This window comes from Carcharhinus amblyrhynchos, chromosome 5 (assembly GCF_965287045.1).
Source record: "Carcharhinus amblyrhynchos chromosome 5, sCarAmb.v2.hapA, whole genome shotgun sequence".
Lineage (NCBI taxonomy): Eukaryota > Metazoa > Chordata > Chondrichthyes > Carcharhiniformes > Carcharhinidae > Carcharhinus > Carcharhinus amblyrhynchos.
Window position 1 is genome coordinate 63,943,178 of NC_137328.1, and position 144,179 is coordinate 64,087,356.

The 144,179-nt window shown below is 41.4% G+C and overlaps 2 protein-coding genes and 1 pseudogene across 2 annotated transcripts; 1 reads left to right on the forward strand and 2 right to left on the reverse strand.

Moving 5' to 3' along the window:
* Positions 1-30,026: 30,026 nt before the first annotated feature.
* slc33a2 (solute carrier family 33 member 2) lies at positions 30,027-110,015 on the reverse strand. Its single transcript, XM_080188922.1, has 6 exons — positions 109,696-110,015; positions 104,784-105,509; positions 85,693-85,840; positions 73,737-73,840; positions 58,781-58,890; positions 30,027-31,700 (listed from the first exon to the last, which is right to left on the reverse strand). Exons 2-6 carry the CDS (start codon positions 105,451-105,453, stop codon positions 31,512-31,514), a joined length of 1,221 nt encoding a protein of 406 aa, XP_080045048.1. The 5' UTR covers positions 105,454-105,509; positions 109,696-110,015; the 3' UTR covers positions 30,027-31,511.
* On the forward strand, positions 65,322-65,472 carry LOC145343606 (U2 spliceosomal RNA; annotated as a pseudogene).
* A 9,573-nt stretch (positions 110,016-119,588) lies between the features above and the next one.
* anxa1a (annexin A1a) lies at positions 119,589-139,489 on the reverse strand. The gene is made up of 13 exons (XM_080188923.1): positions 139,381-139,489; positions 134,739-134,805; positions 132,866-132,959; positions 132,364-132,458; positions 132,106-132,219; positions 129,834-129,924; positions 129,674-129,753; positions 124,877-124,933; positions 124,698-124,791; positions 123,640-123,735; positions 121,836-121,894; positions 120,688-120,810; positions 119,589-119,795 (listed from the first exon to the last, which is right to left on the reverse strand). The coding sequence occupies exons 2-13, from the start codon at positions 134,787-134,789 to the stop codon at positions 119,736-119,738; spliced, it is 1,014 nt and encodes a 337-aa protein (XP_080045049.1). The 5' UTR covers positions 134,790-134,805; positions 139,381-139,489; the 3' UTR covers positions 119,589-119,735.
* Positions 139,490-144,179: the final 4,690 nt, after the last annotated feature.

The window sequence follows — 144,179 nt, forward strand, 5'->3', positions numbered from 1 at the left end:
ACACCAGAATGAAAGGGAATGGGATAGCTTGATCTTGGGTTCAGACATAGCTTGGCAGAACACCGAGGGCCAAAGGGCCTATACTGTGCTGTACTGTTCTATGTTCTATTCTATGTTCTATGATATGCCTGGACAATTTTCCACATTGTTGAGTCAATGCCAGTGTTGTAGCTCTGTTGCAGCAGCTTAGCTAGAAGTGTGGCTAGTTCCAGAGTACAAGTCTTCAGCACTACAGCTGGAATGTAGCCTTCACTCTAGTCGGTGTTGCACCTGTTTATTGGGAGAGCTCCTCCTGCCTTTCCATTCATCCTGCAGGTTGCTGCTGGCCCACAATCACTCCTTTCTATACTGACTTTCCCAGAACTTACCTGATGCCAACTGCTGGCAAGGCAGACAGCTTAAATGGATGTCAGCTGCCTCGGAAAGTGAAAGAACCTAAAAGCTTGCTCCAGTTATGAAGGCAAAGTTCAAGAACCAAATTTGGGAATCCTAGGCCATTTGTTCCCTTTGGATGCATTCTTCTGTGACACAGCCTGTTTCATGTCATTAGTGATGCACTAAACCAGTCTGGGAAATGTGGAATTCCGGAGATTTCAAGACATTAATGGCCTCCTGACTTGCATCCATGACTGCTTTAATGAATGTGAAGAGGGTCAGTCTTCACAAAAAACTTCCATGTGGTTTTGAAACCTTAAATAGAAATACTTGCTCCATTTTCACACAACGAGTAACGCATCTCAGCCTGTGCCCTGCACCAGAGAAAGAGTAGTAACAGATGTACTTTGCTTTTATTTTAGTAACAGATGTCTTTGAGAGACAATGAGTTTTCTAAGCTTCCTTAGATGCCAGCATGTGAGGGAGATTCAGACCCAAGCCTGGCACCTTTTGACATTGCCAAAAATAGGCTATCAAAAGCAGAACGAGCTGCATTAATATGGTGAGAGTCATCTCAATCCTTTATGCCCCAATAGAACCTTTCCAGCCATTCTTCTCTCACCAAGAAGCTGTTAAAATAGACAATTAGGATCTTAAGTAAATTGATCAGCTTCTTCATTGTCATTATCCTCAACTCCAGTTTTTTTTTCTGTATTGTGACATTATCCAACACACAGCAAGTTACAATAATTCAGGGCAATCACTGCACTGCTACACCAAATTTACTGAGACTTCAGAAACAAGAGGCAGACTTTTACTACCATGTCGCAGTGGAGGAGAGGTCAGAAAATGAGCCATTCAGAGCTCCAAGTCCTGCCGGCCAAAGGTGCAGTAAAATTCTGCCTAAAGTTTCAGAATGCTAATAATCTGCTCTATTACATATCAGGCACTTCCATTGACATTAGTTGTCACTTCCAGGTTAGCTGCTGGATATTGTGCTTCAGTGATTAGTCGTGACTGTGGGAATATCCACAGTCCACATCCAGAACATTAATGTCGAGCTGTTGTGATTCTCAACACACTTTAGCAAAATTTTTGCATGAGTTTTTCTTAAAAAAAGCCCTTTCCTAATAATGAAATTGAGATCTAGTTTTGTGGGGCTTTCAAGGCCATGTGTATTTCACCACTTTCTTCCAGCATCTGTAGAAGGCCACATGCAGAATTGGACTGCTGATTTACTTTGTTTCCAAGTCCCTTTTAGAAGATAATGAACCAAGAGGACAGCTTGAACTGAAATGATCTGTTTTACTGTTATGGATAATATTGTGTTCCTCTTTGAAGTGGGGGAGGAACTCTAGCCAGCATTGGCTTCATACAACAGTCTCTATGGGAAATGCCACTTTCTAAGCCAGTAGATTGGCATGGCATCTTGAAATCAATTGCCCTCCAATTTCTTCCTATCATCTTCCTTTTTCTTTTCCTACTCCTCTTCATAATGTAAGAGAGGGATTTCTATTCCTTTCTAAATGTCAGTGTCCAATGCTCACCTTAAGAATGCAAAGCTAAAGCATCTGTTGTTGTGGGAAATATATGAGAAAGTTATTAGTTCACCTCCACAACATGGACAGTACATGATGCTCATACTACCATATGTATAATGTTCTGGCTTGAAGAGATAGTCAGAGAGAAGTTTAGGGACTCTTTGAAAATGCCAATTTGCTCCACTTACATCTCAGATATTCCAGTCGGCCTCGTTTCCTGGGCGGTTGGGTGCAGGAACTGGGGATAACAGGAAGCACAAATCAGCTGCCTAGAGATGGGTGTTTGAATGTAACCAATGATAACATTGGATTTGTTGTAGTGTGGCCAATGGTAACATGCTGTAAGGATCAGCTGACCCAATAAACTATGTAACCAATGTTAAAATGATGTTGTGGTCAGCTGACCAGCTGACTAATATAAATAAGAAATTTCTGGGGTTTGTGGAAGTTTGGAATAGCTTCTCAAGTGTTGGAGTAATGTCATGTTTTTATTAAACTATTTTCTTTGATTTATTAGCAGGAGTGAGTTCTATTTTGTTTTGTTGCCTGCAGCTGAAGAGTTCCTTCTGGGGGGTCAATAGTGGGCAGCCAGTAACAGGCTCAACCCTAGAATTCCTCTCATGTTCACAAGCCCTTCCAGAGTGAGGGTATAGCCAAGGACAGCTTTCCCACCTCACCCCAGCCATAATGGTGGTCTAGGTGCTTTTTGTATCTTTTTTATTGAAAAGGTTGTTGAAGTGACCTCTGAGTAACTTGCCATATAAAACAGCCAGGTGCTTCCATCAAATTGGAAGGCCACTGGCCTTCAAGCTTTGAAGGAACACCTACCAACCCTTAATCAGATAGAAAATTTGACTCTGCCAATTAAGGATATATTAATTGTTGTTAATTTATTTCCCACTGGAGGTGGGTTCAGAACACTGACTCCTGTTTCTCACCTCAATAGAGAAAATTCAGTCAATAGCTACAATGCTATCAAGACAACTGATGGGCATTGATGTATCTGAAATAATTCCATTGGGGTGACAGTTAATATGAATGGAACATGTCTATTATTAATCATATTCCCTACACAATATCTTAAACTACTGTCTGAGAACTCTGATTCCATGCCTTTTCAAAAATGATATCAAAAGCCTGGGGAATATGGACTGCTGCAATATAATGAGCTGCAATGCATTTGTGGATGTTGTGGTTTATTATGTAAATGTTGTTATGCTTCAAGTTCAAACACCAGAAATAAAAGTTTTCAACACTGTCAAGGTGATTGGAAAACAGGAAGTGTGTGTGTATTCCAGTGGAAATTACCTATTGTAAAATGTAAATTGAAAGGCGGTACTTGCACTTTTACAGGGTTCAATTTGTGACTATTGCTACAAATTGTACATTGTTACAAACGCATCCAGCCTTACTCTAGTTACTAGAGGTGTACTGCAAGGATCTGTTTTGGGACCACTGCTGTTTGTCATTTTTACAAATGACCTGGATGAGGGCATAAAAGGATGGGTTAGTAAATTTGCGGATGACACTAAAGTGGGTGAAGTTGTGAACAGTGCGGAAAGATGTTGCAGGACATAGATAAGCTGAAGAGCTGGGCTGAGAAGTGGCAAATGGAGTTTAATGTAGAAAATTGTGACGTGATTCACTTTGGAAGGAGTAACAGGATTACAGAGTACTGGGCTAATGGTAAGTTAATTGGTAGTGTGGATGAACAGAGAGATCTTGGTGTCCATGTGCATAGATCCCTGAAAGTTGGCACCTAGGTTGATAGGGTTGTTAAGAAGGCGTACAGTGTGTTAGCTTTTATTGGTAGAGGGATTGAACTTAGAAGCCATGAGATCATGTTGCAGCTGTACAAAACTTTGGCATGGCCGCACTTGGAGTATTGTGTACAATTCTGGTCGCCGCATTATAGGAAGGATGTGGAAGCATTAAAAAGGGTGCAGAGGAGATTTACCAGGATGTCGCCTGGCATAGTGGGAAGTTCTTATGAGGAAAGGCTGAGGGACTTGAGGCTGTTTTCGTTAGAGAGAAGAAGGTTAAGAGGTGACTTAATAGAGGCATGTAAGATAATCAGAGGGTCAGATAGTGTGGACAATGAGAGCCTTTTTCCTCGGATGGAAATGGCTAGCACGAGGGGACATAGCTTTAAATTGAGGGGTGATAGGTATAGGACAAATGTCAGAGGTAGCTCCTTTACTCAGAGAGCAGTAAGGGTGAGAAATGCCCTGCCTGCAACAGTAGTAAATTTGCCAACATTAAGGGCATTTAAATGGTCATTGGATAAATATTTGGATGATATTGTAATAGTGTAGGTTAGATAGGCTTTAGATTGGTTTCACAGGCTGACGCAACATCGAGGGCAGAAGAGCCTGTACTGCACTATGTTCTATGTTCATCATTTTACTCTTGGAGTGGATTCTGCAGCATTCCAAGTGGCTGACGGAAGTGCCTGAAAAAAATTACAAGTAAAACTAAAATTCCACTGACAATGATCAATGCAGTTTCAATTAGCATGTACCCATAGTTAATGCCAGTCTGCTATTCTAGTCCATCTATATACCAATATTTAAAAAAAAACCAATGTTTAAAAAAAAAATCAATTATGCAGCCTGAATGACTGACGGCAAAGCAAATTAATTTTATGTTGCTTCCGTGTTTTTGCTTACCTAATATCAATATGCATTATTGTGTCCTTATGTGTGTTTTTTTAATAATAGAGTTGATGGAGTTCTTACTGTTAGACAATGCTCCCACAATGGTATGTGAGTTTTACTCCGTCTGTCTTATCTTATTTTAAGTTATGTTACCACAGATTCTGACCATAGTTTACACACAAAAATTGTATTCTTGATCATTAGACTGGAAATTGTATTCTTGATCATTAGACTGGGCCGAATCATCCATGGAGTGATAATCACTGTTGTCAGATTGCTGACTCTACTCCTATTTTCTTACCTTACACTGGAGTTTTTCTTTCGATCTAGACCTGCCGAGAATTGTGAAGCATATCTGCTCCTGGAGTCCTTCACTCATTGTATAGGAATGTCAGGGGAAGCTTGGCTATGCCCCTTCTTAAAGCACTAGCTGTCATATTGAAGTAGGTTTAAATGTCTCAGCATCTTTGACAAGCTAGGAGAGAAGATATGAATGTAAGGCAAGTAGAGGTGGCACAGTTGTTAGCACTGCTGCCTCACAGCACCAGGGACCCAGTTCAATTCCAGCCTTGGGTGACTGTCTGTTTGGAGTTTGCACATTCTCTCCATGGGTTTCCTCCGGGTGCTCTGGTTTCCTTCCACAGTCCAAAGATGTGCATGTTAGGTAGATTGGTCCTGCTAAATTGACCCTTAGTGTCAGGGGCACCAGTAGGATAAATATGTAGGTTTACGGGGATACAACCTGAGTGGAGACTGTTGTCGGTGACTATAGCATTGACATCCCCAACTACCCTCCAGAACTCATGGTAATCTTCCACCCTCTGACTACTCACCCTACTGGTGCAGACTCGAATGGCCTACTTTTGAACTATAGGGATTCTATGATTCTAGGTGAGGGATAGGGTTAGGGACAGTTGGATCATTGGGGTTGGGCCAAGCAGGAGTTTGCGAGATAATCAGAGGCCAAGGGGGGGAATGGGGGGATAGTCATGAGGTCTGAAGGGTCACTCATTTTGGACATGGTAAAACTGATTTGCTTCTAAGGTAGTTAATGATTGCCCTTTCTAGGGTTGGTCTGAATGTGCTGTGAGAAGATATGCATGTGGCCTCATCTTAATAATGCCTGAAAAGATGAGTACACTTAAACATGCTACTCGTTCTGATATTAAGAAAGTTCTTCCCATTTTCTCCCAGGACCGATGGTCGTGGAAGCTTGCATTCACTCTTCTCATTGAATTCTACTCAGGCAGCTTACACTTTTGAATTCACTTTTTGTTTTCAAGATTGACAGAAACTTAACACAAACGTGTAAAGGTCAGTGTGATTAAAATATGTAAATGAGATTTGCATTTGGATAAACCATCTGAGTGCAGTCTGAAGCACGTTCATGAGTTCCAGTACCCAACTGCACAACCATTACCACAGAACACCACATGGGTGAAACATATTGTTCTAATATTTTAAATCTACCTAAAATCTGATCCTGGCAATACTGGTAGTAGTGTTGCATCTTTATCTGTGGAAGAAGTTTGGAAGGGTGGAGTGGGAGGTTTATAATAGCCTAGCTGCCATCAGCTATGATAAAACTATTTTAATCCACTTGTATGTCTAAAATGCTCAAAGCATAATAGGCACAACCATTAACTCACTTGCACAGTAGGAATGACGCTGAGATTCAATTGCTACCTAGTATTTATATTGTTCATTTAATGTCCGTTGATACTATATGATTAACTTCTATCTTGTCAAAATGAAATCAAACAATGTTCTAAAAGTATCAACAATTATCCAACAATACTTCTAAAGCATCAAGATATTTTCTCAACAATTCTTACTCCATTTATCAATTGTCACTCAAAGTACAAGACGAAATTCATAAGACGATTCAATTGCAGGGATGGATGGGAGATGGGGGAAACAAAGAATACTTTTCTACTGTTCAAATCGAGTATCAACATCAAACCTTGTCAGATATAACAACAGTCAGACACACGGTAAACCTTAACTCTATCCCAACAATGTGCCTTAACTCCAATACCTGAAGAATAACCCTGAGAAAAATGCAACAGGACATTCTTGTCTTTATTTCATTGTGTGATTTAAAAAGGTAGAGTCAAAACCCTGCATACAGGAACTTTGTTTAGGTACTGATTAAATTGAATTGCATATGATCAGACGATTAGTACGTTAATGAAACTTGAATAAGTTGAGACCAGCTGCTGCTTAGCATCATATAAAAAGATAATAAAGACTTTTAATTAATATAGTGTCTTTCATAACATCCAAAATGCTTTATGAAGCACCTCTCTGAAGTCTTCTCACTGTTGTAACACACGAATATGCCAGAAAAGTTGTACACAAAGAACCCTACACTGCAGAGGGAGGCCATTTGGCCCATCGGGTCTGCACCGATTGTGCGGGTCTGCACAATCCCACCCAGGCCCTATCCCCAAAAATTTATCCTAGCTCATCCCCCTGACACTAAGGGACAATTTTAGCATAGTTAATCAACCTCAAATGCACATCTTTGGACTGTAGAGGAAACTGGAGTACCTGGAAGAAACCCATGCAGACACAGGGAGAATGTGCAAATTCCACACAGCCAGTGATCCAAACCAGGAATTGAACCCAGGGCCCAGGCACCATGAGGCAGCAGTGCTAACCATGTGCTGCCACACAGCAAGCTCCCACAAACAATAACATGATAATGATCAGATAATCTGTTTCAGTGCTGTCGGTTAAGGAGTAAATATTAGCCAGAGCTTCAGGAAAACACCATTACTTTTATTTGATGTCTATTTGATCATTTACATCCACCTGAAAGGGAAGATGGGGCCTTTATCATCTCATCCAAATGATGGCATTGTCAGATCAGTATTCCCTCACTACTTCACTGAATTGTCAACCCAGATTTTTGTGCTCTAGTCTCTGGAGTGCAATTTGAACACATCCCTTCTGACTTAGAAGGCAAGCAGGCTAGCAATTGAACCAAAGCTAATGCGTTACTTGCAATATCGTTGAACATGTTATCATTAAGTGTGGGCAATTTTGTTCTGTCTGAAAATTCATGCTGCATGTGTACTGATAAATTTTCCACGTTGCCACGGTGTTGAGAAAATCTATGGAAGACTGGCTTGGATGTGGACAGAACAACAAATTCAATAGCTCCCTGGGTAGCACAGTGCACAGTGGTTAGCACTGCTGTCTCACAGAGCCAAGGACCCGTGTTCGATTCCTGGCTTCGGTCACAGTCAGTGTGTGTCTGCGTGGGTTTCCCCCCAGGTGCTCCGGTTTCCTCCCACAGTCCAAAGATGTGCAGGTTAGGTTGATTGGCCATGCTAAATTGACCCCAGTGTCAGGGAGATTTGCCAGGTAAATGTGTAGGGTTAAGGGAATAGGTCCCGGGGGAGACTGTGGTCAATACAATCTCAGTGGGCCGAATGGCCTCCTTCTGCACTGCAGGGATTCTATGAACTAATGCAAAGTTCTGTGGGGCAGGTGGGCGTGCACAAAACACAAAAGTAAAATTAGCAGGCCAGATTATCCAACCGCAACTTGATTGAATCATTAGATTTATCCCTCAGGGGTTCATCATCTGAACTCCACTATTAAAAGGAGCAATACAGAAATGGAATTGGAAGAGGTTCACAAAGAGCAAGGGCAGCACCCAGATTCAATGAATTACTACTGAATACAGCCAGGAACAGGAGGGATAGAATTTTCCTCCACATTGGGTGGAAGAAACCTACGGCTCTGACCAAGGAAGTGCAGTTGAAGGTTGCTGAGGAGGTGAGTGGCGGGGCACGTTTCCTCACATCTCGGATCCAATGCAGGAACCAATTTAATGACTAAAGCAGGTCATGAAAAATTAGTACATTTGCTGATTCACCTACGTCCTGTCCTGTAAATTGTGCTCCCTTCCCACCATCAGATTATTCCTCGCACCCATTTAAATTTTAGCACAATCTATCCTTCACTTTCTCTGTAATTCCTTTCTTTACCATGTAGCTATCCACCATTGCCTTACACACACACACACACACACACACACACACACACACACACACACACACACACACACACACACACACACACACACACACACACACACAGTTTATAAACACCAACAAACGCAAACTGTGTTTTTCCTGTCATCAGCATCCTTAGGCAGTATATTGTATGATCTGACAGTCATCTTCACCAACTACACTGCCCACCTTAGGTAAAAACAGAACATAGATCTATTTTATTGCCCATTGGAGGGGAAGAGAGAGCAAAAGGTAAGAATAGGGAAAGAGGATGTGGTCTGTCACACATTACTCGGCTCACAGAGAAGGAAGCATGGAGACAATTTGTACATCTATGTCACTGTCATTCAGAAATGAAGAGAATGGGGACTCACAGATGCCTGATGACAGGATTAAAAATATCTCTAACATTCATGCTGTCTTCATGTGGCTGCAAGTTGGTCATGATTAGGCATTAAATAATTTGTTTTACAGGTTGTTTAGAAAGGATAGGGAACCTGGAAGAGAAGGAGGGATAATTTTATTGCTTAAAGACACTATTACAACATCAGTAAGAGATGACAAATATAAGGGAAAGCAATCAGCATAGATGCCGTGATTGAAATTGAGGAATAATGGAGGACATAAAGCTGCAATGGGAGGTGATGCAGACTAATAGCAGCAACAAAGTGACAGAGTATTTTACTTCAGAGATTGACAGATTGGTTTCACAAAGGCAAAGTTGTTCTAATGAGAGACAAAAATCACAAAATTTGGCTTTGTGATGTTTATAGTTTTGGTGCCAAAATGGCAGTCACACTGCAGACACACTGCTGGCACAACCTGAACTGGATGCCATTGTGGGGAGGTCAATAGTGTAGGTGACAGATATCCTCAGTGCCTTGGACGAAGCCAAAGGCAAAGTAATAGAGGACAATGGGAAATTCCACAGTGATTCGTCGTGTGTGGCCACCAGTTCTGGAGCAACTTTGCTTGGAGGAGATTGCAAAGTTCTGATGCCAATCTGAGCCTAAAAAGCACTGCTCTTTGGATAGGGCAAGGAAGCTGAACCTTTGAACTGCAGAACCTCTCACATGGGGTAATTCGTCCTGTGATCTTGGCTTGTCTGTTGATTCTGTCCAATATTTTGCACCTCCATGCAACTTCTTCCCCTGTGCACGTGCAGATACAACTACATCTTGACATTGCTCTCACAGATGGTGATTATTTTCCTCATTCAATGTCCCATTAAAAACCTTCAATGGTGTTCCTCTAATTCATGACCAAGTCCATTTGAAAGCCTTCAGGCTTTTCTAGAACCTCAATTCCATTTGCAACACATTTGCGAGAGGGAGCAAACAAAATAGTTGGAAGCACAGAGTCTTTATTGAGACAAGGGAATCTGAAGTTTAAATACACCTGACCTCCATTACCCATCCCTCCTCACATGGAGAGCACCTCTCTTTCTACCTCCGCTTTATTGCTGAGTTTTCCAGGTCTGGGAAATGCATACTGGAGGGATTAAATTCGCATGCCTGTATCAAATCTCACCAACTTTTTCCGGAGGATTGGAGGATGGCAGATGTGGTTCCTATATTCAAGAAAGGAAATAGAGATAGCCCAGGAAATTATTGACCGGTGAGTCTAAACTCAGTGGTTGGTAAGTTGATGGAAAAGATCCTGAGAGACAGGATTTATGAACATTTAGAGAAGTTGAGTATGATCAAAAGTAGTCAGCATGGCTTTGTCAGAGGCAAATCGTGCCTTATGAGCCTGGTTGAGTTTTTTGAAAATGTGAATAAACACATTGACAAAGGAAGAGCGGTGGATGTAGGTTTATATGAACTTCAGCAAGGCATTCGATAAGGTCCCCCGTGCAAAACTTCTTGAGAAAGTCAGGGGGCATGGGATCCAAGAGGACGTTGCTTTGTGAATCCAGAACTCGCTTGCCCACAGAAGGCAGAGAGTGTTGTAGGTGGGTCTTTTTCTGCATGGAGGTCGGTCACCGGTGGAGTGCCCCAGGGATCTGTTCTGGGACCCTTGCTGTTTGTGATTTTTATAAATGACCTGGATGAGGAAGTGGAGGGATGGGTTGGTAAATTTGCCGATGACACAAACGTCAGAGGTGTTGTGGACAGCTTGAAGAGATATCAGAAGTTGCAGTGTGACATACATAGGAAGCAAGACTGGACGGAGAAGTGGCAGATGGACTTCAACCCGGATAAATGTGTAGTGGTACATTTTGGCAGATCCAATGGGGTGAAGGAATATAATGTTAAGGGTAAGTCTCTTAGCAGTGTGGAAAATCAGAAGGATTTTGGGGTCTGGGTTTATAGGACTCTCAAATCAGCTTCGCAGGTAGAGGATAAAGTTAAGAAGGCGTATAGTGTACTGGCCTTCATCAATCGAGGAATTGAGTTTAGGAGTCGGGAGATAATGCTGCAGCTGTCAGACCCCACTTGGAGTACTGTGCTTAGTTCTGGTCGCCTCATTATAGGAAGGATGTGGAAGCCATTGAAAGGGTAACGAGGAGATTTACAAGGATGTTACCTGGATTGGGTGGCATGCCTTATGAGAATAGATTGAGAGAGTTCGGTCTTTTCTCCTTGGAGGGACGAAGGATGAGAGGGGACCTGATAGAGGTGTATAAGATATTGATCAGGACGATTCTCAGAGGCTTTTCCCCAGGGCTGAAATGGCTGCCGCAAGAGGACACAGGTTTAAGGTGCTGGGGAGTAGGTACAGAGGAGATGTCAGGGTAAGTTTTTCACTCAGAGGATGGTGAGTGAGTGGAATCGGCTGCCGTCAGTGATGGTGGAGGCAAATTCAATAGGGTATTTTAAGAGACTGCTGGATGAGTACATGGGACTTAATAGGTAAGCCTACTAGGTAGAGATATGATTGGCGCAACTTGTGGGCTGAAGGACCTGTTTGTGCTGAAGTTTTTCTATGATTTTATGTCCATGGCAAGTAGGCACATGGATGACCAATTAAAGCTGTCAAATTGACAATTAGTGCCCAATTAAGGGCCTTATCGTTGTATTAATCTTGTGGCAGGTGAGGGTTCACCATGCAGGGATAACAACAAGCAAACATATTGGGTTGCTTGTGATGTTTGTGGGCTCACAAGCGTGTTGGGGGGGTGTCCATCTTTTAAGGCACTCAATGCCTATTTGAGCAGCATCGCATGGGAATGGAAAGGGTCAGGTTTCTGCCCTTGCAGCCAAACCCCCTTGGCCCCCACAACCCCCAGGCCATGATTTCCCCCCCAACCCCCCGTCCCCCATCACTCCTGTGTGGCTTGGGTTCCAATGATACTAGGCCTAGGGTAGGTGTCATACCAGCAGCAACAACCACCCCCCTGGTGGCACTGCCGTTCAATAGAACTGTCTGTCTTCCACCCCTGGCATCATTAATCCCAGAGAAGGACTGACAATATCCTGTTCAGTGCCAGTTAATGCAGTGAGACTACTCTAAAGAGGCAATGCCTGGCTATTGCTGGTTCTCCGGCCTGAAGATGGGCAGGAAGGAAATCCACAGGTCTTCCTGTTATGGACTTAAAAGGGTAGAGATGAGAAGATGGTCAGTCCCTATCTGCTTGCTTCTGCTCAATTAAGTGCCTTTCCCTCGCCTGCCCACAACCAAACCCGCCACAGGAGACAGTGTACAATTCTGCATTTGGTGATTGTACATGATAGATTCAGCAGGATTGCTCCTTTCAGAAACCATGGCTATGATGAGAGACATGAGAATTTGTGACTACTCCCTCTGTCGCACAGAAACAGTTGAGATAGGATTTAATAATGCAGCTTTTAAAATTCTGAAAGGTTCTGTTTGGGTGAATGGAGAAAACTTATTTTCTTTGGTTTTAGAGTTTGTGTCAGTGGGAGCAGGTGTAATCATTTTAAAATTGTCACTGTGATTGTCAAGAAAGAGAATGGGGACATTTATTTACACAGATGTTTGTTCTAGTGTGCAATAATTTTCATTGGACTGAGGCAAAGCCAACTGCATCATCTAAGGAAAGAACAAATAAACCTTTGAATTGAAGAATGGCAGTGGAAAGTGTGCAGGGTTGAGGGTAAAATTTGAATTGTTCTGGCATGGAGCTGGCATAGACATGAAAGGTACATTCGCCTCTTTTTATGCCATAAGCTTCAGTGATTGTTTGAAAAGTTTGTTGCTTATCAAACTTTAAGAATGTACCTAATCTGTTGAGTTGCTCCTCATCCTGCATTGCAAAATTGGAATTCCATCTGGAACTAAGTCCCACGCCAGGGGTCAGAGTGGAGAGCGTTTTTCGCTGCAGAGATTGACAGAAAACTACGGAATACCATCCTGATTTCATTAATTATGGATCTGGTGCGGCCTAGTGCCATATTCCATGGCAGGGCAGGCTTGGTTACGTGTGTCTTGCTGACATGTCTGGGTACCCTATTTAAAGGGACTCAACATCACTGACCCACCACTGAAGAAAAAAAATGGAAATCCTGAAGAAAGAACGTGGACCTCCTGAAAGAAAAATTGATCTCCAGGAACAGAGAGTCAGTGCCGATTTGCTGGGCTGAATGGCCTCCTTCTGCACTGTAGGGACTCCATGATCCTAGCCTGTAAAGGTTTGAAGATGGACCTTCTCAATGTTAATAAACCTGATGGATGCTCTCCCCTCCAACTGCTGTTGTGTTCCAGAGTCCAGCTGGTGGCTGACCACCTGAATTCTGGAGATGGCTCCAAACATTCTTCAGGTAAGTTCCAACTTCTGCACACCATGTTGTTCCCAATGTGTTCTGGGCTGACTTGTTTTCCTGCTGGCATCATGGAGAATCGGGCTTGGGGGGATGATTCTAGTCCGGCCTTCCTCTGCAACCCAATACTGGGATGCAAATTAGCATCCAGCAGGTCCCTCGGTCCAACACGGTAGGCACCAGTGTAAAACTGACCTTTCACTCTCCCACCCCGGCCCGCCATTGATCCAGCTGGCAAGGGCATGGGAGAATTCCACCCATAGTTTCCACAGTTACTAACTTGTAAATGCATTTCTTTGTCAAATTATTTAACATAGCAAAAGGAAACAGGTTGGCCACACTGCCTAATTATATCTAAGATGTAATATATGAAGGAGTAACAAGTCCTTTCAGTAAAGAAAATTCACAGTAACCTAGAAATGACTTTTGGCAATGTTGATGGGTTCTTGGAATGATATTCTTCTCTGCTATTTTTGTAAAACTGGTTGTTCTAAATGAGTTCATTATTTGCTAAAATGCATAGGAATGTTATATGAACAAATGAATTGTTGATCTGTTAATATTATCAAAACACATTTCAGCTGAAGCTGTGTTTCCCCATAATATATCCAGTGTAGAGTTCAACTGATAGAATGAGATATTGAAATGTTAAATAAAGGGCAATTGGGAATGGACAGCAAATGCTGGCCTTGCCAATGATGCTCACATCCCATGAAAGAATATAAAGTCAAATATGAATTCCACATACACACCTTTTCTAAATTAATTTTATATCTGAAATTTTAATTGACAATGATTATACTTTCAGAAAGAATATTTATTCCTACAATGTGTGATAGAATTTAACATTCACATTCTCTCGAACTTTAGATTTGTATGGCTAGCCATTGAATCAAACTAAATTTATATTGGATTACTTCAGTGAGATGGTCTTAGTTGTAGTTTTTTGGAGATTCCACCTTTCCTGCTATTGTCAGCCTATAGATCATAGTGAGGTTCCTGTTACCAAACCTCAATGCATACTAAACATCTAGGAGTAGAATGGAATCATACAGTGAGAACCAGCTTCATCAGATCATATTAAATATGTTTATAAACACTTGTTATTCTTCAACTTAATTCCCAGAAAACTGACAAGCCTTCAAGTGTAAAAGAAATTTAACAGCTAGGATCAAATTAAATATTGAATTCAATGTCAATAGAGCTGGTGTTTAGGGCATGGTGACTGGATTATTTTCAATGAAAGAAGGAAGTTTAACTCTGAAAGAATGAAAGTGTTCAAGATATCATCCAAAGTATTTGTTATAGAACCATCTATCTTTTATGTTCATATTGGCACAAAAAGCACAACTTCTCCTTCTCGAGCACTTCTGTTAATGCTTGTTAACAATGATGACATTGTGATTTATTACAAATGCAGCTGTTGCCAAGAATGTATTACTTAATATATATGGATCAATTTCCTGGAACATATGCCCCACCCTCATATTAAGGCTTGGAGTCAGAACACAATCTTTCACATAAATAAAGATAAAGGCGCACCTGTTTCAGTAGCAGTTTCTTCCATTTGCTTCTTATATGTACATGGTTTGTGCCTTTTAAAAATGTTTGTTAATGCAAATAGTATTTTGAATTGGGGATCAACATTTGCAAATTACAGTGAAACTATGGTTCTTAGAGGGGGTGTAAATACATTTCCAAATCAGCAATGAATTTAGATATGTACCTTAAAACAAATCTAAATGTTGCAAATTTGATTTAAGACAAACTCAACTGCTTTTCTTATTCAGTACAATGAATGATATCATCAATTGTAGACAAGGAACAAGAGATTTTACTCTCGGTTGCACTTGGGCAATGCTCACCTACCAGGTACAAAAGAAGAGAGGGGAGACAGCTGTTACATTAGAACCCTATCCTGTATGCTTCCCCAGATTTCTGGGGTTTGCCCTGTTGGAACAGTGGTCTGCTCTGATGAATTTTTGACCTTATTTTGCCCAGGAACATGGTGGTGAGCATCCATTGGAAGGTGCTCAGATGAAGCAGGCATTAGGTTTTGCACACAACCCCTTTTAGATTGGAAGATCTGAGTTCAGGCTCAGTGCAATCTGTTACAGCCAACATTATTACTTCTCCAAGCCTGAAGCTGGGGCATACCACTGGCTGTTAAATTGAATCTGGAAATGCAGACAGGTTTAAGTCATATCTTCTGATTGGCTTCAAGTTGGAGAGGAGAATGAAATATTGCAGCTGAAGTTCCTTTTGAGAGTTAAAATAGAACATTTACACTTTTAATTAAGTTTGCTTAAACTGCAACATGTTGTCACTTTCAATAAGGTGATGCGGTTTCAGGTGTGCATCAACATGAAAGGGATAGTATACTTTAAGAATCAAGACTAGGACCAGGAATTTCCTTCAATCTATTCTTGCTTCACTGCTGCAAAAACCCCATTTACATAACAAGAAACTCCCATGGAGTCAAGCAATGTAATATGTCCTCAGGGAGCCCACACATACCCTTTGGGCTAGGCATCAAGCTCAGCATAACTATGGTCCAGTTGAAACTGGGCTTAATAAGTGCTCAACTGTTCTGGGTGTTTGTAAGCTTAGTATTAGATCTTGCTGCCTTCGCTCCCCTGGGATTAAGAAATTACATGCAGAAATTGCAAGAACCTTATTTTGCATGATACTTGGCAGACCTATGTGCATCAAGGACTTTTCTGGGATGGACAGCCTATTATAGATTTCCAGTATAGCCAGATCCCATCTGCATTCTACAACTGTCAGTCTCTCAGTCCCAGAAAAGGTGCATGATAATGCAATAGAAGGTAAAAGCCATTACATCTTCAGGTAGCAAGGTAGGCTATTCTGGAAAATAACTCATTCCTTGTAATATCTACCAGTTTCATGTCCAAAATGTTCTGTCAGATAGACTGAAGAACAAGGAAATCTTGCATGGTAAAAGCAATTCCAACATTTAAAAGAAAATGTTTTCTTTGCTAAAGCTTTGACTATAGGCTCTGACTTACGATACTGAAGAACTTTGGTTATCATCTTGAGGATTACAGTTAATGTGGTGCTATATGACATTTAGTAAAACATTAAATTTGTTAATGTGCATAATTCTTTTGCTTCGAAGAATTGTTTGTGCTGCGGCTCCATACGTTACATTTTCAATAACACAACCCTGTGTCTGAGGAGGTAAATAAAAGCAAAATACTGCGGATGTCGGAACTCTGCAACAAAATCAGAAAATGTTGGAAAGTTGAGAAGGTCTGACAGCATCTGTGGAAAGGGAAGTAGAGTTAATGTTTTGAATCCATACAACTGAAAATGATGCCAAGCATACTGAGTTTTTTTTTACATTTTCTACCTCTATTTACAGGGGTCAAGGTGGGCATTATTGTATCATTTTTCGGGAATTAAGTGACATAAGCTCCGAAAATAGTGGGAAGGAAGCATGCATACACCTCCAAGTGGAGGTCTTCTTGCCACCATATTTGATAAAGACAAGCAAGAGATGTCCTTTAATCACACTCGAAGCAGATGTAGTGTCCCTGCCTCTGAGTCAAAGCTCTGGATTCAAGTCCTACCCCAGGATTTGATGGCCAAGAAACATATGTTCAAAAAACATGGTCAAACAGGCTGAGTGTGTCAACCTGCAAATTCTTCCAAACACGCCAATGGTAGCCAGGCAGAGTGGGAGAGACTCCTGGTCAGCCACACTTGATGTGGAGTGGCGTTCCTTAAGCTATAAGCTCCTGATGACAGACTAGTGACCTGTTCCACAATTACTAGCTATGAAAACAGATGAAATTCTACCTTAAGTGCACCAGTGGGTATGGGATTACAATTGGAATGGAAAGCAAATCTTATGTCCAAGACTGTTTCTGGCTCCAGCAGAAACAATGGTCTGCTCTGAAGCAGCCAGAAACAAAGTAAAACAGGAAAAATATAGAAAGTGCACCAGGGAAATGAACTGAAAATAGGAAAAAGCTGGCAGGGAATAGGAAAGGAAATAGTAAAGGCTTCTCTAAACATGTAAAAAGTAAAGGAATAGTTAAAGAAAGGGTAGGATAATTCAAGAATGAAAAAATGGAGTCTAACTGTAGAAGGTTAAGGTGACTAAGATTAAACATTTTGACTTTGATATTCAAGTGGGGAGGGGGTGTGAACTCACATCCCCTCCCTACTTGTCGGCATATCCAAAGTGTTTTGGAGGAGAGAGGAGTGACTACACAGTAGATGCTTTGTCACATCAGGGCCTAATTTAAATAAAGTTTCCCAGAATCCCAGCTAATACTCAGATAAATTCATTACCTGGCAAGTAACTGGGAGCAGCTCTGTGGCAGGTATTCATGAGGTTATTGTTATGTGCCCTGAGGAATAGTCCCCAACTATTACTGGAAATAGGAAACTCCAAGATCAAGAGTGAAGATGGCGAGAAATTCCCTTGCAACTGTGGATGGCCAGGGCTAAGGATGTCAATGTCTTCGTGTGCATCCTGCAGGAAGCTCACTTGCTCCTCCTGACTCACAGGCAGTTCAAGCAAAGGAAATTATTCAAATTAACTTGGCTGTTCTGCATAGTTATCTTGTCCAGCATGGTTCTGATGCTGGGCAGCAGATGATATGGCAATTCCCCTGCCTTGGGATTCAAATTATGCCATAGTGCTGATAACATAATTGGATTGCAACTTCTGCAGCCTAAGTAGGATATTCATTCATCATCTACATCACCACTATTAATGTAGCTGGAAGTGGTGGGTCCAAGTGGAAGTTTGAATTTTAAGATCTTCATCCATGATGATCCAACCCAAGATGACTCAAGATAAATAATTCACCAAGCCCTGATGGAATACACCCCAGTTTAGAATCTAGACTATGGTACCATACACTAGCGTAGGCCATTCTGCCTTTAATATCTATACCATCTTTCTAAGAGGTATCCAGTTAGAACCACTTCCTTTCTCTTCCGCTATTATCTGGCATCCTTTGCCCTCTAAGTAAGTTTATTTATTAGTCATGAGGTGGCTTACATTCACACTGCAATGAAGTTACTGTGAAAATCTCCTAGTCGCCACACTCCAGCCCCTGTTCAGGTACACGGAGGGAGAATTTAGCTTGGCTAATGCACCTAACCTACACATCTTTAGACTGTGGGAGGAAACCGGAGCATCCAGAGGAAACCTATTTAGACATGAGGAGAATGTGCAAATTCCACACAGACAATGATCCAAGCCAGGAATCAAACCCAGATCCCTGGTGCTGTGAGGTAGCGGTACTAATCATTGTGCTACCGTGCCATCCTACAAGTAAGAACATAAGAACATAAGAAATAGGAGCAGGAGTAGGCCATCTAGCCCTTCGAGCCTGCCCCGCCATTCAATAAGATCATGGCTGATCTGTCGTGTCTCAGTTCCACATTCCCGCCCTCTCCCCATAACCCTTAATCCCCTCTCTTATCAAAAACCCATCAACCCGCATCTTAAAAATATTTAGCGAGGTAGCCTCCACCACTTCAACGGGCAGAGAATTCCAGAGATTCACCACCCTTTGGGTGAAGAAGTTCCTCCTCAACTCCGTAATATATACTCTATATGTATATATCAAATTTCCTTTTGAAAGATGTTACTAAATTTGCTTTCAGTTTTTCAGGTGGTGCATTCCAAATCATAAACAACTCTCTTCATTAAAAAAGTCAGAGGATAGATAATGGAGCCTCTGGCTACAATTTTTCAATTCTCATAAAATATTTAAATGATGTGGTGACTCTGGAGAGTTGCCAATGTAACACCCTTATTCAAGAGAAAAGGATAACATAGGAAAACTTTGTAAACTTTAGAATCCATAATTTGAAATCAAATGAGTGAGCATTTAGAAATGCATAGATTAATCAAAGACAGCTAACACATCTGCGTTAAAGACCGGCTGTATTTGCCAAATTTTCTTTGATGACTAATCTTTTTTATTGATACAGGATATAGCTGATGGAGCAATTTTCTGAAGGTGTTTGATAACATATTGCTATGGAACAGCACATGGCAGGCGCCAGACTACCTAAATCCCAAAGAGAAACCTGAACAAGCTACCACAACAATCTGTAATTTGTATATTGTGAAGAGGTACCTGAAATTAGGAGAAGTAAGGTTCAGACCACTTGCACAGATTTTAAAAACTAACTTTAAAAAGTTATCAAAATAAAGAAAAGAAGTAATATTTAAAGAGGCACAAACACAGTTAACAGTGGATCAAAGAATCAAGGAATATGGGAGGAAGGCAAAATCAGGCTATTGAGTTTGATGGTCAGCCATGCTCATAATGAATGGCAGAGCAGGTTTGAAGGGCTGAAAGGCTGACTCCTGCTTCTATTTTCTATCTTTCTACATTAAAAACATTTCTTAAATGATTTTAGTAAAGTAAATTCAGATCTAAACTCCCATTTGATGCCAACTGGCCTCATAGATCTTAATCTATGAAAGAAATCAGTAATATGCATTCCTGCCACAATTCCCTCCTCTAGAAGGAATCTTGCACAGGCCTTTTTTCATCTTTATTAGTTGCTGAGAAACCACAGCTTGTCTCACAAAGCCTTGCAGAATAAAATACACCGAGGGTGGCGTCAGCTAGTTTTCACAAATCTATCTTCAGTATGCACTGTCTTGTCAAGATCTCATGACCACCAGACATCTAAAAGCATTTTGTAGCCAATGGAGAATGTTTTGAAATGGAGTCACAGTTGTAATGTAGGAAACCCAACAGTTAATATTTGTATACTGGCTCCACAAACAGCAATGTGATAATGACCAAATAATCTATTTTGCTGATGTTGATTGAGGGATAGATATTGACCTGGGCACGAAGGGATTACTCCCCTCCTCTTCTTTGAAATGGGATCATTTGCGTTCACCCAAGCAGGCAGATGGAGCCTTAGTTTACTGTCTCTTGGCACCTTCGACAGTGAAGCACTCTCACAATACTGAACTGTAGTGTAGCTTTAATTTTTGTACTCAAGCCTTGGAGTAGGACTTGAACCTGGAGCCTTGTGACTCAGAGGCAAGAGTGCAATCAACTGACACTAATAGACATCAGGATACATTTTAGCCAGGGCATCAGGAGAACTCTACTGCTTTCATTGAATATTATTGTATTATAGGATAATTTGGATCCATCCAACTGAGCATGCAGGCCTTTGTTTAACATGCAATTCATACACCATCCCCTTTGACCATGCAGCACTCCCAATTAGTACAGCACTGAAATGCAAGCCTAAAATACACGTTCAAGTGTGCCTTAAACCTGTAATCTCCCAACTCAGATCACAAAACAACTTATCCACACCTTTAACGATGAGGGGTATCTCACCTTTCATTTATCCTTCATGAAATAAATAGAAAATTCAATAGCTGGGTAATTAAATTGAAAACATTTTGTTCTCCTGTTATGGGCTTTTCTCATTTTTATGAGCAAAAAGGAAGGATTATTTTACACAATAAGTGATCAGGAATTAAATATGCAACAAGACATCCAATAATAATTAAACTTCAGACTAGCAGAAAACCTGAAAAATATAGTTCCAAAGATTATTCTGTTCTGTGAAATATAAATGACGTATAAATCTGCTTGTCCATATCATTAAAAAAAGATTTAACTGAATAATCTCAAAAAAACTTAGTTGAAATGAAAAATGAGTTAACGATAAATCTTATTTTTTTCTCTCAGAAGAAGATTATTTCAGTAAAAAGAAAAATATTTGCATACATCACATAATTTGCTTGTGCTACAAGCTGCAAAATAAATTCAGTATTGATAACAGCAATTTCTACTGGATAATTACTGTTGGCAAAACCCTGAATTTGTTATCCCTCTCCATTTTCAATACCAGAATAAACTCTCTGTAAATAACACTGCAGATGTTTCAATCTAGGAATATGCCATAGTTTCATTAAAGTACAAGAACATTAAAATGATGAGAAATCTAAACAGATTTTTTAACTATCAGATCAGCTATAGGATGCTCACATGCATAGCAAATCTCCCCTATTCAGATGTTTTAACCCTTTCTTGTTATCTTTCCTCAGTAACAGTGTCAAGCCTGTATCCAATCATAAAGGATGGTGATTTTCTGCTGTGGAATTATGCCTGAGATTTAAATTAATTGGTTAATGCCATCTAAAAAAGCCCTGAACATTTATCAGGCAGTGCAGGGGGAAGTGGGTGGAGGATGGGAGGGGGATTGGGGGATGGGAAAGAGAGAAAAGATAGACATTTTATTAATCTGAATGCATTTGCACTCCACTTCACAAGTTTTATACTTTGCCATCTGGTAATGGATATTAAAAAAAAGCTTATCATCAATTGATATAAGAAATATATTAGTTATGCAAGTTTCATATTAAAACTATTTTAAATCAAATGAGAATATGTATGTGTACATACATATGATCTTGTGCAACATTATTTTTCCTGGAATATGAATAGATTTTTGGCATTTTGCAATTTAAATACTGTGACACAAATCTCTTCAGATCAATAGAAATGAAAAGCGAGGTCTGAAGGGATTTGTGTAACAGTATTTAAATTACAAAATGCTGAAAATCAGTTCATGTTCCAGGAAAAGTAAGGGGATTTTCACAATAACTTCATTGCAGTGTTAATGTAAGCTTACTTGTGACTAATAAACCTTGATTGTTGCACAAGACCTGAGATGAGTCTAACACAGTTTATTATATTCAGAGATGATTCTTGAATTACATTCATACATACGCAGGATTAAGAGATCATCCCCTTTCTACTCCGGAGATAGTTAGATAGAAATCACTTGCAGACTCCAATTCTGAACAGGTGTTCAAATGAAAACAGGTGTTTCAATGAAAACTCAACCACTTTGCTGTTTTGATTGTCCATGACAATTTGGTTTGATGCCAAGGATCTGCAAATGCACTCGGTCACCTAATTAATTGTCTGATTGAGACTTTCATAGTCAATAAACTGCTGTTTATTGATGCTGTTGAAAATTTGCTAATTCATTTAAAGAAGCATGTTTTTTTTAAAAAAAACATTTTTAATCACCAGTTGTCAGTTATGTGGACCAGGAAAATATTAAGTCCAATTGCAGCTTTTTTTCCTTTTTTGGGTATTCCCTTTTGTTTTCAGAATTGAACTAACAGCTCTTAACCTAGGGACTTTGGTCAGAATCTTACCAATGTTCACACCAGCAGGATTTTCCCATCCTGCCGCAGTGAACGGATATTTGGCTGGCCTCCAAATTCTCCGACCTCGCTGCAGTGGGAGCGTAGCCTGAACAGCCAGTAAGATCACACCCTACAAATTAGGTTATTGGCCTTAATTCCCTCAATCAGCAGAATCAAAGCTAGTGGCTCCTGTTTGGAAGTGCATATGTATAGATTATGTTGATCAGGAACAAGACTGAGTTTGATTTTAATGTCTCTCATGTTATGACTTCTTGCTTATAGTCAGCTTACATGTGAATCAAAGCACTGTGGGTATGCCCATACATGGGCAGCAATGGTTCCAGAGGAGGGCTCATCACCGCCTTCTCAAGGGCAATTAGGAATGGTAAACAAATGCTGGTTTCATCATCAATGTTTACATCACACGATCAAATAAAAATTAATTCAGATGAGATAACAAAATGTATTTGAAGCCAGTGGTTGCTCATCACCTGTGGAAACAACAGAAGAAAATTGGAGGTAAAAGCCATATTTTGGTGACAACAATTAAAATCTTCCATTCTGGAGTTTAAGTCTGGTGGCAGGACTACAAGTCGAAATGGTTTTTGCTGGAGAGTAGGATGGCTGGACATGTGAGATCATGCACTGTTTAGCTCATTAATTATGCATCCCCAAGGAGCATATCAAATCTAATAGAGGGGAAGACAGGAAACTGCCTTCCCCAGTGTCACCTCCTGGGCTCCAAAGTCTGGGCAGCGTATTTAAACAGTATCCGGACAGCCATTCACTCACTGCAGGCCAGGACTTCCAGATCACATTCTGAAAAATATCCAGGAGAAGAGAGCAACTTTCAACGCCATGGTTTAGCGATGCCTCCCTGGAGATTTTCCTCCAGACTGTAAAAGAAAGACGGATGGTCCTCTTTCTGAGAGATGGGAGCAGTAAGGCCTCTCATCTGACAACTCTGGCCTAGGTGGAAGTCACCAGAGGGATGAAAGCCCATTGGCTCCAAAGAAGAACCTCCCTGCAGTGCAGGAAATGGTAAAATATTCTTATGCTCTGCCAGGATAAATCAAATTTTTACTCACTGCATACTCACTCTCATGAGGGCATCAGGCAGTCTGAGAGTTACAGTCCACAGGGATGTCACATACAATCAGCAGATAGCTCATCAGCATTCAATGTGTCATAACTACTTAAAGATCACAATCTCATGTAAGCCACTGCACAATCAGCATTTTAATCCCTAACAAGAGAGGGATCAGACCACACAGCAGGCATGCAAGCTGCTGAAACGCTCTTTCACCCATAGTGCCCACATTCATTCCATGTTCTAATGCAGAAGAAAAATGCCCATGATATGTGACAGAGTGTAGAGGGCTGTCCGCAGCTCAGCCCTCTCACCTAATCTAAGGAGCAGGCTGCAGAGCTGGCAAGGGATGACACAGGCCATACCTGCATGGAAGGCAAGATCAACCTCCCCAAAAAGCCCACCGAGGAATCCATTATACAGAGACAATGGCTGTGAGTGATCTGTAATGTGTGAGCTTGCCTAGTCAATCACTAAGTCTCTCTTCTCTCCATTCCACGTACCAGCAAGAGGAGGGGGAGGACATTGTCCTCCACAGGAGGAAGGCCCAATCCCAGGTCACCACAGGAGAGGAAGAAGAGGGTCCCCCCGCTGTACATCCATCATTATGTTTACCTGCACTCTCCACCAGTATACACATCTAGGTGGTACTTATTGTGTTGATGTTGAACTGCACATACCTACACTATTTTGAGATGTAAATATGTATCACCTTTCTGCTACTGGAATGATGGTGCATGTTGCTTTCTAGGCTCATTAAATGACCTTTTACCCTCTGTCAACCACCAACTTCCTCCCATCATCATTAACCAATCCAATGCTGCCTTTACACTCCATTCTGCCATCTTTGAACCTCCCTCTGTTACCTTGGATCCTATCACCATCCATCTCCACATGCTTTTTCCTTCCTCAGAGCCCACGCTCGTTACCATCCCCACACCTACCATGACCCTGCCCCCTCCCTCTGTGATCCACCCAATGAAATCTACACCTGTCAGACATATGCCCTGAATCTACACCCCACTTCCCTCTCTAATTGTGACTGTTCCCATCTACTGCCAGTACTCTCCTCCCAAGTCCCACCGTTGACACTAAATATTACGTCCTCTAAGACACTCCCCTCCCCATTTTTCTGGACACACACTGCACCCCTTCCCAAGACACACTGCTCCCCACATCACCCATCCCCTCCTTCCCCACAAAGCTTCCTTCTCTTTCCAGTCTCCACTCCACCCTTCCAGCTTTCCTGTGCCTCCCATTCCCAACCATGGAGCAGCTGTAGCTGTCAATATCCAATCAAAGTGAAGGTTATGAGTGGTCTCCAAGTAAGCAAAAGCATTGGCTACTGACCTCTCAATCCAGGAAGAAATCTACTTCACCAGGTGCATGCCACTACGTGTAACTGAAGGTTTTAAATTCCTGCAGGTAGGGGCAACAAGATTCTGGTGTGTAGACCATTTAATGAACATCCATGAAATGCAAATAGGGTTCCTGACTGATCTCCAGAGGACACTTGACCCACTCCATTTGAGCTGCCATGGAAGCTGGGAGACCAAGATTTCTAATTAATTTCCCACAGTTAGGAAACTGATTTTTCATCTCTGGCTAGATCTTGTATCCCCATCCACCAGGGTCCTCACTGCTGGTGGGGCTGGAAGATTCTGTCTACCAAATTTCTTATCAAGTTTCCTGACCTTCATTCTGCCATATTAGTCATTTCACAGAATCACAGAATTCCTACAGTGCAGAAGGAGGCCACTCAGCTCGTTGAGGTTACACCGACAACAATCCCACCCTGACCCTATCCTCATAACACCACATATTTACCTTCTAATCCCCCCGACACTAAGGATCAATTTAGCATGGCCAATCCACCTAACCTACACACTTTTGGGGTATGGGAGGAAGCCGGAGCACCCAGAGGAAACCCATGCACTCACAGGTAGAATGTGCTAACTCCACATGGTCACCCAAGTCTGGAATCGAACCTGGGTCCCTGGAAATGTGAGGCAGCAGTGCTAACCACTGTGCCACCGTGCCAGTCATTAATTAGAACAATTTACAGTTTCAGTTATCAATAAAATGATTGAATTAGGAAACAGCTACCAAGCTAACCATCTCAGTCAGCACTCATCATGAAATTAATTAAGAAAAAATAGGAGTATAAAATTTGTATTTATCTAGTAAATTTCATACCCTGAGGACATGCCAAAGCACTTTACAGCAAATGAATTACTTCTTAGTGTATTTGCTTTTGTTTTGTATGCAGATGTGGAAGTCAATTTTGTTCCCATGAACAATTACAGGAAGATTCATTCATCTTTCATTCTGGTGATGTTAAAGGATAAATGTTGGCCATTCTTCATTGAATAGTGCCCTGGGATCTGTAACATGCACCAAAGCAAAAGGCTTCCGTTAAACCTCATCAACAAATCAGCAGCTTCAACAATGCATTGTCCATACTGATGCACTGAGGTATTAGCTAGTTAACATACCTAGAAATATGTGCGCATTTATTTTTAGGCTTATGGTGGTGGGATGGAGGTGATGTGAGGTGCAGGGTGTTAGAGTATGATCCCCAAAAGCACCTGATATTGAGCCTTATTTGCTCAGAGCTGGAGAGCTGTGTAGACTTGACAATGAATTGTGACAGAAGATTGGGTCAGCTTTCAGATCAGCAAGATGGGGTGATTGGGTCTCAGACAAGGGCAATTGGTGGTCATTGGGTAAGCTGCCAATGGCTGATTACTCAGCTTGGAAGCAAGCATGAATTATGAGTTCAGAAAAGCTAATTAAGGAGGCATTTGAAGGTTTGATGTCAGGATCGACTTCAGAACATTAATATCCACAGACCAAACAATATTTTGTTGTGGAATACTGGGTACAGGACATGCTTCCTGAATGAGGAGGATTTTTACAAAAAAATCACGACTAAATTAAAAACATCTTGTTCAGAAACGTAAAGGAAATTTGCTGTATTCAAGTGGTGAAAATCTAGAGTGGGCGAAGTGAAAGTTAATGGTTATGCTCCTGGCCCTAGAGGCCTCCCCGGGGACGCTGGGTCCAAGGAGATGGGTGGTCATTGGGCAGTGCCATCCTGGCACCTGGGTAATGCCCATCAGGCAGTGCCAGGGCATGGGGCTAATGGCGGTGGGGGCTCGCTGCCACTCTGCAGCAATCAGTGAGGGGAGGGCAGCAGGGCCGCGATCGGTGGGGGAGGGAGGGGGTCTGTATTCGCACTGGGTGGCATGGGCTGTATCCCAGGCTGCGGGCCCCCATGATTGCTGGGAGGGAGCTACTTCAGGCTGCCTGCACTAGCAGGGGCCTGACAGCTCTCTTTTCTGTCAGACCCCGTGCACTTGTTAATGCGTATCAGAGGCTGCATGTACACACTACCTCCTTCTGCAAACTTTCAGACCATTGAGCCCTGCCCACAATCTTCTGCAGTGAGCAACAGGATCACTCAGAATTTTGCAGGCAGCGTATGTATGGGGGAGGAGGGGCGTAAAAACACGCCCAAAAATGAATCTGAAACTCTCCCAGTTTCATTCTGCCCAACACTTCGACAAAAAATGGTAAAATTACCCTCATGGTGGAAGAAATATATTTGTGTTGTAGTAAGTCAATTTTAAGTGATGACATCCTATTCCATCAAAGGCGAAACTATAGTATCATCAATCTTGAAATGCAGGAGTTAATCATAACACTTACTGATAGTGTTCCCATTGTTTCTTAACATTGGCATTTGCATAATACGATAGTTTGGTACATAACTGTCAATAGGCCTGTAGGTTAGTTTTTCACCCTGAAATTACTTCTGGTATCTGGTTCTGCACTCAACCCTGGGACACCTAGATATCAACGATATCTATGTCAGACTCCTATTTATTGACTTAAGTTCAGCCTTTTACATGATTATTCCCACAAAACGCATCTCCAAATTCCATGGCCTGGGCCTCAGCTCCTCCCTCTGCAACTGGATCCTGAACTTCCCAATTCACAGACCACAATCAGTAAGGATAGGCACTAACACATCCTCCATGATCATCCTCAACACCTGTGCCCCACAAGGCTATGTTTTCAGCTCCCTACTTTAGTCCTTATACATCAAGACTGTGTGGCCAAGTTCCCCTCCAACTTGATTTTCAAATTGCTGATGACACCACTGTAGTGGGTCAGGTCTCAAACAATGATGAGACAGAGTATGGGAATGAGATAGACAGTCTGGTGAACTGGTGCGTGACAATAATATCTCCCTCAGTGTCAACAAAATGAAGGAGATCATCATCGACTTCAGGAAGCGTAAAGGAGAACATGCCCCTGTCTATATCAACAGTGACGAAGTAGAAAAGGTTGAGAACTTCAGGTTTTTGGGTGTCCAGATCACCAACAACCTATCCCGGTCTCCCCATGCCGACACTATGGTTGAGGAAGCCCACATACACGTGACTTTCTCAGAAGGTTAAGGAAATTTGGCATGTCAGCTATGACTCTCACCAACTTTTATGGATGCACCATAGAAAGCATTCTTTCTGGTTGTATCACAGCTTGGTATAGCTCCTGCTCTGTCCAAGACTGCAAGAAACTACAAAAAGTGGTGAATGTAGCTCAATCCATCACGCAAACCAGCCTTCCATCCATTGACTCTGTCTACACTTCCTGCTGCCTCGGCAAAGCAGCCAGCATAATTAAGGACCCCACGCACCCCTGACATACTCTCTTCCACCTTCTTCCGTCGAGAAAAATCCGAGATCATGCACCAATTGGCTTCTGCCACAAACCAGCTTCTTCCTTGCTGCCATCAGATTTTTGAATGGACCGACCTTGCATTAAGTTGATCTTTCTTTACACCCTAGCTATGACTGTAGCATGACATTCTGCACTCTCTTGTTTCCTTCTCAATGAACAGTATGCTTTGTCTATGTGGCACACAAGAAACAATACTTTTCACTGTATGCTAACACATGTGACAATAATAAATCAAATCAATATTATTTTCCACAATACAGCATTTCAGTTGCATGTGGAAATAGTTCATTCACCTTTTTATCCAGGCTTCCTGGGTTGCTGCAGCAGCTGTCGGTGTACTCCATATCTTTGACATGTGACAACATTCATTCAGGGGTATTAATGCTCTGTCATGTTATTACTGCAGATTTATTGAGAAATAATCTGGAGTTGATTACAGGGAAATTCTCTGTCAGTGCAGATTTCAGAATATTAATATCCAGAGACCAAACAGAGAATATTTGCTGGGGAATTGCTGGATATAGAATTTGCTTCCTGAATGAGGATTTTTTTATATCGGTTATGAATTGATAACAGCTCATCCAGAAATGCAAGGAAAAATTGTTATACTCAGTAGGGAAATATAGAAGCAGGGAAGTAAACAGATGATCAACATACATTCTGTTTAATGAAGCACTGAAAGTCAAATTTGCATAGATTGCAGATAATAGATTTGTGCAGTAATTTTTTATTGTAACACATACACGTGACTTTTTAAAAAATAAAATACAATCTGTATGCCCACATGAAACCAGTTAGCAAACAAATTACAAAAAGAGCATGGTAACAGCTACTTAGCTCGCTAAAATGGTACATGGAGAATAACTTATTGTTACAATGTTAATTAACTATATTTAACATGACAGAAATGTCCTGACAACAGTATAAACACTTTCTGATGTTACATAAGATTTTAATGCTGGCTTTTATTTAGCCTCAAAGGGATCATCTATAGCCTCCAACCTCCACCAGTAATAATATCCAGAATGTTTTCCAAAACAATGGGCGGGATTTTACAGCTTTGCTCAGCCCAAAACCGTACAATTCCGCCCAAGGTCAATGGACGTTTCCATGGTCCACCCTCACCTGCTCCGATTCCCGTGGCAGGCGGAACGGTAAAATTCCTGCCTATAATTACAATACAATGAAAACTATTTACATAACTGTGAGTTCAAAGACTGCAAAAATGATGTACTGATTTAGTGATAGAACAGTTTCATAGAGTGGAAAACAAATTAGAATAGGATGTAATTATTCTTAAACAGATAATTAAATAAATATTACACTCAAACCATGTGGTCAGCCTTCAAGTTTGGTCCAGATTTTTCGACAACGAAGAGGCCAAGTACAGAATTATCAGTTTTGGATTTGTCTTATACAAGATGTTTCTTTTCTCTCTTCAAGCATCTTTCTATGTATGCCCATATTTTCCAAACTGGCAGGTTCTCTGGAGAGCTTGCTGGTAATCATGTGTTGCTGGCCACATTACGCTTAATGACAGACAGATGTTAAAGACATTACTCCTGTGAGTTCTGTAACATTGGCAGATATTCAATTCTGCGCAAATTTCAGAATTTTTGTTGTTTCTTCCGTTAACCAGAGTGAGGAACAATGGAGCAACAACAGCAACTTAAAATTATATAACATCTTTAATGTAATGAAAGGTCAAAAAGCAATACACCAAACAAAGAACGACATCAAACCACATGAGTAGATATGAGAACAAATGACCAGAAGCTTAGGAGGTGGGTTTTAAGAAGTGTCTTAAAAAACGAAAGTGAGCTGGAGAGGCAGGGATGTAGGGAAAGCATTGCAGAGCTGAGTCCTAGGCATCTGAAGGCACAGCCACCAACATTGCAGCAATTAAATTTTTGAGTGTCAGAATTAGTGGAGTATAGATATTTCAGAGGACTGAGGGGCTGGAGGTGATTACAGAGATAGGCAGGGGTCAAGCCATGGAAGAATTTGAAAACAAGAATTAACATCTTCAAATTGAGACATTCCTTGACCGGGAGTGAATGTAGGTCAGCAAGCACAGGAATGATAGGGCAATTGGATCTGCTATTAATTGCAACTTGAGTAGCAGATTTTTGGATGACTTCAAGTTTCCTGATGGTAGAATGTGGAAGCGTAGCCAGGAGTCCATTAGAATAACCAAATCTTGAGGTAATGAAGAATGGGCTCCAGTATCAGATTAGTCCAGACCGGAGTGATGTTGGGCAATGTTTCAGAAGTAGACAGGTCTTAGTGATGGTACAAATAGGAGGTCAGAAGATAATCTCAAGAATAAATGAGACATCAGGATTGCGAGAAGTCTGTCTTAAAATCAGATTGTTGCCAGAGAGGGAGATGGACTTGCTTTCTAGGGAATGGAGTTTGGAGTGGAGACGGAAAACAATGGCTTCAGTCAATATCATTATGTAACTGGAGAAAATTCTTTCTCACCCAGCATACCGGATGTCAGATAAGCAGGCTGATAATTTAGCAACAATGGGGAGTCGATAGAAATTGAGCACATTTTCTTCACAGTTGAAGGCTAGGTTATTTTAATTCCTTGGCCTTATTTAAATTGCAGTGACCAACCTCTCACTCAAAATAGGTAACAAAGACTGACTTTAGGCAGATCAAATTAGCAATGCTCTGAGGTAGTACACACCAGCACCAAGCTAAGACCCTTGCAAGGGAGGAATTGTATGAAAACATGACCGAGCCTGGGTAGAACCCCTGGGATTCAGAGGACTCTTGCTTATCCTGGTCCCTCTAAGGAATATTTTTAACCTAGAGTTGAGCACCTCATCACCCTTCCTCCATAAGATGTTTGAAATGTGATTAGGATCCCAATGACATCAGAGAATCCAACTTAGTGTGAATGAAAAAGGCTTCTTCCCAGGTCAAATGGGCATTTTGGTCGCTAAGAGCCCGAACGGTGGCAGGAGGAATCAAGCAGGAATCATAACTTGGTTACATCAAGGGAGGTCCACTGTTGGCCCCACTGGTGCCCAGCAGGTTAGAATTCTCCCTGTTGTTTTGTTGATAATTTGCTTTTCATAAGTCCACAAGTTAAAATTACTCCAGGAAAAATGTACAGATAGTTTTAATGACATTGTATATGACTTTATTCTCTTTTCTGTTCAGGTAGCAAATCTGGCGGCTTTAAAACAAGCAGAATAGCTAAACAAGATAGTAATACAAATATGCAGAAACTAAAAGGAAAACCCATCCTCTCCACAAGAAAACCAGCTATAGCGCTGAAAGTGAGTTTCCCCAAGACTTCAAAACTTGCCAGAAATGTGTAATGGGTGGCCTGCAAGAAAGCATATGTGGAAAATATTAATATTTTGTCATCACCTGCTACAAAAACATTCTGTACTGTTGATGTGTTAGAGGCATCAACAATAATCTGTACTCCACAAGAATCCTTTATAACATATGAAACATTTTGCATGTAGCACAAATCCTTGTTTATTACTACTGCAATGTTGCCACATTTTTGCCATCACTATCTTCTGTAACATTTTGCCCTAATGCTTTGTTGATTAACTCCAAGTTAGGCCCAGGGGTAGAGAATGCCTACAAAACTGTCATAATGTTTCGTGAAAATAATCAATCTTCAGTAAAGGATCTGGAGAATCTATCAACTAAAGAAAAGTAATGTCCAAGGGCTAGTTCATCATATAATTTATACATTCCCATGCTCTCAGTTGTGGCTTGTGCTGCCTTACTTTGAGCCAAACAACACTGTGCAGCAAAAATGTCCTGCTAGAGTGTGCAATCAAATTAGTCCTTTGCAAAATACTTCAACTGCAATTTTTCTTCTCAGTAAACTGAAGTATCTAAAGCAAGTTTTATACCTAAATTAACCAGTTTGGAACACGAGTAGACTTTATATTAACCTCTTGAACCTACTGCACTATTCAATGAAATCATGGCTGATCTGTGAGATAACTCCATGTAATACTCATTAGCCAGTAGAATATAGTGAGAAATTCTTCGCTAGTCCCTCTACTGGATCCTTGCTTGGCTGCAACAAATTATGGCATTTCCTGGCAGAAAATGGGCTGAATGGCCTCTTTCTGTGCTGTATCTGATTCCAAAATAAGGGGTGGGGGGTCAACAGGGAACATATAAAATTCAGATCTAGATTACTGTGTATATTGTAAAGGTTTATAACTGATAGAATATATGTCATCCAACATATTCCCCATCATGTCCAGCCTAGTGACATCGAGCATTAGGAATTTACTATGCATTTCCAAAGTGCAGGAATGCTACAATGGCGGAGAGAATTTTAAAACTAAAAAGCTGCTTCAGCCATATATTTTCCTGGATTAATAATCCGGGAATCCTGACTTTCACTCCCACCACTGAATATGAGAATTTGAATTTAGAGAACCAGAATGTTGGAACATTATGTAACTCTACTCTGGCAGCAGAGAGAATTCTCAGGATGTATACAACACAGTGATAAGTATTTATTTTAATTTATCCCGTCAGGGAGTAATAAGGGATTTTTTCTTGGTAGTCAACTTCACTGGGCTCAATTGAACGTGGAAGCATCAACGGTAATGCCTTATCTGGAGCCTCAGTGAGACCAACATACAAAGCCTTTCGAGAAGTCTGAAAACTCTAATATATGTGTTCTCAGGGAGAGAACAAGCAATAGAATTTATGGACTCTTCTCCCTGAAGTGGAAGCAGGGTTCACCCTATTTTCTGCTCTGGTAGCCATGTTAAAGGAACATCAAAGAACGAAAGAGAATTTAGGACTGATTTTCTCAATGTAACTTCATGTACGTATGCTCATTTGTTAATAGCTACTGGTTTCAAAATGCAACAAATAAAAGGATGATGAAAAGCATGGATCATAAATAAATCAGAAGATCAATCAGAACATCACAAGATTCCATCAATCCTTAAGGTCAACTCAACATTAAAGTGAATGGCAACTCTCAGAAATCAGTTGTCTAAAAGGCTGAGTTAAACTGTACTGATTTTTTTTCAGAAACCTTAAGCTATTTTAGAAGGTATTTATATGGAATTAAAATCATCGTAATTTAATCTTCCAGTTCTTTTAATGGTAACAAAAGAAAATTATATTTATTATTTAATAAGGAGCTATACTTTATAAACATAAAAGTGATTGATATATACAATTTGTTTGCTTATGAATTAAGTATTGGCTACATATATTTATCTCCATCTAGTGGTACTGCCTTATATAATCAACATCAACTCAACTATAAAAATTAAATATGTACCTCCTGTAACGTTTGTTCGAGTGTCTTGGCTAGAGAGTGAACAAGCAATATATTCTTGTTGGTTTTTGCCTGGGGTTACTTATCTGTCTCAGGAGATTTATGTTTTGCATGCATAACAATGGTAACTGCACTTCAGAAGTAATTTATTGTGTAATGCACTTAAATGTGATATATTGGAACATGGGATATAAATGTACTTTTTAAAAAAATACATAAACTGGCATTACCATATAAATTGTGCGTGGTCTGTTAAAATAGCACGCTGGGGCTAAATGATCTATTCTTGTGACATATTTCCTTATAGTCTTATTACCTTTTCTATTACAAATCTGGACATTTCTTGCCCAATCATTCAGTTGGCAAATGCAATGACCAGTTTGAAACTCAGCTTGACGGACCAAATAGGTCCCAGGTTCAACCCCCAATTTATTTTGAATGAAGAGATTCTCAGTCTAGGAGCGATACTGGGTCGCGAAGATGTCAAAATAAATTAATCAAATTCCTGATCATAAATCAGAAACTCTTGCTACAAAATGCACACATATATGGGTGCTGGCTGAGGACAGGACTGGTTTCATATTGTCATAAAAACCCTACAGTGCAGAAAGAGGCGATTGGGCCCATTGAGTCAGCATTGACCATAATCCCCCCATATCCCTACACGTTTACCTGCTAATCCCTCTAACCTACGCATCTCAGGACTCTAAGGAGCTATTTTAGTATGGCCAATCAACCTAACCCGCATATCTTTGGACAGTGGGAGGAAACTGGAGCACCAGGAAGAAACCCATGCAGACACGAGGAGAATGTGCAAATTCCACACAGATAGTGACCCAAGCCTGGGAGCAAACCCAGGTCCCTGGAGCTGTGAAGCAGCAGCACTAACCACTGTGCTACCGTGCTGCCACTCTGATTTCTTTCACAGTCATGCTGGTTGTTTGTCCTCAGTGATAAAGCTCACACATTAGGTTGAAATTAGCCACCAATTTGGGAACATGTTGTCTGGGTTATTTCTGGATTGTGAACCCAGTCAAGGTGGGAGCACATCATCTAGAGGAGGCAACTATGTAATAGGTTAGTTCTGTGTTCTCTATCCTTAAACGGGTTCTGGAGGAAGGAGGTGCAGACATGCAGACCATTACAAAGAGGGCTGCACTGACTTCCCTCACTTTGTGTTCGGGGGAACACTACTCCGAGCAGCTGGAGTAGTGGGGAAGTTCCAGAACTGTTACCAGTACCAGAGGAACTTACAAAGAACAAAGAACAAAGAACAACCCAGCACGGGAAACAGGCCCTTCGGCCCAACGAGCCCACGCCGCCGCATCACCCTACACCTATTCTACCCTGCATGTCTACGAATGGGACCCTACTCAGTCAGATTCAGGTAAAAAATAGTGTCAATTTGGTAGAAACCGATTAGCCTAAGAGCACATCTTTGGGGTGTGGGAGGAAACCGGAGCGCCCGGAGGAAACCCACGCAACCACAGGGAGAATGCGCAAACTCCCACAGATACAGGCCCAAATCCATGTATCTGCACAGCTAGCAGTGCTAGTCACTGAGCTGTTGCGGCGCCCGTCTATCGGTCCAGGATCAAGCACACACACCGACATGAAGTACTAGGCCACTCCTGGACTTCCAAGAGCAGCCCACGCACGACCCGCCGTGTGCATGCCCCTCGCTTGACACGAGGTGGACCTCCACCTGTGGAATAAAGACAAAAAATATTAATCATACAGCCTGCCCTTCCGGTGTCTCCCAAGGTTTAACCCTATTTAATAGCCCCTACCATATCCCTCCATTCTTGTTTCACTCATGTGCCTATCTAACTGCATCTTAAATGAGTCCAACGTTCCTGCCTCCACCACCCTACTCGGTAGTGCATTCCAGACCCCCACAACTCTCTGCGTAAAGAACCTTCTTCTTACCTCCAAATTATACCTCCCCCCCCTCACCCTTAAGTGATGACCTCTCGTGTTCGTACCCAGTCTAGGGAGCAGTCTCTCACTATTAACTCTATCTATTCCCTTCAGTATCTTATATACCTCTATCATGTCCCCTCTCAATCTCCGTCTTTCCAAGGAGAATAGCCCCAGTCTCTTCAATCTCTCCTCGTAACCCAGTCCCCCCATGCCAGGCAACATCCTGGTAAACCTCCTCTGCACCCTTTCCAGAGACTCCACGTCCTTCCGGTAGTAAGGTGACCAGAACTGGACGCAGTACTCCAAATGCGGTCTAACCAACGTTCTGTATAACTGAAGCATTAGACGGCAGCTTTTATACTCTAAGCCCCTTCCTATAAAGGCTAACATCCCATAAGCCTTCCTAACAACGTTCTCCACTTGTGACGCAACCTTCATGGATTTGTGAACCTGCACTCCCAGGTCCCTCTGTACGTCTATACTCCTAATCGGCCTACCTTTTATCACATAGCTCCTCTCTGCATTATTCCGTCCAAAATGCATCACCTCGCATTTGTCAGGATTAAATGCCATCTGCCACCTATCTGCCCACTGCACCAACCTATCTATATCCTGTTGTATCACCTGACAATCCAGTTCCGTACCCGCCAACCCTGCCATCTTGGTGTCATCAGCAAACTTGCTGATCACACCACCTACGCCCTCTTCTAAGTCATTTATGTAGACTACAAAGAGGAGAGGTCCCAGTACCGAGCCCTGCGGCACACCACTGGTCACTGGCCTCCAGCCCGACAAGGTACCCTCCACAACTACCCTCTGTCTCCTATTTCCCAGCCAGTTCTCAATCCACCTAGCTACCTGGCCTCGTATCCCATGCGCCTTAACCTTTTCTACCAGCCTACCGTGAGGGACTTTGTCAAACGCCTTACTGACATCCATATAGATGACATCAACGGCTCTCCCATCGTCAACCGTTTTTGTCACCTCCTCAAAGAATTCCACCAGATTCGTAAGGCAAGACCTCCCTCTAACAAAGCCATGTTGCGTATCCCTAATCAGATCGCAACGCTCCAAATGCTCATACATCCTACCCCTAAGTATTTTTTCCATTAACTTCCCTACCACCGACGTCAAACTCACCGGCCTATAATTCCCAGGGTTATCCCTACTACCTTTTTTGAACAACGGGACCACATTTGCTACCCTCCAGTCTTCTGGGACCTCACCTGTGTCCAAAGAAGAGACAAAGATGTGCGCCAGAGGCCCAGCAATTTCATCTTTCACCTCCCTAAGCAGCCTGGGATAAATACCATCAGGCCCCGGAGCTTTATCCGTCCTTACGCTACCTAAAAGCCATAGCACTTCCTCTCTTGTAATAACTATATCCTGTAACTGAACCTCCGCTCCCTCCAAGAGACCGCACGATTCCGAACCCCTCTCCTTCGTGAATACCGACGCAAAGTATTCATTCAGGAGCTCCCCCATTCCCTCCGACTCAATACATAACTCTCCACTCTTGTCCCTAAGAGGACCAATTTTCCCTCTAACTACTCTCTTGCCTCTAATATAGGAATAAAATGCCTTAGGATTATCCTTAATCCTACCAGCCAAAGCCATTTCATGCCCTCTCTTTGCCCTTCTAATTCCCCTTTTTAGCTCCCTCCTACTCTCTCTATATTCCTCCAGCGCACACTCCGTACCCATTTGTTTTGACCTAACATACGCCTCCCTCTTCTTCCTGACCAAGTCTTCAATATCCCCCGTAACTCTCCATTCACCTGACGAAGAGGGTGTCCCTCGAAAGCTTGTGAGTATATTATCAAATAAATAGGTTGGACTAAAACCTGGTGTTGTCAGACTTTTTACTGTGTTTACGCCAGTCCAACGCCGGCATACCCACATCACACTTGCTGAACTGCAGGCAAAGAGAGGGAAGGGGCGGTGGAGTCTGCGTGCTCCAGCAAAACTGCTGCCATATTGCAATAACCACTTTCTGTGGCTTTCTAATTCGCCCAATTGCATTTCCACCACTGCTGCTGGGTTGCTGGTCCCGGTCACCTCCAGTAAACACGCAAAAAGACATTTTAGAACCAGTCTGTCATCTTTAGGTACAATCTTCCCAGTTTATGACTTCAACCTCCATCACCTAGAATGATGGCACTACAGATCCTGCTGCCCAAATCCAGGACGTATTTGTACATTTAGGTCTGAAAGCAGGCAACAAGTTAAGGAAATAAAAATCTCCTGTTAATTTGTTCAAGTAGTAGTAAACTAGGCAAATGGATCAAACTGCTCAAAAGAATTTCGAATTCCTTTAATCTGCCACATTTTTCCCAATATCTTAAACTTCCAGCCTTCACAAAATGCCTGAAATTCTTTGGATGTGGAGTTCAAGCATGTGTATTTGGATTAACTCCACGCTTATTCTCAGAGTATGGATGATGAGACAAATATTGCACGTAAAGATGATGGGCAGGAATCTTGTGGAGGTGATGGTGGTGTTGTCCACTGGCTAAAGAGCTGGCAAAAGTCCCAGTCGCCTCTCTTTGGGAAGGCCCACTGCAATTTGTTTCACTCAGGCACTTGAAAGGCCAGTACGGGACCTTTCCCCACGATCAAGGATCCTGAATGTAGACGCTTACCCTTCAGGAACAGCTGATTAACCAAAGGCTGATAACTTTACTGAACTGCAGAGGGTGATTCTCCCAAAAAGAGTTCTAAGTGCTGAATATGCTGAGAAAATTGTGTAAACCACATTTTTTTTTCAGTGGGAGTTCAGACTCAAATCTCCTACACTCTGTGCAACACAGAGGTCACAGTCATGAATATCATTAAAAGCTTGGGGTGGGGGGGTGGCAGTGCAAAGCGTGTTCACACAAAGTCTGCTAGTTCCGGAACTCTGTGCATGCGCAGTGGCCCCAGTTTGCTGGACTAGCTCGTCTGCTGGCTAGCACCCCTCCTCCCTTGTCCTGGAGCACCCCCAATCTCCAGCTCCCCATCTCCCTCAGCAGTGACGAACCCCCCCGCTGATCTGGCAGACCTCCCCCTGTTCCCCCCACCCAGACATAGAACACCCCCCACTGCGGCAGACCTTTCCCGACGGGAGGCAGAACCCCCTGGCAGACCCAACCCGCCAACCTGCCCCGATCACTGGCCTCCCTCTAGCCCCAACCAGATCCCAATGCAGAGTGGGAGCAGGACCCCCTACCCCCACCAATTGCACCGTAAACCCAACCCCCGGCTGACCCCACCCTCAGCACGGCCCATAAGCCCTACTCCCTTGGTACGCCCCTAAGCCACGCCCCCAATAGGCCCCACCTCTCGGCCTCACCCCAATAGGCCCTACCTCTTGGCATTGCCCCAATGCCCAGTGGGCAGTGCTCAAGGTGCCCCTGGGCATGGGCCAGGTGCACAGGCTGGCACTGCCAGATTGTCCATGCCTGCCAGCACCACCCCCCCATCACTGACCCCTTGGGGGGCCCCAATTGCCCCTCCCTTCACTCCAGTGGGGTCTTCCGCTAGTTTCCCAAATGTGGGGAGCTACTCTAAACCCCACCAGAGTGAATTTGAACTGGTCGGATGGGAGGTGATATCGGGCCCAGAGAATTCAGTCCTGGGCCTGATAATCACATTTTAATAGATTAAAGTGTCTTACCTGGTGTTCCCACCGGTTTCCTGTTTGGTCCCAACTGCACTGGATTTCTGGTGGTGGGAGATACACGTGTGTCGGGAGCACGTGCATACATCTCCCAATCCGCCAAAAAAAAGGGTCGGAATGGGGGAATCGCCCCCATGTTGTCTGCGGCGGCCACTGCTGGTACAAACTCACCCAAGACACAGGATCGTGCTGGATCCTAGGCCACAGTGGGTGATGACAGGAAGGGGGATCTGGGGGCAGCAGAGTCAACAGCAAGGGCAGGGCTTGGGGTGGCTCTCAACAAGTCAGTCACCCACTTCCCGATGCTGGATGTCTTAGAATCATAGAATCACTACGGTGCAGAAACTGGCCTTTCGGCTCATCCAGTCTGCACCGACCACAATCCCACCCAGGCCCTATTCCCGTAACTCCACACACTTACCCTGCTAATCCCCCTAACACTAGGGACGATTTAGCAAGGCCAATCAACTTAACCTGCATATTTTTGGACTGTGGGAGGAAACCAGAGCACCCATAGGAAACCCACGCAAACATGGGGGGGATACAAGATTCTGTTTGGTATTCAACTTTCTAGTACTACATTGGATTTGTGAGTTCCTTAACTTACTCCAAATTATTGTAAAACCAGTTGGAGGATGATTATTGATAACTAAGTCTTTGCAAAATACCACATGCACATTCCAGACTGGTGCTGTAGTAGCAGCTTAGTTTAGTAATAACACCCTCACCTCTTAGTCGAGGAGCCCATTGGTTCAAGTGCCAATCTAGGTACATAATTTAAGATGACACTTCAGTGCGGTACACAAAGTGCAAGGGATGTCATAATTCAGAGAATCTAATAAACTGAGGTCCAATCTATCTGTTACAATGACGAACACATCCTAATAGCACTATCTGAAGAAAAGGCAAGTTCTCTTGGTCTCTGACATTATCAATGTGTGGGACCTTGTTGTGTGCAATTGGTAGCTGATTTTACATAACAGCAGCATTTTAAAGACAATTCAGTCAGTGGCTGTGAAGTGCTTTGGGTCATTTTGGGAACATGAAAACTGTTATAGGTGAGGTTCCTTTAGTATAATTTGTCTTTTCTTCTATTAACTTGATAACTCTTATCGGAGGCAAAGTATAGACATTTTCATGACTGACAGGAAATTGATCATTTACAATTTGCCAGAAGCAAACTGCAAAATTAAGTTTAAAACACTTCTTCTGTAAAGAATAAGTGAGTGAGCATACCAGCTGTGCATTCTGTTCACATTTAGACCCATGAATAATTATTCTTTCCAGAAACCATACCTGTATTGTTCAGTTTAAATGATGAATTGTGTCTTTGCTCAATGTACAACTAATTCAGTTTGTTCAATGTTGAGTGAAAATAAGGTGAATTTAAAAAGTTATTAAATAACTTGCATTTAGTTTGAAAAATTTCTCACCTTTCTTTTTCAGAAAGATCTAACTAACAGCGACAAACTGATGGGGAAAACACCCTGTTTAACTTTGGAATTCTCAAATTCCCCCCAAAAAATTGTTATTTAATTTAAAAAATTGTTTTAACAACTGTGGTTGCTAAGGAAATTTAATTATTTTCCAATTTCTCTCACTGGCAATATGCACCCATTACTAACTTCCACATCTAGCACCCACTTGGGGAAAAATGAACTTTTGAATGTTATACGAAGCCATTTGTAGTACAAAACATAATGTCTATGTATAAATGCTCCATAAATCAGCCATCTGTTAATATACTCAATGTATGGAAATGCTCATTTATTTTCCAATAAAAAAACTTCTCTTTCTTTTGGGAGATCTTCCATAAATTTCTTTTTAAATTCCTCCCCCACCCTGTAAAATATCCAGGCTCTCCCATTTATGTTGTTAGGTCTGATTGTCAAATCTTAAAACATGTAAGATCCAAATTTCCCTTTTAAAGAGCTACCAGACCACCCCACAAGACTACCACAAGAACCCCAGTGCTGCAACCACAGGATCCTTACTCAATTACTGTCAAATTGCTGGACAGTTATCTCAATTTTATTAATGCTCCCTTTCCCTGTACTATAGCCCAGAACCTCAGAGCAGGGTTGAAACACCGAGCATTGCACCTAGAGCTACTCTATCCTCAGGACCTTATACCTGTCTAAGATAATGAGGTAGATTACTTTCATCCCATCTGTGAGATAGCCCATTATATTAGAGTCCTTTTCTGCATGCCAAGCATTTTGCAAACAGATGACACACCTTGCCCCAGAATCACTATCCTGTTTAATACAATTTTTCTCTCTCTCTTTCTCTCTTCCCAAGTAGGATCAACATTATTTGTAATGAAGTGAATATATCTGGGTGTTCAATCACAGTTTTACACAAAAATGAACTAGAGTTCAGGAATATTGTTTGCAAATGAAATTTCAGTCAAGATTTTCAGTTTTTTTAAAATAAAAAGATGCATACAGTCTATATGATAATATGTTTGGCATTTATATTAAATTACAGGGACCAAGTCCTATTTGTGAAAATAAACAGTGCTCCCCAGTATCAAGAGCAGTCCTCCAAACCTCTTCAAATTTGAGAGGCATCAAATCATTTAAATATTTTTAATACAGCTTCTTACTTATTGTCATGGTTTGCAGAGAGTGCTATAGCAACATGTTAGTAGAAAATGGATAGTAGCTTTTGAAAGGATTGTTGTACTTCAAGTTTGCTGATTCATTTTGAATATAGCTTCATCTTTTAAGGCTAAGGAGGTGCCTGGAGAAAGTGCAGCAGATGAAAGCAGAAAGATATGATGTAAAACACTACACTTGCACTTAGTGCAATGTGCAAAAGTGTCTGGGCATGTTAATGTAATTTCCCATGTCTGCATGTCATGGTAACAAATAATCTTTGGACTGAGAAAGAGTGCCTTTAACACAGCATTGACCTTTGCACGCACTAAACACTGAACAAACAGCCTGGTTCCACATCAGCAATGCAGCTTGGAAAGCACAATTATATATCCTCTCTGCCCAGGTAACATGTCTTCCAAGTTAAGAAAGGCTTTCTTTGCCTCACAGCATTATTGCATATTTTGTTACCAAGTCATTAAAGTTTCTCATAGCTACAAGCATTCTCTGTACTTAACCTTTCACATGAGGTGGAATGCAGCCTGGTCATATGTTATTATCCAATGCTGAATGAATCTGTTTTGAAGTAAAAAAAATGCATACAACCATTGAGAGATTGTGCTGCAGGCAGACCAGCCAATCTGTGCTGCTTCACTTAGCACAAAGAACAGGCTCTTCAAATTATTGGGATAGAGACCAAGAAGATTGGGTGAAGAAAAATGTAGTGGCTTCCCAAAATAGGAGTTCCTTTCATCTTTACCTCCTTGCCAGATTTTAATTTACCTCAGGGAGTCATACTCCTCCCATCCACCCATAAATAATGTTGTTATATTGGTCTTGTTACAGTTTTCAAAGTGATTACAGCTATCACATTCGCTCTCTCAGAGGGTGTAGGAGGCTCCAAAGATGATGGAGCAGACACCAGGGATGATGCCTACGGCAGATGGGCACTCTTATTCTTGAAGGCCTCCCACCAATTTGCATCCTCCAATCAGATCCCTTTAAACCCACCCAGTGCCAGCAGTCAGGCCGTACTCTGGAGAACACTCTCTCCTTGCAACAAAATCAATCGCTACACCATTCTAGCCTTCCTGTCAAGCATCACTACCTCGTCTTTTTTGTCACCTCTGCGTACTCTTTTGTGTTGCCATGCTGTCCGTCTCTTGTAAAAACCAGAAGTGACGTGATGATGTCAGAACACCATTCTGCTGCCATCCCACATGATATTACACCACCACCCCTTCAGCCAGCCTCTGAAGCCATCTTGAAAGGGCCCAGAAAATCTTGGCCTAAGTGTCAGATCTGAACCACAATTGTAGCTTCAGAAAGTACCATTAACTCTAGCACAGTCTTTTTTGTGAAGTGACGATCACATCGGCCTCAGGTATGACCATCTAGATGTACCAAGATCTGAAAGCATGTGGTTCCTCAGCCAAACCTAAGTGGGCACCAGATTTGCCAGGTACAAACACATCTGTCTTCCCTCTGCCTGAAATCTCTTCCAAATCCATGACATCCATTGGCAGCCTAATGGAAGCCACATGCAGAGCAGATGGTTTCAAGCTGAAGTTGGCAGCTGAGTGCAACAACAATACTTTGGCTACAGATCTGCACAAAATTAATTCTGTTTTACAGGAAATCTGCAGCAAATGGCAACAAAATATAACCATTCAACAAGCAGAAACTACAGCATGGCAAGTCAAACCAACAGTACAAACCAACTGCCCAACAATGGGCATCTTGGAATCATCCAACACACATTTTAAATATATAAGCAGTGAAGAAAAAGTGGATTAGCAAGAATAGATAGAGACTTCATTGTAGGAAGTACATAGTGAAATAAATTTTGGGACTATATAACGAAACATGTGTATCTGCCAGAGAATTCTGGGAATGCGACCCAGGCTTACCTGTTAGATTCCCTGTTGCATGTAAGACCACAGTCCATGCATATAACATTGAGGAATCAACTCTTACATCTTATTCGAAATGTTATCTGCAGTGTCAAATAATTTGTTCTTTCTGCACTGCTCAGCTATTAAAAATTGGTATCAGTCCTGTCTTAGAAACAGAAAATTGTACATTCAAGCCAACACACAATGGTAGGTGTGACTTCTGTGCATTGCTGCATTGTCAAAATGTTCTTTCTTCAAATGATATGTTAAACTGAGGTCTAGTTGTGCTTGCATAGGTAAACTTAAAATATCCTCTAAGGACTATGAACAGAAAAGAGAGTTGTCCCCAGTGTGCTGGCCAACATTTCTCCCTTAACCAAAAGCAATGGAATTGCTGTATGCAAGTTCATTGCTTAACAACGGCTAAACTTCAAAAGTAATTTGATGATTGTAAAGCACTTTGGAGGATGTTCTTTGCATGAATTGTTATTCTCCAAAATTAAAAGTATTCTCCATAGAACAAGAGGTAAAGCATTTAAAATGTTTATCTTTGATTACTGCATTGCATAGCTGGAGAATTGAATATGTATAGTTAACTGAAAGAAATAAAGTTAGAAACAAGTTAATGCCAATATCTTTTTTAAAAATCAAGCACAAATTTACTATTTATACCTTTATGAATTTATTGGGATCTTGTAAGATAACTAATGCATCCCAGTTTTAAATTGCCACCTTTTGTTTCCTATACTATTTTACTAAGTAATTGGAAATATCCTTAAGTACATCAAATCCTATTGATTTCCTGTTCTACACAATACTGACACAACAAGTATGTAGTGATATATCAAATAGGCAGATTCATTGCAGCTGTAGGCTGTTGATGACACAACATTTCTGTCTCCCAAATGTGTGCTTGCAGTGTTTCTCAGTTTCTCAGGTGTAAATAACCCATCGGGTGGCTGCTACTAATTTTATATACTGATATAAATGTCCTGGCCAACTTTTATCCTATAACCAACACTACTAAAACAGATAAGCTTGTCATAAATCTCACTGCTGTTAATGGGACCTTGCAGTACATAAATTAATTGGTTGTTCACCTACTTTACAATAATGATTGCATTGCAAGAAGTACTTCATTGACTGTGTGCTGCTTTATGACATCCAAAGAGTGCAAAAAGTGCTTAGGAATGCAGGTTTGTTCAATATTTCTTTATAAAATAGAATTTGCAGTTCTTGAAATGTGATGTGATGGAAAGGTATAGCCTACTCTAATTAATTGGAGCATTTCAAACTACTGAATGAAATAAAAACATTAAAATGCTGGATAAACTCAGCAGATCTGCAGCATCTGTGGTGAGAGAAAGGGAGTTAATGTTTTGCATCCATGGGCCTGATTTTACCATTTTGATTCTAAATGCTAAATCTGAGAGTGTTTCAGATCTGACTTTTAGACCTGTTCTCAGGCACCCCCATACGCATTCTGCCTGAAAAAAATATCAGCGATTCTGAATTGCACTGCAGAAGCCTGTGGGCAGGGCTTAACACGCCCGAAACACTGCAGCTCCAATCGGAGCCTTTGACTGCACATGCGCAGTAAAAAAAAAGACAAACGCATTTATATGCATTTAAATTGACATCACGCCTGTTTTGGACATAGTCCCGATGGCAGCCATTTTCAGCCATTCGTAAAAGGGGAACGGCCGCAGAGACAGGTGCGGATCGTGCTACTTGCCTCATGCCTAACTTCACAAAGTTTTCACGCCCAAAAACGGGCACAACTTGATGGTAAAATCGAGCCCCATGTGACTGTTCTTCAGATCCGAAGAAGTCATACGGACATCTCTCTCCAAAGATGCTGCCAGGCCTACTGTGTTTATCCAACATTTTATGTTCTTATTTCACATTTCCAGCAGTTGCAGTATTTTCTTTTTATTATGATATGAAGTTCAACTGTCGTGTTTGAGTAGAAAGTACAAGTTAAGAATATCAAAGTGTTGACTCTTGTCACTTATGTCAAGTTCTGAATTAAATGCATCAAAGCTTCCATCAGTCAGAGGTTAACTAATAATTCAGCTACTTCAGAAGTGTGAAAGGAGCACTCTTACTGTGATTTATGATTAGTTGGTTTTCTGTTGCTTCCACCAAAACCCTTCTCTGACTGCAAGAGAATGATGCCCAAAGATGTTTTTCAGTTGCCAGCTGTTGACCTTGCCACCACAACTGACCCCCACCTCACCTACAAAAATTGGACAATTACTTGTTTTCCATTTTTCATTCTATAACTCTTTTCAAAAGCAAAGAGAAAGCTATCTCCTCACTGATCAATTGTACTTTAAAAGAGAATATAACTGGAAGGTTATCTTTTTATTTTGTCCGCAGAAGCCTGCACACAAGGCATACGGATTGGTATCAACTTAGTGCAAACAGTGGTTGATTTCAAAAAATAAATTATATGTTTAAAACTATGTAGGAATCCTTGCTATTGTCAGAGTCTGAACTATGTTAACTGCAGTCCATTAATATCACTGCATTGTAATTCCTTATAAAGATGAGATTCAAGTCCAATTAGTATTTTTAGTTACATTAATGAATAAGGATTATTAAATGAAAATGTCAGTGTGACAAATCACCTCCTAATGTTATATGTAACAGTGACCATAATTGAACAAAAAGAAACTTCTAGAAGTGACAAAAGGATACTTAATACCAGCAAGATGTTATCTGCTTCAAGTTCAGAAAGAAGAATTCTGCCACAAAGGGCCTGTGGTCTCTATATCAATAGCTCGTTACCATGTGCTGAAAGATTAGGCTAAATTTCTTCAGGCAATCTTTCCCCCACACCTTAATCATCAAATAGCTGGCTTAAAACTTTTAAAAAATTATGCTATTTCACAACTCGGAAATGGATTACGGTTTCCACAAGCATATAACATATCTCACTGCAATCTTAGCCGAAGTGAAATGTTAGTATTGCATAAGGCTAACTGAGTAACTTCCTTCAATTACATTTATAAAATAAGAATTTGGTTTCCCTAGAACAAATGTTCTGAAGTAGCATAGCAAATTTCAACAATGAAAAATCTTTTGCTTTGATGTGATGGATTGTAAATAACAATTGAATTTTTATTGATCAATTTTCCTGACATTGGAACTTCAACGAACTTATTTAGACAATTGCTACCTTATCTTTATGATATTATAAGCACCATCTTTGGTCGTTAACATAATCATTAACACTCTCTTTGTCTTGTGTCCATGACATCTTCATCATTCTCTCCTGAGCTCCCACATATTCCTGATCTTCTATTCTCCCTCTCTACCGTTCTCTCAAGCTACATAATCCATCACATTTCTATCCTTCTTCAGCTCTGAAGAAGTCATATGGACTCAAAATTTTATCTCTGTTTCTGTCTCCATAGATGGTTTCCTGACCTGCTGTCTTTCCGGCATTTTCTGTTTTTAGACGATTAGCTTCAACGGATGGATTTCATCTCGAAATTTAGGGAAAACATAATGAATGTCAAGCGATTTCTGAAATAAAATATGTTTTAAAAAACAATGTTGGATGTACCAATGGTCAGCATTTGAAATGCCACAGTGAAATGTAGACGGGAACTAATACCTCCATTCTCCACAAATTCAATTGATGTATTTAAGTATTCACCAATAATTCAATATCTTTTGATGTTAGTTTGTCAGAGCAATGCACAGACACATATGAGCAAGGCTTGTGACATAGTTAAGAACCCCATGGAGCAAGTAAACCTGAGGTCTGGATCCCTCTGGTTCTGGTAAGTGGAGGTCACCAATGTCCTATAGGTGACAATATTTTTAATATTGCAGTAATGACACATTAACAAAACACCTAAACTATTGCCTAGAGTAATTCAGGCAGCAAGAAACTTAACAAGTTAACATAATCCAAGTTCTTAAAATTAATTTGTTGATTTCTGGTTGCCTACAATTGGAGTCATCTAAATAATGGGGACAATTTAAGAAGGACAATTTGCTCCAGCGACTCTTATCCAATTGTATCTGATTGTAGCCAGAAAATCATGTGGGATGATTTCTCTTCCTACTCCTACGTCTGGTGTCCCACAAGGATCTAACCTTGCCCTCTCCTATTTCTCATGCTGCCCATCAGTGACATTGTCTGAAAGCATAGTGTTAGTTTCACATGTGCGCTGACAACACTATTAGGTAGACCTTACCTCCATCTCTTTCGACTCCCCTCCTGTTGCTAAATAATCAGACTGCTTATCTGACATTCAATATTAGGTGAGTAGAAATTTCCTCCAAATAAATATTGATAAGACCAAAGCTATTATTTTTTGCTTCCCACTTTTAAGCCACGTTCCCTGGCTCAATTCACCCTTCCCAGCAACAGATTGGGATTAAGCTTGCTTGTTTGCAACAGTGGTGTCACATTTAATTCCAAGATGAACTTCCAGCCTCATATTTGTACCATTACTAAAACCATACATTTCCACTTCCATAGCATTGCCTGACTTCATCACTGTCTTAGCACATCTGCTGCTGAAACTTTCATTCAGGGCCTTATTACCGCTAGACTTAATTATTCCAATGCACTTCTGGATGGTCATCCACATTCTCCCCTCCATAAATTTGAGATTATCCAAAACTCTGTTGCCCAAGTCTTAACTCATAGTAGGTCCCATCCTTATTTTCAAATCAGTCCAGACCACTAAAAATAAAATAATCAGGATTTAAATATTATGATCAATCCATGTGTTCTTCCCAGTTGCAAGGACCATCACACTGGCTTTACAGCGCCGGGCATGATGCCAGTTTTTCACCTCTCTCAAGATCTTACAGGCTCACCTCACCAATTGACCAGTGGGATGAGCCAGTAAGATCGCCACCAATGTACTTTGCTGCCCAAAGTACAGTTCCTTCTACTCTTATATGACTGGAATACCGAGACAATGAACTTAAGTCCACAAAAGGATAATCAGAATTATACATAGACATATAGCTTATAATTATCAAGCTAGATAAGGGAACTGTGACTTTTTAATTGGAGAAACAAAGAGTTCAAAGGAATACAGGTTATATTTTTAAAACAGCAGGTATATTCTCTGTGGTCAGTTATGTGAGCATGGCCAAAGGGAAGGGAATAAAGGCATCAGTAGAGAATACAAAAACATGGAGTTGGTTAGATGCCAGTAAGTATTCACACCTCATGTCATCACCCTCTGGAACAGGTTGCCAGGAACCGCACTTGAGTATGATTTCAGTGCCGTGCTTCGATGGGGAGTTGTACGAGGTCTAATGGTGGAGGGTACCTTGAATTATGGAAGTTAGATTGTGAGATAGCCACAATTACTCAGCCAGTTGTTTGTCGGCTAGGATGGGGACCTATATTTTAATAGGTATACTAGATTTTTCATGGTATTGCTCAGCCAGTAGGAAGATACACTCTTTCAAAGTTATCAAAGTGACAGGAAATTTCTGTTAAACGCAAGACTTTTGATATATTATTGATATAAAAAGTCAACAGCAGAACAGGTGAACGAAGACAGTGCATCTCACCAGCTGCGAAGGCAGAAGAAGGCTGCAGCCGCAAGGTGATCCCAGTGATCATGGCTGGACATGTCACTGAAATCTAACAACCAACCTGTCAAGGTTATGTGAACAATGACAGTGACCCAAAGTCCTCATGTTAAACAAAATCAAACACAGGGCTGACAATGCCGTAATCTTTCACTTAACCACATGCATATGCATGCATAATCTACAGTAGAGAAACAGGCGTTTAATGGTTAACACTGCTGCCTCACAATGCCAGACGCCCGGGTTCAACTCCAGTCTCAGGTGACTGTCTTATTTTTTGTCAATCTTAGAACTATCCTATCCAGAAATAAGGGTGAAATTTTAACTCAAAACAGAGTTAAAGGAAGACCTAGGGCCGGAGCTTCTCATATAATTATGCTTGCATAAGGGTGGCTTTTCCCTTAATTGTTACCTGTTAGTATTTGATCTCTATCCTTTTAGCCTCCTCTATGAGTTGAGATGTATCTTGAGATAAGTGTTTTCTAAATTTATATCCTCCCAATTTTATGTCCTTTAATTGTCCCTTTAATTTTCATTCAGATGGTACTGTTGTCTACCACCATTAATATGCATGCCAGCCCTGTTTCAGTCTGCACTTGGTGTTAATATAATTATGCAAATAAGATTATACTAGAGAATTGAGAAATATTATCATTTGACCTTTCAGGCAAGTTCTACACTAGTCCTTAACCATTTAGAACTGACTTAAATCCGACATTGAAAATCTATTTCATTGTCCTGGTATTGTGTAGAGTACATCGAATTCTTAACAATGGATTATAAGTCCAAGTAAATTATCTTCGATGTATTTGGTCCCCAATGATTTGAAGCAGTAATCTGCTCTACATAATTTTCCCTCTTTACTAATGAGCATACTTGCAAAACCCATCTTGCTACACAAAGAACTGTACATATTTATGATGTGGTTAATAAGTATCTTTACCATCTAATTTAGTTCACAGAAATATCAACTACAGTTCACAATTGTGTAGCAACGCCAGTATGGTATCTCAATGAAACATGCACCATTAAATCCTAATAGCTATTGCCTGCTGGAGTGGTGAGCTAGAAACTATTTCTATTGACTTGCAGTAATTCTGCCACAAACATTAACCTGCGTGATGGAAAATGACACCCAGTGCTGTGCAGGCTACAGCTGAATAAAATTGAAATCACGTGTTACGAGAATCAAAATAGGAAACCTAAGAGTGATCTTAAAAGTGTAATCTAATCTGTGAGTTCACATTACTTAGAACATAAAGATATCACCTGAATCTGTCAACTAGATTACTTCCAAGTATCAGTACAATTACTGAGAAGCACCTGACATCTCTACAGGAACATGCAATGATAGGCAACCACGTTTCAAAGTTCCAAATCACTAATGTGTGGCCTTTTGGCTAAGATCAAATGTCAGGTCAAGCACAAGATGGGGTACAATATCTAATCTTGTCAGCTTGGATCTTGATCATCCATCTCGAGGAGACCTTGAATTGGATTCAATTGGATTCTAAATTTGGTTTTTGGAGATGACAAGGACTTAGGATTGCCTGGTCCATTCTGAGCAGTGGCTTTGTAACTTTAAGGATGGAGTAAAAAATAAAATTTTTAAAATGCGCGGTGTCATGGCTGGCAGGGAGCTGCACCAAATCCACAATAACAACCACTCATTTAGATGTTTTGAAGATTTTGCCTGCTAATATTCCACTACAATCTCAAACTTGCCAATGATTTTAACCAAGTCTATGTTCATTATCAAGCAGTATTTTTATGGACTGACATCATAACTGTTTTAACCCTGTAACTGCCCCACACAATGGCTGAGACTTTCTGGATCCATTTGCCACAAGTAAATCCCATTATAGCCAGAAGTCTTCAGGAGAGAACCATAATGGGATTTGCATCAGGGAGATCTCAGAGTGAGGTCTCACCCACCTCCCCAGCAACATAATCAAGTTCACAGTCGGTGAGGCCTTGAACCTGATCACCATCAATTTAAGTAGATTTAAACCTGCAGAAATGGCATAACAGTTAAAATGCAACCAGAAGTACTTGGTATTTTCCAGTGTGCAATGTGAAGAATAATCATGACCCTTTAACATATTAAAACAGAAATACTAGGCAGAATTTCCTCAAAAGTGCCAGATTGTGACTGAAAATTGGCATGTAAGAAACAGGCAGGTCTTCACTCCAGAACCTCTGATACTTTGTCAAAAAAAAGCATGGGGGAGAGAGAAAGAGAGGCGTGGGGGGCATTGTGTTTGTGCCGTCATTCCTGAGGGGCAGGACCTAAAGATGTCGTCAAGCTCAGCTCTGTAGAAATCCGATCTCAACATTAACAGATAGCACCCCTCCCCCCTCCTCCACGGACCTCAAGACTCCCCCATCATTGTTCGCTCGTAATCTCTTCCCCCTCAACCCATCAGTGTTTGCTAGCATGCTTCCCCCTATCCTCCCCCAGCAATAACCAACAGTAATCTCTCCCCCACCCCCATCATTGCCTCACCTCTTGGCAGCGCTAGTCTGACAGTGACCTCTTGTGCTGGCAGGTCGGCACTGCCAGAGTGCCAGGCCTTGTGCCTGACCACCCAGGGGCTGCACTGACCTCCACACCCCTGGCTTGATCATCTCAACTGCTGGACAGCAGTAGTGATTCCTGCTGGCAGAACCCGGAAGGTAAGGCATCAGAGTGTACTGTCAGCGTGTACTATCCATGTGTACTGTCAGCGTGTACTGTCAGCATGTACTGTCAGAGGGTAACAATAAAGCGTACTATCTGAGTGTACTATGAGCGTACTATCCGAGCATACTGTCCAAGTGTACTGTCCAAGTGTTGTCAGCATGTACTGTCAGCATGTATTGTCCAAGTTACTGTCTGAGTGTACTGCTTGAGTGTACTGTCCGACTGTACTGTCCGAGTGTACTGTCCGGCTATATTGTCAGCGTGTACTGTCAGCCTGTACTGTCGGCGTGTACTGTTAGATTATATTGTTACCGTTCAATAGTTAGTAATAAGCATTAGGTAGGAGACTGTGAAGCGCTGATTGTTGGGATACTTGGCATATGTTAGCCTAGACAACAAACACAGCAAAAACCAGTCCAGGCTGGGCCACTGCAGGGAAAGGTCCAGTAACTCGAGGTAGATAGGTTTCAATCATTAAAATGTTATAGAAGATGAGATCCACAGCACTTTGCACTTATTGTGACAGCAACTGCAGGCAACAAGGGCCATTCATGCCCTGCCACTGCTGCCAGCGAAAACAGAGTATTTGACGCTCAGCCCAATCTCCACTGACTGTCACAGATCAGAAAATCCCAGCTGCAAGAGAGGTTGGAGAATCCAGCCCATGGTTCCTGTCACTGGAATGCCAAGGTGCACAGCCGAATGGGACAGTGATCAGAAACAGTTTGCACCTATTGTGGTAGATTGTGAGCCTATGTGATCAAATACATACCCACAGTCATATTAGGACAGGGACTAAAAATATAAGACAATGTAACAATTCACAGGGCAGAGTACTGACTTGGACTTGAGTAATTAAGACAAGTTCTCCCTGCCTCCGCTCAAATAAATGATCAAAGATCAGGCTAAGTCTGGTTGATTTTATCACAATGATTCCTCAACAGCACCTCTTGACGAGATTCAATCAACCTCCACAGCAAATTTAAGTCGAGTCAGCATGTGCGGAACCTTTGGACACTGATTCAAACTAAATGTTTTCCCAAAATCCACTCCATTATCAACATAGCATTTTTCCAATAGCTCCATTCAAACACTAGACAGAAGAACGGCAACATTGATTTCTACCTATTACATTTATGCTAAAAAAAATTATCTATCAGGTGTAAAGCAATGGGAATATATCGCATATATTCAGATTCCATGAACTTTGTGTGCACTGAGGTTAACCGAGGAGAAAATCAGAGTATGAGCGAAAGGGGAATTTCAGACTGAACTCTATATTGCTTCTATAGCAGGTCACTCTCACTAAAAAGAAAAAAGCCATAGGTATCCAAAGTAATTTACAATATGAGATGCAAATAAATTCTAGCATAAACGCCCCAGGAATAAATGTTTCTTTCTCCAACAGTAACAAATATGTTTTGATATGTGCAATTGTATATTACACTTTATCGAGGAATTCAAATCGGCTGGAATCCCATTCATAAATACATTACTTGATACAAAAGCTCGCACTACCAGGAGAATAAACAAAAAGTAAAGCCAGGAGGGATTGTGTGAGAACAATACGCTCATTCTTTATGAAACAATTTGAAAAATGAAAAATTCTCAATTTCAGAAGTTAGGGCTTTTGTAGAACAATACAGTGTGCATTTCAATTTAATTCTTACTTCAGAATAGACAGGAAAATGGAAGTTTGCACGTACATTCCACAGGCTAGGATTCAAAACTCCCAATCATTTTAAAGGCAATTATATCAACTTTATAAAAAAACTGAGTTCCTTAGTGACGTACCAATTTAAGCAGTTTGACCAACTTAAGTATCGGTTTCTTAAAGCTTTGCCCATTATGTTTATTGGGCAGCCAAATAAATCTGATTAATTCTGCAACAAATGGTTTACTACCTCTGTTGGTAGTAAAGAGTCATTAGTAAGGATAATCAATTTAAAGGATATATTTTATTTGTGAGCCCATAGCAGTAAGCAATCAACTATTTCTCGCATTCAGCATATCTACTCTTTTTATGCGCAACCCGCTCTCTCCCTCTCATGGGACATACCATTGCAGGCTATGCTGGAAATAGTTACAATTCCAAAGCATAGCGCTTCAAAGGATGCCACTAATACTGGAGCAACTGAAATCAGGGAGAAATCAGGATTGCAGACATCTTGCAGAGTTGTAGGTTGAGATTAAAGAGATAGGGAAAGGTGAGGGATTTAAAAACAAGGGTGAGAATTTTAAATCAAGGTAACATATTCATCCTTTGAATTTTGCTTCCCAAACCTTTCAGGAAGTGAAGTGTTTGAACAGGTGGTTTGTGGGCAATGGTAATAGGCCTGCATAATCTGCATTCACTCAACCTAACTATTTCTATTGACTGTGCATGTGTAACATCTGTGCGTAAACCACAATGTGCAGCAGCTTTGGGCGCGATTCTCTAGTCATGTCAGTGGCGGGTATCACAGCAGGCAGGACAGGAAAATGTGGAAAACTGATCAGTCAGATTCCTGCCAGCATAAAAATTGTTTGCAATTTTCCGCTCCCCATTTTCATGGCAGCTCAGTTAGGTCATGTACTCATTTGAAAATGAATACTTCTTGAAAAGGTATCTCACCAAAATCACGGCTCCACTCCAGATCAAATAGCCACACTGTCAACTAATTAGACCAGAGTGATTCACAACCGGTTGGAAGTGACATGCCCCTGGTGAGCACCATTTCACCAATGACCTCAAGGTAGAGGTACGCTGTTCCCAAGAGACAGACCACGAGTGAACAATCCCAACCGGACATTCTGAGCAAGGGCATTATCCAAGGAGATAATGAATGGGCTTCCTCACAAGCCATCTGTCAAAATTCCTTGAAGAGTTTTTATGTTGTCATACACATCCAGGGGGTAGAAGTTTTTTTCTGTTCAAATCATTGAGGTGGCTTTTCTGTAGGTGCTCACATAGCAAAGATGATACCATTTAATGCAACCTGAATCTTGGAAAAGTCTACAATCACGTCATATGAGTGGTCCTATCCTCGGCGTCTTGCCATGATGCCAAAAGTCATTAATTGCTCTGCTGTAAGATGTTGAGTCACCCATGTTCCTGCGGCAGCCTAGCTGATATTAGCTAAAATAAGTCTGTGCCATAAGAGTTGAGCACGGTCACAGACAGAAGACAGCAGTGCAGCCAAATAGCTGCAGGTCTTCAGGCAGTGGTAAAGCTTCCTCATTACCTCATGTTGAAGGGCATTCTGCTCATACAAATTTTGTTACTAATTCATTCATTACAGTTTTGACTTGAAGGCCTCAGCATCTCATAAAAAAACCTGGGTTTGGATTTGATATTTTTGCCCAGAGCTGTGACATTGTGAACTAAATTTGGATTGCACAGGTCGAACATGCGCAGCAGTTTACCTAATGTCCCAGGATGCACATGTACCATTTAGTCTGTTTTGATGAGGAAAGCTCAATGGTACCTTCCAGCAGTTTCTGCTCAAGCGCTTTTCAAAATTAGAGGTCACATTTCACATAACCTTTGCTGAACAAAGTAAAGGTGTAGGTGTCTTGTGGGACACAGGAAATAGATGGCAGTGCTTTCATTAAGCACATGCTGTAATCTTTGTTTTTGTTCTAGAAATTTAACAAACTAGAAGTGGAAAATGGACAGGGAGCAGGGAAAAGACACACAAAAGAGAGTGTTGAGCAAAACAGGAGTGTGTAATGCTAAATTTTGAAGTCAAAGAATTATCAACTTTTGCTGATAGTTAGAGAGAGTCAGAGCTAATTATGTATACCAGAGGCCTGGATATACCTGCATTAACAGCAAAAGTGTGGCACAGTACATCCCCTGCCCAGGCTAGTTTCAAACCTGAGACCAGGTCACTGTTAGGGGAGGGGGTCACTCCACAACTTCCCATGGCCCAAATGGGCTGAAAAAAAGAAAAGAAAATGTTAAATTCTTTGCACTGTAGTGAGCCGAACATAGAAGATGATCAACTCCGTCCAGGATCAATTGCTGCATTATAGATTTTGGGCCTTTTCAAGGTGCTAAATGAATATCCCACATCTTCTCTGGGGTGAACTTATCGAGGCCTTTCAAGGGCATGAAGGCAGAATATTCCCAAGAAAGCCTAGGAAGTTAGATTTGACATTTCCCTTGAACACAGAGGTTGATAGTAGGTGGAAGATCAAGATTTGGTTGAAATTTGAGGAAATACTGGTAGAAGCTAAATCTGGACCATAATCCAGGCATCCTCAACTACATGTGTCTTTTCCAGTCCCAGGAACATTGAGGCCAGAAAATGTAATTTTGAACTGACCCACCATTACAACAGAAGCTCCAGAAGGATCCTGTGACCTATCAAAGTCATTGACCAACATCAGAGTATACAACAGATAAGCTTATAAAATAAAAAATGTGTTGTGGGCTGCTGCATTCCAAAAGGAGTCAGGCAATCTTAATGTTCAAACATACGAGTTTCAATACTTTAGATCAACATCCTGGGGGTTACCATTGACCAGAAACTGAACTGGATTAGCCATTACAAATGCTGTGGCTATAAGAACAGGTCAGAGGCTAGGAATCCTGTAGCGACCCTCTCTAACTATCAGCATCTTCTGTCTCCCCAAAACATGTCCACCATGTACAAGACACAAGTCAGAAGTGTAACTGAATATTTCCACTTGCCTAGATGAGTGCAGCTCCAACAACACTCAACAAGTTCAACACCATTCAGGACAAAGTAGCGCGCTTGATTGCTACGCCTTTCACAAACATTTACTACCCCCACCACCAACAAACAGTGGCACACCATCTGTAAGATGTACTGCAGGAACTCATTCAGACATCACCTTCCAAACCCATAACCACTATCGTCTAGAAGGATGAGCAGTAGATATATGAGAACACCACCATCTGGGAGTTCCCCTCCAAGTCACTCCCCATCCTGACTTGGAAATATATCACCCCGTTCCTTCACTTTCAAAAACCTGGAACTCCCTTCCTAACAGCTCTATAGGTGTACTTACATCAGATGGACTGCAGCGGTTCAAGGAGGTAGCTCACCATCACTTTCTCAAGGGCAATTTGGGGCAGGCAGTAAATGCTGGCCTAGACAGCGTACCAACATCCCATGAATTTTTTTAAAAGGATAATCTTAAAGTGCAGAATTTGATTTTCCAGTAGAGAAATTAAGAGAAGTATAAACTTTTTGTTAATTATTATGCTTAAAGAAAGGCTTAAGTCCTTAGAGAGTGAAATACAATAAATAGGCCATGTAGGAAAGGGCTCTCTTAAGCCCATAAGGTATTCCTAGAGATTCTAATGTCCTAATGACTCTAATTACCTTCCTCCTCAACTGCATTTTTTTGCTCTCTCCCCACATCCCTTGATTCTCTGAGTGACCAAAAATCTATCTGAGCCTTAAATATAATCAATGATGGAGCATCCGCAACCCTTTGGGGTTGAACATTCCAAAGTTTCACAACCCTATAATTGAAGAAATATCTCCTCATCTCAATCCAAAATGACTAGCCACTTATCCTGAGGCTGTGTTCCCTTGTTCTCGATTGTGCATGATGTGGAGATGTCAGCGTTGGACTGGGGTAAACACAGTAAGGAGTCTCACAACACTAGGTTAAAGTCCAATAGGTTTATTTGGTAATAAACACCACTAGCTTTCGGAGCGCTGCTCCTTCGTCAGGTGAGTCGGGGGGTTCTGATCACAAACAGGGCGTATAAAGGCACACACAGTTTACGGAATACTGATTAGAATGCGAGTCTTTACAGCTAATCAGCTAATCAAGTTTTAAAGGTGCAGACTATGTGAGTGGAGATAGCATTAAGCATAGGTTAAAGTGATGTGTATTGTCTCCAGACAGGATAGTAAATGAGATGTTGCAAGCCCAAGCAAATCATGGGGGTTACAAATAGAGTGATGTGAACCCAAGATCCCAGTTGAGGCCGTCCTCATGTGTGTACCTTTGTGTCTACCTTGTCAAATGCCTTCCCAGTCTTAAAAACATATGACCAAAAAGCAAGCAAGCACTGAAACTAATGTTTGAACAATTAAGAAAATTAAGCAACAATCATCCTTGGTAAGGTTAGAAAGTTATTTTCTCATCAAAAAGCCAATTTTTTTTATAAAGGAACCTTGGAATTAAACAAACTATGTCCCCCAAAAAACAGAAATTACACGCAACATTAGGATGTGCAAAGATAGAACTGATATAAAGTACCTAAATACATTCCAGGTTTTTTATTAATATTTGTGTCATGACTGTAAAATAAAGTAACAATGATGGAAACAGTAAAAAGATAAAGACTAAATTTCGAGGCAGTAGCATTAGAAAGTTGCTGCAATTGACAAGAGTTATAGCTGTACAGCAAAACCTGATGACTGTGGGAGAGATGATAAAGATCTTGCCCGACCTGCTCCCCTACCCAAAAGGGCTGCAGTTTCTCTGCAGAATAGACAGTGGAGTGCACACATAATTTCAGGTTCAATTCCAGAGGATCATAGTGATATCCAAATCAGTTATTGTGCACTTCAAATAGGCTCTTATAGTCAAACAATCTGCTCTTATAACAGGAGAAATTGCCATTGATGTTCATGATAGAAAAACATTGGAACAATAAAAATAGTTGTTTTATCTCAGCAACATGTCTCAAGAACTGGATAGCGTGATAAGAGTAACAAGAATTGCCTACTCTAAACTTCCCATGGAGGGTAACCGAAGTGACCCTGAAATACTATATCAGGTTAGCAAAATAATGACAATGTCATAAAATACGCGTGCGTTACCTGGATTCTTTCCTCAGCCTTCTGGGTGCACAGCATCATGATACTAAATGTCAATGTTGTTATCAATCCACCGAGAAAATGCTGTAAAGTAATACTTAGCACAGCTGCACCTAGAACAAATACAAAATAAAATGAAATGGAAACTTTGACATTTTATTGATGTGTTGCGACATAACACGGAGAAGAAGCAGGATAAGAAACCTCTTCTACACTGACATGTCGAAAATATTAGTCAGGAACATTGCCTCAAAGAAAACACCTGGTTCTACATTGAGCAGAAAGTTTAAAATATTCAAATCTGCTATTTTCTCTTCCGCCATCAAAAACAAAAAAAACCCCTCCACTTTCATTCCAAAACTGGGAAGTGATTCAGGAATTTATCCAATTAAATTCAAACTATAATATAAATCTGATTACCATTATAATACAGGGGGAATGGATTATCTTTCAAGAAACTCTAAATGCCCAGCAGCAACATTTCTGTCACATCATTTAAAATGGAAATTTTCAAAAGAAAATGTCATCAACATTTCCATTGTTGTTTTACAGCTATCTTTACTTATGATTCAAGAGATTGAGTGACAAGCTTAATTTGGTACTGATCATTACAACACACTAACCATAAGCAATTTCCAATGAATAATATCCCATAGGCTACTAGAAACAAATAGGCCAGCTGAGGAGCTTTTCGTCAACTCAGCCTCGTTTGCATAGAGATATATGGTTATGCCATATCATCTTTGAATAGGTGAGCTGCCAGCATTAATCACACTACCCACAGGCATTTCACCATTTGGAAAGCCAAATAATCCAGGGGAACAAACAATAATTACAGGATTTCATAGAATCCCTACAGTGCAGAAGGAGGCCATTTGGCCCATTGAGCCTGCACCAATTACAATCCCACCTAGGATTTATCCCCATAACCTCACACATTTATGCTGCTAATCCCCCTGGCACTAAGGGGCAATTTAGCATGGCCAATCAATCTAACCTGTACATCTTTGGATTGTGGGAGGAAACTGGAGCACTCAGAGGAAACCCAGACTCAGACATGCCCAAAAGACACCCCCCTCCCCCGACTCAGACATGGGGAGAACGTGCAAACTGGATACAGTGACCCGAGGCCGGAATTGAACCCAGGTCCATAGAGCTGTGAGGCAGCAGTGCTAACCATTGTGCCACCATACCGCCTTATTGAAAGCACTTTTAAAGGGAGAACTGGGTAAAGATCAGAGTGGTTATTTAAATGTTGGAGAAATACAAAATGCACACCCAACTACGAGCAGATGAGAAAATGGAAGATTTAAAGGCTTACAACGCCTAAATCAATCTAGGGAAAATGACAGTCAGATCTTCTCACTGCTTCTCGAGATTAGCATTACAAATGGCTGCCTCTCGGCTTGTATCACCCATAATTTGTGACTGGGTTGAGGAAGTGAAATGTCAGTGCTGATTAATTTGAAATTTGCATTCCGGTCAAACTGTGCCATTTGACCCCTACTGTCATCTGTTTCTGCTGGGAGTGCTGGCTGCATAATCATGGGCCTCCCAGAAGTCAGACTTGCTGAACTTCAAGCCACGGTCAGTGGACGGAATTCTCCCATCTGAGGACAAAGTCCTGTGGTGGGGTTGAGAACGTGGAGTGTTGTCATGCTGACGAGGTAGGTGAGGGAACAGGCCAAATCTTCCAGCTCCGAGCTGATTAAATATGCAACCAGGTGTTTTACGCCATATTCTCTGGCGGGGCAAGCCATTAGTGGGATGCAATTGAGTCTCACGCCAGCCACCAGCGGGGCTCCTGATCTGACCTGGCGGGTGGCAGTAGAAAATCCCGCTATAAAGTCACAGGCATGTGAAACCACTACTGGGCTCCCTGCTGAATTCTCCACCCCCGGCCACCACTGAAGCCACAGGTGGGGGCTTGAGAGAATTTTGCCCATCATTTCCATTCCAGTGTTCGTCCCGCCACTGCCCTGAAACTGTCTAAAGAATCAGGACGGTAACAAGAATAAAGAATCAGTCCTTCGAATGGGGGTTTGTTAGATACAAATTGGGGAACAGCGCCCAAATCCGTAAGTTGAGGGAGGATGGAAATTGGGCAGTTTTGCAAACAATTTGGGGGTGGAGCCCAAATCAGTTTTCCTTCTATTTATGATAAATTCAAAATCTGGATCCAGGAGGAGGAAGAGGAATGGGCAAGCCTTCCAGCTGTACCATCTGTGTGCACAGCAAGCTTGAGGATAGTCCAGGGACATTCCTGAGTTACCCAAGAACTCCACTCAGTGCAGTTCTTGATTGGTCCAATGGCATCCACCATGGTTGAAAGCAGATGCGAGTTTTACACTGGGCTTTCAAAAGATCCAAAAGATCTTAAAGGAACAAATGGAAAACAATATTCTTTAAAAAGACTAAATTTTGTTATTTCAAAATATGACACCCTATTCCAAAAAAATGGAGGGAATGGAAGTATACAAATATGCCACATTTTCATTAATAAATCAACCATCCAAACTCCTTTGAGCACCCACTTACCTCCTTTATGCTGTGTAGAATTTGAATAAAAACTTGTCAAAACTCTGACAATTGCTTAAAGGGTGTCACATCTCTGTTGACAAAGCGATTGAAATAGATAGCACATTTATTGCCAGTCATGGCATGTTGGATCAAACCATTTTCTGATCTTGTTTATCATCCATGGCATCAACTTTGATGCATTGTGTGACCCTTTGGAGTTGTCTGCAAATTAGAGCTGCTTTTTCATATCCTTACATTTAATCCTTCTCTCATGTCAAATTCCAACCATAATTTTTTCGATAATTACGCTTCAAAGTCTTTCCTTAGCCACCTTACTAGCAAAAACAAGTAGATTAAAGAAGCCTTTGAACTGTTTTCTGCACAGACAGCAAATAAACAAAAACAACAGGGGAAAGTCTCAGGAGTAAAAACTGTAATAAAAAAGGCATGTGCAAAACAGGGCATTTTTTGTGTCAAGGTTCCTTGGCTGTAATTTCATCACCGAAACTTCAATTCAAAACAGGTCTGTGGTATTTCTAAAGATACCTCCTGCAGCCTGATTAACAAATGGCAGAGGTGGTGACGGGATCTTCCGATTCCGTCACTGTCAACGGCGTTTCCTGTTGAATGCACCCCTTGCTGCCAGGAAACCCAAGGCAGGAGTCTGCTGTCGGTGGGATGGAAAGATCCCACCTGCTTGACTGGCCAGAAAGTTCCGGCCCCTGGGCATGTTTCGCAGTGGTGGAGGCGGCTACCCCCTCCCTCCACCATTGGCCAGCAGCAGGATCTTCTGCCCCTGCTGTTGTCAACAGAGTTTCCTGCTGAAGGCATGCCTCACTGGCAGGAAACATGTGGCAGGGGTGGGTGCGGCCTCAGAGAATCCAGAAGATCCTGCAGGTGAATGGCTGCAGAATTCCGGCCTGTGTGTTTCTGAAAAAATATTTAATGCTTCCAATGCTCTTTTTGTCACTAGCAGTGTTTCATACCTAATCTCATTGTCACACAATTGCATTTACTGCAAGAACTTGTGAATCACATTTATCAGTGCAAATTTTTCTGTTCCTCGATCCTCTCCAACATAATTCCTTTCTTACTTAGCCTGTAACTCATTGTTTCTTCTCTCATTCTTCAGGTACGTCCCTTATTTCCAGCTGTACTGCGATGCTTTCCATTATCTGTCCTCCTCCATTTCATAGTGAACATTGGGACTTCAATTAGCAGAGTGCTAAAAGTACAACATCAAGCCTGGAGCTCAGAATTAGTGCTGATGTAAAAGCTTGACGTTGGCAGCAATTGTTCAACAGCAGTCAACAGTATTAAAATGCTGAATGGAGACTTTGAAGCATGAACACGAATATGCCAGGGATAATTAAGCTGTAGGTTGAAAACTTAAGTGTCCCATATTGTAGCAGCAATGCAACACTAGTGCAGTGTTCATCTTACACCAGTGAAACATATCTTGTTCAATAAGGAAGCAGTGGATTGGTTCAAATTGTATTTTTCTTTCAGCTCAGTAATACATGTGGGCAAAATTTTACAGCCTCGCTCGAGGGAGACTGGAAATTCCTGCCCGAGGTCAATGGACATTTCCGTTGTCCACCCTTGCCCGTTCCAATTCTGTGGTAGGCGAGGCAGTAGAATTCCAGTGGTAGGATCTATTTTCAGTGTCCTTCCAACAATGGACTTGGACAAGGAGAGTCAGCGGGGCATAGGTTTAAAGTGCGAGGGGTAAGATTTAAAGGAGATGTATGAGGGAAGTTTTTTTACACAGAGGGCGGTGGGTGCCTGGAACTCGTTGCTGGAGGAGGTAGTGGAAGCAGATACGATAGTGATCTTGACAAATACACAAATAGGATGGGAATAGGGGGATATGCTCCCTGGAAGGGTAGGGGGTTTTAGTTCAGTTGGGCAGCATGTTCGGTACAGGCTTAGAGGGCTCAAGGGCCTGTTTCTGTGCTGTAATTTTCTTTGTTCTTTGTAGCAGGAAATGGCTACAAATGGTGATAAGTGGTATATGTAGTAGCACGCAGTCAAGCTCTGCCACTCCATTACAAAGTAGGTTTTATGTAGCAGGCAAAACTAACTGACAGCGATCAAGGTGCCTTTTTAAGAAGACATTAAAAGCTGTGCCAGTTCCTTATGGAAGATCGTTACACAACATGAAACAACACTGAAAGTGGCCAAGAAAGTCAGCATGGCCATCAATTTATATGTAGTGTGTTCATTCCTCTTTCTGACTTAGTCAACCACCTTAGTGTTCACAGATTTATCAAGGAATCGGAAATGCATTATTGAGCCCGTTCGATTACTTTATCATTTTTGTCACAGGGATCAACAGCAATGTGAAGGCAATATATTATACAGAACACCAGGTTACACTTAGGCCTCTTTACACTTTAGTCCAATCAGATGTGACCCAGAAGCATTGTTAAAAATCTCGAATGGACATGTTATGGCACCACTAGCACAGAATCATGTGAGTCGACAGCTGCTTCCTCAGAGGTTTGTTGGTTGAAGTAGGGTGGACGGAGGAGAGGTTGTGGGGCTGGGAGGGGCGATGGATGGAAGAGCCTCGGGGGGGGATACTCTTTCGGAGGGTTGGTGCAGACTCGATGAACCGGATGGCCTATTTCTATATTGTAAAGGTTCGATGGTTAGTTACCTAAGGTTTCAAAGTACTTCATTGTCATGTCATCTTATTATTCTTACGTTCTTGCTGGAAAGAAGGAACTGTGGAACATCAGAAAGATTTATGAGTCAAGGTATTGAAATGGCTGAATGGGAGTGGGCAAGTACAAGAAGAAATGAAGATTGGTGAGTGATTGGCCTTTATTTCAAGAGGGGTGGGACATAAAGGGGTAGAAGCTATGTTACAGCTACATAAAGCTGTGATGAGACCCCATTTACAGTCATGTTCAGTTTGAGCACAGCACCTTAAGAAAGACATATTGGCTTTGGAGTTGGTGCAGCTCCGATTCACCAAATGCGAATAAAAGAATTAAGTTATTAGGCTGCACAGATTACAGTTGTATTTCCTGCAGTATATCAGGTAAATTGTCCAAGTATTTTCCGTACCAGCCTCGTCCTCCTATCATTCAGAAATTACATTGTCCTTAATATTAGCATCTTCATATTCTTTCCATAATTACCCTGATAAAACCCTTTGGGCATAATTTAGTGGGCCCATTAGCCACAGCGCAAATCCCAGGTCAAGGGTTTGAACTACACAGAAAACTGGAGATTGGTCAGCTGGATAAATACTCAGTGGCTCCTCACTTTTCTCTCAAGCTCAGCTTGCTCTCAGCACAGGCCCACTCCTGCTCCTCCCCTGTGAGTTATAGGACTCTCTCCTCAAAACGAGTCAGGATTCCCATCTCGGGCATCCCACTACCCGTCATCTCTCGCTCATGACAGTTGTGGGCAAGCACATCCTGCAGGTATACAAATGGGATGATGTAAGCTGACCACCTGGTTTGTCAGATGTTGATGAAACCTCGCATGTGAGGTGTGCCAGGGGTGTGTGAGGAAGTCTGTGGGAGATTGGGTGCTGGGGCGCTGCTAGGTGGCAGCATGTGGGATCGAGGTGTCATTCTGGGGAGTGAGGGCAAGATGGAGTGCAGAGAGAAGACAGGGAGACTTACTCTGGCAGAACAGAGTAGACACAGTAAAAAGTCTGACAACACCAGGTTTAAGTCCAACCGAAACTCACTAGTGAGTTTACTATCAAATAAATCGGTTGGACTTAAACCTGGTGTTGTCAGACTTTTTACTGTGTTTACCCCAGTCCAACGCCAGCATATCCACATCAGAACAGAGTAGGTCATTCATCTTCCTGTGGCACTATATCCCCATCCTTTTGGTCAAGCTGCTGGCACTACCAGTGATGCCACCATCTCCTTGGCAGGCTTTGCTATCTTGCTGGAAGGCCTCCTTCCAGCCTGAGGGTATATTGTTGCCTGCCTCTCCTCCACAGCATTCAGCATATGAGTGAGGGTTGGGGGGGCCAGGTGGGAATTGACAGGCTATCGCTTCTCGGCCTTTTGGCTAAGATCAAGTGTAGTATCTGTTCTTCTGTCAGTGTCATCTGGCAGAACGCCTCATCACCAGAACTGACAAACAAGCACCAAGACCTGGCTTGGCTGGTGGTGAGAAAGGCACTCCCCGTCAGATCCTTTATGCACGCTCGAGGTCTTAACATCACCGCACGCTGCCCTCGAAGCGGCTGCGGGGCTGACGAGACGGTCGCACACCTCCTTCTGGAATGTGCCTTTGCAAAGAAGGTCTGGAGCGAGATGCAGTGGTATTTGTCAAGGTTCGTCCCGAGCAGCTCGGTGACGCAGGACTCTGTGCTCTACGGGCTGTTTCCGGGAACGCACACCGAGACAAATATCAACTGCTGCTGGAAGGTCATCAACTCGGTGAAGGACGCACTTTGGTCCGCCCGAAACTTGCTGATCTTCCAGCTGAAAGAACTGTTCTCGACCGAGTGTTGCAGACTGGCACATTGCAAGGTCCAGGACTACGTGCTGAGGGACGGGCTGAAGCTTGGGGCAGCCGCCACAAGGGCACAATGGGGAAAGGCCACACTGTAAGGCCTTTTAACGGAGGCAGACCGAGGGCCCAGGAACTACAGAATACCCTCGACCTGCGTAACTGTGTGCCAATCTGAGCACTAACGGCACACAGTAATTTATTGAGGCATGTATATAGTTTTAAGTATTGAAATGTAATCTTTGTAATTAGCACAAATCTGTAAATATTGAGACATGGATATAGTTTTTTAAGTATTGAAATGTAGACACTGTAATTTGGAAGATCTGTAAAAATGTTTTGATTCCACATTGTTTTGCTTTTCGAAGGCCTGCACATTTGCAATAGATTACTTGAGATTTTTATGAATAAGGTATATTTTTGGAAAAAAAAAATGAGTGAGGGTCCCCTCCATAAATCGAGAAGCTGGTTTCCTTACTGCCTTTCTCCTGGCTGAATGACAACAAGTGCTGTGGAACCATTTAAATTCAGCATCCCCTTTATTAAAGCACTCAGATGAGCCCCCAGGGTGGGCGAATCAGATGCTCCACACTTCAGGAGCATTTAAGGTCACGTGGGGAAATTTTTTTCTGAGTGCCTAAAAATTGCAGTCTGGATCATGCGGTCAGGGTCAGCAGGAATCACACTAGTTTTCACACCAAGACTGAAACTTCTCCATTTGTTAGGAAAATTCCACCCTTTTTAATTTAAAAATCTTTAATAAATCTCCTCTTAGCCTTCTCTGTTCCAATGAAAATAGTCCTTTTTCTTAAATTCCTGCTCATAACTAAAGATTTTCAACCTGGTCTAATTCTGATGAATCCAGGCTCACTAAGACTTTATGTCCTTTCTATATCAAGGTGTCCAAACCTCAAGATAGAATTAACTCTAGTCGAGTCATAGTCTTGTAAACCTTTTCATTACTAAGCCTCTCATCTGATTAATAGAATTAGCGCTTATTTCTTTTCAGTGGCTTGTCATGTTTATTTCCTTCTTAAGTTCCCCTATTTTTTACAAAAGCCACAGTGCAAGTTTTTTTTTACTTCAAAGGTACATTTCCTCACCCTTGGCATCTGTGAGGTTTTCTCTATTAAATTCATACATTGATTATAGTGCTCAAAAGTCAGTAGGTAATTTTCTTCAAGGTCTCTGGCAAAGGCAGTAACTAACCAGTTCTACTGAAAGAAACTGGGATATCTCGTGTAGCTCCTGTGAAGAAATGTCTTATTTCTGTTCAACCCTGGCAAGCAAAGTATAATGTGGGAAAGTGTGAAATCATCCCTGTTGGCAGGAACAATAGAAAAAAAACACAAATCTAAATGGTGAGAGATTGCAGAACTCTGAGATGCAGGAGCGTCCCAGTGCATGAATTGCAAGAGGGAATGCAAGTGAATAACTAGGAAAGCTAATAGAGTGTTATCATTTATTGTGAGGGGAATACCAAAGTAGTGAGGTTATGCTCCAGTTGTACAGGGCTTGGTGAGATCACATGTACAGAATTAGTCTCCTTATTTTAGGAAGAATTCTTCGTGGGTTTCTCAGGGTGGGATTCTTCGTGGGTGGGGTTCTTCAGCCCTCCATGCAAGTGAGATCCTCTGGCCGTCTACGCCAGGTTTTGTCTCGCCAGCAGCGCACTCCTGCCCGCAGGTTTCCCGGTGGCCAGGATGGTTCCAATGGGTAATCCCATTGAGAGTGTTGAAACCAGAGAATCCAGCAAATGGACAGCTTGGCCCTGTTTTTTCCGTTATGAACCCGGGGATCCAACTGAGGCCTTCCCAAAGCTTTTCACATGGACTCAGTCACCAGCTTCGAATGTTCATTCCGTCCTTACAGAATCATAGTTCTTTTTCTGATTCTCTTGTTGGGTCCGCACCCTCCCCGCCAGATTTGAAAACGGTTGGTTCAATCTTGTTCAAAAACTCCAACCCACTAACAATTCCATTACTGTTGTTGTGAAAAGGATAAGCCTGTAGTCGAATAAAATTCACACCAGTTTGGTCTCCATGGATGCTGTGGGTTGCTTCCATGCCAAGCTTAAAAGTCTGCACCGCTTGTTCAGCCAACACAGTCATCATGGTAGTACTGGATATAAAAAGACAAGGTCAGAGTTGAGGATGGCATCATCCTCTGTGGCTCCAGCATATTTTCTCCTCACCCAGAGCAAAGTCAGATAGAAATCATACAATGCAGAAGGAGGCCATTCAGGCCATCAAGTCTGCACCGACCACAATCCCACCCAGGCCGTATCCCTGTATCCCTACATAGTTGATGACTGGTGATAGGGTCCTAATATGTTTGATTCCATTGGAAAGCATGAAGGTCTGAAACACAGTGCCTGTAAAGGCAGTAACAATGTCAGGGACCAAGACATCAAAGTATCCCATGTGTGTAGAAGCTTCTCAATAGCAAAGCTTCTCATGAGTTCCACCACTTTGCATTTTTCTCAATAGTAACGTGCATGCGAAGTGGTGGAACTCATGAGCTGTACCTTCAATCATTCGGAGTGTTGGCCATAATCAAGGGCATGGAGCCCAAAAATGGCCCAGCAGAATATACATGGACTCATTCCCAGGGTCTACCAGGCCAGTCCCAAGGATGCAGGTCGGCAGAGGGGGATAATTTTTGATTCTCTTGTCATGATTCACACTCTCTGACCAAGTTGGTAATGTCTGCATCAAGGCTGGTCACCACATGTAGCTCCTGGCTAGCATTTTCATCTTTGAAATTCCATAGTGACTATGTTGTGGGCAGCACAGCAGCACAGTGGTTAGCACTGCTGCTTCACAGCCCCAGGGACCTGGGTTCAATTCCTGGCTTGGGTCACCGTCTGCATGGAGTTTGCACATTCTCCTTGTGTCTGTGTGGGTTTCCTCCGGGTACTCTGGTTTCCTCCCGCAGTCCAAAGATGTGCGGGTTAGGTTGATTGGCCATGCTAAAAATTGCCCCTTAGAGTCCTGAGATGAGTAGGTTAGAGGAATTAGCAGATAACTATGTAGGGATACAGGGATACGGCCTGGGTGGGATTGTGGTCGGTGCAGACTTGATGGCCTGAATGGCCTCCTTCTGCACTGTATGATTTCTACCTGACTTTGCTCTGGGTGAGGAGAAAATATGCTGGAGCCACAGAGGATGATGCCATCCTCAACTCTGACCTTGTCTTTTTATATCCAGTACTACCATGATTTTTAATTTAGAAAGGGCTGGTTCCTTTTGCTTCCAAGCCTTGATTTGCCTTGCAGACACCAGCAAGTGTCCAAAAAGATTGAGGGTCATCATGACTTTTTCTGTTAATGAAGCCGAGCTAATGGGCAACAGCAGACAACTCAGTGCATTGGCATTAGCTAGCCACGTCCCAGGATGGTGCTCTAGGAGAAACTCATCAGCCACCAGTAACAAAGCCCAACACTGTAACAAGATGGGAGCAATGGGGGTTATAGCCTTATGTTCTTTGAAAAGTCCCAGCAATGATTTATGATCAGTTGCTTTGATGAAATGTCTACTGTAGACATATTAATGCTGAATACAACTGCCAACCCTCTTTCTCGATCTGGGGATACCTCCACTTCGCATCCAAGAGAGAAGTTTCTAGGTGCGTACACTGCAGACTTCTCTGTTCCATCTTACCAGTGGCATGCCAGTACCATCCCAAGAATCTTCTTGGGTTCAAAAATGGGCCAATAAATAAAAAAATTGCCGTTTAACACTGTTGAAAGCCTCCAGCTGTGGTTGCATCCCAAGACCAACTCTGATGTTTCCAGAGTAAGGCATGCAAGGGGGACAGCAAAGAAGATAAACTAGGAATAAACTTCCTGCAATTACTCATTAACCTCAGGAAGGATATTAATTCCGTGGAGTTTCTTAGAATTAGTTCCTCCTTAATGGCCTTCACATTGTCATTACTGGATGAAGGCATTTGCCATCCAACTGACAGTCCAAGTAGGTCAAGCTTTTTGCTTGGAAGACACATTTTCCCCTTTTCAGGCGCACCCCCTGACGTCTGAAAATCGATGTAAGACCTCTTTCAGGTTCGCTAGGTTCCGAAGGTCCTGTGACCAAGAGATCATCCAGGTACACCGCTACCTGAGTGAACCCTTAGAGTTCTCCATGATGCGTTGAAAAATGACACATGCAGAAGGACAGGAGAATGTATTCATATAGGCCTTTCCACATATTAATTGTCATGTACTTTCAGAAAGGCTCATTCGATTCACATTGGAGCTACATATGGTCATATCCAACTTCCAAAATGTTTGGCTCCCAGTTAAGCTGGCGCACAGGTCTTCAATCCAGGGCATGGGGTATCTGTCAAATTTAGAAACCCTGTTGACTGTCAGCTTATAGTCTTTACATATTCTGACTGATTTATCTGGTTTAAGGACAAGAACAACAAGTGTGAACTGCATAGGTCTTATTATGCCTTGTCCAGGAGTTCCAGTTCTGACTCTGCTATTTCCAATTGGGAGTATGGAACTGATCTCACTCTAAAATACTTAGACCGTGCAATGGGGTCAACACAAATCTTAGCTCTGGCTCTCCTTATTTTTCCAAGCTTTTCAGGGAAGTCTTTGGGGTACTTCTTGATGACTTTGTAGTCCCCCCTGCACCCAGCCTGAAGATCTCCAGCCTGTTTAGTTTGTTGTCTTGCAGCTACTCCCTCCCCTTTAAGATAGGTTCTTATCTCCGTACAATGAGTGGAAGTTGAGCTGATTGCTGCCTACCTGTAAGCCACTAGGTGTCCTTTATCGGCAATGGATTCCCCATATAGGTGGCTAGACTGGCCTTTGTGTTTTCTAAGTTTAGGAGCTGAATACCAGTCCAAAGGTGATTATAAGTCAGCTCCTCAATAACAGAGACTGCAGCTCCTGTATCCATTTCCATTTTAACGTGTGGCCATTTACTAACAACTTCACCAATATGGAGGCAACCTTTGTCTTGGAATGCGATTTAATTGCATTGTCCTAGTTCCTAGTTTGGACATACCTGAAAGGCACGGTCCAGTACTTGGCCTTTTTTGAAATAGCACCCATTTTGACTGTCCTTAAAACTTAGCCCTGATTGTGGCCTTCTGCTGCACTTACAATAGTCTGCTATCTGGCAACTACAATCTTCTGGAATAGCCTGAAGGTTGTTCCCGCCCTTCCTTGACTGCTCTGCCGCTGTAGGAGATTCGAAGATATTTTACTAATACCATCTCTCTTAGTTGAGGCTCCTCCCCCCAATTGGAAGACACTGCTATATGGCATCCCCTGTAGTTTCTGAATTCCTTTCTCTGCATTCTCCAATGATAGAGCTATCTGAATGGCTTTCTCTAATCCAAGTTGGGTTCTGCCAATAATTTATTTTTGGACAGTCACATTGTTAATTCCACAGACCAATCGGTATCGCAACATGTTGTTTAGAGGTAGTCCAAATTCACAGCGCTCTGCTGTGTTAAAGCTGTATCGCTGGAGTATTATGGAAGGTTTTGGGTCCATAATAAAAGGCAAATGGGATGTTGCCATTTATTGCAAAGGGACTGGAATATCAAAGTAAAGAAGTATTGTTGCAATTGTATAAGGTGCTGGTGAGATCACATCTGGAGTATGGTGTCCAGTTTTGGTCTCATTATTTGAGGAAGGATATGATGGGATGGAGGCAGTTCAGAGGAGGTTCACCAGATTCTGGGGATGAAAGGGTTGACGTATGAAGAGAGATTAAGCAGTTTGGGCTTGTACTCGCTCGAGTTTAGAAGGATGAGGGAGATCTGATTGAAGTATATAAAATTTTAAAAGGGATTGATAAAGCAAATGTACACCAAATATTTCCTCTTAAGGGGCAATCTAGAACAAGAGGTCACAGGTATAGGTTGAGAGGTAGTAGATTTAAAACTGAGATACTATTTCTTGCAGAGAGTGATGAACTTGTGGAACTCATTGCCCTATAGCACAGTTGACTGGCTTCAAAGAGACAGATGTATTTCTAATTAAAAAATGGATAAAGGGATATGGGGAGCAGGTGGGGAGGTGGAATTGAGACCCGGGAGAGATCAGCCTTGATCAGATTGAATGGCAGAGCAGGCTCGAAGGGTTAAATTTGCCTACCTCTGCTCCTAATTCCTATGTTCCTACAATTGCCTTTAACCAAGTCCACCAATTTATTAAAGGTTTTGGAATCACGGCATCTGGGTATGTTAGGCTTTTTTTCTCACTGCAGGTTGGAACTCCGCAGGCCATCAACAGGATCACTTTCTGCTTTTCAGTCCCCTCAATATAGTTGGCCTGAACAAGGTAACACATGGGCTCTGCGTATTGGGTCCAGTCTTCTGTGCTTGTTTCATAGGTTTCAAGTGTAACAAAAAGAGGCATATTTCTTACTGGAGGATTACTTATCTTACGATAAAGATGGTCTGGAGGGAAGAAAAAAAAACCTCGCTTTACTCCCCACTGCCAATCTTACTGAGGCAAGTCTTCCATCACCAATCACCCTTTGTTTACCTTGTTCAGTGGCTCTAGAGTGCAGATCAGCCTTAAGTCTTTTGACTGCTGGCCTGAGTGAAGCCAGCTGATTTTAAATGCCCCCACTGCTCCTTCCTTACTGAGTGAGCCTCCAATGGCCTAATAGGGGAGTTTGTATTCTATGATTCACATGGGGAGATCTATTGATGATCTCTATGGCTATCATAATACTCTGCTTCAGGTAAGTTGAGATCAAACTCAAAGTTAATTCCTGAGCCTTATGCAAAGCCTCGCTTTTCGCTGCATTTATTTTTCTTTCTAACGATGCTACTACATAAATATAGTATAAAGTAGGCTTTATTGCCGTGAAATTCATTGATGTTGCACTTACATTATAGGCTTAAACCAGCTACTGAAATATCCCATAAATTAAGCGCTAGAACAGTCCATGCTGGAATTGTGCTGCCTCCCATATTAGTAAAGGCTGAAGGGCCCTTAGCTGTAGCAGGGACAAGACCCTCCACATATGCCAATCTGGGCTCTTGCAGTCTACATGTCTACATGTGTCTAACCAGCAGTCCCTAAATAGATAACTGGAGACCATCACCAAAATGGTATTTTAAGAAAAGAAATACTTAGCCAAATGTGGACCTGAAAAAAACATCCTGGCCAGAGTTTTGTTTGGTAGGTATCACATTAGAGCTTTGGTGGTGGGGAGGAGGGTGTTAAAAGTCAACATATGTCATATGATCCATCCACCAATCATACGAATGGGGTCCCAACAATTTTCACAGCCAAACTGCTAATATGCCTTCTTTTGAAGTTCTGCATCAGGAGGCATCAACTTGCAGAATACAACCTTATTTTTTCATTCTGTTCCAAATGGACATACAAAATTTGGTGATAAAGATATAATTTTTAGGTTAGGAGTGAAATCTGTCCTTTCTATATTTATTACTCAACTGTCACCACTCAAAATAAAATTAGTCATTCATCTCATTGCATCTAAAGAGCTACTTGCTGGGCTAAAATGACTCTTAAGTTTGTCTGCATAACTTTAAAAAATGTTACATTTTATCATGTGCTTTGAAATTTTTACCTGATAACATATTTGTGAAATTATTATATATTTCTAATTTCCATTCTGAAGCTATTTTGATCCTTAATGATGCTAAGCACATTCTATTAAGTGGATGAGCATTTATAAAAAACAACTGGCTCACACCATCAGATTAACTAGTGACAGAATACAACCCAGCTGAAATAAAAGAAAGATCTTACATTCATACAGCACCTTCCACCACCTCAGGACATTCCAAAGCAAATGAAGTACCTTTTGGAGTGTAGTCAGTGTTGTTGGAAAAATGGCAGCCAACTTACACACACATAACCAAAACATCTAAACATTTAAGGTGTTGTCAATCATCTGCTTCCAATTAAGTTAATCTGGTCAATACCAAAATTAGTCAACATACCTTTCATTATCAAAGATTCAGCTTCAAACACAAGGAGAAGTGACGCCTGGAAACTTAAATTTAAAACCCGCATCAAGAAGAGGACCAGAATAATTGAAAATGCACTGCAATTGAAAACAAATTATATTCAAGTAAATATTTGTCTTTGCTTTTTGAAAGGCAGAAATGCAACAGATTCTGTTTAAGCAATCCAAAAATATATATGTTTTGAATTGTGTTGTGGTTTACAGAGAATGAAGTTTTCATACGTTAAGCAATGGCACAGCACGTAGCTTCTTCTTCACATAACCAAAACTTTCAGTTACATCAAGTGATGTTATTAAGAGTTATGATGAGCTTACACTATTATAGCACTATTTTACTGACACTGTGCAAGTTAAACCTCGAATCGTATGGGAGGGATTTTATGGAGCCTGCAAGAGCGGGAAATATTGTGTGCAGGTGACTAAATTAAGCAGGAGCCGAAATATTGATGATGTATGATGGATTGAGGTTCAAAGATTATGTTATGGGCCTCAGGTCCTGTGGTGGGTTCCCACTTCTGATATCTTTGCATGCAATGATTACTCATTATAATTATTTTTTTAAAATCACAAGCCTACCTTCAAGAAAAGTCAGTAGTTCATGAAAACTTTGTGGTACCTGTAGTATGTTCACTTAAAGGTGACGTGTACCAGTCAGCTTTGTGCAGTTGTGTCTGAGGTCAGTGATTTTCTCTGTTGAATGCCACAGCATGGGGGGTGGGAGGCGGTGTGGAAGCAGAAGAATTGTAGCTCGCTAGCAAGGATGAATCAGTGGTGTGATGGGGAGGAGGGTGGGTGGGATACTGTCTCAGGTTGTCATTTGACAGAGTCCTTACAAGGCTTTTGATTTCTCCTACAACATTTCAAATATCCCCACTAAGTAATCGCAGATAATGCCCTTTGCTATGCATAGAACAGGGGACCAGCTGAGCCTGCAAGTTCAGCCAAATGTCCCACCGAGACATTAACATGAACATTCGATAAAGAGTGAATGCAAAAACACAACATTGTTTCTTCCACAATAAAGAAATGTCCCTAACTCTCCACTAACCAGCAATATGCAACAAACCATGAGGCATGCTGGTACATTTGGTCAGAGAACGAAATTTGTCTCAACCAATAATGATGATGCATACATAAATAAATAAATAAAACAAATATGATGTGAAATATTTGCAAATGAGGTTTAAATTTGAAAAAATATACCTGTGCCACCTTTCTGCTCTCTAAATCTTATGTCAATGGTAATTTGGAATTTCAGTAAAAAGTCTGACAACACCAGGTTTTAGTCCAACCTATTTATTTGATAATATACTCACAAGCTTTCGAGGGACACCCTCTTCGTCAGGTGAATGGAGAGTTCTGGCCTCAGACAGAGCATATAAAGCACAGACAGTTTAGAGATTACTGATTAGAATGCGAATCTTTACACCTAACCTGCTGTTCAAGACCTGTGACTTCAGGTCTTGAACAGCAGGTTAGGTGTAAAGATTCGCATTCTAATCAGTAATCTCTAAACTGTCTGTGCTTTATATGCTCTGTCTGAGGCCAGAACTCTCCATTCACCTGACGAAGAGGGTGTCCCTCGAAAGCTTGTGAGTATATTATCAAATAAATAGGTTGGACTAAAAGCTGGTGTTGTCAGACTTTTTACTGTGTTTACGCCAGTCCAACGCCGGCATACCCACATCATGACAATTTGGAATTTGCCAGGGAAGTTGTGACTATGATGAAAAGCCTCCCTGTTTGATCAGGAGGTTCTTGAACAGCAACCACCGCGCCTCCCCCCCACCCCCCCACACCCCCCCCACCAACATATCTGCTGCATTGTCAGCTGATAGTGGGTTTCAACAGTGAAAAGCATCCTCCATCACTGAATCGCACATCTCTACTGTGCAAGCCTCTGGCACTTTAAATTTAAATTGTAATTGAGTGAGAACCAACAAAAAGCACGAGTCTGTAAGTGGTGTCCACTTTCTCCACAGTCAGGAACGGCACATTATATTAAAATTCCGCCCTATGTGTCGAAAGCAAGATAAATTTTAATTCATTAGTCAGCTCTGGGTAGACTAAAAAGAAAGGGGGCTATCTGACATCCATCAACATGTGAAATCATCTAGCAGCTCATTATTGTTCATTGGAGATGTTTTCCTCTGTAGCAGACTTGGCAAAGTTCTTGAAAATGCAGTTAGCCAAATAATCTAAAAGAGCAACAACACAAGTTATACCAGCTTCCTCTGCATAGATCTATTGAGGTCAGGGATAGGATTAACTGAACATGCGACTTACTTACATTAAACTCAACAGTTAAACCACCTTTAGGATTTGGAAGAAATATGAATCCTCTGGTTGATGGAAATTAAAAGCATTTTTATTTTCTCAGCAGAGCTTCCTGTTGATGGTTTTCGCGTTTTACAGAGAACAAAAAAAATCATTATCTAACTTTCCTGGAAATTAGCCACAGGTTGAAGTGAAACATAAACCGACCCAGCATTACTCCAGCTAATTGACTCCTTGGAAGGGCTTGAAGCATTGTACATCCTCTGGGACATTGTCTCTTAGTAATCAGTCCTGCAACAAGATTGGCAGCTCAACTGGCTAGTAATTAATAGCTAGCAAATGTTTTATTTACAGTTTACAAATCTGCTCTTGCTCCCTTGGAGGCATCACCTTTGGTAAATTCTGATAGCAGTATACAGGAACAGCACTGTGGAAAGCATACGAGCCTGTAGGCAGAATGCAAACACCGGTTCAGGTCTGGGGGTACAAGTTAAAGAACTGAAATATTTTGTTACACAAGAGGAATTCGGTATAAAAGGGAGGTCAGTAGTTAATTGGTGAAGCACATCAAATTGTGCTGGATCTTTGTCCAAATTTGCTTTTAGAAGCATGAAACTTAATGAAATTAAGAAACAGCAAGAAACTCTATCTATTAAAAGAATTAAACTAAGGTGAATAGGCTTGAGCTAAGTAGCTTAAGAAACTAACTGAAAATTTTCAGTGGAATGTACGTGGTAATGGTAAAACAGGAGGCTAACTCAGCAAAATAGTTAATGCATATTTCTGTGAAATGAAGAGAGACTGGAATTCAAGGCACAACGTGTTCACAAGCTAACATATATCAAGTTTAGTTAGACACTTTTCCTTCATATTCTTCATCTAACATATGTCCTTTTAACATAACAAGGTATGCTGCATGAAAAATCAGAAGAGCTCACAAATCTATAGTGCTTAATTCTTTTTGTGTAAAGGACCTTGGTTGCAGAGACAATAAAGAATGGCAAGAAAATGTGAGATATTGGGCTCAACCAAGCCATTACTGGTGACCATGATGTGGAGATGCGCTGGATTGGGGCAGGCACAGTAAGAAGTCTCACAACACCAGATTCAAGTCCAACAGGTTTACTTAGTACCACAAGTTTTTGGAGCATTGCTCCTTCATCCAGTGTGTGACACTACCACATTAGATGGGGGAATCCAAACTCAGTAAAAATCTGGAATTCAAAAAATCTAATGAAACCATTGTCAATTGTCATGAAAATCCCATCTGGTTCACTAATGACATTGTCCTTTAGGTGACTTTACATGTTGACTCTTAAATGGCCTAGAAAAGCACTCTGGCGCTGGAGCAAGATGACTTCTTGTGAGCTATCCCCATCATATCTTCTAATTCTAGCTTTTACTCTTGTTCTCTTCAAACTGAACTCTTCTAAAACCCTCTAATAAAGCTCCTTTTTTATGACTGTAACACTATATTCTTTCCTTCTCCCCTAGGTACTCTATGAACAGTTCTGTCTGTATAGCATGCAAGAAACAATACTTTTCACTGCATCCCGATATGTGTGACAATAATAAATCAAATCAAATCAAATCAGTTAAATGGCAATTAGGGATGGGCAATAAACACTGGCCTAGCCAGAGATGCCCATATCCTGTAAATGAATGATAAAAAAAAGTGAAATAGGTTTCAGGGGGACAAATTTATTGCCAAAAATTAGGAGATTAAAAAGACCCGCATTTCAAGATCTCAGGACAGTTAATGAAGTACTTTAAAAGCATAAAAGCAAATTACTGTAGATGCTGGAATCTGAAACCAAAAGATTTTCACAAAGGGTCATTTGGACTCAAAACATCAGATCTTTTCTCTCCTTACAGATGCTGCCAGATCTACTGAGATTTTCCAGCATTTTCTCTTTTACTATTAAAGCATAGTCACTGTTACTATGCTTTCAAAACCAGAAAAAGATCCCAACCTGTTAAACCTGATGCTGTGCATTACGCAATTAGACCTATTTACATGATTCAATAGTGTATGATTTAGTATGGCATATTCAACGTCAACGAACTGGCACTCAAAACAATTTCCAGGGTAACAGGCAGAAAAGTCTGATCCTGGTAGTTAGTGGGCCAGTTTATCAATGTTGTGCTCACTGAGTTGAAAACAGCTAGCGACACTGAAGGATTTTGTACATCAGATCTCCTTTCCTTTCACAAAAAGCGATATTGGCCATTTGTGTGATATCAATAGTATCTTGCACATTAAGCAATTCAACCTTCCAGTAGGTGTACAAAATCCTTTAGTGTCGCTAGCTGTTTTCCATTGGGAATTCATAATTTTCACTGGTCTGAAGAAACGAGGCATCTATTGCCTGCATGATGCACCTGTAAACTGCAGGTTTGTCTGCACAAACCCTGTAGCACCGTACTCATTAATTGTTTTTGGAATGCATGGTCAATTTGTTTATTTACACAGGCCCTTTAAATGCTTTAATGCACATGTGGAATAACTTAAAATATTTGACTTGTACACATCCTATGTGGATACTTTTGGACTGATCATGAATCTAAGAGGGAACATTGCTAACCAGCATAATTAATCTAGACAGGGGGCATCCTGACACTGAAAATGCACTCTGGAGTCATTAGGTCATACATACAAATACACATTATATGTATATATAGTATACACGGCTTTAGTGAGTCTAGTATTAATGTCTAATGTACATGTCACACCACCAATGACACCCAGAAAATATATGTTACAGGTGCACAACAAGCTTCATGCCTGATGCCCAGTCATCCAAATCACGTATGACCAATCTGCAGTGGAAATGCAGCATCACTTTAGTGGCTTCATGATGTTACAGGTGCCTGGTACTCCTCTGTTATTCCTTCCTCCTTCTGGTTGACTAAATATGTCAGCTCCTTGCTCCTTGCATTATTGCCAGTCATACTTTGGTTTGATATCATTCCCCATACACCAGCACATGAATAGGCTAGAGGGAGCCATCACTGCCAAGCCTGATTCTGTCAGGACCTAATGTCCATACACTGCCAGCTACGAATGTCAGGCAGAAATTCGAACAAGGCTTTGCAATGATTTTCTCCTTATCCCTCTGTGCTAAGACCAACTGTAACCTATTGTAGCTAATTTAACATGATCACAGAGAAAACCTTTCTAATCTGTGCAGCTGAACAACTCATGCCGTTAACCAACTCAACCTCCAGAGGGTTGTCTTTCCACTTATGGATTTCATTCAATAAGTCAACGAAAAAAAGCCTCTAATTTAAAGTGAAAAAGGCATAGCAAGGTCCATTAGTGCAAACTATTCTCATCTTTATTTTATTAGTATGTTTTTTTAAGTTTAAATGCCACTCAAGCAGATGCAGATTTCAACCCCATTTTCAAAACCCTTACAACCTAGAAAGTACTTGAGAGTTCCTTGCAGGATAAAGTGGCCCCTTTTCCTTGGTCATCTTATTTTCTCAAGAGTAATGACAGTTATTAGCTTGTAGGCAGCATAAAAGAGCCTCTTACCTCAAACCTGCTAACCTTAATGTGCTGGTAATGATTAGCATTCACCCAGAAACAGGGAGAAAGAGGGAAAAAAAATCACAAATTGTAGATACACCTCTATACTTTTCACTTTTGCCATAAAAAAGTTGCCTTCATTAAACAACTGAAGTTTCCATCTCACAGAAACAGAATATTTTTCTCAGTAGAACCAAGAATGAAAAATGCATGCACACCATGCTTCATGTGTTCATCTGAAATCTGCTATATTTCGTTCCATATGTGCAGGGACAAAATAAAAATTTGCGTAATGTTCAAGACTTTTTTTAGAACAGCCAACCCATTCCCCTCCACTTATATTTCTGGATAAGTACTGAATTATAGATGATGAAATTTTGGGTGCTTCATAACTTTAGATCAAACGCTTTATATACAACAGAATTTAATTTCAACATATCTCCCCATAAAAGAAGCATGGCTGGAGATAGTGGCACTGCACTGTGATGACGTGGGTTGCAGATTGCTCTTTGTTTTAGCTTTTAGCCTTTTTTTCATATTTCTCTGTGATGCAGAAGGAGGCCATTCAGCACATCGAGTCTGCACCAACTCTCTGAAAGAACATGTTAGCTAGGTACACAACCCCCACCCTATCCCCGTAACTCCACATTTACCATAACTAATCCTCCTACCCTACCCATCTTTGGACACTGAGGGGCAATTTAGCATGACCAATTCACCTAACTTGCACATCTTTGGACTGCAGGAGGAAACCAGAGCACCCAGAGAAAATTCATGCAGATACAGGGACAATGTGCAAACTTCACACAGATAGTAGTCCAAGGCCGGAATCAAATTTTTTTGACAGCATGGTAGCACAGTGATTAACACTGCTACTACCTCACAGTGCCAGGGACCCAGGTTCGATTCCCAGCTTGGGTCATTATCAGCATGGAGTTTGCACTGTCTGTGTGTGTGTGAGTTTCCTATGGGTGCTGCGGTTTTCTTCCCACAGTCCAAAAGACATGCTAGTTAGGTGCATTGACCCGAACAGGTGCCAGAGTGTGGCAACTAGAGGATTGTCACAGCAACTGCATTGCAGTGTTACTGTAAGCCTAGTTGTGATACTAATAAACAAACTAGAAGTCGCTTGTTTCATTCTCCTGTTTTTGTTCTTTGTGTTCTTTGGAACATAGTTGAGTAGTTTTTAATACATATTGTAATTAAGGTCAGATATCTGTGATGGGATAATCTTTCTTTTATTGTTATCATTCATTCATACATAATATTTTAACAAATGACTAACGTAGCTGAAATTAATTTCTGTACGGACAATAAAGTGAATTGAATTGAATATGACAGGAAAAAAAACTGAATTAAATATTACCGGAAAATACAGTATTTATTTTACATCAATCCAACCTTGCAGCTCATTAAAGTGTAAACTCAAATGCAGCTGTATACGAAATGAAATACATGGAAGACTAACATAGACAGTGTTTAAGCACTTTTCAAGTGTTCAAGTGAGATGATAGCTAATGAAACAAGGCAAAGGAGTAGTTCAACCTATTGATCCAAAAAAGACTAATTTCCAGCGATCAGTGACCCACTTTTACTGCACTCTCATAATCAGTTTGACGCTCAGTGATACTTGACAAGTCCCGCAGGTTTACAGGGGAGTGCCGGATGCCAAGTCTGCCCTTCCTTCCGATTTCAATGCCAAGCTAAACTACCATTTTTTTCCCATAACAGTTTACTGTTCTCTATGCAGGTTTTACATTTTTCATTGTGCTAAGGTATAAAAGAACTACTGTAACTGCTAGAAGGTCAGATTAAAATTCTGTGTCAATCCAGCAACCTACTTAATGTAAAGATCAAGGTAGTATGGTCTTGACACCTAACACAATTATCATCAGACCACAAGATCTTCTTCTTAGGAGCAGATCCAGGTTATTAGACCCAGCAAGCCTGTAACTTTCAATGTGAGCATGTAATGCTTTTGTAATAAGAAAATGACTATGGAACAGTACACAGGGTATCATGATATCAATACACAGGAGGGCCATTTCATTTACAGATTCTTAAATAAGCTGGCAACTACTAAAATAATACAAAAAGAATGACTTTTTTGCAATTTAAAGCTCAAAATATTAAAACATTGTAATGTATTACATTTCCTCATCATTTCTTTCCACAGTCTATGCTTTGCAACCGTTGTCTTCACAACTGAAAGCAAAGTAAAAATACAGACAGTAAGAGAATTCAATGAAGGAAAAACATATTGTCACTGGTGGCTTCATATGGTTTTTGAGTAGATTTACGTTTGATGGATCTGTGTATACACCTGAACACTTAATTGTCTCTCCATCTGCCTTACACTATAATGATACTTTTAATGTTTAATTTATTATTTTGTTAAGATTTTGAATTTGAATTTTAAATATTCTATCGTTTATATTGTATATACTGTAGATGTTTTCAGATTGGATAATTCAGGTAAACCTATAAAGTTTAAATGTTTCAATGTAACTAACTATTTGCCTTCATATCCTTTGTACAATCACATTAACAGAAAAATGATTCAAATTCTCCTTTTAAAACCTTTAGCAAGGCGAAGTAGGGAGGTCTTGCTGCAGCTGTATAGGGCATTGGTGAGGCCGCAGCTGGAGTACTGTGTGCAGTTTTGGGCGCCGCACCTGCGCAAAGATATTTTGGCCTTGGAGGGAGTGCAGAGGAGGTTTACTAGGCTGATACCGGAGTTGAGGGGGTTGAGCTATGAGGAGAGGCTGAATAAACTAGGCTTGTACTTGTTGAAGTTTAGAAGAATGAGGGGAGATCTCATTGAGACGTATAAGATGATGAATGGGATGGATAGGATAGAGGTGGAGAGACTCTTCCCGCTCAAAAAAGACAGTAGGACTAGGGGGCACAGCCTCAAGATAAAGGGGGGGCGGTTTAGAACGGAGTTGAGGAGGAACTTCTTCACTCAAAGGGTGGTGAATCTCTGGAATTCTCTACCCGTTGAAGTGGTGGAGGCTGCCTCGCTAAATATTTTCAAGAAGCCGGTTGATGGGTTTTTGATAAGAGAGGGGATTAAGGGTTATGGGGAGAGGGCCGGAAAGTGGAACTGAGCCACGACAGATCAGCCATGATCTTATTGAATGGCGGGGCAGGCTCGAAGGGCCAGATGGCCTACTCCTGCTCCTATTTCTTATGTTCTTATGTTCTTCTAAACATTAAGGGCCTGATTTTACCATTTTCATTCTAAGTGCTGAATCTGGGTGCAATTCAGATCCGACTTGGAAATCCCATACACACATACAGGCGTTCCCATACACACTTAGCCTGAAATAAAAATCGCAGGTCTGAATCACGCTGTGGGCGGGGCTTAGCACGCCTAAAATGATCGGCACTCTGAATTGCGCATGCGTAGTTAGAAAAAAAACTTGAAAATCGCGCTGCTGTCACATCGCTCCTAGGCCACAAAAAGCAAATAAAGCGGCCCGGGAGCAAAAAGTGGGAGCGATGGCCCCCACAACATAACTGTCCCCCTTATCCACCCACCCCCCCGCTACCCAGATGAACCGCGGCCCTCTGACCCCTTCCTCCTCCATCAATCGTCCACAGAGCAGACCCCCTGCCACTCCACCCTCCCCAGAGAATGATCAGGCTTCCCTCCCCACCCCCACTCCCCCACCCCGCAGAATAATTGGGCCTGCCCCCCCCACCCCCCAGTGAATGATCAGCCGTTCCTCAAACCCCCCCACCCCCTGCCTCCCAGAGAATGATCAGGCCTCCCCCACCTCACTGCCCCCCCCCCCCCCCCAAGAAAATAATCGGGCCTCTCCCAACTCCCCCTCAGTACAATGATCGGGCCTCCCCCTCACCAGATGACAATCTATTCTCCCTCCCCCCATCCACCAGACATACATCTGACCCGCCTCCTCCTCCCTCCCCATCAGAAAATGATCGGGCCTCCATCTCTCCCCTCCACCACCGACCTGAGTCAGAGAGCCATTAGAAGCTCTGAACGTACCTCCTCAGCAGCTGGAGTGCCCAAAATAGACTTTTTGCCAAGTATGTTAGTTTCACTCGTGGACTCGTGAATGCGATGGTAAAGGGGGAAATGCTGATAAAGTTGGGCGGGCAGTACATTAATTCAATTTAAATGCATGCAAATGGGCACGAATTGGTTTGCTGCCATTCCCAGGCCTCGGTAAAGTGGCCATCTGCGCAGACACAGGTACGGATCGCGTTTATTGCCTCACACCCAACTTTACCACGTTTTTCGCGCCTGCTTTACAATAATAAAATCGGGCTCTAAGAGTAGCAAACTGGATTGATTCCAAGATTAGTCATAATCATGCTATTGGTACTTCTGTAAATATCAGCATTCTTTTATATAGAAAATAACTTACTCTTGATACCACGAGCTTTCATACTGAGATGAACACTATTTCATATTCAGGATGGGCTCCCAGGACCCCAGCGCACTTTTGTAGGTGTGGGGGAAAAGGTGGGGGAGGTGGGTGGGTGAGGTGGAGTGGGGGGCAAAGCATTCTCTGTTTGGAAAGCTCTCCAAATTTTAATTTTTCAGATGGCGGCATTTTAATAAGTATGAGACAGGATTTCCATCCATCTCCAGGTGGTGGTCCTGGCTCTTGAGCTAATGGGCTATCAGAAGCTGGCAACTCTGCACACGAGCGATGCCAAGCAAGGGAGGTGGCCACTATTGGGTGTGGTGTGTGGCATAATGGACAGGGCAGGAGGAAGGGAAAACTGTGGGAGGAAGTGGGACGATCACTGAATGGCAAGAGGGCTCGGGAAGGAAACACCTCTCCTTTCACTACCATCAGCCCAGAGTGTTAAATCTGCCAGGTTACACACTGGCCCATTATGTTGGTATAGTGGCAAGATGAGGCCCCAAAATGGGCAATGATTTCCCATTGAAGAGCTGCAGTTGAAGAAACACACTCATATCACTCTTTCCAGCCCATCTGTCTTCACTAGATAATGCAGGATGTCAACAACCCAGAGGGAAAAAAGGCTAGCAGCAGCAGCCGGAAGAAGTCTGTCCCTTGATTCAACCACTCTCCCCCCAAACCCAGGATCTGCAAATCACCCATGCCTCTCTTGGACCTTTACCCACCACATCTGGAGTCTTTGTGCACCCCCTTCCAGTAAACAATGTGGTATTTCTTTGACCCTTTTGTTTGTGACTTTTTCATGCAGCCTCTTTGGGGTCCAATTTCCCTCTCCTTGGTCTTCTCTCTGCCCTCCATTGTTTGTCATCCTCGTCCACTCCTTGCCCCTCAGCGTGCCACCATGGGCCCTTGCCCTTCTTCCCTCCTTGCATTGCCTTTACTTCACATCTCACCCCCAGACAAACTTCTGGCCATAGCTGTGGTGGCTATATGTGTCCTGGTGCACACAGTGTTGTCCAGACAGACACCAGTGTGTGGCATCAGAGGGCAAGGACACCCAGAATTCCATAACCCCTGGCACAGTCCTGATTCGGAAGGTGACACAGGAGGTCCAGCAGCAAGGGGCTGTCCATGAAGACCAGTTTGGTATGGGTATGGAGGGCAGGAACTGGTCTGTCCCAGCAGAGTGGCGTACAGCACATCAGGAGCAGTGCAGCACCATGACAGTACTGAACTCACCCCAAAGTTTCTTGTAAACTAAGGGCTGCCTTGTGCGCATCACTCACAGAATCACAGAACTATTATGGTGCAGAAGGAGCCAGTTGGCCCATCTTGCCCGCACCAGCTCTCCCAAATGAGCATCATAATCAAGTGCCATTCCCCTATTCTTTCCCCATACCTCATATTCATTAGAAATTGTACTTCAGATCAATATAATTTCACACTGGTGAAAGGCCTGATCAGATGCCAGTGGGCAGCTGTTTTCATGAGGTGCAAATGAATGCAAATAGTGTTCATGCCACCAGCCAGCGATAAAACCAACCAGCCATTAACCTGCCATTGGGAGAATTGCTACTCAATTTTATGCAAGTGGGTTTACGAATTTCTGGACCCCACCAGATTGTCCGCTCCTGCCCACCACCAAACCCACAGTGGGCAGGACGGGAGACTTCCACCCATGATTTTTCTCATGAATAAAATTAATTCTGTGAACTCACTTATACTTTGGCATGATTATGCCACCAAGACATGATCCCAGAACAGAAAATCCCATCGCAACTATTCCATTCCAGAAGCCCAGTGCTGCCACAGAGAAATCGTGCTCCAGTAAGAACAGTGGAAACATGCTCACAGAACCCTGTTCTCCTGGAAAAGAAAACAAAATTTGATGCGGCAATCAATGGAATGATACATTACTTTCTCCTCAGTGAAAATATTGTAACAATTTAAAACGTTGGAAAAATCAGGACCTTTGCATTCTTGATTACTTCCAGATTATGGACATGTTTTATTTCCTAAAATATTTTTTTGACTAAAATAGGGGTTACACTTGGTGGTGTGGGGTGTTTTGGTGATTATCTGGAAGTCACATCCGATTATGACCTTCTTTCTCATTTCATTTCAAACAGAAAGAAACAACAGATGTTAGTGTGACTGGCCTATACTTTCTCCGTTTGTATTCCCTGACTGTTCACAGATTCTTCGTTGGCTATCTAACTCTATTGTGCTATCAATAATAAGTACAGTTAGTGATCTTTATTTAAATTCCGCAAATCTGTCTCACAGACTTAAATAAAACTAATGGGAACAATTTAACTTCACAAAGGAAAAAAAAACAAAAAATGTCAGACTATATTTGAAGTATAATGTTCAGTTCTAGGCATCTTATTTAAGTAAGGATATTAAAGCCCTGGAAAGAGTGCAAAGGAAATTAACTGGAATGCTTTCAGGAATGAGGAATTTAAGAAGCAAGGAGAGATTAGAGAAATTGGGCTTATTCTTCCTGGAGCAGAGATAATTAAGAGGTGGCCTTACTGAGGTGTTCAAAATTATGAAGAATTTTGACAGGATAAAGAAGGGTATTCTGTTTCCACTAGTTGGTCAGTGATTAGGGGATCATAATACAGATGGTCAGCAAGAGAGCTGGAGTGAAATGAGGAGAAAATTCTTTACTCAGAGAGTTGTTAGGATTTAGAATGCGTTGCCTGAGAAAGTGGTGGAGGCGGATTTCATAGGAGGTTTCAAAAGGGAGCTGGATACATATTTGAAAATGATGAATTTAGAGGACTATAGAGATAGGGCTGGGGAATGGGATGACTGGTTAGCTCTTTTGGGAGACAGTGTGGACATGAAGGGCTGAATGGCCTCCTTCTGTGCTGTAAAATTCCAAGATTCTATGATTCTTAAATCAATTGATAGATCATGGATAACTGTGAGGTATAATAACTATCTAACAACAATTGCAAAGTTGTTTCTATCTTCAGTGCAATTTTTGTGAATTTTATTACGTCGAGACAAAGGATCATATTGCTGAACAGAACAATGCAACACTTGGGCATGCAGTAGCAACATCAATCAACCACAAATAAAGTTCCCTTCAATTTATCACAGCCTTTGAAAAAACTGCCCTATTGTGGTGTGACATTTTCCAATTCAATGGTGCTTTCTTTTAAAGAATAAGAAAGTAACAGAGCTTGTCTCAAAGCTGGTATAACAGTAAATTAGAACAAAGTAAAATCGGAAAATTATGTTTATCATGAATTATACTCTCTTCCAAGATTACAACTATCAATATAAACACCACTGAAAACAGTCAGTGACAGTAATTCATCACTTCCTGACTGGGAGTCACAATCATCCAGCTTGTAAGAACTGGTTTGTCTTCTACTTGTGCTGTTACATAAACATCTAATTGTACGATATCATAGTTCTCATAGTTACTCAGTTTGGTCAAAAGAATAGAAAACAACAATATTATTTAAAAGATATGAAACTTGTAAGTATTGATTTTCTAAGAGACTTGAGCTATGACAATGCCATTTCATGGCACGTTTTCCAGCACTGGAGGCAGCTTGCCATTGGCTAAGATCGGCTCCTGCTGAGTTTTATGGCATTTTGTATGGCTCGCCCACTTTGCGGTGGAGGAAATGGGGGAGGGAGGCTTAGATAGGAACGGAAGATCCTGCCGGCGGAAAGGGCCGGAAAATCCTACCCTTGGGTGTACTTGTACGACAAACACCGCAAATTAACAAACAATTAAGCAGGGTTGATCTGCTAAGTTGATCTTTATTGTAAGGGGTTTGGAGTGCCAGAATAAATAAGTCATGCCATAATTGTACAGCACTTTGATGAGATGACATCCAGAATACTGTGTGCAGTTTTGGTCTGCACACTTAGGAAAGGATGTACTTGCATTGGAGATGGTACAGGTAAGGTTCCCAAATTGGTTCCCGGGACGAGGGAGTTGTCCTATCTTGAGAGACTGAGTAAATTAGGAGATTAGAAGATTGAGTGATAATCCCTTTGAAACCTACAAAATTCTGAAAGGGCTCGATAGGGTAAATGCAGACAGGTCATTTCTGCTGGAGAGTATAGCACAGTCTCGGGATAAGAGGCCAATCATTTAGGACTGAGATGAGGAGAAATTATTTCATTCAAAAGGTTTTGAATCTTTGAAATCCTTTACCCCATAAGGCTATGGATGCTCCATCGTTGAATGTATTTAAGTCTGGAATAGACAGATTTTTTTGGTCTCTCAGGGAATTAAAGGATATGCTGTTTGGAAAACAGAGTTGAAGGCCAAGATTAGCCAGTGTAGTATTGGAGCTATATTGCGGTTCCTTCACTGTTGCTGGGTAAAAAGCCTTGAACTCCCTCCCTCACAGCATGGTGGCTGTGCTGTGGAGTGTAATGGTTCTAGAAGGCAGCTCACCACCACTTTCTCAAGGGCAATTAGGGATTGGCAACAAATGGTGGTCTAACTAGAATTGCCCACATCTCTTGAATGAATTAAAAAAGACCATGTACAGACAGGTCATGCTTACAAAACTCAAAACGCACTGTCCAACATTAGATGTGACTGCGGTTGATCTTCATTTGCTACATAATCCTCAGAGTGCTAAAAATTACACTCACAACCAATTTAAAATTGTCAGTCAGGCTGGCAGTGTGGTGTATTAGCATGTACTGGAAATGATAAACATTAGTCAGTCCAAAGATATGCGGGTTAGATTGATTGGCCATGCTAAATTGCCCCTTAGTGTCTCGGGATATGTAGATTAGAGGGAGTAGCAGAGTAAATATGTGGAGTTACGGAGATAGGGCCTGGGTGGGATTCAATAGGCCAAATGGCCTCCTTCTGCATTGTAGTGTTTTTATAATTTATATGATTTCTATGATTAATACACAGGGTCCTATTCATTGGGACAGAAATAACATGTAAACATATTACTTCTGTTTCAGCTGAACAAAATCAGTAATAACCATTTACTGGTTCGTTCCTCAGGGCAATGCGTTACCAATAGGACTCAAGATACCTGGTTCAAATTTTCAAACAGTGCTTGACAGTTAACCGCCAGTCACCATTAACTGATGCAGCTGCCAAGGCAATGTCTCTTCCATTCAGTCCACTTGCCAACCACTCCACACTGTTTTCTTACACAATATAAAGTTGTTGTTTTCCCTGACATTGCAAATTGTCCTGATGAGTCCAAGATATAAAGTTTTGACAAAATGCCTTTTATTAGCAATAGAGTAAAAACCTACTCCTAAAATTTCTTCAAATGCTGGCAATTTTGTAAATGTAGTAATCCAGACAGATTACCTGTTGGGTGACTATTTTTAGTAATCCATCTGGTGCTGTTGTAATTGTGGATTTTTGGATTACTGCTAAATTCTGGCCCTATTGGTCACTGAAGCTGCAATTGGGACTTGTAACATGGTGCTATGATACAGTACATTAACTGTGCGATGGACATAAAGGGAAAGTAATCCTTGCAAAGTAATCCCCTTCTGGTACCTTACTCTTATTATGGTCTAATGACAGAAAATTACTTCACTCAACTAAGATTTACTATAATCAGTTTCTGTGTACTTCACTGTTACACATTATTCTCAGAAGCAGATTAGCCAGTCACACCTCTTTAAATCTTCTCTCAAATACATTACATTTTTTATTAATACCAATGCTGAGACAAAAACTATTTTCTGTGTCATAATAGCTTCCCCTACTGGACATACAGTGAACTTCAAGCTTGAGAATTTCCTATTTCATGCTGTGGTATCAACTCCTGTATCAGACTTAACTTTTTAATGTCATTTTTGCAACAGTTTTTGGACAAAGCGAGTGCTGATCTGAAACACAGGTCCATCCTTAACTGAGACTGGAACAGTGTTGCATTGGATTGTCGGTATACTTGTATTCAGTTCTGAACTTAATAACCATTAGCAAACACAGCTCCCCAAGATTGACTACACCTTAATTATAACATTTTGAAGCACATCACTGTTTCCACTGACATATCAATGTCCATTAGTCTCTCCTGCCCAGTGGGCAAAAAATATATTTTTTTGGCTACATTATGCTGGTTACTGACACTGGGTGCACAGTCTTAGGTTTAACCGTGTGTTCAATACACACATGCTGCCAAATAAATTGCAGGGTTATGTACTCATATCATTCTGTCATAACTTAAGCACAGAGAAGAAGGTTTTGCAATGTCACATTGCCATCCTCCCTGGAGTCAGAATGAGCATCACAAAGCATGATAATTTTTGCTGCAGCAAAGTGCCCTGTTAATTTGACTTGCCTTGTAGAATCTCTACAGTGCAGAAGGAGGCCATTCAGTCCTTCAAGTCTACACTGACCACAATCCTACCCAGACCCTATTCCCGTAACCCCCTGATGCTAAGAATTAATTTAGCATGGCCAATCAATCTAACCTGCACATCTTTGGACTGTGGGAGGAAACCAGAACACCCACATTGACATGGGGAGAAGGTGCAAACTCCATACACACAGTGACCCAAGGGCAGAATTGAACCCAGGTCCCTGGTGCTGTAGGCAGCAGTGCTAACCACTGTGCCACTGTGTCACCCATCATTCAACTAGAAGTTGGTGAACAGGGTCAAAAGAGCAGGCAGCTCTTAGTGGATGAGAAAGATGTGGAGGTAAAATGGAGACAGAAATGTAAAAAAATTTAAAAAAGACAAAGAATTAAGGCTACAATAGGAAGGAAACAAAGGAGTAGGTTTAGTTTGTGAGCAAGGCATGAGGGAGTGATGGGTGTGAGGGGAAACGGCAGAGGCTATTTACTAGACAGAAAAAAACATGCACACCTTGCATCTTTGGTAGAGGTGAGGGTAGAGGATGAGGGATTTAAGCAGATAATTGGGAATAAAAAACAGGAGCCAGGGACAATACTTTTCCCTTAGATGTTCAGGGAGTATTGAGGTTGGGCAGTGGACATTGATTATTTTTTAGTGGACAGTACCTAACAACTGTGGACCACTATGTGTGGGAAACAGAATGGAATTCCATATTTAGATGTCTAACAAGCTCAAAGCAGATTATTAAACTAATTGTTCAAAAAGAACCTTGCCATAAACAAATGAGTTTTCATCTCTCCAATTTTATTTTAGAGTTTTCATCAAAAATGACTTCCTTGAGAATATTTTATAGAACTGGGAAATCCAGCTTAGTTTCTCAATTTTATTCAATCATCCAAGGAATTTACATTATTGGAACATAGTGGAAGATTTAAGTAAGTCAAAGTGACGGCTTTTCCACAATTAAACAAATCAATCTAACAATACAGAAAGTCCTGAATTTGAAGAGCAGGACATGCAGTATCTAACAGCACTTGTCACAGCATAAATCTGAATTCAATGCATCCTATCATTATAGCAGTTGGCCTCCCCCCTCTCATCGCCTCTTACTGAAATTAAAAGGTGAAACTTATTGCACAAAATCCTGACATCCTGGGTGCCCGTCAATGTGGAGAAGAGTATCTGGGAACTTTGGAGACGGCTATCTTGACAGCTACTTGTGCAGAACTAACAATAATTACCATTATATAGACAAACCATTGGCCTGTCTACTTTTTCTTCCTTTTCTTTTGCCCTGGAAACATTCCCTAGTACTGACCCTTAAGGTACCCCATGCAGTATTTTTCACTACCCAGTTCAGATTTCAATCCTCTGGAGTGTATCATGGCTACATTTCTTTTGTATCCGTTTCTGAATTTTTCCATTAATATGAGGATATGGTTTGAGCAAATGAAGAGATTCAGAGCAGCACATGAGTCTATATCAGTCCACTTCATTGTCATCTCCACAAGATTAATGTGGAGATGACAATGGTTAATGTAAGATCTGAAGTTACTAAATTAATAGAGATAATTCTCAAGATTGTTCTGAATATCTGAAGACATTATTCTATCTCTTATTGTCAGCCGTATTGACTCAACTCGTAACACCCTTGCTTCTGAATCAGAAGTTGTGGGTTGAAGCCCCATTCCAGAGACTGGAGCACAAAAACCCAACAGTATGTGAAACTTTGTGTGCAAAATAGTCTGGCAGCTATTTTAAAGTATTTAATATAATGTGGCACAGTAGTTAGCCCAGCTGCCTCACACTGCCAGGGACCTGAGTTCGATTCCTGGCTTGGTGCACTGTCTGTGTAGAGTTTGCATATTCTCCCCATGCTTGTGTGGGTTTCCTCCGGGTGCTCCGATTTCCTCCCACAGTCCAAAGATGTGTGAGTTAGGTAGATTGGCCATGCTAAATTCACCCTTAGTGTCAGGGGGCTAACTAGGGTAAATGTATGGAGTTATGGGGATAGGGTCAGAGAGGGATTGCGGTCAGTGCAGATTTGATGGGCTGAATGGCCTCCTTCCTCTGCACTGTAGGATTCTATGATTTGTAATGTTATCGAGAGGCTTGATAAGATGTAGCATAAATATTGCATTGTTATTAAATTTATGTTAACTTCATCCTGATATTGCATTCTGTATCCTAACAATATCTGACCTTGCACCACTTTGCCTGTTGAAAGCAGAGTGCCAAGCATGAATAAATTTATTCACCAGACAGTAAAATTGGATTGCGTGACCTTTAATTGAAGTTGTCATGTCCAGTTATTTTAACAGTGCCGCATCAATAATGTTTGGATGTTAGCTATTGATTTAGTCTGGATCAGAAATAAACACCTGAAATCAAAGTTCCCTTCTGAAGTGAAATGTGATATTTGTTTTTTTTTAAAAAGAGGGGGGCGCGTTTTCTCCATTATATTGTTTTTATATTCCTTCACATCATAGTTGAGATGTTTACCAGTGGTAAATCTGGTGCTGCTTAGAATCACTATCAATGCAAATGAAAATAAAATGCATCCACATTTCTAATTGTAACAATACAGCACTGTAGATTGCAATGATGCAGCACTCAAATCACTACATAATTAAATAGCAAAAGGAAAAAGAAATATATATATATACACAAAACTGTTGACTAGGGTTTTGTGTGTTGCAAAAGCAATGTTACCTCCACAGATTCATGTTTTAGATGGAAATAAATACAGACACCAGGGCAACTCAAAACATCACAGTCTCAAAAGTTAACTAGGTTCTTGTTTGATGTATGTCTGTCCGGTGATTTGCATGAAGTAACGGTAAAGGGCCATCCAAAATTATCATTTTATTCCACAAGCAGAATGTGCCTTCACAATTTGATGAACTGTATAATGAAAGGACAACTAGGCCCTTTTCACATTACATGAAACACAAGTCCATCCATGGATTTAAAATGATTTACGGCAAACAGTAAGGCTTATAGAGTGATCCATAGGCCATGACCAAAGACTGGGCCTTCTCAGCTCAGCCACTCAGAAACAGAGGGCTTTTTGTTTTCTCTGTAAATCTTGTGCTCATCAGGGGATGTTAGTGAAGGAGACTGAAACACAACCTAATTTTAGCATGCAGTGTTAGACTAATGACTTCCAGGTTAGGTGTAGAAGAAAGATATACAGCATTTTTTATATTCTGCCAATGCACTACTTTTGAAATGCAGTCATTGTTGTTGCATAGGCAAGCATGCTAACCAAACTGCAAGATCCCACAAGGAGTAATGAGATAAAGGACCAGTTCATCTATTTCTGGAGAACATTAGTTAAGAGGCAATAACTAGCCATGACATGAGATCTCTGTGCTCTCGATATAGATTTATAGGATTTTCTGCCTCCAACAGACATATCTTAGTCTAACATCCCATCCTAAAGGTGAGTATTGCATTGATAAATGCAGTACTAATCTTCCCATCTCTGTTCAACAATGTGTTCAGAAACAATGATTTGAATGTTACGAAGAAATGTAGAGAAAAAAATTAATAGCCTGAGAAAGAAAGGTTTGGTCTTAAAATCAAATGACAGAAATTGTACGAATGATCACAACATTCAGATTCCTGGCTGATTCTGCCAGTTTAAGTATTAGAAATGCATCCATATCCCATGGTACCCATATCAAATTGCAGAGAGAAGTGGAATCTCTCATCCTACTTGTTGCTTCTGACTCCAGAATAAAAACATGGTAATATGGATGCTGATATCCTAAGATAAAGACAGAAAATATGGGGAATGCTCAACAGCTCAGCAGCTTCTATAGAGTAACAGGGTTAATATTTCACTGGGGAGGCAATGACCTAGTAATATTATCGCTAGACTATTAATCCAAAAACTCAGCTAATGTTCTGGGGCTCTGGGTTCAAATCTCACCATGGCAGCTGGTGGAATTTGAATTTTAAAAATATCTGAAATTAAGAATCTACTGAAACCATGGTTGATTGTTGGAAAAACTCATCTGGTTCACTAATGTCCTCTAGAGAAGGAAATCTGCTCTCCTTACCTGGTCTGGTCTATGTCTGACTCCAGAGCAAGAAGTTTCACAACACCAGGTTAAAGTCCAACAGGTTTATTTGATAGGAAAAGCCACTAGCTTTCGGAACGCTGTTCCTTCGTCAGCTGAGTGGAGAATGGAACTTAAACAAATATAAAGCCAGCAATAAAGTAATGAAGCTGGGAGTCAGGCACGTAGAGATAGGATGAAGGCGGCAAGACTAAATTATATCTTTCGGTTTTGTTGAAAGATTCTTTCTTTCATCGGGACCCCTGGAGTCTTGTCTTTCCAATGGTCCTGGGACTGATTTCCAGGCAGAGCACTGCAGGACTGTTTCTGGCCACTGTGCCTGGCTGGGGTGGGGAACTGTCAGGCAATCTGACTGACTGAACAGTCTCATGGGCAGGACTTCCTAAAGATGGCTGGAAGTCCCATCCACTGCCAATCAGTGTGTGAGATTAAATAGCAGTGGGCTTTTAAGAACTGGTGGTGACATGTTTTGTGCCAACTCTCAGGATGGCAAGTGCCAATCGCTCACCATCTTTAAAATCTTACCTAGAATCTAGTCTAGAATAATGAATTACATTGAAAGAGAAGGCCATGGACTTGTACTTAACTAACTTTGAACACTTGGTACAATTAGGAAATATAAGAGTATTGCAGTCAGGACTTTCAAACACTATTTTATCATCTTCCGCAAAGACAAAAATTGTTCAATCACCAATCTGCAAGGAGGCTTCAGCCTGAGTTAAGGATATTGTCAAATGGCTTTTCATTATACTTTTCTTGTTTATATTTATATTCTATACTGGTTTTGCGTCATTGCAGTTTGCTGTTGATTTGTAAATTCGGACTGAGCTAAAGAAAAGCATGCACGCCTTAACTTTACTGCTGACTGGTTCAGTGGGCATCTTGAAAGCTGCCTTTTGTTTTGAAGAGCACAGCAATTTGAGGATGCACACTCATGCCAGCTCATAACTCGCACCACGTAACAATGTCTGTAGTACTGATTGTAATGTAGGCACCACATATACAGGACAGTATCAACTCATTCATAGATAAATCCTGTTAAGTTTGCCATGCAACTGTAATGCAGAGAACAGACAAGATCATTCTGTCTTTAAAATGTCTATAACTAACAGATAAGCAACTGAAATCCTGAAATACTATGAAATTTACAACCCGGCTCTACGTTCATTAATGCCAAACTCCTGCACTTCCCATATATTTCACACATATTCCACCAGAGGTTCCTGAACAAATGATTACGTAAGAACTAGTACAGGAGTAGGCCATCTGGTCCTCAGGTCTGCTCCACCATTCAATAAGATCATGACTGATCTTTCCATGGACTCAGCTCCACTCACCCGCCCGTTCACCATAATCCTTAAAATTTTTACTGTTCAAAAATTTATCTATCCTTGCCTTAAAAACATTCAGCGAGGTAGCCTCAACTGCTTCACTGGAATTCCACAGATTCACAACCCTTTGTGTGAAGAAGTTTCTCCTCAACGCAGTCCGAAAATTGCTCCCCCTTATTTTGAGGCCATGCCCCCTAGTTCTAGTTTCACCTGCTAATGGAAACAAATTCACTGCTTCTATCTGATCTATTCCCTTCATAATCTTATATGTTTCAATAAGATCGCCCCTCAATTCTTCCAATTCCAACGAGTATAGCCCCAGTTTACTCAGTCTCTCCTCATAAGCCAACCCTCTCTACTTTGGAATCAACTTAATGAACATCCCCTGCACCCCCTCCAGTGCCAGTATATCCTTTCTTAAGTAAGGAGACCAAAACTGTATACAGTACTTTAGGTGTGGCCACCAGCACCTTACACAGCCACAACATAACCTTCTGTTTATTAAATTCCATCCCTCTAGCAATGATGGATAAAATTCCATTTGCCTTCTTAATTACCTGTTGCACCTGCAAACCAACTCCTTATGATTCTTGCACAAGGACACCCAGGTCCCTCTGCACAACAGTATGCTGCAATTTTTTACCATTTAAATAATAGTCCATTTTGTTGTTATTCCTACCAAAATGGATGACCTCATATTTATCAACATTGTACTCCATCTGCCAAACCCTTGCCCACTCACTCAGACTATCTACATCCCTCTGCTGACTTTCAGCATCCTCTGCACACTTTGCTCTGCCACTCATCTTAATGTCATCTGCAAATTTTGACACACTATACTTGGTCACCAATTCCAAATCATCTGTGTAAATCATAATCATTGCAGTCCCAACACTGCTCCCTGAGGCACACCACTAGTCACTGATCGCCAACCAGAAAAACACCATTTACCTCCACTCTTTGCTTTCTGTTAGTTAACCAATCCTCTATCCATGCTAATACATTACCTGTAACATCTCGCACCTTTATCTTATGCAGCAGCCTTTGGTGTGGCACCTTGTCAAATGCCTGCTGGAAATCCAGATACACCACATCCATAGGTTCCCCATTGTCCAGTGCGCACATAATGTTCTCAAAGAATTCCACCAAATTAGTCAAGCACGACCTGCCCTTCATGAAGCCATGCTTCGTCTTTCCAATGGGACAATTTATATCCAGATGCCTCGTTATTTCTTCCTTATGATAAATTCAAGCATTTTCCCTACTACAGAAGTTAAGCTAACCGGCCTATAGTTACCCGTCTTTTAGCTACCTCCGTTTTTAAACTGTGGCGTCACATTTGCTGTTTTCCAGTCTGTGGGAACCACCCCAATCTGCAGGAACAAACACTGGTAAGACTAAACAAAAAGTATACCACCAGAGGGAGTAGACATACACTTCATAAACAGAAATCTCCTTTCCCACCAGAGGGAGCTCCATGGCAAACACATTAGTTTCCTCTGTAACCATGAGGTCATCCAAACTCTTAACTGTTCCTAATTCACACTGTTCTGTTCACTCATCACCCCTGTTCTCGCCGTCCAAGAATGTCTGCCAGTCTCCATTTTAACATTTTTAGCTTTGTCTTCAATTCCTCCATGGTCTGGCTCATCCCTAACTCTATAACCCGCTCCAGTACTACAACCAACCAAAATATCTGCACTTATCCAACGCTCCTCTTTTGCACACCCCCAACTCTCATCACTCCATCTCTCGTGGCCTTGCTTTAAGCTGCTGAGGCCTAAAGTTCTGTAATTTCCTCCCTAAATCTCTATCTCTCTACTTCTTCAGTATATTCCAAAAATATTTCTCATTGACAAAACTTTTGATCACTTTTTCTCTGCTATCTCCTTATGTGGCTTGATAATATTTCTGTGAGGCACCTTGGGACATTTCATGACTTTAATGACATGATGTAATTATAACTTGTCGCTGTTTCCAAAAAAGAAACAAACTGGATATTTATTGTATCAACATTAATAAAGTAACAACATTATTAATGAAAACATGTCAGAAAACGAAATTTCTAAAGCCAACAAAATCTAATTCCCCAATTGATTCAATTAGTAAATTGTCTCTACCGTGAGAATGAGCATTTCTGGTGAGGAAGATATCAGGCTCAGCCCTGAGTTTACTATAGTAGTTTGGACCTACAATTTGACAACTGAGCTAGCTTCCCAGAGAACATTGCATGAAGCCAATATTGTCTGATATTTTATCATTTTCCTAATAATTTTCAGCACAAACTCTCTTCATACTCTCTGCATATCCAAAGGTACCGAAGGCTGCTAACCAATAGAGAAATCATAGAAACCCTACAGCACAGAAAGAGGCCATTCGGCCCATCAATTCTGCACCGATCACAATGCCACCCAGGCCCTACCCTCATATCCCTTCATCCCTCTAACCTACGCATCTCAGGACACTAAGGGTAATTTTAGCATGGCCAATCAACCTAACCCGCACATCTTTGGACTGTGGGAGGAAACTGGAGCACCCAGAAGAAACCCACGCAGACACGAGCAGAATGTGTAAACTCCACACAGACAGTGACCCAAGCCGAGAATCGAATCCAGGTCGCTGGAGCTGTGAAGCAGCAGTGCTAACCACTGTGCTACCATGCCACCCTGTGCTGCCGTACCATGTACAGTGATGTGTGTATTTATTTTTTGACATGCAATGCTCACATCATTTCTCAACTGGGCAATCTGTGAACTGTGGGGAGGATGTCCCTGAGAGTAGAGATGTTCAGGGGGCTTGACAAGGTACGTCAACATGTGCAAGGAGAAGTATTGAAACAATTGAAAATGACGGTGCTCTGGTTGCAATTCTTTTCTCTACTAGTGAACATTTTAAAGATGTATTATGGGGTAAATTCTATTTTTGGTTTAATATAACATAATGAATAATGTCACACTTAGGTAGAAATCATCTCAGTTGGTGGCAAGCTTGCAAGTCATGATGTGGATATGCCGGCGTTGGACTGGGGTAAACATAGTAAAAAGTCTGACAACACCAGGTTTAAGTCCAATCGATTTATTTGATTTATAGTGATTTATTTGATTTATAGTGCGTTTACTATCAAATAAATCGGTTGACTTAAACCTGGTGTTGTCAGACTTTTTACTAAGCTTGCAAGTGGGCAGGGCCTTAGATAGGATAGTGACCTAGCTGAATCCCGCTGTCTTCCCACTTCTGCCAGAATTAAGTTCTGGGCAAGAAAGCCCATTTTTGGCATACTCATCCCCACACTAATTGAAACCCTTAAGTAGACAACAAATGACCAATAAGGACCTTATTGATTCCTGCCCATGCTGCCAATTCCCCTGCACACCTCTCCCGGTGACACCCTCCCCACATTACGTACTCCTGGCTTGGACTGCTCCTTGATTCTGTGCCTGTCCTTCCAACAGCAACTAGAGTCTCCCTCGTGGCACTACTTGCACAAGACCTGCAAACCTCTGATTGGCAGAATGAGACACCGAAAGCCTGAACAAGATTCTGGCCCACCATATGGTTAAGCTGAATTTTTTGTTGTAATCTGAGGCAGGAGGTTCAAATCCTGATGGAGACAAGTGCAGAACCAGAGAGGTGGGAACATTAGTGCCACTGGGCAGTATGCCAATTTGACGTTGCCGCTTCTACCACCACAGATCTTGCTCAGAATGGGACAAGGTAGGACCTGGCAACTCACATAATTTGAATAGCTGGTCGACTGAGTAGTTGACAAATTCATTGGCAGCTTATCAATGTTTGCCAAGTTTTGTTTGGGGCTGCACAGGGTCACTAGATGGATCAGAGCCATTCCAGGTTCACAGTGGCAGCAACCTAATAGGGAGACAATCATGGATGTATCATGAAATTAGGTACGCCCATAAAAGGGAGCAGGGCTGGGAGGGGCCATTCAGGCAGATGCTATCAGATGAGCAGAGTTAATGGAGCAAGTGGTCTCTATTTTTTGAGAGTGGATGAGACTCTCCAGGGATGGTGGGGCCATAAGTTGCTGGAGTGGAGAGGGTGGGGGTTAAGAGATTATTGCGAAGGTGCAACATGGAATTAAGATTTTCAGAGATTGGATCAAGTAGAAATAAGGATTAACATCTTCACGCTCTCAGGAGCAGAGGCAGATTTGGCCATGGAAGACAGAAGGGAGGAATGAAGGGCAGGAAGGCAACGGAAGCCATATCTGCAGCATTGTGTGTACCACTGAATAAGACATTACCTGGACATGTCAGACAATCAGTGCCACAGGAGATTGTGCTTATATAGGCCTATTGGTGTAACTGGCATTCATTCCATGCCTCTTTGTGTTATCAATGCCATTAACCAGCCCGTGCTAGACAGTGTAGCATGTCAGTATGCTTTTTCATACATCTCTTCAAAGTGCTACCACACATAACTCTTCATGAACTTAATTATTCTCTCAATGGAGACGCACATGCACTTAAAACCATGTGACATCACGGCACACAGAAGCAAAATGAAGCCCTCCAGTCTCGGCTCATGACCCCAAACTGCCTCAGGGAAACACTGGTATGTTAGGTAGTAACATGAGTCTGAATGTAGGAACACAAGAGATAAGAGCAGGAGTAAACCATACTGCTGTTGAGCCTGCTCTACCACTCAATATGATCATGGCTGACCTTGGGCTTCAACATCTCTCTCCTGAACACTCTCCATATCTCAATTCCCTGAGAACCAAAGATTTGTCTGTTCCAACCTTCCAAACAGTCAATGACAGAGCTTTCACAAACCTCTGAGATAGAAAATTCCAAAGCCTTCCATTTCTCTTGTTCCAAGTAACAATCTAATGAACCTCTTCTAAATTGTCTCAAATGCAAGTTTATCCTTATTGAAATATGAAGACCAAAACTGCATACACATTCCAGGCATGATCTCACCAAAGCCCTGCACAATTGTAGCAAGATCTCCTTATTCTTAATCCCCTTGTAATAGAGGTTAACATGTCATTTGCCTTCCTAATTGCCTGCCATACTTACATGGTCACTTTCTGTGTTCCAAGAAGCAGACACAAGTCTATCTAAATATCAATATTTACAAATTCTGCACCATTTTAGAAATATTCGGTTTTTTTTGATCCTCTTCTGCAGGCTCCATACTTACAGGCTTGTCATCAAGATCTTGCACTGCATACACCTTGCCAGAGCAAAGCAGACCATTGAACTTCTTGCGGCACTGCACTCAGTTCCTTTGCATTACACTCCTGCTATTCAGTTTCAGTCATGTTCAACCAGGTCTGACTTGTTTGGTTAGGTGGCTTTCTCCTGGACCCTCTAGAAATGACCTCTTTCTACAGCCTCCATTAACGCTGCAAGGAAGGATTCCGTGAAGTGTGGTGCAGCCCTGCCCCAGGTGCAGGCCTCTGCCTCTTTTCCTCATGCACTGGAGCTTGCATAGTGATACAAAACAACCGCCACACTAACAGCTGTTGTGATGTGCTTCATGGACTTCAGCAGTGCTACCTCCATCCTCTACCCACTGAAAATGACTGACCGCCAAGTCGGCTCTCCAGCAAAAATCATGAACTACAACTACATCCTCTCACCACGCTCCCCCCCCCTAAAACGGTTGTGGTCAGGACCAAGCGGTGCTTCTGACATCAGGTTACCAACACCAGGAGCAAAATCCTACCCATCAAAGCGATGAAGTAGTGGTATTGTCATTGGACTAGTCATCCAGAGATCCAGGATATGCTCTGGAGACTCAGATTCAAATCCATTTATGGCATATGGTGAAATTTAAATTCAATAGAAGTCTGGAATTAGAAGTCTAATGGTGACCGTGAAACTATTGTCGACTTTTGTAAAAACCCAACTGGTTCACCTTCTGCCACCTTTACCTGGTCTGGTGGACATGTGACTGACTCCAGACCCTCCGCAATGTGGTTGACTCTTGAAATGACCTAGTAAACCATGAAGTTCAAGGTCAGTTAGAGATGGGCAATAAATGCTGGCACAGCCATCAATGCCCATACCCTATGAATAAATATTTGATGAAAAACAAAAATATAATTAACTGATGCGAGAGAAGTCTGACTTATCTGTCTGCAAAAAGAAAACTTCATATGAATAACTTTAAAAAATAACAAGAACACAAATATTTAATCTCTCTGTAATATGGTCTATTTACATTTTGTTAGACATGAAATGACTGTTGTCTTCACATTGTTAATTCATTACTGGTCTACATGTAAGTGCTCAAGACCAGGTTTTTCATGTCCAGATGGACTTTGTTAGAAGGCAGAGATACTTAGATCACACATGCAGATGTAATTCAGTTACCATTTTAAAGTAATGAATTTTATGTCTGAATTTATGATGGAAAGTAATTACAATGACAGGCTTATATTATGGAGATAACTATTCTATTTAAGTTAAGCTGTGACTCATGCCATGCACAGCACAGCTACATGCAGGGAATGTGTATCAGAAGTCAGGCAAAATATCTAGCTAGATTGTCTTAGACAATGAAGGTTTGATAACATACCCAGTAAACACTCTAAGGATTAGAATATCTCACTCCTTTTTCTCTCTCACAGAAGCTAGTTTTAAGGAGCATGGTGGCAATTGCTTTAGTTGGCATGTAATCCCCATATATTGATTCTTCTTGATGTGGGCAAAAGTCCTCCATACTTGAAGACTTCAACTGAATACCATAGGAGCCAAAGGCTCCATTTGATTGCTAATTGCAGTTCTCCTATCAATTGTGGCTCATCCTTAGATTCTACCACAGGATACACAGGGAGAGCTTGGAGAGCTGCCAATGTGGATTCACAGCTGAGGAACAGTTGAAAGTGATATTTCCAGCATTGGCAGATAGCATTATCATCCTTGAGAAGAGAGACCATCCCATGAGCAAAGCGAAGTTTATCATTTTGCTCAGCAAGGCCTCATTACATCAACCACCCTCTCCCAACAGCAGGACAAAAACAACACTAGCTGGGTGAATCTTAGACCAAAACACTGGCATTTCCTGGACTATGTCATTATTTGTGTCAAGGATCTAAGTGATATCTGTATCACTTAATCCATGAAGAGGCAGTTGCCTGCTGGACATATCACTGACTTGTTCGGCTGGCAGCAGTCATTCACCTCCATCGAGACATCACAAGGCTCAAAGGTTTAAGGGGAAGAAGACCAATGTCCCAGTCCCAAAGTTCCTGACCACTGAGCGCAATTCTGAGTGCAGCTCATGACCAATGTGGAAAATCTTCACACTTCCAACTCAATTCCAGGGTTATGGGAGCAAGTAAAATCAACTGGATTAGACTCCTGCATCTTGAGTTTGAGCATTGTCATCAGCAGGACTGGTTCAATGAAAACAATGCTGAAGTACAGGACCTCCTAGAGCAGAAACAAGCAACTTTCATTGCCTAGCAGAACAACTCAAGGTAGCAAGTCAAGAAGGCAGCATTCCATCAGCTAAAGACAGTTCTAGAAAATAAAGGACACAATGGTGGGAAGAGAAAGCCCAAGAGACCCAAAAATATGTTGATCAATATTCTATGCAAAGCTTCTTTAAAATCACCAGGGCCATCTGTAGAGCAAAGTCAAATGGACTGAATACACTCTTATTCATTGGAATACAAAATGAGCATTATTTCCAAACCAATCTGGGAGAAGGTGCCTTAGGAATGAGAATGCTATATGTATTTTTAAAAGAACAGTGTCAAAACTTGCAACAGCAATACCAGACTTTGCAACTATCGGAGCTCTTACAAAATGATCAGCATTTCCATTCTTTTTCTCTTTCAAAACGACTCATGGTCTAAGACAAAATGGCCACTGCCTGAAGATGACAACCAAACAGCAATGCAACTAAAAATATTGCAACCGATTCAACTTTGTATTCTGACTTTCAGGACTTGCACACTGCGCATTTCACTGAGCCTACTTTCAGTTCTAATGTAGTCATGATCTCTCAAGGGTACACTAGACTGAGATGAACTACAATTACTGTTCCATGGTTCACTTCGTTTAAAATGTTTTTGAGATCTTTTCCTACACTCTAGTGATGAACTGTGTCTCTGTGGTTTTCACCAGCAAATAGAAGTAAGGCAGTGCATAGATATCCACCTGCAATAACAAAGTAAATGAATATAGACAATGGGCAGAAATTAATGCCCTCCCCCAAAGCAGGCTGGGAGGCGGCAGAAGGGTTCATCCATACAATGGGATGGGAATGTTCAGGAGGAGAGCCCATTGCCTCCCACGTGTCCCCTAATTATGACTAGAGCAGAAAGGGTTGAAAACAGCTCTCCCATGTGGAGACCAATTGAGATGCATAAGTGGCCCACTGCCATTGGTATTCAACCATGGGTGGCTGGGGCGGGGGGGGGGGGGGGGGGGGGGGTCATGCTAAACCCCAGCAGGGTGGTTGTAGCTTGCTGTGGGAAGGGTGGTTCCACCTGCTCAGGCACCCTGTGCCCAATGGAGGGGCTGTTGGTGGAAGTGCTGATCCCATGTCCTATTCTCTATACATATCCACCTCTCCTCTCTCCCCAACATGACCTCCATGACTGGCCCAAGCAATCTCACCCCACTTAACCTGTGTTCTCGGTCTCCAGCAAACAGCGGCTAATCTCGGACGCAGGACATTGCTATCAGGGTTCTTGGAAGTGGCCACAGAACAGTTGCCCACCTGCTGCTAGCCAATGAACGGGGCCATCCTGCAACCATTAAATTCTGCCCAACATAGCAGCATAACAATGTTGATCAGTTATTTGTAAACAGTTTGACTGATTTAGAATAACAATATTGCATCAGGAAGATTTTCTGACATAACAAACGTGTTAATATTTCCCCAAAATAAAAATACTTGAAATACACAGCAGGTCAATCAGTGTCTGAAGCAAGAAAAGGCAAGTTTTGTTTTGCTTCGGTAGAATCCTACTTCAGAACTGAAAACTGAAAGATCAAAAATTTTTAAGAACTCAGAAAAACATACTAATCACTAAGAGGATATTGATTTTTATACATTCGTAATTGTGTAACATGGACTCACCTAATTTGTAAATAATGACATAACTTAGAATCCAAGTTGTTCCAGGCACTCGAAATACTTCTTTCAATATTTCATAGGGATTCAGCACAAACAACACGGTTCTTGATTCAGGCGTTCTCAGAGGTTCAGGAGTGAAATAAGCACAAATTATAGCTACCACGTAGATGACAGAGATCATTATGAAAAGCATATCCCAGCTAATATAGTCCATCATTGTCAAAAAACCCGCTCCTGCAACGATAGAGCCAGTCTTATAACCCACAACTTGGATGGTGTTGCCATAGCCAACCTCCTCATTACTGAGCAATCGCACCGCCATTCCATCAACAGCAATATCTTGAACTGAAGCAAATAAGTTCATCATCATCAAGAAGAAGGCCATGGTTGGGAAATCGGTCTTTGGATTCAGTCTCGACATTATTAAACAACATAGAAATAGTCCAAACATGCTAAATAGCAGCCATTTCTGCTTTGTCCCGTACTGATCCACAAATGGAGCCCAGAGTATCTTAAGTAGCCATGGGAAATACAGCAACTTCGTCAAACTAATTTTGCTTAATGAATGTCCAATAGTTCTGAGGTAAATTGGTAATAAATTGGATTGTAATCCATAGGGAATTCCCTGCACAAAGTACAGCAAGCCAAATAATTTCAGTTTGAAGGATGCCATTTCAAATGAGTGTACACAAACATAAAACAAACCATTCCATGCGATGAATCCAAAATCTGCAACAGAAAAGGCATTGATTATTCATGACACTGATATTTTTAATTGCATTCTGAAGTTGCAGTGTTATTTAGATGTTAATTTTAGCATTGTAGGATTAATATTGAAATAATAAAACATCCTACTAATTAAGTAGATTTACTACAGTAATATTGGTACTAATTCTGTTTCATTATATGCACGTTTAAAATAACTAGGTTAAATAATTCAACAACACTAATATCTTCTTAAATAAAGAAAACTAGTAAATGTTGGAAAGACACAGCAAGTCTGGCAGCATCTGTGAAGAGAGAATCAGAGTTAACATTTCAAGTCTGTACAAAGAGTCACTGAAGGTGAAGAATCATATGGACTTGAAACATTAACTGTTTCTCCCTCTACAGATGCTGCCAGGCTTGCTGAGCTTTCCAGCTTTTGCTATTTTTATTTCAGCTTTCCAGCACCTGCAGTACTTTGCTTTTAGTGTTTTCTTAAACCTGCAGTGGTCTAAGAGTTAACTAATCAACCTTTCCAGTCAATATCATTGTTCGTGTATATTACATTTTTATCAGTAAAAATAAAAATTTAAGTTTAAGTTTTAAGTTTACTGATTAGTGTCACAAGTAGGTTTACATTAACACTACAATGAAGTTACTGTGAAAAGCTCCGAATTGCCACACTCCGGCACCTGTTCGGGTATACAGAGGGAGAATTTAGCATGGCCAATGCACCTAACCAGCACTAAATTAATGCAAGTTCTTCTCTTCATTCTTTCCCAAATACTCATTGTAAAACAGAAATGCTTGAAGTTAAATCCAGTAACTGAGAAAGTTGTCAAGTTTAGATTTGAGATTTCTGGTTAAAAAAAAATTATTTAAATATACAGCGTCCCATTCACTTTTCATCATAAAAAGATATATTAAAATAGGCTACATTGGAAAATCAAAAGAGATTTGAGAAATCTAGATTTCATTTTCCTACCAAAATTTGGTGGCACAATGGTATAGTGGCTACCAGTGCTGTTTCACAGCTTCTGAGACCCAACGTCAATTCTGACCTTGGAGTTTGCAATTTTTCCCTGTGTTGGTGTGGGTTCCCTCCTGGTGCTCCAGTTTCCTCCCACTGTCCAAAGGTGTGCAAGTTAGGTGGATTACCCCTAAATTGCTTCTTAGTGTCCCAAGGTGTTTAGGTTAGATTGATTAGCCATTGGAAATGTGTCGGGTTACGGGAAAAGGGCAGGCGGGGGAGAGGACCTGGGTAAGATGCTTTGTCAGAGAGTCGGTGCAGACGCAATAGGCCAAATAATCTCTTCTGCACAGTAGGAATTCTATGAATCATATCCCCAAACTAAGTCTGATAACATCACCTTAGTGGGTTGGATCTCAAACAATGATGAGACGGAGTACAACAAAGAAATGGAGAATCTGGTAAACTGGTGCAATGGCAATAATCTTTCCCTCGATGTCAACAAAGCAAAGGAGATAGTCATCAGCTTCAGGAAGCATAGTGGTAGACATGCCCCTATCTATATCAAAAGGAATGAAGTGGAAATTGTTGAAAGCTTCAAGTTTCTAGGTATCCAGATTACCAACCACCTGTCCTGATCCTTCCACACTGATGCTATAATTAAGAAAGCCCACGAACACCTCTGCTTTCTCAGAAGGCTAAGGAAATTTGGCATGTCTGCTAGAACTCTCACCAACTTTTATAGATACACCATATAACACATTCTTATTGGCTGTATCACAGGTTGGTATGGCTCCTGCTCTGTCCAAGACAGCAAGAAATTACAAAGGATCATGACCGAAGCCCAGTCCCTCATGCAAACCAGCCTCCAATCCACTGACTCTGTCTACACTTCTCACTGCCTTGGAAAAGGAGCCAACATAATCAAGGATCCCACAAACCCCGGACATTCTCTCTCCCACCTTCTTTGTCAGGAAAAAGATACAAAAGTCTGAGGTCACATACCATCTGATTCAACAACAGCTTCTTCCCTGCTGCCATCAGACTTTTGAATTGACCTACTCATATTAAGTTGATCTTTCTCTGCACCCTAGCTATGACTGTAACACTACATTCTGCACCCTCTCCCTTCCTTCTCTATGTACGGTATGCTTTGTCTGTTTAGCATGCAAGAAACAATATTTTTCACTATATACTAATACATGTGACAATAATAAATCAAATCAAATCAAAACGTTTTTTAAATTAGCCACTGCCCATGTGCTATTGAAAAACATTCATAGTTAAATAAATAGATTTCAAACTATGGATAGATTAGAATGGTTTCGGTTTAATTGACAAGATGTGTTAGGATAAAGCACATAAAATGTTTCAAGTTTGGAGAGATTTAGTGTGTTCCATAGACTAGAATCAAGACATCTGAAATGTTGCCCACTTGATGGTCAAGTGAAGGGGAGGTTACACACAAGACCAGTTGTCAGAGGAACAGAGCATTTGTTTGGGGGAGGCGACATATTGAGATGAAGATGATTGCAAAGATGAAGCAAAATGAAGATGAACAGGGTAGAAGTGGAAGGGTGCATTTCTGAATGGAAGGCTGTGACAAGTGGATCAGGGATCAGTGCTGGGACTTTGCTGTTTCTAATATGTATAAATGATTTGGAGGAAAACATAACTGGATTGATTAGTAAGTCTGTGGCCAACACAAAGGTTAGTGGATTTGCGGATAGTGATGAGGACATATAGATCAGTTGGAGACTTGGGCGGAAAGATGGCAGATGGACTTTAATCTGGATAAATGTGACGTAATGCATTTTGGAAGATCAAATACAGACAGGAAATATACAGTAAATGGCAGAACCCTTAAGAGTATTGATAGGTAGTGGATGTACAGATACACACTGAAAGTGGCAATGCAGGTGGAGAAGGTAGTCAAGAAGGCATTCGGCATGCTTGCTTTCATTGGCCGGGATAAAGAGTTTTAAAATAGGCAAATCATGTTGTAGCTTTATAGAACGCACTTGAAATATAATGTTAATTCTGATCGCCACACTACCAGAAGGATGTGGAAGCTTTGGAGAGGGTACAGAAAAGGTTTACCAAGGTGTTGCCTGGTATGAAGGGCATTCGCTATGAAGAGAGTTTGGAGAAACTTGGTTTGTTCTCACTGGAGCAATGGAGGTTGAGGGAAGACCTGATAGAAGTCTACAAGATTATGAGACGTATGGACAGGGTGGATAGTTAGAAGCTTTTTCCCAGGGTGAAAGAGTCAATTACTACGGGGCATACATTTAAGATGCAAGGGGCAAAGTTTAAAGGAGATGCACGAGGCAGATTTTTTGCACAGAGAGTGGTGGGCGCCTGGAACTCGTTGCCAGGAGAGTTAGTGGAAACAGATATAGTAGTGACTTTTAAGGAGTGTCTTGACAACTACATGAATGAGATGGGAATAGACAGATATGGTCCCTGGAAGGGTATGGGGTTTTAGTTAAGTCGAGCAGCATGTGCGGTGCAAGCTTGAAGGGCCAAAGGGCCTGTTCCTGTGCTGTAATTTTCTTTGTTCTTTGAAATGATAGTACCCATAAAGGTAGGACTTTAAATTTAATGTATTGGAGATTGTAAAGAGACTGTAAAGGGCAGTGACGTATTGCTGTTTAGTTTGAAGTTTAGTTTACGGAGGGTAAAAGATGGCATTCTACTAGAAAGGATAAGTCTAGAGCTGACATAAGGGTTGCAATCTCTGGTTAGTGGTATTCCTGGAAGTTCCAACTTCTGCCTTCAAACACCGTGCTTCACATCATTATCTAAAACACCAACTCCACCTACCCCCACCAATTAGAATGCAAACAAACTTTGTTATCCAATTAGGATATTTTTGACTATCTGACAAAGCCTTTATATCAATTACCAATATTTTATAACTAATAACATAAATCAAAATAAACATTTTTTTTACTTCTTGATTGTTTGCAAAGTGCCCTAAAGACTACCCTTTACTTCCTGGGGTATCCATAACATTTAATGAGTTGGCAAACCAAGTAACAGAGGCATATAATGTTGGGTATGAGGGATAGGAATAATGGATAGTTTCATTGGAAGGTCTCTAAGATTCTCCACAGTCTCAATCAATTCATTGCAGAAGCCGCACTGTAAATGATCCACTCTTGGATTGTTTGTTACTGCCTGCGTTTTCTTACACAACGTTGACGGCATGAATTGAACAACACAATCCTACTGTACCTGCGCCAGCCACACCGGGAGTGGGGGGGAAATACAATCAAAGTCTCCGCCTTTCTTCGACAAAACAAACAGCAGCTGCCGTTCCTGCGAAGCGCCGCAAGGCGTTCGGACAATAGCAGAATGTCAGAGGACAATGGGGGAAAAGCATTGTGACAATCTACAGCTGACACGCGGGGGAATCCTCTGTGCTGACCCTGTCCGAGGACAATGGGGAAGAGACACTGTAACAATGCGGCACAGCGAGTTACCCCTATACTCACTCGGGGGGACACTCTGCGGGGCAGTCTGATACAGTCCCACTGTCCAGGGACGATCTGATACAGTCCCACTGTCCAGGGGCAGTCTGATACAGTCACAAACCTGGTGTTGTCACACTTTTTACAGTCACACTGACCAGGGGCAGTCTGATACAGTCCCACTGTCCAGGGGCGATCTGATACAGTCACACTGACCAGGGGCAGTCTGATACAGTCCCACTGTCCAGGGGCAGTCTGATACAGTCCCGCTGTCCAGGGGCAATCTGATACAGTCCCGCTGTCCAGGGGCAATCTGATACAGTCCCGCTGTCCAGGGGCAGTCTGATACAGTCCCGCTGTCCAGGGGCAGTCTGATACAGTCACGCTGTCCAGGGGCAGTCTGATACAGTCCCGCTGTCCAGGGGCAGTCTGATACAGTCACACTGGCCAGGGGCAGTGTGATACAGTCACACTTTCCAGGAGCAGTCTGATACAGTCACACTGTCCGGGGGGAGGGGCAATCTGATACAGGCACGCTGTCCGGGGCAGTCTGATACAGTCATGCCGTCCGGAGGGCAGTCTGATACAGTTACGCTGTCCAGGGACAATCTGATACAGTCACCCTGTCCAGGGGCAGTCTGATACAGTCACCCTGTCCAGGGGCAGTCTGATACAGTCACCCTGTCCAGGGGGAGTCTGATACAGTCACCTTGCCCAGGGGCAGTCTGATACAGTCACCCTGTCCAGGGGCAGTCTGATACAGTCACCCTGTCCAGGGGCAGTCTGATACAGTCACCCTGTCCAGGGGCAGTCTGATACAGTCACCCTGTCCAGGGGCAGTCTGATACAGTCACCTTGCCCAGGGGCAGTCTGATACAGTCCCGCTATCCAGGGGCAGTCTGATACAGTCACCCTGTCCAGGGGCAGTCTGATACAGTCACCCTGTCCAGGGGCAGTCTGATACAGTCACCCTGTCCAGGGGCAGTCTGATACAGTCACCTTGCCCAGGGGCAGTCTGATACAATCACCCTGTCCGGGGGCAATCCAATACAGTCACCCTGTCCAGGGGGAGTCTGATACAGTCATCCTGTCCGAGGGCAATCTGCAGTTCCCTGTGCTCACTCGGGAGGGACAATGGGCAGGGACAGTCTGGTTCACTGCAGTCAGTCCCCACTCCGGATGCCGGGCTCTCTCAGACTTCCACTTGCCAGTTGAATCGTCGCATGTTTATGAGTCATCGAGCAGAGTCTGTGTGTAAGGGCGTCAGCAAAAACTGCGAAATGAAAGTGTTTTGCGGACACGTTGCAGCTGGAGATTGTGAATTGTCTCTTTACAGATTCAGTTTATAGCTTGGAACTAGGCCATTCGGCAAACCACGTTCTGCTTGCTCACCGAGCCCTCAAACTACTTTTTGAGTGATAGTATTTTTATATCTCCGATTGCTCGCCCTCCCTCTTTAGGTGAGAACTGGTATAGAAACCAAACTGCAGGAGTAATCGGGGCTTTCAAGGAGTCACTCACTCGCCCTCTGAGGTCTACTCATATAGATTAATGAAAGCAATGAACTCCATCCAGCCCGTGGGAGTGACACAGCACAAGAGTGGCAGGTACCCACCACTCTCAGGATGTCAGCATGATTTATCAGTAGGCATCCCCTCAATCAATACCTAGTACACTTAAAAAGCCTGATGGATTAGACTGCTTCGGTAAAAGCACAGAAGACTTTTGTGTTCAATTACAGAGAAATTGATACATGAAGAGTTTATACAGTCATTCCTGAGAAATTCCTGAGGGGAACTGACTAAGGTTGTGGGAATAGGGCCTGGATGGGATTGTGGTTGGTGCAGATTCGATGGGCCGAACGGCCTCCTTCTGAACTGTAGGATTCTATGAAACTCTACGAGATCAGCATCACCCTGTGGGGTCCCTAAAAGACAAAAAAAAACACCCTGGAGGGTTGATCGGAAACTGAACTGGAGCAACCATATGTGGCTACAAGAGCGGGTCAGAGGCTAGGACAACTGTGGAGAATAACTTTTCTCCTGATTGATCCAAATTTGCAAAACAGACTCCTAAGCAGTTTCTGAAGTTCACATCTATATTAATTCCAGTCCCAAAGTTTTGTTGCTTGCTGCATAACCTTATGACGGCTCCCATCCCACAAGCAAATTCAAAATCCTAGCCTCCAATCCCTTCAGTCTCCACACCCGAATCTGTATTGTCAAATCCAATGCTGACATCCTGTTCTGTCCCCCTCCATCCAGGAAAGAGAATCTGCAGTTATTTACCTACCATGCACTCCTAAATTTGGTATCCATTTATCTGAAGTACCTTGGTTCATTCCAGTTAAGGACATTATGAGAGTTTAATTGAAGTTACCAAAATCAGGCTTGGGTTCATGTTACATGATTAACCTGTGCCTATTCAAAAACGATTTAGGTAGCACATAGGTTTTGTACTGTTCGTTGTAATGATTATGGTATGTAGCCAGTACCATTTCATGAAAGGCTATTACCACTTTAAGCTAGCCAGCACTACGTAATTCTAATTTGCATTTCTTTAAGCCATGATGTATTCTGGTCAGAATAAGGGATATGATTATAAGAGTTGAAAATCAAGAAGAACGTTCAGAAATGGCACAACAAGCCAGAGATTGTGCTCCTAGATTGTTAACTGCTGCTTTAAGATCATGAGACATATGAGCAGAAGGCCATTTTGCCCATCAAGTCTGTTCCAATGAGATCATGACTGATCTGATTTGATAATTCTCAGCACATTTCCCTCCTTATCCCGATAACCCTCAATTCCGTTGCTGATTAAAAATCTGTCTGTCTCAACCGTGAATATACTTAACGACCCAGCCTCTGCAGCCCTCTGTGGTAAAGAATTCCACAGTGGCTAAGGTTACTGAGGAGACTTTAAACTAGAATGGTTGGAGGGAGGGAATCGAAAGGAAGTGACTGGGAGCAAGGAGGTTAGCTCGCAAATAGAGAGGGATTGTCGTCAGTGTAAGAGGGAGGATAGACGGGCGATGGAGAAGGGGAGCACTCAGACTGAAGGTTTGAGATGTGTCTGTTTTAACGCAAGGAGTGTTGTGAACAAAGTGGATGAGCTTACAGCGTGGATCGCTGCTTGGAAATGTGATGTGGTGGCCATTACAGAGACTTGGCTATCTGAGGACAGGACTGGACACTTCAAGTGCCGGGTTTCAGATGTTTCAGGAGGGACAGGGAGGGAGGCAAGAGAGGCGGGGGAGTGGCACTGTTGATCAGGGATAGTGTCATGACTGTAGAGAAGGTGGACGCCATGGAGGGATTGTCTACGGAGTCTCTGTGGGTAGAAGTTCGGAACAGGAAGGGGTCAATAACTTTATTGGGTGTTTTCTATGGGCCGCCCAATAGTAACAGGGTTGTTGAGGAGCAGATAGGGAAACAGATCCTAGAGAGATGTAATAATAAGAGTTATTGTGAAGGGAGACTTTAATTTTGCAAGTATCGATTGGAATATCCCTAGGGTAAGGGATTTGGATGGGGAGGAGTTTGTTAGGTGTGTTCAGGGTTTCCTGACACAGTATGTGGATAAGCCTACAACAGGAGAGGCTGTACTCGATCTGGTATTGGGTAATGAACTTGGACAGGGGTCAGATCTCTCAGTGGGAGAGCATTTTGATGATAGTGATCATAACTCTACTTTACATTAGCATTGGAGAGAGATAGGATCAGGAAAGCTAAGAAAGTGTTTATCTGGAGTAAGGGAAAATATGAAGCCATCAGGTAGGAAATTAGAAATGTAAATTAGAAGGAGGTGTTTTCGGGAAAAAGTACCGAAGTAAGGTGGCAGATTTTCAAGGAATGTTTGTCTGGAGTTCTGCACGACAATGTCCTGATGAGACAGGGCAGTTTTGATAGGTTACAGGAACCGTGGTACACAAAAGTTGTAATGAATCTAGTCAAGAAGAAAAGCGTACACAAGATTCAGAGAGCTAGGTAATGTTAGGGATCTGGAGGAGTATGCAACTTGTAGGAAAGAACTTAAGAATGAAATTAGGAGAGCCAGAAGGGGTCATGAGAAGGCCTTAGCAGGTAAGATTAAGGAAAACCCTAAAGGCGTTCTACAAATGTGTGAAGAGTAAAAGGATGTGAAGGAATAGGACCTATAAAATGTGACGGTGGGAAAGTTTGTATAGAACCGGTAGAAATAGCAGAGGTGCTCAATGAATACTTTTCTTCGGTATTCACAGTGGAGAAAGATCTTGGTGGTTGTATTGCAGGCTTGCGGCGGAATGAAAAGCTTGAGTATGTGGACATTAAGAAAGAGGATGAGTTGGAGCTTTTGAGTAGCATCAAGATAGATAAGTCACCAGGACCAGATGGGATGTACCTCAGGTTACTGCAGGAGGGGAGGGAAGAGATTGCAGAGCTTCTGGCGATGATCTTTGCGTCATCAACAGAGGTGGGAGAGGTTCTGGAGGATTGCGGATGTGGTTCCTATATTCAAGAAAGGGAATAGGGATAGCCCAGGAAATTATCAACCAGTGAGTCTAACCTCAATGGTTGGTAAGTTGATGGAAAAGATCCTGAGAGACAGAATTTATGAACATTTAGAGAAGTTGAGTATGATCAAAAGTAGTCAGCATGGCTTTGTCAAAGGCAGATTGTGCCTTACGAGCCTGGTTGAGTTATTTGAAAATGTGTCTGAACACGTTGACAAAGAGCAGCAGATGTGGTTTATATGGACTTCAGCAAAGCGTTCGATAAGGTCCCCCATGCAAGACTTCTTGAGAAAGTCAGGGGGCATGGGATCCAAGGGGACGTTGCTTTATGGATCCAGAACTGGCTTGCCCACAGAAGGCAGAGAGTGGTTGTAGATGGGTCTTTTTCTGCATGGAAGTCGGTCACCAGTGGAATGCCCCAGGGATCTGTTCTGGGACCCTTGCTGTTTGTGACTTTTATAAACGACCTGGATGAGGAAGTGGAGTGGTGGGTTGGTAAGTTTTGCCGACGACACGAAGGTTGGAGGTGTTGTGGATAGTTTGGAGGGATATCAGAAGTTGCAGCGTGATATACATAGGATGCAAGACTGGGTGGAGAAGTGGCAAATGGACTTCAACCCATATAAATGTGTAGTGGTACATTTTGGCAGGTCAAATGGGATGAAGGAATATAATATTAAGGGTAAGACTCTTAGCAGTGTGGAAGATCAGAAGGATCTTGGGGTCTGGGTTCGTAGGACTCTCAAATCAGCTTCGCAGGTAGAGGATGTGGTTAAGAAGGTGTACTGGTCTTCATCAATCAAGGAATTGAGTTTAGGAGGCAGGAGATAATGCTGCAGCTTTTTAAGACCCTGATCAGACCCTACTTGGAGTACTGTGCTCAGTTCTGGTCGCCTCATTACAGGAAATACATGGAAGCCATGGAAAGGGTGCAGAGGAGATTTACAAGGATGTTGCCTGGATTGGGTGGCATGCCTTATGAGGATAGGTTGAGAGAGCTCGCTCTTTTTGCCTTGGAGAGATGAACAATGAGAGGGGACCTGTTAGAGGTGTATAAGATGATGAGAGGTATTGATCGGGTGGATTCTCAGGCTTTTTCCCAAGGTCAAATAGTTGCCACAAGAGGACACAGGTTTAAGGTGCCGGGGTGTAGGTACAGAGGAGACGTCAGGGGTAAGTTTTTCACTCAGAGGGTGGTGGACGAGTGGAATCGGCTCCATCAGTGGTGGTGGAGGCAAATTCGATAGGGTCTTTTAAGAGACTTCCGGATGAGTACATGAGACTTAATGGGATTGAGGGTTATAGGTAAGCCTAGTAGGTAGAGGTATGATCAGTGCAACTTATGGGCCAAAGGGCCTGTTTGTGCTGTAGTTTTTCTATAGTAGAAAGGATTATGTTGCCCAATGTCAAAAGAAACAAATACAGGAGACTGCAGAACCCTGAGAACAGGGACCCTGGTTCGATGCCCAGCTTGGGCCACTGTCTGTGCAGAGCCTGACAGTTTCCCTGTGTCTGCATGGGTTTTCTCTCATTCTCCAAAAGATGTGCTGGATAGGTTGATTGACCATGCTAAATTGCCCCTTAGTATCAGAGTAAATAAATAGAGTTATGGGGATAGGGCCCTAGTGGGATTGTGGTCAGTGCAGACTCAATGGGCCAAATGGCCTCCTTCTGCACTGTAGGATTCTATCATTCTAAGCACAACAACTTGATAAGATGGCCAAGATGGGAGTTATCTGCCTCATCATTCTGCCAGAGAATAGGGCTCTGGAATGGTCACAGTTCTAAAGCCAAAAGGAAGCCGAATCAATGATGACTTAACACAACTCACAAGGCAAATCGGGGAGAACCAATGTTCCCGGTGGATGAAAACTTAGTCAAACTCTCCATGAGCAGAGAGCTCTCAAAATTCAATGCTCACAACAGCTTCTGTTTCAATCAACAAGCTCGTCATTTTCCCAGTTACTGATGACTCAACTGTCAGCTAGCTCCAAAAAGCTTCAGATGTATTGGGAATAGATGCAAGATAAAAAGAGTGTATCCACATCCATCATGATTGCCTAAAGGTTGGCCACTGTAGTGTTTAGATGACTGTTATAAACATTTTCTTCAAATAGCAGAAACATTTCACTGATGATCTGCTAACGTATGAAAAGTGGTTGGTCAGTCTGGATGGAGATTCTGTAACAAATCCACAAGACTGTTTAATCCACAAGACTGTTTAAGTGCACAATCTGCTATGCGGAATATCAAGAGCAATTGGGGAGATTATTATAAACTGCTGGATGCTGCACAAGCCAGTCCTGAAGGTGCCTCTTACTTGACAACAGACCATGGGAATATTTAGGAATGAATCTCTTCATATTCGACAACAAGGTCTTCCTCTTCATTATTGACTATTTCTCTCACTGGGCTGAAGTGTTTATAAACAATGGCCAGAGTCAGTTCTTGGGTAATTGAAAGAAAACTGTTCCAAGGCATCCTGGGCAAGGTGCTGTTTGACAAGGATCACAATTAAGTACTTCACCCATTTTGCCAGGTATGATTGATTTCAACATCTCACCAGCTCACTAAGGTATTCAATCTAAGTGAAGTGTAAAGCTTTGCCACACTATTAGAAAAATCATATTTTGTCAAAAGGGTTCTAGTGTGTTTTTGACCTGTGGATCAGAGCTGCAAATAGGCTGAAAAACTTTGCAACCAATTTCCTGTACTGCCAAAGAAATAAATTAGTTGGTAGTCAGGGACTAGAGGGTTCAAGACCAAGAACAACCTTACTGCCAATGGCAAGATTCCTCTTGCAGTAGGAGGTTCCATACTACAAATTTGCCCAGGTTAAACAGAAGTGACATTGTTTAGATCAGGGACCTTGAGGTGTCATCGTCACCACACAGCCATCCCCTGATCTGACAAGTTAGTAGATCGGCACAGAGTCATACCATTATGACTGTCAGCATATTCAACATTAACCAGTGTGATGTGTTGTGCATTGAGCAAGTGTTAATCACTTGCAGTACATTGCAATGTTAATATGCAGTATCCATAAAACTTAGTTGCTAGCACTCTGCGTCATGGAGAAGCCAACTACCCTAAAAGGTTATCTATACTGCACTTGTTTTTATCTGTTCAATCCTCAGTTGGCATGGAGAGCCTCCCACCATAATGCAACAGGATGGTGAACTGGAAACATACAATCAAGCTTGGAGAGATTCCCACATGTGGAATTAGAGATCTAGGGTTACCTTCATTGATTCCACTGTCCTCACCCTATTGAAGCCACAAGTCTGTTTCCACAAGATGGCAGAGTCCAAAAGCATCTGTTCTTCACAGACAGTGCACTTCCTATGCCTTCATTTAGGAATAATGAACCTCCCAGCTAACTCTTAGGTGGAGACAAGTCCCTTTCCTGCTTCTTTACACCATTTTAGACAAGTTGATCAAAAGGGTGATGCTGACCTGCAATGATGGCTCTATTCTCATTCCACAGATGCAGTGAAATGTGGAAATTTTCCAGCATCCAAAAGTATTTTGCCTTTATCACCTTGATGCTGCCTTTGCCCCAGCTCCCTCTTGCTGCAGCTAAAGGATTGTTACTAGGCACTTATGAATCAAGTGATTCTGTCACATCTCCCTCCTTTCCTCTGCCCTACAGCACTATCTATAGACGTCCAACTTTGATAATAACTCCTCAAAACTATTTTCTGTAAGCTGAGGTGAGTGATAACTTACAGGTGGAACTTACAAGTACAAGATGAACTCTTAGCCACATTATGCTAGTGCTGTATTTAAATGAGGTTATCCACTTTGGTAGCAAAATAAGAGATTATTCCTTGAAGTGGGTGTAAATGGAGAGAGGTGGCTACTCAACAAGACATTGGTGTCCTTGTGCTGTCTCAAAGCACACAGGTGCAGCAGGCAGTAAAGGTGGCAAATGACATGTTAGCTTTCATAGCAACAGGATTTGAGTATAGTGATGTTTTGCTGTAATCGTATAGGTGAGGCACATCAAGTATTGTATGCAGTTTGTGTCCTTATCTGAGGAAGGATGTCTTACTATAGAGGGAGTGCAGCAAAAGTTTACCAGGCTGATTCCTGGGATGGCAGATGTGTCATGAGGGGCCAGGGACAGGATTTGTTTTACAGCCTCACTTGGGTGAGACTAAAAATTCATTCTAGACGTCAGATTTCCATTGTCAGACCTTGCCTGCCCCAATTCTGTGGTGACATGTGGCAGGAGTTTTGGTCTAAGTCTCCAGAGTTTAGACTGAGGGGATCTCAGAAACTTAAAATTCTAACAGGGTAGATTCAGAATGTTCCCAACAATGAGTCCATCCAGAACTAGGGCTCAGTTTGAGGATAAGTAAACCTTTTAGAACTGGAGAAGCTTCTTCACCCAGGGTGATGGTAACTGGAACCATGGAATATTAAAGTCTAAAACATTCTGGTTAAGTAGAAATTAGATACAGCTGTTGGGGTGAAAAGTATGGGGGGGGCAGGAAAATCAGGATGTTGAATATGATCAGCCATGACCAAAAGGAATGGTGGGGCAGGCTCAAGTGTCTGAATGGCCTACTCATGCTCCTAGTTTCTATGATGGGGAAACTGTTAAAACATGCCAAATAAAGGATTCAAGAGTGTAACAATTGACATTGCAGTTTCAGAAATGGGAGCAGTGGAAGTACAGATCTAGACTTCAATTTAATGCCTCGTGCCCTCAACAGGGACGATAAAGCTGAAGCCATTCTCAAAATTGAATAGCACCTGTAGTGCCAGTTTTTCCCCCCCCCAATGTTGTTTTATTTCATACGGGCAGCAGTGGCTAGCATTGCTGCCTTGCAGAACCAGGGACCTGGGTTCAATTCCAGTCTCGGGTCACTGTCTGGAGAATGTGCATTCTTTCCATGTTTGCATGGGTTTCTTCCAGGTACTTTGGTTTCCTCCCATGGTCCAAAGATGTGTGGGTTAGGTTGATTGGCCATGCCAAATTGACTCTAGTGTCAGGGCAATTAGCAGGCAAGTGTGTAGGGCTGTGGGAATTGGGCTGGGTGGGATTGTGGTCAGTACAGACTTGATGGGCCTCCTTTTGCCCTGTAGGGATTTTATTTTCAACTTCTACATATTTTGCTTTATGGTTTAAAAATTGTATTTCTGATAGACAGCAAGAATAAGTTCAGAACATTTTATTTGCACCAGTGGGGTATTCAGTGTAGTGCTAATATTTTCATCACGACTCAGTTTTAGAATTAGCTTCATTATTTTTACAACTTCATTGAAAACAAACATGTCCCACAGACACTTAGATCAGTGTACAATCATTCATCTCTTCCACATAGAGCAAGCAGGATTGTCTCGTAGTCTCCCTTGGTTTCATCCTGTGTGGAAAGGATAAATTGAAAAGCTATGGTTAGTATCATCTTACACCAGATGACTGTTTTTGAACACAAACTGGGTTAAGTTGAATAATTCCATTTTAGGGAAAAATGTAGTTTAATGGCTCTTTGTAAAGCATTGTTGTATATTTTGTTGTCTCCAATGGGCTGATCAAGTATCATTGGCTGTAATGTTTAGAAAAATGTGTTTGAAGTTTAATCAAATGCATTTTTCAAATCTAATCCAGGCTTGTATAAAACACTGCAGCTGGAAATCCAGGAGGGGAAAATAAAAAAGGTTCTTAATGTCCAGAAATAGATTCTGACAAAAGCTCAAGTTTGAAATGTTAACCTAATATTCCTCATTCATACCTGCTGTTTCCAATGCAAGTGCCTGTGACTGTCATTAGGGAGAAAGATACTGTTATGCAGCATAAAAATGGAGGGGTGGTTTTCTCATTTCAACTATATTCATTCAAATCTATTGCTAAGGATGCTGAAGTGCAGTTAAGGTTCTTATGCATGGCCATTCAAAATCCACAATGCCTCATTGTGGTCAAGTACTTTGTTCTCAATAGTAGATTCCAATAATTTCCCCACAATGTTAGGCCAACAAGTCTGTTTTCCCCCACTGCCACATATCAACCTCCAATACCCACTGGGTAAAAGTATGAGGAAATAGACACCCATGGAAATAGCCAATCAACACCTCCCAAACAGAATTATGGCATAGAAGACAACCATTTGGTCCATCATTGTGTTTGGGCCAGAATGTGCCACAACTAAAATAATGCAGCAATCTTAACTGTAAGACCAAGGTAGTAGAAAACAATGAAGTACCTTCACTTTTAGTAAAGTAGAATCTGACAAATTCCAATCAAAAGTACAATCTTACCTTGATGGCTTTGTAAAGGGTTGTTCCATATTTTGCTTTGTATGCCACTTTGATATCCTTCAAATCCACTTCAGAACGGGAAATCATAATTCTGATCAAGATCTTATCCTGGGTGCCACGGCCCTGTGCAAATACAAAAGTAGAATTTAACAACCAGATTGAAAGGACAAGTCTGAAGCTGGCTGTTGACATGAATTCTTGCAATAGTTTTGTAAAAATGGTACCATGGCCGAAGTACTATAGCGATTCTGGTACAGTAAGATAAACAATCACAACATGTTAGATAAACATGCTGTGGGCCATTTAAAGACTAGGCACAAGAACATTTTTACAAATAGCATGAAGACAGTTATGTAAGCATTCTGCCCACAAGTGAAACAGAGGGGAAATTTGCTGACTGTTCATGCCATCAATTCTCCAGTCAGCTGCAGTGTAAATCTAGAATTATTTACTTCACTTTAATTGCTTCATATTTTAAATGACATTCATTAAGTCTAGTTCTCTACTCTAGGGTGAACCACCCCTGCTTCTCCAAGTCTACCCAATAACTAACTACTCTTCTGGAAGCATTATTTCTTCTGCATCCTCTCCAAAGCCTTTTGCATAGTTTTTACTGTGCTGCCTAGATTACTGTCTAGGGTCAAACAGGTGTTTTCTAAGTCACTGATGTCTGTTGCAGTCTTCCTCACCATGTTCTGTGCAGACTTGAAGGGCTGAATGGCCTGCTTCTACCCTGTAGGGATTCTAAGTATGATCCTAGGACTGAAACTTAAACTCTACTCTTCCCTTTAATCTGAGGGACAGGCAACCATTTACCTACATTCTTCACCAATTCTGAATCAAATGTTGCTACATTGCCCCTTCACTGAAATTGGTTTCCAATTTTGCTAACAAACCTAATTATTGCAATATCCAAAAAGTCCTCTTTCAGTCAATGGCATAATTACTGTGCAAGTTTTATATGAACAGATTGCTTTCAAGCTTTAGCATCAGCACCTTCCTAAAAGTCTAGGCTGTTAGCATAGAACATAATGTCCACTTAATGTCACTCAAAGAACTTTCCTTTTCAACTTCCTTTCCATCCCACCAAAAAAAAGTGAATAAATAGAATCTTTCCAAACACTGGAAAATGTGTACAGTGCACTCACCTTCATTGAATTGTACAGCTTCTCAGCAAAGTAGGCTGGTTTGTTTCCTATGCATTTTACTGTGCATCAAAAGGAAAAAAGTCATGAATAGTGTGACATTTCCTGGTGGTTACTATACATACTACTATCCATGGTGTATTGTATAATGGGGTTTAAGTTCAGTAATGTGATTGGGGAAGGTTTCAACAAGTGCTTAAAGAATCTGGATAAGGTCAAATTTAAACAAGCCTAGATATTATTCATGTTGTTAGGTTTTAATATTTTCCATAACTATTTGATTTGTTGAAATGCATGTTACCACACATCTGGACCTGAAACAACTCCAGAAGTGCAAAGAATCCTGCCAAAAATTATAGAAAGATAAAACAATGGATTTGCTGCCAATTTCTAAAATATTTTCCAGAAGGCTATAATGTAAACCACAGGAATGCTTTGAGGAAACCAATTCAAAAGCACTGATATCAAAAAAGAGAAACATGGTGGTCTAAAATTTCTGACTAGCAGTGAAATTAGTATGAATAGGTGGAATGCAGAGTCAAATCTCAGCAAGACCTTGGTCAAGACATTCCTGCAAAATGCAGAAGCTCAACATCAGGGTCAAATGGGGATTACAAGCCTGTATTGAGAGGGAAATACACAGTGACCTTGATATTCCCCAAAAAGGCCAATTTTCATATCTCCCAAAACAGAAGCATAACTGGCAAGGCCAACATCCCCAATTGCCATCAGCTTTGAGCCCCTAATATCCATCCTGCCTAACTACATAAGTTTTTGGACCAGCGATAATGAAGTAATGGTGATGTTTGCAAGTCAGGATGGATGGATGTAGTACGGAAGAGAACTTGCAGGTGGTGTTCCCAATCTTTGGCTAAATGAATTTGCAGTTTTGGAAGGTGCTATTAAAGAAGGTTTAGCTGCAGTGCATCTTGATGAGATACATTGCTTTAATCATTCTCACTCACTACTGGAGCATAATGGCAGCAATGGATCTGACTAACATTCAGAATGCCAAGTCTTATATAAATTCTCTTCAGTGAGCTAATGAATGCTTCCACTTTGACATTATACAATCTATTTACTTCAATTTCACAAGCTTGCATGGTAGTTACTGATTTTTCCATTAAAAATCAAGTCCATTTCCAGGCACCCCCACAGCCTTGATGGAAAAGTAGGTAGCAGTGATTCTATTCAGGGTAATGTTTGGCCATGGCTTTTGCTATCCCTGTATAAATGACTGAAGCCTTTGGAATATCAAGCTGGTGTGCTTTGTTCATTGAATTTAAAAAATACAAGAGATTATGCAATTGAATTAAGTCATTAAGGTGTAATATAGTTGAAGCATGTAATAAATGGGTTGAGAGAAAGATGTTCAAGATAACAAGTCTGTAATAAACACTTGAAATGAAAGCAAGGGATGTGAAAAGTGAGGGCTGTTATGTTTTTACATTGCTTGAGCAGCAAGGCTGGCCTTCTGCCTAGTCTGTGCACCCAGCATCTTGTGCACTCACTCCATGGTCCCCTGGTATGACTCCCAGGGAACTGTACCATCCCAGAACCAACCCATTGGGCCACTTTCTCAGGTCCAGTACTGAGATGTTCCAACTTTACGCTCCACCACAGCAAGACTGAAAATCCAGACCTTAGCTTCCAGAAAGACTAGTAGAATTCTGCTGTGCTTGTAGCAACAATGCTGTTATTCAGTTTTAAATTAAGATGATACTTTTGGGTCACAGTTGGTGTTACCTCCATTGCATAGATTTAAATAGAAATGAAACATTAGAGGTTTAGATGATATTTCACATACCCAAAGATATGAGCACATTTTCAATGTCACCACTCAGTTCAAGATCCAAGGCCTTATCAACCTCATGTTTACTGTACTTGGTGTATCTCTCAAACACTAGAAAAAATACAGGACAATGACCATGAAATTCTCAATGACAAATTAAATATTTTCACAATTTACATTTAATGATAAAGAATGAAGATTTTGCCCATTTATAATATTGCTATCTGCATCTGATGTTTTTGCATGTTATCTTTAAAAATCAAAAATCAGTTGGGGTTAATAATTTATTAATAGCTCATTTTATTGTCTTGCTAGCCACTCCAGTAGGTCTGTCAAATAGTGTATTGGAAATTAAGACAACTTTATGAAACCACTCTGTCTGGAGTTCAGCTTCTCCTGCACATCCTTGTTGTAATGGTGCTCAAGGAATAACTTCTTATCATGTGTACAATGTACGGTACTCAGATTATGCTAGGATGTTCCTCATTTCCAAATGTTCTGCTAGGTTATTTCAGAGCAGTTAAGAGTAAACCACATGGCTGAGAGTACATTAGGCCAGACAAAAGCAACAATGGCAAATTCTCCTCTTGGTTTCATAATTGAGATCAACTTTATATTAAAAAAATTCAACCAACTGCCATGGTGGGATTTAACCTCTGTTCCTCATATTTAGCTCAGTCTCTGGATCACTAATCCAAAGACATCACCATTCTTCAATGATTGCCCCCTTAATTATCCTTCAGATGATACCATTGAGTCTTTATTATTAATGTGCTCATTAACTTCAAATACAAGGCAAGCCTTTGAAGATGAAACAAAATGATAATGGCAGATTACTTGGATATAATATCTACCTCTAACTGAAAATTGAAAAATTTAGTAGTTTTTAAAATATAGTTGGATGGATCATTTGTCTGACCGTTAATCATACTGACAAGCATGGTCACCAATGTGATTAAAGTAGTGCAAAGTTTAAGTATTTTAATTGATTGCACCAACAGTAAAACAAGATAAGAGAGATTCAGAAGTGTTTGGAATAGTTTCTTGACCAGAGTAATTTGGAGAGCTCTTACCTGTCCGCATGTGTGCAGCATTTCTGCTTGAGAGAATATTAATGAAGGTGTCAACATCAGTGCCTTTTCTTTTTTCACCAGCTTCATATAAGGCCTAGATTAAATGTACAAATGCAGTTCTACAGTTAATTTTGTTCTGCTGACAATGTATACAAGTTGAGAAGTGATCAGTTACTCACCCTTGCATCGTCATCAGCAAGATCATGATCCACTTCACAGCTCTCATCTCTGGATGCCTAGCAATGTACAAAAGATATAAAATGATGTCCTAATGACACTTGAAAGATTATTTCATTTTAAAACATGGACTTTGATGGAATTTTCAGTCAAACTACTGCTCTGACTACATTTTAGTTTGAAAGTAAAACACTGGGAGGGTTAAAAGATTCTACAGCACAGTGCACTGGGCTAGGAGACAGTGTAGCAGGTTTCCCAAAGGGCACCACAGTCTGTGCATCTGACTACTGGATTTCTGGTGTCATCAGCTCTGCAGAGCTGAAAAAATTAGTAAATGGCCATTTCCATCTTAATGGGCCCAGAACTGAAATTTCCAGGCCTGCTGGGTAATTTCAATGCCACCAGGAGTGTTTCGCTCCAGTGGAGTTTAAAGCACCTCCCACTAATGGGGAACTGGCAGCCTGACCCTGCTGGACTGAAGGAGGGACCATAGAGGATCTTCAGGGGTTTGAGGGTAATGCCAGGTGCTGCAGTAGTAATGCCAAGGGGGCAACTGGAGGTGGGGGTCCTGCTGCCACTCTGCATTTGGGATCATGGAGGGAGGCAATCAACCCTGCTGGTGGGGGTTGGGAAGAGAACAAAATTGGAGGGGGATACTGTGCATGCACCAGTGCTGACAGATCAGCACATGGTGTAATGGCTCACTCAGCACTATGCTGCCAGCCTCTCCAGTAGAAACAGACCCCACCCCCAGCTTTTCAGTGTGATTCATGCTTGGGCACTTGGTGATGAACAGGAGATTCATTTCAAAAGCCTGCTAAAATAGTAAATGAATTCTGCACTTATTTTTTGTTTGAGAATTCCATCCTTGATGCTGGAAATCAGAAATAAAAACACTGCTGGAAATATTTGACAGCTTGGTGGCAGAGGGAAACAGTTAAATGTTTGAGTCAAATAAAGGTCAAAGTTTATTTTCTGCTGTTTATGTGGAAAGGAGGAAGAAAAGAATCTGGGATAAGAATGTGAATCATTAAGGCCATCACATGGCAAAATGATCTGAAATTGTTGAACAAGTCTCAACTCCAGAGGCTATAAAGTGCCTAACTGGAAGATGAGGCACTGTTCCGTCAGCTTACATGGAGCTTCATTGGAAAACTGCAGCCGGCCAAGGAAAAGAAATGAATGTGACAGAAAAGACTTGATGTTTCACCTAGAGTACATTTGGGGCATTGGGTAGCAGAGTGGGTGGTAGAAAGGCAGGAATTACACTTCCTGTGATTGCATCAGAAGGAGACAAGTCTTTGGAGGTGATCAAGGAGTGGACCAGATGACAGTGGAACAGTCCCTTCAGGAGAAAGGGGTGTTTGCTGGTGGCATCTCACTGGAGAATAATCCTTTTTAAGTAGTGACTGGAAATCAGAAAGAGGACAAAGTAAACTAATCGATGTTCTGGAGGGAGGAGTTAGGGCAAGTGCAGAAATGCAGGAAATAGATCAGATGGTTTGCATGTCCCAGTCAACCACAATACTGGGAGGAAAGGGAATCGTTGGTTGAGGAAGTAGGTATAATTAAAACATGGTTGTGGACGTTGCATCATCAAAACAGAGAAACAGAATGGAATAAGCCCTTACAGGAAGCAGAATGCAAGGAAGTGCAGTGACAGTAGCTATGGGCTTATAATGAACAGACAATGCCCAGTCAACAAAAATAAAGACAAAAGTCCAGAAAGGCAGTGTCAGAGTGAACTCAAGGAGAGAGAAGGGTTAAAATGGGACAATTGTGTGAAATGGCACTAATGTACTGGGGGAGGGATGCAAGGCAAAAAGACCATGTTTGTTTCTTTTCTTCAACTGGCATTTTCTGCATCACTCAAAAGTACAGCACAGGAACAGGCTTTGTTCCTCCAAGCTTGTGCCAATTGTGATACCCTAACCAAACTAAAAACCTTCTTAGTCTGTGTCCCTCTGTTCTCTCCTTATGTACTCATCCAGATGCTTCTCAAATGTTGATGTGCCTGCTTCCACCACTCAAGCAGCATGTTCCAGACACCCACCACACCTCTTAAATGATTCCCCCTTTCACCTTGAAAGACACTTCCACTCTTGGAAAAGCTCGACCACACACCCTGTCTACACCTCAATTTTGTAAACCTCAAACAGGTCTCCTCAGCCTTTCCAGTGAAACCAAACTCAGTTTATTCATCTCCTCATAGCCAACACCTGAGACCAGGCAATATCCTGCTGAACCTTCTTTAGTGCGGCAACCAGGACTGCACGCAATACTCCAAAATGTGGTCTAACCAAGACTTTTATAGCTGCACTATGATTTGCCAACTCTTGTATTCAGTGCCTGAAGGCAAGCATGCCTTTATCAGCTTGGCCACCTGTGTTGCCACTTATAGGGAACATGAACCTGCATGCCAATATCCTTGTATGTTAATGTTTGAGGGTTCTGTCATTTACAGTAGAACTCGTACTTAATTTGACCTGCCAGAATGCATCACCTCACATTTATCCTGATTTAACGCCATCTGCTATTTATGCTCAACTTTCCAATCTATATCCTGTTATAAGTGCTGGGGATTGTCAGCAACTCCACCAACCTGTCTCTTCCTCAAACTTATTCATATAACTCACATTTTCCTCAGATAATTTGTATATACACAAGAAACAGTCCCAGCACTGATCCCTGTGGAACACCACTAGCTATAGATTTCCATTCTGAAAAACACCTTTCCACCACTCCTGTTTTCTATAACCAAGCCAGTTATGTATCCATCTAGCCAGCCCACCCTGAATCCCACGTGATTTTAATTTTTTGTAACAATGTCATCTGAGACCTTGTCAAACACCTTACTAAGTCCATATAAACCACATTCACAGCTCTTCCCTTGTCAATCTCAAATTTCTTTCCTTACCCTCTTCAGTTCAAGGTTACTGACAGCGTACCAATCCCTCAGTCAGTACAGCCATATTACGAGGAGAAAACACCAATAGCTAAACCACATTCACATGTCTTTCCTAGCAAAGTGTATTTATTGGGCCAGATCCAGATACCCCATTTGATGTTCAGGAGTATGCATCCCTCAAATCAGCAGACTTGCACATGCTGTGGTTATGAAAGGATTCTTTAGTGCAATTATAACAATGTTATTCATCGTGCTTGTATAACACCAACCATGTCACCACAGAAAAAGTCAAGAAGAATTACTTGTTCCTGAAAAGAGGATTAAAGCACTTTTATAATAGGTTTTGTTCCTCTTAAAAAAATCTATTTCCACGTACTACTGTTTCCTTTATAGTTTTTGAATTTGGTTGTCTTTGCTGCATGTCAAACATGATACCTTTGATTCCCAGGGATATATACCAAGAACCACATTTGCACGTTCAGTGAAACTAATTGCAAGCTCGATTGTATATTTCTTTCCTCCCTGTATTGTTTATTTAAGACTATTTGTTGGCAAATTGGCAATTTGTCTTTCTGCTTTTAGAACAGCAAAATACTGTATTTACTGGAATTCTGGATTGGAATTCAAGGATTTAACTAGTAGAGTTGACCAAGGAGAACCAGTGGATGTGACTTATTTAGATTTTTGACAAGGTCTCACATAACAGACTGAGTTAAAGCACATGGGATTGCAGGTAATGTCTTGGAATGGATAGCAAGTTGGTTAGTATATAGGAAGCAAAGAGTTTGCATAAATGGGTCTTTTTCTGATTGGCAGTGACTAGTGGGGTTCTGTCCTTGGGCCCCAACTGTTCACATTATATCTTAATGATTTGGAAGAGGGAACTGAATGTATTATCTCCAAATTTACAGATGATAAAGTTGGAGGGTGAGCTGTGAGGAGGATGCAGAGATGATTAACTGATTAGACAGTCTGTGGGCATTTGCCATACAATGTGGATAAATGTGAGGTTATACATCTGATAGCATAAGACAGATTGTTATTTTGAATGGAATGTAAATTGAGAGGTGGAAACTCAGACCTTTGAGTCCTTGTGCATTAGTCACTGAAAGCAAGCACAGGTATAGTGGGCTATAAAGAAGCCAAATGGTATATTGGCCTTCAGAGAGGATTCAAGTATAGGAATATTTTGTTGCAATTGTGTAGGACATTGGTTGAGACCACACCTGTCCTTACCTGATGAAGGATGTCCTTGCTACAGAGGGAGCACAGCAAAGATTTACCAGGCCGATTGCCATATCAGTTGGTTACAATTATATTCACTGGAAGAGCAAGAGGTTTCTCAAACTTATAAAATTCTAACAGGGTAGATTGAGAAAGAATGTTCCTAGTGGTCCTTGGAGTGGGGGGCAGGGGGGGTGGTGGTGGAAAGGAGAAAGTCCAAAACTAGGGGTCAGTTTGAGGATAAGGGGTAAACCTTTTAGAATGGAGGTGAAAAGGAACTTTTTCCACTGAGAATCTGTGGAATGCAACACCATAGAATGTAGTTGAGGCCAAAATGTTGTCCAGTTGAGAAATTAGATAAAGCTCTTGGGGCTGTAGGATGTTGGTGGTGGGAAAACAGTGTGGAAGGGAGAGAGGAAAAACCAGATACTGGATATGATCAAAATGAATGGTGGATCAGACTTGAATGGTCTACTCCTGCTTCTAGTTTCTATGTTTATGCTTGCTACATTCTCAAGGTATTTACTTTGTCCTTAAATGGAAATATTTCTCACAAGTAGTCACTATTCAGCATACTTCATACAAGACAAAGTCCTTCAGTGGCAAGACTGAAATGTTCAGAATAAATGTTATGAAAACGTAGTTCAATGTTGCTAAACCTCTGTACCTTAAGTAGGGTAATCAAAGCCTTCTGAAAATCCTTTGATGTATCTGACTTGATCTTGTCCTCCAGGTCACTTTTGAATTCTGTTAAAAAACCAAAGAACCAGTTGAGTGGCAACTTGGTGTGCTTCTCCCAATCCATTTAGAATAGATTAATATATTACCTTCTTTGTATGCTTTAATAATCTCCTTTATCTCTTTGTTGCTCCTAGATACCAGGATCTCTATCAGACAGTCTTCATCAGTACCTAAACCCTATCAACACGAGGGGAAAGTACAATAACTTTAGTTCAAATAGATTGGACAGAAATATAGGGAGCAAGAATTCCTGAATATGCAGCTTACAATATCCACTGTGCAATGCCATCTCCCTTCCATATTAGTTGAATCAAAGTGCCATCACTTTTATTCTCTCCTTGGTGGACAGAAGATTTTAGGATTGGTATTGAGTATTTGGAAATACTGATCAATTTATTTTGGTAGAATGGGTTAACAGTAATTTGTGCATGTTCTTGAAAAGCACACTGACAACAACAAAATCTTATAGACTTGTCATTGCCTCCCCCAAAATCATTTATATGGGAACTTCCCAGGCAAACCAGTCAACTTGTAAATATGCATTCCTGACAAGAGTGAAGAAGCAGCATTTCAGCTTGTAGTTGTGAAGAGAAGCTTCCATCCGACATCTCACTTCAAGTTTTGATTGCCACATCCAGTTGCATAGCATTACCTCACGATCCTCTGCTCTCAATGCACATTTCCGTACAAATCTTGATCAAAGCAGAGTTTTAAGGATCAAAATATGAACGAAAGGATGGAGGACACAAGAGAGGAAATAAAGAGTGGATAAAAATAAAGAGTGGGGCAGTGCAGTGGTCAGTACTGCTGCCTCACAGCTCCTGGGACCTGGGTTTGATTCCCAGTTTAGATCACTGTGCAGTGTTTGCATGTTCTCCCCATGTCTCCATGGGTTTCCTCCTACAGTCCAAAGATGTGCAATTTAGGTTGATTGGCCATGCTAAATTGCCCCTTGTGTCCTGGGATGTGTATGTTAGAGAGCTTAGTGGTTATGGCTATAGGACCCTGAGTGGGATTGTTGTGGTAGACTTGATGGGCCGAATGGCCTTCTTCAGCACTTTAGGGATCCTATGATTACTGACTTTTGTTTCTAAATCTCGAGAGCAATTCTGTACCTGAAGAAATTAAACTCATTTAAAATTATTCACTTGTTTAGGAAGGGTACAATTTAATGGGAGACCATTGAAAAAACCTACACATCTTGATTTAATAGATTAAGAAAACTTTATGTATAGCAAGCACCAATAATTTAACAATATGGATTACTATCCACCTCTGATTCATTCACTATCAAGAATTGTCTTCAAATAGGGACCACTCAAACATGCCACAATAGCTGGAACTAGAAAACTTTTCATCTTCAAGACTGGAGATCTCAATCCCTTATTCTGGTTACTTGTCAATGCTTCCAAGCAAATCTGATGGTTAATTTCTTTGCAATAAGACAGACTTGAACATTCTTCCATTAGCTTCAAGCCAGAGAATTTTGAAACTTATACTCCCCAAAATAGAAAGATAAAATGTCACTCACCTTCCACATGGGAATGAGGTTTACATTTTACTCCTGCAGTGCAGATCTAAATGCAATTCATTTTGTCCAAGTTCCCTCAGGTGAGCTACAAACTACATGAAGCCCAAACTGCAACTCAAACCCTTGACCAAAGGCTCAAATTATACATTGAGAACACAATCCTAAGCTCTACCCATCTTCATGGCCTCCAAACTAGTTATCCTATATTTACAACTTCTCCAGCTATGTGAGCCCACCCTGCTAATTTTTTTTTAAAATATGGCTACATCTCTTGTTCAGCCAACATGGATAACTTTTGAGCAGCCATTTTCTTTTAGATGTACTTGAAATCACTTACCCAGCATTTCCATTAGCTTACCTTCACAACACCAGATATTATGTTGAAATCATTAACATGATCCATATTTGTAACATTTATTTATTAATTATTGAGCAAACATTGCAAGTACTTAACAAGAACAGCTAGGGGAATTCAACATTATCCAAAAAAGGAAGGTGCAGAGCTGTGGGGAGTGGCACTACACTCCTTGGGCAAGCCAACACAGCCTATAGGCTGAGTAGCCTCCTGTGGCAACCATTTGACATGCTGTACATCTACAATTCATGCCATTTCATAATTTGTTAATTTACTGGATAATTTGCTAGTAATAAATACATTGACACATGCTAGATTTTTCAGCAGCTTGGACTTATGCTGCTTCAACAACCTACCGCCCTGACCACTCCAACATTGTTGCTACAATCACTAGTTAGAAGAAAATCAATTTACAGCAAATACCATGATGCATCATAGAGTAAATACAGAAATAGGTTTACAAACTGATTACCTTCATCGCATAATACAACTGATGGGCATCAAACTGGGCTGGAGTTTGAAGTAGGTCAAGGACAACAGTCTCCAGTTTACCAGAGAGTTTACTCTTCATGACATCTTTCAGTTGCTGGCAGAGAAAGACAAGCATGTGTTTTAAAACCTTCTAATTAGTAGTTTATGCCCTCTAAACAAAAATACTTTTCAGTTTTATTGCTTCTCCAATCAAGAGCATTTCAGCTGCTAAGAAAAGGCACTAAAATCAGCAACTGACCTTTCCCACGCTCTGTTGATAATCTGCTGCTATCTGTTGCCGCTGCCAGTTGGTCCGAGTCGTCAAAATGTTAATGATTGTTTCTTCATCCACATCTAGTAAAATTACAAGAAACACAAGTCAGATATAGCCATTAAAGTTAATAAACAAATGGACTTCCCATAGGAAAATAATCACAGAAAGGTAGTCCTGTCAAATTGTCTAATGGAAATGGCCCTTATAGTACCAAGACTGCACACCAGCAGCAGGGCTTGAGGCACTTTCATTACCAAATACCAACATTGAGTGAATATTTGAATTATTACAACTCCACCTACAATACATGCATTCCCCCTACATTTCAGTAAAACCTTATGCTTAACCCACTACCGGTTCAAAACAAGACTAGGTTTCAGGAATAAAAACTCCTCTAATATTAACACTATATCCAAATCTAAGCACTTGTATTTTGAAATTTAATCAAAGGCATCAAATAAGTCATCCAGAATAGAATTATGCTCACCTTTTGCTTGGAGTGCATTATTTAATGCAGTAGCGTCAGCACTTGCATCAAAATTAGGAAATGGAGTAATTGTTGGTCCACTAGGGGCAGGGTACTAGGCAGGGAAGGAAGTAATAAAGAAAGTGATCATAACATTGTGTTAAATCCAATCAAATAATACATATACTTTAATAACAAAATACTCACCATTTGTTATACAAACACAAATGTTTACTGCTTTGGATCTTAGGCAAGATCCAATTACAAGGAGTAATAATCTAAATTGCTGCTTTCTTATTCAGTCATAGGAGTTGGAATGCCAAAACGTTAGCTCATGTCATGGTAGAAATTTGGGAAACACTGAACTCTTGATGGATGCACACATCTATGCAACAACCACCACTACATTTATGGTCTCCAGCTATTTTGTTTCCAAGCTTTGACTTGAGGGCAATAGTTACTTTTCACTCCTTTGGGCACCAAACTACTGCATAAAGTGACAAATTAATTATTCACCATTTATCTCAACATGCAAAGCATTAAGAAAAGCCAGAGCCTGGAATATAGATAATGGGACTGTTACTCCCCAGAGCCATGGATTCAAACTTACTTATTCAAAATTATTTTCATTTTTGCAAGTCAGATGAAGACAAAACTCCTCTTTGCCAACTCAGTTTAAAACTGAGTTAGATTTGTTCATATTTTTAACTAGCTCACTACAGCACTCATTTCCAACAATTAGGGAAGCAATTCCCTAACTCAGCCAGACATCATTGACTGTGATGTCTTTGACTGTGTTGTGCACATGTGCAGAAGGTGCTACAGCATCAATAGATGGAGCCATCAAAATGCATATAGCACTTTTTGTAACATGGGCATAATCAGTTGTGCATGACATCAGGGCAAATTCAGGGTGTGCCAGAAGGTCAATATGCAACAAGAGAAAAAACAGCATGGCACATCTCCTTGGGATTGCCTCAGGTGAAGCTAAACTCCACATTATCCTTGTATTTCCCTTCATGCAGAACATCAAGCAGCAGCATGATGGATTGACTGGTCCTGCATTTTTAATTCAAAAAATGCAGGGTTTTAAAATTCTGGCCCAGGTTAGAGCAATTCAGGGGAGAAAACTTGAATCATTGGACTTCAAAAGATACAATAGGATGACGTCCAAACTTCAGTAAATCTCACTCATGGTTTTGCCTCAGTTTTTTCAATTTTTTTCCCCTGGTGAAGCTTGGCAAATTGGTGGCAAGAGTGGTTAGCACTGCTATCACAACTCCAGGGATCCCCCTTCAATTCCAGTTTTGGGTGACATTCTCCCAATGTCTGGTGGGTTTTGTCTGGATACTTTGATTTCTTCCCACAGTCTAAAGAAACAGATTAGATGGACTAGCCATGGAGAACACAAGGTGTTACAGGAATAGGAAAGGGGAGAGGGCCTGGAAAGTCAGTGCAGACACAATGAGCAAAATAGCCACTTCTGCACTACAAGGATTTTATTTTATGAATTGGTTGTCATTAATTTAATATTTGTATTAGCAGTCAACCATTAGTTTCAAATAAACAACTGAATACCTTAATCAACTAGAAATAGAGTTAGGAAAATCTACAATGATAAAACAACTTCAAGATTATAGATGGTAAATTTATGGTGGCAGGTTTCTGGCCTTCAGCCTAAAGTGAGGAATTTTATATCCTACAATTTTAGTATATTGTATGACTGGATAAGTTTTTCACATACCAGATTCCCAGAAATAAGGGCCAGCAAGACTTGCTAAAATCTACACTTTCCTCCCCAATTCAACGTCACTTCAAATATTCAAGTGATATGTTTGCATTTTACTGCTTCGAATAGGCCTTGTGCAAGGACAAGTCTGAAAATGAAGCTTACGTTTGATTGCATGGCTTGCTGCAGGAATACACTGACAAGGTTACACGCCATTTTCTACTTTGCTGCTCTGTGAAGGAAAACATCTTGGGTTAGATCATGTGTAAATTAGTATGTCCAAATAATTAAAATGCCTTAGTGATTGTCACATTCAACCAATAAAACATGGAAAGCTCCATTAGACAACATTCCTTAATTGTTCAAGTCGGAGGGGGGGTGGTTTGTCTGTTTGTAAAAAATGTGCCAGGTTATCAAATTCAATTAATTCCCTACAAAAAAACCACTTTGGACAATCCTTCACATCTTCAGCAGAGGGCAGTGATTCATGCCACAGTACAATCCCATGTGTTTCCTTCATTACTCAAAATAATTGTGCAGGATATGCACATCCCATCTCCTCTACCATCCCATCCACACCCACAATTAAACACCTGGCTAACAAAACCTGCCCTATTGTGAAATTACAATAGTGTAGAGGTGTCAGTCAAAATTTCCAAGAAAAAGATCAAATAGATATCGTCAGGTATTAAAATTAGTTTGAAATAGATTCTGTAAAATGCAATCAATCCTAGTCTTTGGGCTAACTAAAAACAAGACTTACATTTACATTGTATTACTTAACCAGACATCCCAAAGTACATATTTCTCAACTTAAAAGCACTTTTGTAGCTGTAAAGCTGTGATCAACAGTAATTCAATAACAACCCTGATCTTTAGATGTAGATGGAGATAAATCTTGGCCATTATTCCAATGAATCTCAAGTGCTTCAAAATAGTTTCATGGAATCTTTTACAGTGACTTGAAAGTGCAGGCAGGACCTCCGTTTAATGTCTCACTTCAAAGAGAGCAGCTCTGATCATGGAGCATTCCCTCAATACTGCACTGAATTGTTAGCCTTGATTTTGCACTCAGTCCTGGAGCAGGATTTGACCCACTATCTTCTGCATTAGTGGGAGAACTGCCCACCGAACTGTGCACCACAGCTGATTAAAAAAGGGTAAGCACACAAGGTAACAGATCAAATTAAACTTTGTCATTAGGGAATTTCAATAATCTGTATTCTTAAAATAAGGATAATTTCTTTTGACACCTACACATTTTATTGGGGGTGGGGAAAGAAAGTTACCTAGTGATCTGACTAGCATAACAAATTACAAATAAACATTTTTCAAACTTACCATGGCAAAAAAGCTAAGCTTTTTCCATCTTTAAGCATTGCTGTCTTTCACTCCTGCTGAGAATTTGAGGCACCAGAAACTATTCTGCACTGTTAATTGATTGCGTTCCAAAATAAATTTCAATAATGAGTCTCTTATGCTTGAGTTCTAACAGTAAAAGTTTCCCTAATTTTCTCCCCAGTACTGACTACAGTAACATTCAAGTGGTCCGGTCACCAAAAGGGACAACAAACTTGATCAGCAAATGGTCCATTTGGGTACAAATTCTTGACACTGAATCATGCCAAGAACTTAAAGCCTTCAGAATTATGCAACTAAATGATCCACTATACACATTACTATTCAGACAACCTCCAAGGAGCCAAAACTTAAACCACCATCTGACAGAACTGCATAGTTAAACTGTAGCCATCAATAATGGCTGATTTAAAGCTTACAGGATACAATCAGGAATACATGCCATTATATAAAAAAAGTAGTAAAACATTGGAATTTAAAGGGAAAGCAGAATGACAAACAGTGAGACTGGGAAATATTGTTTGGATAATTTTATATACAAACCATAGAAGTAAACATATAGGCACTGAAGTACAAATCAAGTAAATTACATCTTTGTCTTGGTATGACCACAACTTGAGTATGTGTACAGTTCTTTTGAAGAAGGATGGATAGGAGTGTAACAAAGGTATCAATTCTTGCAAAGAGTTTGTCTTAAAAGGACAGATAGAAGAATACATCTATATGGCCTAGAATTTAAGAATCTCATTGAAACATTAAATCCTAGGCAGAGTCTAATAGAGTAACACTGGGAGGAGGCCTCTCTTGGTTTGGAACCTGGAACGAGGGGTCAGATTTAAGATTGCAATGAGGAACAGTTTTGATTCTAGGGGTTGTGGATCTTTGAAATTCTCTAGACTTGAGCACTGTGTGCCCTGTAATTGGACAGCATTCAATAGAGATCATTAGATTTTTTTTTAGGTAATTGTCAATGGCTTCTCTTCCATCTCCCACTGTTAGCTCTGACATTCCCAAAAACCTCTCCCATTTTTCATCAATTTGATGAAAACCCAATTTCCATATGTATGCTGACAACCAGCTTTACCCAATTGCCACCACCTCCCTCAACCCAAATAGCCTGATTGCTTATCCAATATCTAATACTGGCCAAACAACTCCATTCATTCTGTTCCTTTACCACCAATTCTATCCCTCTCCCTGGCAACTGAGGGGTTGATTCAAATTATCTACAGCCTTTTGTCATTTGAGAGATAAGCATTCAGCCTGCACTGTTACCCAGGCAGCCTTTTCAACTCTTAAAATCATCTGACTTTATGTTACTTTAGCTTATGGATTACTGAATCCATACACCTTTAGAATCAAAACCCCTACAAGTGCAGGTGGTCATTCAGCCCATCGTGCCTGCAGTGATTCCACGCAGGCCCCATCTCCACAACCCTATGAATTTACCCTGCTAATTAACCCTGATACTGAGGGTCAATTTAGCATTGCCAATCAATCTAATGGCACATCTTTGGATTGTGGGAGGAAACCCACACAGACAAGGAGGACAGTCACCTGAGGCCAGATTTGAACCCAGCTCCCTAGCAGTGAGGCAGTAGTGCTAACCACTGCCACCCACAGTTGTTTCCCCACTCAAACGGCTGGCCAGCCTTCTATACTTCACACTCTAAAATGCGAGATCATGCAAAACCCTGCTGCTAGTGTCTTCAAGCTCAGCAAATCCCACTCACTCATCAACATTCTGCTCAATGGCCCACACTGCCTTCCAGTTAAGCAACACCTAGATTTTAACATTCTCATCCCAATTTCCAAGTTCCTCCATGGCCTCTTCATCTTATTGTCTGTAGCTCCACAACTTTCCAAAGTTTTTACATTCCTTAACCTTAGGCTCCTCAGCATCCCTGATATAATAAATCCCTCTACCATTGGTGGCCAAGCCTTCAATTACCAAGGCCCCCCATCTTTAAAACCTATTTCTTTGACCATGCTTTTAGTTAACTTCCCTAGAGTCACTTAACTGCACAAGATACATTAAAGGTGATACAGAAATACAAATCATAGGACTAGCATGTGAAGGGGAAGTGACACTAGATCAGCCATGATTGTACAGAACTACAATTTTGTTTTTATACATATGCTCAATTTAAAAATCTTATCAGTAATTGCCAAATGCAGTCTGGTGACAAAATCAAACCTTTTAGGATTACTAGCTTGATTAAGAATTTACATTGTAGTTTGATCAATTGTAGATTGTAATGTAGGGATAATCAAATAATGCTTACATATTTTATCACTGCCAAAATAGGAAATTCCTATCCACTATTAAACTATTCATTCTCAAGATGCACACATGCTAACAAAGCTAGTTTTCATAGCACATCCCTATTGACCTTGAGGTGTGACTGTGCCATCCTGAACTGCAGGCAAGGAACTCCCATAATGCCATTCCAGAATTTTGATGCAGAAGGGACAGTGAGCAACGCCCAAGTCATGATAGTGTCTCTCAGAGGGAGATGTAACAAGATATAAAAACTCATACAATAAAGCAATCACTCATCAGTACAGAAAGTCAGTTTACACAAGAAATGTATCGTAACTTTAAATATTCAAGGGTTTGGGGCAAGAGGCCATTGAAAGTTAAGTGCTTTCAGACTTGAGTTAAATCCACTTAGCCATCTTCCAAAAAAAAACTGGAGGATAAAACCTAGCTCACCAGCAACATAATTGCATTGAGAGGCATAGTGGTTTACTTCAATTAATAGAGTGTGCTAATTCCTTACATCAACTCAGCAACATTAGAACAAAACATACTTTCACCTAGCATGTAGCATATTTAGAAATTGAATAACATTTCATTGTAAAGATCCCTTTTAGTGCAACACTGAAGGAAGTTGCAAGTGTTTTACTCAAGTAAATTGTTTTATTGATCTAATAAATATTTCATTACTTTTTTTTTACAATTAAAAATATGTTCATTTGATTTCAAGAAATTTCTATCCCAAATAAAAACTAAAACAAAAACTACAAAAACACTATTCTCATCCCAAGGTTCCATTTAACAAAGGATAAAAAAGTAAACATTTGTTCTAACAAGGGTTAACATTAAGATCTTACCCTACCACATTCCTCAACCCCACTCCAAACTAGTTATTGTTACCATGCCCCTCCTCACACAATCCCATTTTTAGTGAACACTTAAAAAAGTCAACTAGTTTACTGAGTTAAACTTCAAATTAAACAGAGGCACAGAAAGAGTACACAAGATATCTGAAATAGATCATTTTATACACAACCCAAAAGGTATGCAACTACAGGCTTACCTAATTAAAATGATACAATCTCAAATAAAAATGTTACACGACAAAGTCTAAACACTTCCAGCACTTTAATACTAATGATAAAGAACAAGTCAAGGCAAAGCTACAATGTTTAAATTGGGACTTACCAACTGCTTATTTAAACCCAGTAGGATAAAACTAACAACACCCTTACAAGCCTAAAGAAAATCACAACTAAAACTGACTAGCTGTTTGAGGGTGTATTTATACATTTACCCCACCCAATGAGGTCATTTAAGACTGGCCTATCTGATTGACTGAGTACTGCAGGCTATGATGAACCAATCAACTGCTGGATGGTACAAGCCATACAAAGGCTGTAGCCAGCTGCAGTGAACTAGCTGAAGGTCTGCACGGAGACAGGAAATAACTTCCAGGTCTCTACGCAACCTTCTGCAAACAAAAATCACATGGATATTAAATCAGCCAACCTCTGTTTCAGTGCCAGATGTCTGGTTTTTCAGCAATAAATAATCCTGCAGTTTACACATTGACTTTTCAAGCTGGGTGAAGCTGAAATTTATACAAAAATCAATTATTCAATGTATTTTAATGTAATACTTTGCTCAGCAGTTTATATTTCCACCCAGGTTGAGTAAATACAATGCATTGCTACTACGACAATTTCAAGGACCCAACCCCTGCCTCGAGCATCTACCAAAATACAATATTGCAGAGATTGAAACTTTAAAATAGCGTTCAGATATTCTGAAGTATGCAGCAGTTATGAATAAATTCAAAAAATTGATTACCTTGATAATCTTTGCCTGGGACTGCCACACAGTTATTAGTACACATGCTATTTATATAAATTGATGAAATTAACAGAAAGGGACGCAGAGGAGTATGCGGGAAAACAAGTGAAACAAGGGGTAGGAGAGGGTAAGTGATGAGAAGGAGGGATTAAGCACAGTAATAATTCATGGCATCCTGCAGTTATCAGGTAAAGATGGATGGAGATTTTGAAGAAGTTTTTCTGACTTGCTTGTGTGTTTTCCCCCTTAAAGAATTTGAAAGCTTATGAAGTTACTGCTGTAGCTTCTGTACTCATTGCCTCTTGGTGTATTTTTTTCTTTCCCCCAGGTTAAACACATTTCCCCAGTAAGTGATTGTGAATAAGCACCTATTTTCCCACTTCCTGGATGACTGGGGAGCATATTTCCTACTGGCAGTTCATCATCTTACTAATCTCCAAGGTGTCAAACGGTCAGTCCCCACTCTGGTTTATTCCCATCAGAACCTTGGCAGGCATAGACATTCACTTGGATTTGGACATAATTGGCCTCCGCCTGGTGCTGAAATTTCTGCAATGGCTTGTTGGTGGCCGATCTTTCCCAATATAAAATTTGACCTAGGGAATCAGGAACTCTGAAGGCAGGTGTTCGTTGGAGGCAGTACATTAGATGTGGCACCCAAATCAGGTTGGGCAATTATGGCTGGGATTCTCCCAAAAAAAAGTGCCCAATGGGTGGGAAAATGGGAGTATTTCCCATCTGTTTTTTGGGCCTAGTTACCAGAGTGAATCTCTGACACTGAACATTGCAGAGTGCCTCAGTGGGATTCACTCTGGAAAGCAGGCTGAAAGGCTGTCAGCGCTGCACTGAATGTGCCACTGTGTATACGCCACCGAAGTATCTTGGTGGAGATCAGAGCATGCGCAATGCCCCCACCCCCCCATCCCCGTCAGCCTCCTGATTGCTGGCCAGCCTTGCAACCCACCTGATTGCTGGCCTAGCAGACCACCCCTGGCCAGCAAATCATCCTCTTCCCTCTCTCTTCCAATAGTCAAGTGCAGAGTGTCAGTGGGTGCCCTCCCCACCAATTGCCCCACCCCTTTGGGTGGTGCCAAGGGGCACTCCCCCACTCTCCTTGCCTCTGACCTCCTTGAGGGACCTCAATGGCCTCGGTTGCCTGTATTGGGGTCAGGACACCTGTTCCCTGTTGGCGTGGAGCAGTTGTAAAGGCTGCTGGAGGGAATCATTCCTGGGATAGTGGGGGGTGGATTCTCCTGGCCCATTCGGCTATTAGAGCAGTGTAGCAGGCCAGGACTCTCCTTCTATCTTGCTTCTGGGGACGGGGCCCAAATAATCCCATTCTCCCAGATCCTCTGACTGTTCTAATGATATGGGCCCTGATGCAGTCTAATGATGTGACACCCACTATAATGAATAAAGAAATGGTCTTAGTAGCAGAGAACAAAGAACTAGAGACAAGTGGAAATTATATAGTTCCTCAGGGCTGCTCTGCCAATCAGTAAGATAATGGCTGACCTTTGACCTTAATTCCACTTTCCTACTCACTCTCCTTGTCTATCTGTCTATCTCAATCTTAAATATAATAAGAGGTCCAATGGTGGATTTTCGAGACACAAACAGCAAAAAAGAACATTAGGAGGTGAATATCTCTTGTCCTTCTGGCACCTGCCATCATTCCAGCAGAAATTTCTGAAAATGCTGGAGGAACAATATTTACACCATTTTCCAGAATTCTAAAATCAAAGCTATGACCACCGATCAGCAGAATCCCCCCTGGCAATTCACCCATTAGCACTCAGTGGTTTGCAGTCCAGTTCGTTAGCTCCTCCATCATAATTGAAAATCGATATGGCCAGCAACCAGTGCAGGAAAATCCATGGCCTTTCCAGTACACTGCTGCAATCATTCCCATGGAGCTTCTCCATGTTTATCTAATGAGGTGCTGCTCCAACAAGAGAGGCAGAGTAGGTAAGGACCTGATTAGAAATGAAAGGTGAAGTTGTCATGGTCCCAAATGAGCATAGGTTGCTCTTCCCCTTGGTAGAAGAGAGCTGACTGGTGATGATTTAACCCGAGGATCACCACATCTCAGATGAGGGATAGAATTGAGAAGGCGGGCCTTTATGAATAACCTCAGTAGTACATGATGTGGAGATGCCGGCGTTGGACTGGGGTGGGCACAGTAAGAAGTCTCACAACACCAGGTTAAAGTTCAACAGGTTTATGTGGAATCACGAGCTTTCAGAGTGCTGCTCCTTCATCACACACTCCGAATCAGTGCTCCAAAAGCTCGTGATTCTAAATAAACCTCTCGGACTTTAACCTGGTTGAGACTGCTTACCCAGTAGTACAGGAATTGAACCCTCACTGTTGGCTTCGCTCCATATCACAAACCAGCCATCCAGCCAACTGAGCTTATCAATCCCTGTGGATTAGAAGTATATTTTCAACATCCCCAGCCTGGTGTAAGGGTGAACTACTATATAGAGTGGGAGGAGATAAACTAATTTGCTGCCTGGCAGAAGGGCTCACTTGCTAGTCCAAAGCTGTTCAGTGACTGGATGCTGAAGGAATGGAATAATGCTCTCCACATTTCTTGGCCTGTACTATTTAGGTTGGTGCCCCTGACTTGACCTGGCAAATCTCAGTAAGGCCAAGGTGGTGCAGCTGCTGAATGGCTCCCAGTACCAACCAGGATCATGGGATTTTGGGAATCTAGGGAGAAAAAAGAACACTGCTTATTAATGTGTAATTTGAAGAACAAAATGAAGTTTTGATTTTCATTTAGCAAGTTGAATAGATCACTCTTTTGGTTTACATAGTTTTCTTTAAGTGCCACGTCTTAGAGTTTAATGTGCTGCAAATGTCAAACATGCTCTAATGTTTTTGGTTTTTATTGGAGTGAAATCCATTTACTCAAATAAAATCACAAACAGATGGTGTATTCAAGGAGAAAAAGTGGATCTGCAGCACACATTTGAAACAACATAAGATCTCAATCGTGAGGAAGCAGAACTAATATTGTTTCAGATCTTTCTTTCTGATGAATGTAAATGTAAAATTTTAAAAGATGAGAAAGTCGATGTGACTTCAACACTTTTGCTGAACTGCAACATTTGTCTACATGTCGACATCAAATGAGTGTTTCATATTACATACATCACCAATGACTCATTTTACTTTGAGCTAAATGGGTCTAACATGACTCATGTCAGAATTGCAAAACAAAAAAAAGGAAAAAATGTAGACAGAAAACTTTGGCTTTAGCTTTCTAAAGCAGTTCAGGAATGTTTAGAATAAATGCTAATTCAGAATGATATATCCTGTAGGCAAGGAGTGAGTTTTTGGCTTAGTGGTAGCATTCCTGCTTCTGAGTCAGAAGGTGAAGAAATTGAACTACACTCAAGGCAGCCCCAATGACTGGAGACCAGGATGATGGCTGAGAAATTTGACCATGTCAAGAAATTGGTGCACAGGATGTTGGTGAGATCTGGACTTGCCTATCCACATGACCCCAGATAACACAATAAGTCTGTGCTGGAACCTCTTTAAAATGATTCAGGCATGCAGACAGAATTAACTTCTCTATTCATTGGCTGTGTGCCTATTAAGGAGCACAGAAATCAAACTTCTGGTGCTATCCAAAAGCAGGCAACATCCTTCAAAGGGGAGATGCACTTAGCAGGCATAAGGAAACAGTAGTATAATGGCGGGTCATGACTCCCATTGTAGGTCATCAGGAACTAGATTTGCATATGGATAACATTAGTTAAATCACAAACATACTGGAATATGCACTCCCCTGCCCCAACCCTGACATGTCCTTTGCCCTGCCAGCAGGAATTCACACCAGTCTGATTCACAACCAGACTAATATGTTGAGAAAGCACTTACCTGAGAAGTTGAGATCTGGACCATCAGAGAGCCACACGATCCCAGGTATGGAACATGCCAAAGAAACTACTAGAGCATTACTGGAAGGCATAGTGCATAAGAGGATGCAAAAAACACAGGAGGTTGGGGGGGGGTGGTAGTGGGATGGCAGGATTAGACGGAGTCAGTATGGATTTATGAAAGAGAAATAATGCTCAACAAATCTACTGGCATTCTTCAAGGATGTAACTATTAGAGCTAATGAGGGCGAGCCAATG

What these genes read in the sequence shown, in the direction of transcription:
- slc33a2 (XM_080188922.1), bottom strand. Translation starts at nt 105,453, where the DNA reads ATGGCATCCTTCAAACTGAAATTATTTGGCTTGCTGTACTTTGTGCAG. An exon ending in ATAATCATGCCAAAGTATAA is followed by an intron (nt 73,841 to 85,692) that starts GTGAGTTCACAG and finishes TTTCAATTGCAG; the next exon opens with TGCATTTTCAATTATTCTGG. An exon ending in TGAATCTTTGATAATGAAAG is followed by an intron (nt 58,891 to 73,736) that starts GTATGTTGACTA and finishes TATTTGTTCTAG; the next exon opens with GTGCAGCTGTGCTAAGTATT.
- anxa1a (XM_080188923.1), bottom strand. Translation starts at nt 134,789, where the DNA reads ATGGCGTGTAACCTTGTCAGTGTATTCCTGCAGCAAGCCATGCAATCA. An exon ending in TAATGCACTCCAAGCAAAAG is followed by an intron (nt 132,459 to 132,865) that starts GTGAGCATAATT and finishes TAATTTTACTAG; the next exon opens with ATGTGGATGAAGAAACAATC. An exon ending in CTTTGATTACCCTACTTAAG is followed by an intron (nt 124,934 to 129,673) that starts GTACAGAGGTTT and finishes GTACATTGCTAG; the next exon opens with GCATCCAGAGATGAGAGCTG.